Below are 135,591 nucleotides of genomic sequence, written 5' to 3' on the forward strand. Positions count from 1 at the left end.
CTTGTATGCATTCTCCTTTTTAACAAGAAATACTCATAACTATTGTTCATTTCTTTTCACTTTTGCTGTTTAGATGCTCAGAGCCAAATTCTATGCTGGATTATATCAATTTTATTAATCCTTATGGTTATCATATTTGCTTCCTCATTTTTCCTGATCCTAATTTCCCTTTTCTATCAAGAATAAAGATAAATGCAGCAATAAACCTTGCTGCATTTTTGCTCTTGTTGCCATAAACCAACTCTAATCTTTTCAGGAAGGAGGCTCTGCATTCATTATAAACCTGAAAACTGTCCAAAGGCAGGGGAGCAAGATTGGGAAGGTTTAGGAAATCACGGGTCACGATGTACAGCTGAAGGAATCAGGCTTCTTAGGCAGAGAGATGACTCAGGAGACAAATGATGGTTATCTTCAAATGACTGAGCAATTGCCCTTGAGAAAGCAGGAAAGACTGGCTCTGTGTTGCACCAAAAGGCCGAATCCCAACCAAGGGATGTACATCATGAGAGGAAGACCTCAACTCAGCACACAGAATAACTAACAAAGCTTTCCAACGAGGGAGTGGTTAGTACCCCTTTCCATAGAGAAACCTGAGTAGCATTTAGATCATTTTATTTATTTTTTTTTATTTATTTATTTTTTATTTTTTATTTTTTATTATACTCTAAGTTTCAGGGTACATGTGCACATTGTGCAGGTTAGTTACATATGTATACATGTGCCATGCTGGTGCGCTGCACCCACTAACGTGTCATCTAGCATTAGGTATATCTCCCAATGCTATCCCTCCCCCCTCCCCCGACCCCACCACAGTCCTCAGAGTGTGATATTCCCCTTCCTGTGTCCATGTGATCTCATTGTTCAATTCCCACCTATGAGTGAGAATATGCGGTGTTTGGTTTTTTGTTCTTGCGATAGTTTACTGAGAATGATGGTTTCCAATTTCATCCATGTCCCTACAAAGGACATGAACTCATCATTTTTTATGGCTGCATAGTATTCCATGGTGTATATGTGCCACATTTTCTTAATCCAGTCTATCATTGTTGGACATTTGGGTTGGTTCCAAGTCTTTGCTATTGTGAATAGTGCCGCAATAAACATACGTGTGCATTTAGATCATTTTAACAGCATCCCAGGTATACACATTACACTGACGCAACTGGGTGCAGCCCATGCTTTGAGTAGTAAGTCTCTACTCTAGACCATCCATCAGGTATCCCTCATTGAAGAGGTTAAATAGAAGATCTCTACAGCTTCTTCCAGATGCAAGTTCTGAGATTATATAAAAGTAGTTTAGATCAGCCTGGGCAACACAGAAAGACCCCGCCTCTAAATAATTTTTTTTTTTAATTAGCTGGGCATGGTGGCACATGCCTATAGTCCAAGCTACTTGGGAGGCTGAGGTGGGAGGATCCCTGGAGCCCAGGAATTCAAGGCTGCAGTGACCTATAATCGTGCTACTGTGCTCCAGCTTGGGCAACAAAGCAAGACCTCATTTCTAAAAAAAAAAAAAAAAAAAAAAAGAGTAGTTCATATGGGTGATCATCATTAAATGTTTAGTCAGGAGCTAGAGGGTGCCCTCTGCAGCCACTCTCTTTTAATCCTCCCAACAGCTCTTCAAGTTGGCCTAGAAGGAGCATTTCTGCCCCATTGGCCAGGTCTTTTCACACTGCCTTTTTCTATAGTGGCAGTGCTTGCAAGCTGCCTCTGGCGTGATGTCCCAAAGGCAGAGTCTGAGACAGTTACATATATCGTTTTGGGAAAAGGTATGGGTGACTAAGTTAGGTGACCAATTTAGTCAATCATTGTGGCTGTAGCAACCAATTCAATAATATGTTGAGAAGAGGCCAAGTCTATCTGTTTTGGAAAGAAATCTACATGCCCTCATCATCCCTAGCTTCAAGCAGAACTTCCTCTTCTCTCTATATTTGCGTTAACGCTGTATCATATACACAATGTGGCACCCACTAGCTATGTGGCCTTGGGCCAGTTACTTACCTTCTGTCCATTCCTCACACTCTCCAGGGAGTTAGACAAGTATTTCTGAGAACACTTAGATCTAATATTATAGATTATAAGTGGGGGTAAAGTGACATTTTTAAAAACGTCTAACAATCATATAACAAGCCAAGTATCATCTAAATTTTGCATCTCAAGCTTTCAACAAAAGTCCTCATTGTAGAGTCTTAATAATGGAAAAAGAGTAAGGCTGGTGGGAGCAGAGGACAGCAAAAAGAGAAGGCAGATGAGCTACAAGTCTGCCTTTCTTCATGGTCCAGGACACATAGTCCTCCTGCACAAATAACTCACAATCATCCTGTGCCCAGCTATCACCAGACCTTCGGCTGAGAGAAAATTGCAAGTTAGCTCACTGCAACCTTGGCATTATTAGTACTGCACATAGTTTTCTCCAACACAAGCACCATCCTATAAAACCCCCTTGCAGTCAGCTCCTCTCTTGCTGACTTGCCCATTGCTTTCTTGCAACAAATTTTATTACTTTCTCTAATAAATCTGCTTTTCTTTACCTTCAGCTGTTTACCACCTGCACGATACCAGCCCCAGATAGTCATCACCCATGACACTCATTCACCAGCAGTTTGATTTTTTTATCTTTTTTTGTTTTAGACGGAGTCTTGCTCTGTCACCAGGCTGGAGTGCAGTGGAGTGATCTTGTCTCGCTGCAACCTCTGCCTCCTGGGTTCAAGCAATTCTCCTGCTTCAGCCTCCTGAGTAGTTGGGATTACAGGCATGCACCACCACGCCCAGCTAATTTTTGTGTTTTTAGTAGAGATGGGGTCTCACCATATTGGTCAGGCTGGTCTGGAACTCCTGACCTCGTGATCCGCCTGCCTCGGCCTCCCAAAGTACTGGGATTACAGGTGTGAGCCAGCAGGCCCAGCTGATTTTTTTATCTTTAACATCCCCTGAGAAGTAGTCATTGACCTCCATTTCTCACATCTGCAAAATGGGGCCATGGGACTTTTCCCAAGATTCAGCCCTCCTGACCTTAATGGGTTACCACACTGAGTTTTAGGACAGAGAAAATGGAACTTGTGTGATCACAGCTTCTGCCGCAAGAAAAGGACGATGAGATTACCTGTTATTACTATCTTTCAGAGGAAGATTTGGAAGCAGAATAGCATTGGCTCTCCAGAAAATCAAAATCAGGACCTTTGGTCCAAGATCACCAAGAGGAGTAGCACGTAGGAAGCCAAAAATAAATGGTATCTAAGTTTCAGGGGAGAGAGTAGTAAGACAAGGGGTAGAACAACTTGTCTCTGAATGCCAAGGTACAGATCAATCAGACACCTTCCCTGCCCTTCAATTACCAGCAGATCATGGAGAGGATAGAAAAAAACAATGATCAAAACAAGCTGAGTTACATGTAGTCATAGTGCTATGGCAGCTGAGAAGAGGAAAAGACAGATTCTGCTCAGAGAAATCTTGGGAAACTTTATGAACCAAGCTACATTTGGACTGGGCCTTAGAGATGGTAGAGTTCTATAGATGAGGTCACAGGGGAAGGAGGAAAAAAGGAGATTCGAATCCAGAGGACAAGTGATAAAGACGAAAACAGTGGCGAAATTAAAACTGTGACTTTCTATTAGATTGAAGGGAGGGGGGATCCTGGAGACGAGAACGGGAAAGCAAGCTGAGGGTTTAGTGCTTGCTGAGGAGTCTCAGTCTCACCTGGAGGCAATGGGTGACTCGGAGGGTGTGTGAGCAGGACGAGGGGCTCCTAGCTGTGTTTTGATAAGATGACTCTGGAAGCAGTGAAGATGCTGTAATCAGAAGAGGAGATTGAGCCAAGAAGTCTTGGTAAGCTCTTTATAACAGTCCAAGTTTACAACATTAGGGGCCCAACTAGGGACAGGGCAGTGACATTGGAAATGGAGCATTGTGGAGCTGTTTGGGATATTACCAGGGTCAGAGGTCCAGGTTCCTGGAAGGGATTGATGACATTAAGCAAGAAATGTACAGCACTTTGACTTTGACATTTCCACAACACCTTCCCCTCCCTTTCCTCATACCTGGGCTACAGCTGTCTCCCTAGGAGGGCTGCTCCCCTACCATGCAGTCTCTTCCCCACTCTGATCCATTCTCCAAAGCTTCCAAATGCTCCAAATGCATTTCCCCACTAGCTCAAGAACCTGTAGTGATTCCAGTCCAACTCATCGGATTCCTGGCAGAAAACGGAGAGGAAGCACTTCTGATCACTAACGGTCATTCCGCTGCATCTGCCTTCCAACCCCATTTGGGCCCTGGTGGCAGCCAAGCTCTGTCTCCCAGCATATGTGAGTCCTGTGCTGGTGTTTCCTTATGGTGCCCTACTCCCCTCCATTCCTCAAGATCCCTTGCTTTCCTCAAAACCCACCTTGGAAGTCGTCTCTAGAAAACTCTGCCCCTTCAGGGGCTGCCTCAACTGTAGCCCACAAATGACCATTGCCAACTGGACAAGCCCCCCAACTTTGGCTCCCTGTCCCCTCCTCCCCACTGAAGACTAGCAGCACAGAGTTGGCCCTGCTGCCCAAAGGGGCTGCATCTGGGCCCCCCGACCTGGCAGAAATGATGGCTCCCTGAATCTCTCTCCAGCAGATGACAAGAAGACAGAACTCTGCGTCTGCGAGCTGCAGAGACTCCTGCCTCCCCAAGTCCCTGGCTTTCACTCTATGTCCCACCCATTCTGCAAGGAGTCAGGGGGTGGAATGTTCTAAGACGCCAACCTGTCACTGAAGCTCCCACTCCACTCTGCTGACACCTGACTGCCCAGAGGACTCACGGGGCCGGGGCAACCTGCCATCCCTGGTGTCAGCAATCTACCAAAGAAGTGAAGCCTCCGAGATTTCTTTGACCAGGAGAGAAGAAGGTATTCAGCAATGCAGAGAAGATAAATACTGCAGATTAGATAACTGGACAACACGCTTGAAATTATTCAGTGGCACAGCCATCTTTTAATTACCTTGGAACGGGAGATAAGAGTAATGGAAAGCTACAGATAATTCATTAGTTTCTAAAAACCTTGCACATCCAATGTGCCATTTGAAGTCGATGCTTACAAGACACAGAAGAGGCTGGTGAAGGGTTTTCAGGAAGGAAGTAAAATCCAAACAACAGGAAAAACACAATTTGTTCTTCATAAATGCTAAGTGCGGCACAATGCAGTTATTAGCCACAACTCTACACACTCTTTCCCATTAATGGATAAGTTAAATCTTTTCCAAGTGTGACAAGTGGCATCCAATCACTCCCTAGGGATTTTCTGTTCTTTAGCCACTTACCAGTCACAATAGATTTTTCTGCAGTTCCATTTAAAACGTTATTCTCTGGGGGGTCTTCTAGTTTACTTTGAATAGCCTGTAACAAATATTCCCAACCAAGAGCAGATAGGCTTGCTCCAACCCACTCTAACAGAGAGAGAAGTCTGCCCAGCCCAGGTATTAAATGACTTCATGACTACAAAACAGCAGGGTGGAGCCAGGCCAGCTCCAAAGCTAATTCAGCTCTCTCACTTTTACAGATGAGGACAGTGAGTTCCAGGAAGGGAAAAGGACATGTCCAAGGTCACGCGAACTAACAAGTAATAGAATCTACACCAGATCTGGATCCCTTAAGTTCTGAGACCATATCTAATTTTAAATAGACATTTTCTTTCTATTTTCTGGTTCTTTCTACAGCCTGAGGGGGCATGAGATGCTCCACCCAGGTCCCCCTTGAAGGAAAGCCTTAGGGCCTGGCTGTGGGAAGCATGGTCAGCACAAAGCTGCTAGCTCTCAGTTCCTTCGGGATCTGCCTCGACTAGAGATGTCTGTGCCACTGGAGGCTGCATCCTTCCTGGGAAACCCAGCACCCAGTGACAGAGGTGGGTGGGGTACAAAGGCCCAGCCATTTCTGCCCAGCAAGGGCTACACCGAGGCCTAATATTCACTCCACGGCTCCCCAATGCCACTCTCTCCAGAATGTGGTCTTCCTGCCTCCCCAACCAATGATGCAGCAGGAGAGGGAAATGAGACGCCTGGGGTGGCTGGACCATCTCCTTGCAGGCCTCTGCCCAGCAACCCCAAACTCACACCCCAGACCCCTTCAGTTCACTTGGAATGGAGCAGGTTCCAGGAGCTGGCCAAGCAATTGCATGTGAGCACATAGATGCCCTTGTGCCTTCTCCTGGGGAGCTATGGGTCACTCATATCCTTGTGGCATTGATAGCATTTGTTGGTTTTGCTTAAAGAGGTAGGAAGTTTAAAAAAATAAGGCATGATTTGGCAGAAAAGCACAAGACACTTGGGTTCCAGTTATTTGAGCATTTGTGGGTGAAGTGACCCTATGTCCAGTATGCCTGGTTCGTGCCTGTCACCCCAGGGTCATTATCAATAGCGCTGCCTTTCACCCTCAAATGCCTCAAATACCTCAATTGTGGCCACCCCATGCAAAAGCCATAGTACCTCAGAGCAAGTCTATCTGGCTGTCTATCCTCCTCTCCGGTCTTGGATATTTTGAGAGAGAGAGGAAGATGGTGTCCTGGGTGGTAAGTGGAAAGAATGCCCTTCCAGGACAGACTTGGGTTTGAATGACCTCTGGACCAGGCACTAGCTCAGAGACTTTGGATGAGTTCCCAGCCTCTTACTGCCTTATCTGAGAAATGGAAGTAATTAAACACACCTAGCCTTTCATGCATGGTTGTTGAGAACACCGAGTCAAATACTTGTTACAAAGTTTCTCTGGAAACTGTGAAGCCCTATTCAGATGTAAGTATGGACAAAATGCCTAGCAATAAGTATTTGCTAAATGATTGAATGCTTGACTCATTGAATGGGTGGAATGGGGGGAATGTTAGGTATAATTATTATCAATGTGTGACAATGATAAAACAACAACCAGGTTTTTTTTTTTTTCAAGTTGATGGGTCACCCCTCGAGAGGTAAAGTCTATTCCCCTAGTCTTGAATATGGGCTGGACTTAGGGACACATTTCTAAGGAAGACAACAGAAAACAGCACAAGTGACACTGCATGTGTTCCAAGGCTAGACTATGAAAGGTACTTTAGCCTGGCTCTCTCTTGGGACGCTTGCTCTTCAATCCCTGCTGCCATGTTGTGAAGAAACCCAGGCAACAATGGAGAGGCTGAGTATATTCATTCTAGTCCTCAGCCCCAGTGGAGGTCCTGGCAAACAGACAGCATCAACAGACAGCCTTTGAGATGACTGCACCTCCCATCAATGTCTTATTGCATCCTCACAAGAGACCCCCAGTGAGAACCACCTCCTGAGCTCAGTCAGCAATAAATGATTGTTTTGTGTTTAAAAAAAAAAGTCAATGGGAATGTGTTCTGAAAGCAAGATGCATCTCTTGGAGCAAACTGCCTCCCAAGGATATGAGAAGGGCCAAGCTAGGTATGACTCTCTGCCTCTGCAGCTGGAAATGTACAGCCCTGACAGCAGCCTCTGGGGTGCGCCACCCAAAGCATTCCATTTTCTCTAATAGCCAATTATAACTGTCATCTCTGCAAGTATCTTAATCTTTGAAATTACTTTTGCAGGCACTACCACCTCTTGGGATAATGGTTCCATAAGCTTCTTCCCTATGAAACTCCTCCAGAATTTGAAAAATAAATGCATGTCCACTTTATCCACTGCTCTTACCATTTTAGAGATTACGATCATGTTCACTCTTCAACTTCCCCTTCCCAGACTGAGTCGTCTGGTATTTTTCGTCACAATCCCTAATGGCAAGCCAGTGTGGTACCTAAAACATTCAAGACCTGGGGAGTTAGTGTAAACTTCCAATGAAACAGAGTTGAACTAAATAGCTTATTTGTTAATAGGTATATAGTTTTAATAGGCTTTGAAAACAGCATGTGGGTTTTAATTCATGTTAATGAATATAGTCCCTACTGAAGTACTTGAAAATAAATACACAATGATCTGAATTCAATGTTAAGATTCTTGCCCTTTTTGCCCCCTAGCGCTGCTGGGCCTGCAGGTCTCTGTTGAGCCATGGATTTGGGCCTCTGTTCCGCAGGATGGGGTTTGTTAAAGTTGTTAAGAACAAGGGCTACTTTAAGAGATAGCAAGTGAAATTTAGAAGATGCCAAGAGGGTAAAATTGATTACTATTCTCGGAAATGCTTGGTGATACAGGATAAAAATAAATACAGCACACCCAAATACAGGATGATAGTTCATGTAACAAACAGAGATATCATTTATCAGATTGCTTATGCCCGTATAGAGGGGGAAATTATAGTCTGCGCGGCATATGCACACGAACTGCCAAAATATGATGTGAAGGTTGGCCTAACAAATTATGCTGCAGCATATTGTACTGGCCTGCTGCTGGCCTGCAGTCTTCTCAATAGGTTTGGCATGGACAACATCTATGACGGCCAAATGGAGGTGACTGGTGATGAATACAATGTGGAAAACATTGATGGTCAGCCAGGTGCCTTTACCTGCTATTTGGATGCAGGCCTTGCCAGAACTATCACTGGCAATAAAGTTTTTGGCACACTGAAGGGAACTGTGGATAGAAGCTTGTCTATCCCTCACAGTACCAAACGATTCCCTGGTTATGATTCTGAAAGCAATGCAGAAGTACACCAGAAGCGCATCATGGGCCAGAATGTTGCAGATTACATGCGCTACTTAATGGAACAAGATGAAGATGCTTACAAGAAACAGTTCTCTCAATACATAAAAAAAACAGCATAACTCTAGACACGATGGAGGAGACGTATAAGAAAGCTCATGCTGCTATACGAGAGAATCCAGTCTATGAAAAGAGGCCCAAGAAAGAAGTTAAAAAGAAGAGGTGGAACCATCCCAAAATGTCCCTCACTCAGAAGAAAGATCAGGTAGCTCAAAAGAAGGCAAGCTTCCTCAGTTAGGAGCAGGCTGCTGAGAGCTAAACCAAACAATTTTCTATGAGGATTTTTCAAATAAAGACAATAAACTTATGGACAACAACTAAAAAAAAAGATTCTTATGTACGGTTTTTATTACATGTTAAAAGCAATATTTTCTCCTTGGGAATAAAGCTCCACAATCCTAGTAAAAACAAAACAAAACAAACAGCCAAGAAAATGTTTGCATGCCTCATGCCACCCTGCTCAAAACCCTCCAGACTCACTGCTTCTTGCCTGCAGAATAGCGTCCACGTGGCTCAAATTGATGTGCGGCCATCATTGGTCCTCCAACCTGATGCCTCTCTCCCCAACAAAGCATCAGCAGTGGTGAATCTGATTTACTCACTGACTCCCACACCTGTATTGCCTCTCCCTGTTGTGCTTGTTTGCCAATGCTGCCTCCAATAGCGGAAGTGCCTGTCTCTCCTCACCCATGGTTCCCAATTCCCTATTATGTTTCTTTTTGTAAGCTCTAACGCTTTATAAAGATTGATGTTCTATGCCTTTTCTTCTTAGAGGTCTTCCAAAGAACAAAGAGAGAATTTACATATTTTTAATTAAATAAAACGTATTTTATTTTGCAATTACCATATGGGTCTATTGTGATCCTTTTTATCTAAGGGCAATGTGTATAAGAGGCATTACAGGATCTAGCTGATCTTATTTTTCTTATATCTTGAGGTACTTTATTATTTTATTATCCTGGGAATTATTGTTATTCAATTATTATTATCCTGACAATTCCATCATTCTTCCATTTAAAAATTATTTTCATCTTTTTTGGCATGGTTGGGAACAACTGATAAGTAACCCAACTGTTAAGTAACAATTGCTCCCAACCATGCCAAGAATGATGAAAATAATTTTTTTTTTTTTGAGACGGAGTCTTACTCTGTCATCCAGGCTGAAGTGCAGTGGCATGATCTAGGCTCACTGCAACCTCCGCCTCCCAGGTTCAAGGAATTTTTCCTGCCTCAGCCTCCCAGGTAGCTGGGACTATAGGCGTGTGCCACCATGCCTGGCTAATTTTTTGTATTTTTGTATTTTTTTTTTTTTTTTTTTTTAGTAGAGAAGGGATGGTCTCAACCTCCTGACCTTGTGATCTGCCCACCTTGGCCTCCCAAAATGCTGGGATTACTGGCATGAGCCACCACGCTCAGCCTGAAAACAATTTTTAAATTGACGAATGATGGAATTGCCTAGAAGGATGGTGCAATAGTGAAGCAAATCATCATCCTTCCTTTTTTTTAAAAAAAAAATTCAAATTGTTTTTTAAATTTTTTGTGAGTACCTAATATTTATGAGGCACATGAGATGTTTTGATACAGGCATGCAATGTGAAATAAGCACGTCATGAAGAATGGGTTATCCATCCACTCAAGCATTTATCCTTTGAGTTACAAATAATCCAATTACATTCTTTATTTTCAAATATACAATGAAGTCACTATTGACTATAGTCACCCTATTATGCTATCAAATAATAGGTCTTATTCATTCTTTCTAACTTTTTTGTATCCATGAACCATCCCCACCTCCCTCCCAATTACCCTTCCCAGCCTCTGGTAAACATCCTTCTACTCTCCATGTCCATGAGTTCAATTGATTTGATTTTTAGGTCCCACAGATAAGTAAGAACATTTGAAGTTTGTCTTTCTGTGCCTGGCTTATTTCACTTAACATAATGATTTCCAATTCCATCCATGTTGTTGCAAATGACTGGCTCTCATTCTTTTGATGGCTGAATAGCACTCCATTGTGCACGTGTATCACATTTTCGTTATACATTCATCTGTTGATGGACACAGGTTGCTTCCAAATCTTAGCTACCGTAAATGGTACTGCAAAAAACATAGGAGTGAGGACACCTCTTTGATATATTGAGTTCCTATATTTTGGGTTTATACCCAGCAGTGGGATTGCTGGATTATCTGGTAACTCAATTTTTAGTTTTTTTGAGGAATCTCCGAACTGTTCCTTTCATTTTCTTATTACCCAAAGAATGACACCGTCTCTCAAGAAAGTACAAAAGAAGGCAGGAGACACCATCTTTGTAGGCTGCTTTTTGCTTTCATTGAACACACTTGACAAATCTGAATTTTTCATTTTCCACCCATAAAGGCAAAGAAAATAAAATGGACAGAAAAAGACACTCCAAATTATTAGATGAACCAGAAAATGAAATGAAAAGAGACAGAGAGTGGCACTGTAGACACGAATAATGATGGTAAAATATATCCTTAAAGTGAAATCTCAGGCTATTAGGCCTCAGATGACACCATCCTAAGTAAGTGTCCTCAAACTTAAGAATCAATGCATGAACAATGTCTTTTTTTTTCTTTTTTTTTTTTTTGAGATGGAGTCTGGCTCTGTTGCCCAGGCTGGAGTGCAGTGGTGCAATCTCGGCTCACTGCAAGCTGCACCTCCCAGGTTCACGCCATTCTCCTGCCTCAGCCTCCCAAGTAGCTGGGACTACAGGTGCCCGCCACCACGCCCGGCTAATTTTTCATATTTTTAGTAGAGACGGGGTTTCACCGTGTTAGCCAGGATAGTCTCGATCTCCTGACCTCGTGATCCGCCCACCTCAGCCTCCCATAGTGCTAGGATTACAGGTGTGAGCCACCATGCCCAGCCAAAAAATGTCTTCTTAAGAACAAAAATGAAATACAGCATTTTTGCCCTGTTAATCAACAGAAAGGATTTCATCATGCAAAAATTTGTGGCAAGAACCTGGACCATCTCCTTTTGTTAAGAAGACATGTGTGCTGGGTGCAGTGGCTCATATCTGTAATCCCAGCACTTTGGAAGGCCGACGCGGGTGGATCACCTGATGTCAGGAGTTCGAGACCAGCCTGACCAACATGGTGAAACCATCTGTACTAAAAATACAAAAAAAAAAAAAAAATTAGCCAGGCGTTGTAGCACATGTCTGTATTCCCAGCTACTTGGGAAGCTGAGGCAGGAGAATCACTTGAACCCGGGAGGTGGAGGTTGCAGTGAGCTGAGATTGCACCATTGCACTCCAGCCTGGGCAACAAGAGTGAAACTCTGTCTCAAAAAAAAGGGCACATGACTGCAGTGTTTCATTTTTAATTATGTTTGTGCCTCAAAATGTACTTGATACAAAGAGGTCGGCTACGTTTGCATTCTCATGAAAATTTTTAGTAAAGTTGTTTTTCACTATACTTTTATTCTCACTTCTGTAAAGTATTCACAGGATGACTTATGATATGAAAGTAAATAAATAATCCATTGGACATGGATGGTAAATGGTGAAGACCATTTGTCCTGGCGTCCTGAGAACTGACGTCCAGGCAGAGTCCTGTCTACCTTCTAAAATTTTCTCTTGTTGTTCCAGTCCACCCAGAACTTTCTCTTCTCTGAATTATTATTCTAAGAACTTCCACCAAAACAGTTTGGAGGTTAATAGAGGTTAATACTTGCTTGGTTTCTTATCTAACCCAAATCATAAAGCTCTTTGAGGCAAAGACATTCATCCAACAAACACTCAAGTGCTGACAGGGACTGTGGCTGGCCATGGAGACACAATAGTAGGCAAATTAGACCTCATCCCTGCCTTCATGGCATTTACCCAGGACCTTGGCTGTGCCAGTGCCAGAACTAGATCAAAGGAGAGTGCAGTGGAAAGGCTCAGAGCTTTAGTGTAGACAGACCTGGGTTTGAATTCTGTCATCACCACTTCCCATCTGTGGGACCTTGGGAAAATGTCTTCACCTCTCTGAACTATGTCCTATTTTATCTGAGAAGTCGAGATCCTATTTCCTTTCTTGAAAAGATGAGTATGAATTTGCTAGGACTGCCATAGCAGAATGCTACAGACTGGGTGGCTTAAACAACTGATATTTATTTTCTCACCATTCAGGAGGCAGGAAGTCCAAGATCAAGGTGGCAGCAGGTTTGGTTGCTCCTGTGGTCTCTCTCTCGGGCTTGCAGACAGCCACCTTCTTGCTGTGTCCTCATGGCCTGCCCTCTGTGTGTGTGTCTCTTTCTGTTCTTGTTTTATGCCACCAGTCATAATGGACTAGGGTGTACCTATACGACTGTTTTTTACCTTAATTGCCTCTTCAAAGGCCCTAACTCCAAACACAGTCACACTAGGGGTTAGGGCTTCAACATATGAATTTAAGGGAGACATAGTTCAGTCCATAACAGAGTGTTATGAAGATTAATACATATACTTTTTTTTAAGAGACAGTCTCACTCTGTTGCCTGGGCTGGAGTGTAATAGTGCAATCATATCTCACTGCAGCCTCAACCTCCTGGTCTCAAGCAATCCTCCCACCTCAGCCTACCAAGTAGCTTAGAGACTACAGGCACACATCACCACACTTGACTACTTTTCTCATTTTTTGTAGAGACAGGGATCTCGCTTTGTTGCCCAGGCTGGTTTCAAACTCCTGGCCTCAAGTGATTCTCCCACCTCAACTTCCCAAAGTGCTGGGATTATAGGCATGAGCCACAGCATCCTGCCACAGCATATGCCTTATGTACATACCTAGTACACCACAGATGCTCAATGTAAAAGTATCTAATTGTCAGTTAAGGTATCTTGACACCCAAGTCAATATCCTTTTTGGAAAACTCTTTAAACAAGTTGATATGGTTTGGCTGTGTCCCCACCCAAATCTCATCTTGAATTGTAGCTCCCATAATTCCCACGTGTTGTGTGAGAGAGCCAGTGGGAGGTAATTGAATCATAGGGGTGGGTCTTTCTCATGCTGTTCTCATGATAGTGAGTAATTCTCATGATATCTGATGGTGTTATAAAGGGGAGTTCCCCTGCACACGCTCTCTTGCCTGCCACCGTGTAAGACGAGCCTTTGCTCCTCTTTCACCTTCAGCCATGATTGTGAGGCCTCCCCGACCATGTGGAACTGTGAGTCCATTAAACCTCTTTCCTTTATAAATTAGTCAGTCAGTGGGTAATTTATAAATTACACAGTCAGTGCTTAATAAATGATGTATCCTTGGACATGCCTAGTACAGTGGTGAGCATGTAGTAAGTAATCAGGGCACATCCGGTGACTGACTCTATCAGGGAACTGGGTTGTTTTCACACACAGGCTTGTAAGGAATAGGAGAGAAAATACCACATTTGAGGTCTGAAGAACTGAATACAAGTGTAGATTCTGCTCCTTAGCAGCACATAAGCTTGAGATGCTACTTCATCTAAAACCCATTTCCTCACTTGTCAGAAGAGAATAATCACACCTCTTTTGCACAGTTGCTTTGAAGCCTAAATGAGATAATGTCTGTGAAATCAGCTCTCCTGGCACATAGTAGGAGATCAGTACATATTAGCTGAGTTTATCAGGGTTTATCTGACTGTGCATCTCTAGGGCGGTAAATAACACAGTCATGCCCCCACCAGCATTCTCATACAGGTAAAACTGGGTTCAAATGAACACAGAGATAAGTGTGACGTGGAAACATGCAATGGATATGTCCCAGGAGGGCAACATAGGAAAGGATTAGAATAGGCACACTGGTCCCAATCTTGAAGTCCTGGGGTGTTAAGGCTTCCAGATTTTTCCACCACTCAAAGGACTCCCCTTCCACCTGCCCTCTGCCCCCACTCCCCGCTCCACACACACAAACATAGACAGGAATATCTGTTTTATGGGGCCCTTTCCTTACCCCACCCTCCTCTTTTGCCATTGGGATAAAGGGTGAATGGTCAGAGATTCTCCTCTGGCCATTCAGATTCTCTCTTTTGGTTGATTTTAGATTTGGGGTAAAGAAAGTGCAAGGTAATTCCAGAACACACTGTGCCAGAAAACAGTGTTCAAAGACTAATGGAGTCATGCCAGAGCACAGAAGCCACAGGCCAAATCTGGGGCAATTTGAACATCAGAAAAGAATTACAGTAAGTGTTTGTAGTATCTTGTGTTTTTTTTTTTAAGATATGTACATCCATAGTGCTCCTAAAGAGAAAGAATGAGAGAAGGAAAATGGGGCAAAGCTCTTCTTTACAAGAAAACCATTAATAAATGAGGATGGAGCCATAGAAAATTATCATTGTGCAATCCCCAACATAATCACTGATTCCAGCAAGAATCATCAAAAAATATATTGGATAAAGAGTTATAGAGAAACAGAATATTCAGTCTCAAGGTTATCACCTCACAGATTTCTCGTTGACTAGAAAGGCAAAATTATCATTACAATGGAAAGACTGTTCAGTTACTGTATTGACTAATTAATCAAATTTAGTATCACCAGCAGTTGCCTCCTAATGAATCTAATCATGAAGAAACACCAGACAAATCCAGAATGGGGACAATCCAAAAGACAACTGGCCAGAACACTCCAAAAAGTCAATGTCAAGAAACAAAAGAAGTGCTACTGCACTCCAGCCTGAGCACTGCAGCAAGCAAGACTCTGCCTCAAAATTTAAAAAAGTAAAAGACCAAAAAATGTAATATATAAGCTTAATTGGATTCCTTTTTTTTTTTTTTTTTTTTTTTTTGAGATGGAGTCTTACTTTGTCACCCAGGCTGGAGTGCAGTGGCACGATCTCAGCTCACTGCAACCTCCGCCTCCCGGGTTCAAGCCATTCTCCTGCCTCAACCTCCCGAGTAGCTGGGAATACAGAATCGCTTGAACCCAGAAGGCGCAGGTGGCAGTGAGCTGAGATTGCTTTCATTTTTATAGTTTTTTGTATAGTCTAAAATTGTTTTTACACAGAGCATGTATTGCTCGTATAATCAGAGAAAAAAAAAAAACCCTCTCTTTTGTGGGGGAGATACCATTTCTTATTCCGTAAGTAAACTTTCCAGCTGAGGAAATTATTGGGACAATTGTTTTGTGGTAGAATGTTTATTCATTCAGCAAATAGTTCAGTATAAAATATTGTATTGCTTGCAAAGACTCTAGATATGTAAGGTCCTCTCATCTAACCTTAAAATTTTTCTCCCTACTTTACCATATATATAAGAACATAAAATAAAATCTTGGCCAGGCATGGTGGCTCATACCTGTAATCCCAGCACTTCAGGAGGCCAAGGAGGGTGGATCACCTGAGGTCAGGAGTTTGAGACCAGCCTGACTAGCATGGTGAAATCCCATCTCTACTAAATACAAAAAATTAGCCAGGCATATTGGAGCATGCCTGTAATCCCAGCTACTTGGGAGGCTGAGGCAGGAGAATCACTTGAACCCAGGAGGTGGAGGTTGCAGTGAGCTAAGATTGTGCCATTGTACTCCAGCCTGGGCAATAAGAGTGAAACTCTGAGAAGAAAGAAAGAGAGAAAGAGAGAAAGGAAGGAAGGAAGGAAGGAAGGAAGGAAGGAAGGAAGGAAGGAAGGAAGGAAGGAAGGAAGGAAAAGGAGAAAAAATCACCACATCAATGCTTGCTTTCTTGTCTCCCACCAATCCACGTCTGTATTTATTTTACCCAGTATGATCATCTTACCGTCCTTTGACTACCCTCTTCTGAGTCTATTGTTCGTTAATTTAAGACCTTCCAGAGCCTATTCACATTTGGGACATGCACTGCTTTGTGTTCGTACCAAATGCAGTTTTTAAGCTTCGAGGGCTCTGGTGCATTTCGGCTGGGATCTAGACTCATTCTTGTTTGTGCCCAGCCCCTAGCATGGTGCCTGGCACTAACAGGCCCTTCACACATGTGTGTCAAATGAATGAACACCAATATGTACAGTTAGCTTAGGGGGAGGGGTGACTTGGTCTCGTTTAGAGTATACACATGCACAGAGCTATGGAATGCAAATAAGAACATTTGCACCCAAACTCTGAGCCCTGACTCAGGGCCCTCGGGTGCCTTTTGTCTCCAAGCAGCAGGGAATTCAAGCAGAAAATTCACTATTAATGGTTCAATAAAACATTCAGGTCCTGGATGTGGCCCCAAGGGAAGCCTGCGGCAGTGTGGAATACAGATATGTTTCCCCAGGAGGGAGCCCCATGCTCATTTAGCCTTATCTGTCAGGAGGATAGGAGCCTGGACTCCTGGAGCCAGGCCTGGGTACCTCGTCAACACTGGGGCACAAAGCCACAGGGAAAGGCGCAGCAAAGTTTCAGCAGGTCCGGTCAGTCACTCTGAAAAAGTTCCTCTCCTGGGGATTTGCACTCAGTTTGTTATACAAGACAACAGAGGTTAATCACATACCTTACCCTCAGAGAAACAATTGCATTATCTTAACCGACCATGTGGCTTCAGATTTTTTTAGGTGTTGTGTTCATGTGTTTCAGCGAGATACATTTGGCAAATAATTCTAACAGCGCCAGCTCATGTGGATGCTTAGTAAACGCTCTTTGATTGTAATGATGACAGAGCTGGAACTACCAGCTGTGTGTGCGTGTGCACGTGTGTGTGTGTGTGTGTGTGTGTGTGTCTGCGTCTGCGTCTCTATGTAGCCAGCAGAAGCCTTGGCAGGGTAGGGGGAAGCCATGGGGGAGGGAGAAGGTTACAACAAGCTGTTCTGGCCATGTCTTTTAATTAATACCAAAAACCTGAACTTAGAAATCTTAGAGATCTGTTATTTGATTTTGCAAAGGACTAAAACTATTTTCTTTCTCAAAAAAAAAAAAATCCTGTCTCATATCTTCCTTTTCCAGAACCACAAAATAGCTTTGGGAAGATAGTCATCTTGCATGAACAAAAACACAATTTTGTGAAATGGCATTTCACCAGCTTTACACCAACACTCTGATGAGGAACAGGGGAGAAGCAGAAAGAAGGGACTCTCTTCCATTTAAGCATGGATTCAGACCGTGGCAAGCTGTCACGCCTCTGATGGTGGTAGTGAAGGCAAGATTTGAGATTTGAGATTTTCTGATCTAGAAACAGGAAACATCTAGGGATTAGGAGATTTTCACGTGACACTATTTGCCGAAAAAATAGAAAGCTTTCAGTGCAGTTGTTGGACCATTTGTATGTCTATTTCTAGCTGGCTTTTGAGGCTGCAGTCATCCATACAGAACCAGCCACATAAAGACAGATGAACACCTATAGAGGCCCTCCCACTCTCCCCAATAAATAAGTATTTAGTGTCGGCCCTAGATGACCACTCCTAAAATACTGCCATAGCATCACTCCCCATGCACAGAAACATTCAATGTCTTCCCAATGCCCTACTAATCCCCACTGGGTAAAGTGTAAGCTATTGAGGCCACTGTTCAAGGCCTTTTACAGTCTCACCCTACATGCATTTACAGCCTCTGCTGCTGCTGCCTTCTGCAAAGCCTCCTCCAGGCCAGCTCACCTGGCCTTCTGATTCTCACCCTTTCTTCATCTCTGCCTATCCAATCTCGCCCATCCTTCAAGACCCTGCTCAAATCTCCCGTCGGCCAAACCTTTTCCACCATCCCAGCTGGAGGAGATGCATTCGCCTTGAGTACCCAGGTGTCTTTTGCTAACACTAGAAATGCTATCTGTACCTTTTTTAGTTCTTGCAGCTCATCCTCCAAGCCAGACTGTGAGCTCTTTGAATGCAGAAATTTTTATTATATGGTATTGAATCCCCTGCCCATTAATACATGCCTTCTGCATATCAACAAGCATTGGGTGCCCAATGCATGCATGTGAAATTGACTGACTTCAGTGTGGCTGGCACTGTGCTCAGTTGCATAGAAATAAGAAAGAATATAAGTTGCTTCCCTCCAGCAGTTTCCAGTTTTTCTAGAGAGGCAAGATACAGTACAAGCAGAGAACGGTATGAGGTGCATTCTGCAATGCAAACTGCAAATCTGAAAGTAACAGTTGTCCAGACATATCATCCAGAAAAATGCTGTAAGCTTATAAAAGGAAAAGGCCACCTTTTAATTAGGCCTAAGAGTTAGTTGTACTTGAGATGGCCTTGAGGAATAATCATTATATTTTGTATTTGTCTGCTACTTTATAGTTTTCAAAGCTCCTTTATTTATATTAACTGAATAAATTATTACACCACCATTGTTAGGTATTATTATGCCTATCATTTTTCTGTTTTCATAGAGAAAGGGTCTCACTATGTTGCCCAGGCTGGTTTCAAACTCCTGGCCTCAAGCGATCCTCCCGCCTTGACCTCCCAAAGTGCTGGGATTACAGGCGTGAGCCACTGCACCTGGCCCCTATGCCCATTTTAAAGAATAAGAATTCAAGGCTGGTTGCTGTGGCTCGTGCCTGTAATCTTAACATTTTGGGAGGCCTAGGCAGGAGGATTGCTGAGGCCAGGAGTCTGAGACCAGCCTGGTCAACATAGTGAGACCCCATCTCTACAAAAAGGCCCCGGTAGCAGGAGTGGTTTGGCTCAAATCATACGGCAATGTGGGGGCTAAGCCAGGACTCAACTCAACCACTGGCATTTGGAGTTCAGTTTCACTACCTTCTACTACTATCATTCTTTGCCTTTAAACTAGAATTCTGGAGCAAGGGATTGAAGCAAAATGAAAATACCATTTTAAAAATATTAGGCAGGCTGCAGTATATAGGATAGATTGAAGAAATAGAGTGGGGAGAGAGCATGCACACACTAGGAACTGTGACAAATGGCTGTAGAGATGAATTGATTACATTTGGTAACACCTGAATACAAAGGATGAGGGAAGGAGTGAGAAGAAAGATGGCTCAGGTTATAAAATAGAGTGGCTGAGAGAATGTCATCACTGACACTGAATATGCAGATGGGGGTTTTAGCTAACAGGGATATCACAACATCCTTGTGAGCATCAAAATGACATCCGAGTGAGAACATCTCAAAGGCGCTGGAATTATGGTACCAAAATCCAAGCGGAGATCTGGGCTGGAGGGAGCCCCAAGAGACCCCCACAAAGAGTGGAGTTGTGAAAGCAAATGAGCTAACCTATGAAACCTGTGACTAATTTAACAGAGGGCCAAGCTGAAGGGGGGTTGGCTCTCCAACGTGGAACATACATCTATTTCTGAAAAATTATGAAACAGAAGGGTATCAGACCCCCTCCATGGCATTCAAATCAATTGCACCATCCTACAAAGCTTTTCAGGGATTGTGATCAGGCTTCTGAAGTGCCTGGATGCTGGGACGCCTGGACATCTGGACACCTGGGTGCCTTCTTATTCTGAGCATGGCATTTTTTAGGTTTCTATGATCTTAACATTCAAGTTTCAGGACACAGCTTCTAGTCATATTGATGGGGCTCTTAAGGTGTAGCCATGGGACATGCATGGGGTGTTCCCAGGACATTGTGACATGGCAACACTGGGGCACATTGTCAGCTTAGTGTCCAGGGATTCCAGCTCCTGGGTTCAGGGCTGAGGGTGGAAGGGATGCCCTGTGCATATTATTCACGCATGTCCTGCGGTGACCTTTACTTCCCCTTCTGGGATTTTATCCCCATTATGTGGTGAGCACAGTTTCATTACTCCCCTGTTATGGGCTGAACTGTACACCCATCCCCCAGATTCCTATGCTGAAGTCTTAACCCCAGCCCCTCAGAGCATGACTGCATTTGGGGGCAGGGCCTTTAAAGAGGTGATGTAGGGTAAAGGAAGTCATTAGGGTGGGCCCTAATCCAATAGGCCTGGTGTTCCTAAAAGAAGAGGAGAATGAAGACACAGATACACACAGAGGGGCAGCCACGTGAGGACACAAGGAGAAGATGTCCATCTCCAAGCCAAGGAGCGAGGCCGCAGAAGGAATCAACCTTGCTGACACCTTGATTTCAGACTCCCGGCCTCCAGAACCGTGAGAAAATTCACTTCTGTTGTTGAAGCCCTGTCTGTGGCACTGGGTTCTAACAGTCCGAGCAGACTAATACACCCACTAATCCTTCTACATGCCTGTACTAAAGCCCAGTGGCCACTTTCCTGCCCACTCAGAACCTGCAATTTGTCCTCAGCATCTTAACACGTCATTCAAAAAATAAGATAAACATCACTTGAACATCACTCTCCTCTCTTGAACTTCTCTTTCACTTCCAGTCTGATCCACAATTAGCACCTTATCATGTGCTCCCTAATTCTCAAATAGTCTGAGTCACTATAGCAAATGCTGTGCTGGTCACCATTCATTGATCTAACTTGTCCCCTGGGCCGGCTTCTTGAGTGTAAGGACATCTTTCATTCTCACATCACCTAGCCCAGCGAGGCTGGATACTCTGGTAGTCAAACCTATACTTGCAAAGGCAATCATTGGCCATTTGCATTGAAACTGTATTCACCCAACTCTTCCTTTAAACCTAGCTCTTGCTGATTACTAAAGTGTAACTTGCCCTCAATAGTTCAAAAGTCCATCCATATTTTGATGCAAAGTTGTGAAGAAATGTGTGTGTCCCTCTATTTTTAAAATCCATTGTGTTCTGACTTAAAAGTGTTTTAAAATGTGAAGAGTTTGCCCTCATTGAGTAAGAAGCAGCTTTTCCAGTGGGACCCTGCTAACGTGGTTACTAAGGAGACCAATTGGAGGTAGGCGCCGTAATTAATCAGTAAATTCCAAGCAGCCAAATACCTGGCCAGGAGAGGCTCTTTACTCTGAGAGGGGAAAATTGGCAGGTGGGTGGAGGTGCGTTGAGCTGCACATGGGGCCCAGCTGCAGCTGCCTCCTTCCCTTGTACTTCCTCTACTGAGATATTCTGATGACAATTTTAAGAGCTTTCTCAATCTGCCTCAAAACTTACCTATCAGTACAGATTGGATTCTAATGTTTGCAGCCTCCCTGGTTGGGCCTCTATTGCAAAGAAGATGCCAAGCTGGTGTGGGCAGGAGTGAACTTCCGCCACCTCATAAGCAGAAGAAATCATTATTTTATTTTATTTTATTTTATTTTTATGAGACAAGGTCTTACTCTGTTACCCAGGCTGGAGTGCAGTGGCTCAATCATGCCTCACTGCAGCCTCAACTTCCCAGGCTCAAGTAATCCTCCCTCCTCAGCCTCCCAAGTAGCTGAGACTACAGGTGCTTACCACCACACCTGGCTAGTTTTTTATATTTTATAGAGACAGGGTCTTGCCGTGTTGCCCAGACTGGTCTTGAACTCCTGGGCTCAAGCAAACCTCCCACCTTGGCCTCCTAAAGTGCTGGGATTACAGGCATGAACCACCACGCCCAGCCAAGAATTTTATTAATTCCAAGTTCTTGTGCACACACACACACACGCATACACACACACGCGCGTGCACACACACACAAAGCAGTAGAAATAAGAACATGTGACCTTTCTTTTCCAACTATTTTAATAAATGTATCCTGCCAATCAGAAAAGCAGGGGGCAGCTTGCTGCTCTGTGACCAGTTACCATACCCAAGGGAAGCCCATGGCTCTCAAAGTGCCAAGTCTCAGTGGCTGTGTGGCAAGGGGGAAGCCCTGAAGCCATCACAAACGCCACACAGTCTGCACCATTTCTAGTCTACTTGTGCTTTTCTGAGGGGCAAGATTCTTCTACTCCCCCACCCAACAGTGGTTTTAAACTCCCTCCTGGGTTCATCCTGCCCTTCCCCATCCATCACTGGAGACAGCCTGCCACCACATGCAGCTTCATTCAACCCACCAAGAATATCCAGGTGTTGGGTTCAACTCTTCTGTCTGGTAAATGAGGAAAGAAAAGTCCAGAGAAGCTAAGTGACTTTTCACTCTTGCTCTTTCTCTTCCTCAACTGCAAGGGAAGAAAAGCATTTAGCTGCCTGAACATCCTGGGAATGACGAGGTGCTCAAAGGCAGGTGTGTTGGTTTAAGGTAATTTTCCACTGGATGTAATAGAAAATCCAACTAAATGGCTTAAATCATAGGAAGTAAAAGTTTCAAATGCCTCCAATGAATGGCTTCTGCATAGCCACCCTCTATTATCCTGGGACTTTGTAGTCTCCACCCAGCCTGGCTCTGGACAGTCTTGCAACTGGCCTTAGCCAACAAATGTAGCAAAAGCAATGGACTGCCAGCTCCATGCTTAGGTCTCAAGAGGTTCTGTGTGCTTGCGGTTGTTCCCTTGCTTGATTGTATTTGCTTGTGCTTTCACTTCAGGCTTGCCATGAGACTATGCCAGGTTAATATGCTGGAGGGATGTGAGAGACCCATGAAGGATAAGACATGTGCAAGAGAACCAAGGTCCCCAGCTGACACCCAGCCAACTTTCTGAGTCCAACTGCAGGTGCAGAAGAGAGTCAGGCTGAGACCAGAAGAACTGCCCTGCTGAGACTAGCCAAAATTCCCAATCTGTAGAATCATGAGTCAAATACGTGGTCTGTTGTTTCAAGCCTCTGGCCTTGGTGTGGCTTGTTATGCAGCAATGGGTAACTGAACCCTGACTGACATTTGAAATAAATGTTTGGGGTTTTTTTTGTTTTTTTTTTGTTTTTAAAAAAAGGTTGAAGTTTGGAGTCCAAGACTGATATGGCCATTCCATTAGTCATGGGGGACCCAAAATCCTTCCATCTTTATGTTCCATCATATTTACTCATGGCTTCCATCCTCAAAGTTGTCTTATCTCATAATCCAAGATAGCTGCTAGAGCTCCAGCCATCACATTTGTGTCCCAGGCAGGATGGAGGGAGGACAAAGAAGAGAGAGAGGCCTTCAGTGAGTTGACCCCCTTTAAAAGAGCTTTCCCAGCCAGGCTCAGTAGCTCACACCTGTAATCCCAGCACTTTGGGAGGCCGAAGTGGGCAGATCACAAGGTCAGGAGATCAAGACCATCCTGGCTAACATGGTGAAACCCCGTCTCTACTAAAAAAAAATACAAAAAAAAAATTAGCCAGGCATGGTGGCAGGTGCCTGTAGTCCCAGCTACTCAGGAGGCTGAGGCAGGAGAATGGCATGAACCTGGGAGGCAGAGCTTGCAGTGAGCTGAGTTGGCGCCACTGCACTCCAGCCTGGGCGACAGAGCAAGACTCCGTCTAAAAAAAAAAAAAAAAAAGCTTTCCTGGAAACCCCACCCAAGGACCTGCAGCTTAATGCTCATTGGCAACCCTTGGTCAATGGGAAATGTAGTCTTTTAGCTAAGTGCATTGATGCCTGGAATAAAATCAAGGGTACCGTTTAGTAAGGAAGAACAGGGAAATGGGGATTGGGTAGGCAGCCTGCAATATCTGCCACATCATGTATGAAATCAGGTTCCAGGCCTGAGACACTGAAGTACATCAGGATGCAAAAGTGACCCCGTGTCAGTCAGTGAACATGCTGGTTTCCCAAAGAGTCCAAAATGGTAGCTGCGACCTGCAGTGTAAGGTTTGGGCAACAGAGATCTAAGTGAAGAATCATGAGTATGCTGGTCTCCTGAGCCCTTTTGCTGTGAACACAGACGGAAGGGAAATTTTATTCTCAGAACCTGTTGCTCTTAACCTGAGCAGATGTTTGCTGTCTTTTTCCTATTTTCTTTTTATGGAGATGTAATTCCCATAACATAAAATGCACCATTTTAAAGCATACAATTTGGTGGGTTTTAGTATTCTTGCTATGTTGTGCAACCATCACCTCAGTCTAAATCCAGAACATTTCCATTACCCCAAAAAGAAACCCTATACCATTTGCAGTCAGGGCAGATGCTTCCCTCAATCCTTCTCCACCCAGTCCTGGGTAGACCAGAGAGCTGGACTTAACCACATGAATGAGTGCTTGAGCTCCTTGGATGACATAGGTTCAAACCCTGGGATTCTGGAATATTTTAGACCCTCTTAGGAAAACCAAGGACAGGGTCATGGTGAAATTCACCTAAGGTAAGGAAACGTGGGGTCCACAAGGATGCTAAACCCTCAAGCCTGTGCCTTCAGCCTGTGAGCTCCTTTCCTGCAGCCCACAACCCCCGGCGGCTGTAGAAGACAAAGAGGCTCTGCAGTAAGGGACAGGGAAGCTTCCAGAGCTTCTGAGCCTCCAGGGCCCTCGGTAGTGATGCCCTAAGTTGCAGAAGCTTTAAAAGCTCTCTGTTGTGACACCAGACACTGATATGGGATTTCTACATCCAGGTGGTACTAATCAGTGTGAAAAGCGGGCTGAGAGGAGAGGGAGGATGCAGCACATTCATTAAGGGCCTCGTGTGTTGTAGATTCAAACAGAATCTCCTTTTTCTACTCACAACCATCCTGGGCAGTATTAGACTCATTTTCCGGAAGGAGGACTTGAGGTTCACAAAGAGATGTGCCTTGCTCTGACTGTACAGCCGAATTTCAGACACTTCCATCTGAGCCTCGAGTCTCAGCATTCTCCATTGCACCATGCTGTGGGCACCTGTGGAAATGCCTCCTGACCTGGCCCAGGGCAGGTGCAGCCACCTCTTGAGTGGCCTAGTTAGGGGCAATGACATTAGGTCAGGGCTTGGCTTAGCTCAGCCCTGGGCTCCTCCGAGTCGGTAGGAGCTTGGCATGAGCTCCCCTCCCTTCTGCCTGCCTCCTATTCTTCACTCCTCAGGCAAAAAGGTTGCTCAAGGAGACTCCAGGATTTGGGGTCTGCCTCGTCACTGTCACCAGGAGGCTTTTTTTCTGACTTGCCAGAGCTCCCCATCAGTCCTCACAGAGCCTCTGGAAGCACAGGGAAGGCAGCTGTGGGATCCTGGCTGAACAGAGTCCAGGTGAAGCAGGCTTGAGAATGGATTGATGGGGAGGTGGGGATGTCACAGGTCTGATGGCAGAGCCGGGGGAAGGGAACAGCCAGGAAGGCTTGCAGGTTCTGCTGTTTGGTTGCTGAAGGGGGTCAGTGTGTGTATGTGTCATGGAGGTGGGCAGGGAAGGGGAGGGCTGTGCGTGGGGGAGAGGATATATATGCTGGTGTGGCTGAGAAAGCGGAACCGAGCCTCGCATCCATCGGAGGGAGCCGGGGACTGACAGCTCTCAGGTAGGCAACTGCACGGGGCCCCCAGCCCGACCGCGACTAACTGGACTAACTGCGTGGAGCTCCGGGAGGGCAGGGCCACCAGGGGCTGGCTCCTCGGCCTCTCTCCTTTGTCCAGTGTGGATGCTGCTGGCCTCTTGCGAGATGGTTTCTTCATTCATCTCCTTTGTAGCGCTTGGATGGTGGGGAACGGGGGAGGGCTGAGTCTCTTTTTTAACCTCAGACAGACGCAGAAGCAGAAAGAGGGGAACTTGGAAATGAGGAAAAGTTTTGCTTCCCCAGCTGTGGCCCCTACGTGGTTGTTGCTCTGTGTCGAGAGGAGGCTGCTGGAGGAGTGAGGCCAGAGGAGGGGCAGGCACTTGGGAGGGGGTTTGCCTTCCACGGGGCGGCCCCCAGGAAGACCCTGGCCCCCTCATGAGGGTTTCCTCTCAGTGGCTTCCTTTCCTCTCAGATGCGGTGCGCAGGCTGCTTCTCCGCCTATCACTGAACTTGATGCCATCCAGATGGGAGTTTTTAATCCGGAGGGAGCCCTTCTCCCTTCTGCCCCCAGCAGAAATTGCTACAAATAATGGGGAAGCGCCAGATCTGGGGAGTGTGCTTCACCTGTATACACACACTGCTGAGCGCCACGGCGTGTGAATTCCAGAGAGCATTTCTACGGGCGTGACCTTGGTCTCCCAGAACCCGATTCATTTAGAGGGCTCTTCTCTTGCTTGGCATCCCTCTCCCCCTGCCCATCTCCCCCACCTAAAGGTCTTTGCCCAGGTCATGCAGAATACTCCGTTCATAGTCACCGCATCCCAACTCTCGAGGCTCTCTCAGCCACCTTCTTTCTTCCTCCTCTCTTTGTGCATCTCTCTCCCTCGAGTCTTGCTTCCCCGGCTTCACTACCCAGCCCCTCCTCCCCGAATCTCGCTCTGAACATGGGCAAGTTCTGGGGGAATTTCAAGTAAGGCAGGATGATTCGGGAAATGGACTATTTAAAGCAAGCTGCTTTGGACTTGAATACCCCCATCCTGCGCTTAAACATCTGTGTTTAGCTTCCTCAAGCAGCCCATAATTGCCCCAATTATAACCAATAACATTGTTCGGCAGACTAACAAAAGATGAGCTTTGCACGGCATTCGCCAGCAAGCCCAAACCAGAGTTTTCAACATAGATGGGAAAAGTAACTGCCTGGCTTCTTATCAAAACCTCCCAAAGCAAATACTGCTCTTTTTCGCTGCTTGTGGGTGGCTACTGCATGCAGCCTCTTTTTTTCTCATTTGTAAAGTGTGGCAGGGAAATATTCTACAAGCTTACACTGAGGCTATGTTACCTTTAACAAAAAGGATTCGTGCTCCTTTGGGCTTGCTGAGTCTTCTGCAGAGGAGGGTCCCTGGAAAACCCATCCCCAACCATCACCACCTCTGTAAAAGCATGTGCCGCCTGGTGCTGCCTGGCGAGGGCGCTGTGGTACAGCCTCGGGTCATTTTGAGGGCGCAGTTTTGTTGCGCACAGGGCAGCAGCCCCTGCTTTATCAGCTGAAGGCTGAGAGTACTTACGGATTTGTAAAATGCAGGCGAGTTTGCATTGTCAGTGAAGGGAGTGATTGCAGGATTAGGCTCAAACCTGTGCTCCCTGGAGCCTATGACAAGAGCTGTCACTAAGCTATCCTGTATTCAATCAATCAGGTAGTTACCGTCTACACTCCACCAGGCAGGGAGGCTTGCAGGGGCTCTAGTAGATTCAGCAGAGGTGATAATAACAGCACTTTACATTTGTACAACGATTTAGGCGCTTTCACACCTATTATCCCAGCAACAGCCCTGTGAGGTGGTGCCATTATCTCGGTGTTGCAGTTGGAGAAACTGAAACTGAGAGATTAAATGATTTATTCAGTACATGGCAGGGTCAGGACTGAGCCAAGGCATTGTGGCTCCAGTTCATCTCCCCGTTACGGTCAGGGGTGCTTATGAACTCATAGTGGGGTCGGGGGTAGAGGAGAGACGTAACACAAACATGAGAAACAATTAGAGGACCATGCAAGGCAGGGTGTAATTCAGTCCTAAATCACATAATCCAGAGAGCAAGTGCTAGAAGAATTCGGGAGAAGGAGCATTTCCTCCAGGCATTCCTGGGATCCTACCAAGTGAGAAGGCAGGTGGAATTTGGATGGGTGAAGGGCTTTGAAGAGGGAGGCAGCAGCCAGGTCAAACACATAAAATGAGGGCAAAGGAATTAACATTTCTTGAAACCCACTCTGTGCCAGGCAGTGAGCTAAGCTTGTCTACGTGCTTATTTCATGCTAATACACACATGCACATATGCACACTGGTAGGAATGGGAAGTTTCAGGTGAGCGTTCTCTACTTGCACTGACACGGTTCAGTGATCCCTCATTTCTCCATCCAGCTCCACAGCTCCCAAAGCCCACGAAGGAAGCTTTGAAATATCTTGCATTCCGAGTCTGGGTGGAGCTACTCCTCAGATATCTTAGGAAAGGGACGGGCCCTTCTCAGAAAACGGGAGCCGTCCTGACAATGAGTGGCTGGCAGTGGCTTGAATTGCTGGGCAGTCATGAAGCAAACTGGATTTTCTAAACGCCTTTATTTAAATCCCACAGTCGAACATAAAGTTTTCCATCTAATCACAAACTAGTCATGAGATTTGGAGCACATCGATTTCAGGGGCAAGCCAGTTTTCTGGGCATCTCCCTGGATAGGCTACAATTAGTTTCAGTCTCAATTTTCCACGATCCTGTGGGGTTTTTTTTGTTTGTTTCTTTCTTTCTTTCTTTCTTTTTTTTTTTTTTTTTTTTTTTTTTTTTCAAAATACTGGCAGCTGCTTCAACATTGCAGAAGCACAAAATCATCAGCCCGGGGGCCCAGCCTGGCAGGTGGAGTAGATAGCATGCCTCACCATGCACCCCAGCTCTGCCATCCCACAGTGGCTCAGATCCAACCTCCCCTCTTTCCACACTGGCCTGCAATCTTCCCCCCACCCTCCTTCCCCATTCATCCTTTCATTCATTCGGCCAAGGAACGTGTGTGGGGTTCCTGATAGGAGCCACACAGAGCAAGTGCCAGGAGCACAGGGTGGCCAGAGCGCTGGCTTCCTCCAAACTCACAATGGGCTTCAGGAGACTGAGACTTTTGTTTTTATCTTACCTTTCTTAATTTGCATTTTAGTGGATTTTATAATGTATGTAACTTATAAATAAATTAGGAATGTGTACTCAAAATCGACTGCTAGGGGTACAAAGTTAAAGAAGTTTGGCCGGGCGCAGTGGCTCATGCCTGTAATCCCAGCACTTTGGGAGGCCGAGGTGGGCAGATCACAAGGTCAGGAGATCAAGACCATCCCGGCTAACACGGTGAAACCCCGTCTCTACTAAAAATACAAAAAAATTCTCTGGGCGTGGCGGTGGGCGCCTGTAGTCCCAGCTACTCGGGAGGCTGAGGCAGGAGAATGGCGTGAACTCGGGAGGTGGAGGTTGCGGTGAGCCGAGATCACACCACTGCACTCCTGCCTGGGTGACAGAGCGAGACTCCATCTCAAAAAAAAAAAAAAAAAAGAAGAAGAAGTTTGAAGATTGTTGTCCTAGATTCATTGCTGTTTCTCTGTGTTTTCCAATATTTTAGAAAAGAACACCGAATGATTTTATTACATAAAAGTAAATAAAAGCTTTTCTTTCTTTCTTTTTGAGTTGGAGGTCTTGCTATATTGCCCAGGCAGGTCTTTTGTTGTTGTTGTTGTTGTTTACAGACAGGGTCTCACTCTGTCACCCACACTGGAGTGCAGTGGCACAATCATAGCTCACTGCAGACTCAACCTCCTGGGCCCAAGCTATCCTCCTGCCTCAACCTTCTGAATAGCTAAGACTGCAGATGTGCACCACCACACCTAGCTAAATTTTTTTTTTTTTTTTTTTTTGTAGAGATAGGTGTCTTACTATGTTCCCCAAGCTGGTCTCAAACTCCTGGGCTCAAGCGTCCTAAGTTGCTGGGATTGCAGTTGCATGCCAATACACCCAGCTAAAAGTAAATAAAAGCTTTCCAAAATCTATTTAAATTATGTTGCCAGTATATGTGGGAGTGTGGCCCAGAACCAGGAAGATGGGAGTTGAGAGCTACCTTCCCACCTGCAGTAGCCCTGAACGTGTGTCTTTTGCCCCCTCCACACTCTTTCTATGGCTTTCCTCATGCTGCCCGGAAGCTACTTCCCCATAAAGCCTTCATCTCCTTTTCCTCTTCCCTTCTTCCTTCCATCCTTACTTCCAGGAAAGGACAAATATCTGGCCATTCATAAAATCAGAGAATATCAACCATCTCATCTAACTGCCTCTTCTTATAGAGGGAAAAGCTGAGGCCCAGAGAGAAAAGGTCTTGCTTAAAATCCCACAGGTAACGACAGAGCCAGACTAGAAGCCAGGACTCTTGTTTCTGAGCACAGCTCTCACGCGTTCATTTCTCTCCAGCCTGGGGAATGCTTGACCTGTGCTGGGCTGGGCAATTGTTCTTTCCTCCACCTCCTCTATGCCGTCCCCCTCTTTCCAGGTGGAAATTTAGATGAGAGGAGAGACACTTGAAGTGTAATTGTATCAGCCAGAAGAGGAAAAGAAACTAAAGCAGCCTCTCTCCATAATAGCTGGTAAACAAGCATAAGCTCCATTGTAGGAGTCTTATCTGCAATGGGTCTAAGAAATGGGGCATCGGGAAGACCCACCTATCTTCTGATGGACATGCAGCTGGTGCATAATGAAGGATCCCTGTGTGGACTGGAGAGAAGCCACCATAAAGAGGTTGTCATCAGCCCCGGCACAGTGGCTCATGCCTGTAATCCCAGCACCTTAGGGAGGCTGAGGCGGGAGGATCATTCGAGGTCAGGAGTTTGAGACCAGACTGACCAACGTGGTGAAACCCCGTCTCTACTAAAAATACAAAAAAAATTAGCCAGGCATGGTGGCGGGCACCTGTAATCCCAGCTACTCAGGAGGCTGAGGCGGGAGAATCATTTGAACCCAGGAGGCAGAGTTTGCAGTAAGCCAAGATAGCGCCACTGAACTCCAGCCTGGGCAACAGAGCGAGACTCCATCTCCAAAAAATAAAAAATAAGAAGTAAATAAAAAAGGTTGTCATCAGACAGGGAGTACAGACTTCAGGACAAGAGGAAGCCCTACATGAAGACAGCTGCTGGGATCACTGACAGGCAGGGTCAGACATAAGTCCCAGCTCTGCCACTTCAAGTTACATCAGCTCCTCAAGCCTCAATCTGCTCAACTATAAAATGGGGATGATAGCACTTACCCCATAGGGTGATGCTTATAAAGCAATTAGCGCAAAGCCTGGCTCATAGTGCTCTAAAGTCATAGCAATATGATTGCTATGAAATGCAAATAGATTCCACCGCAATGAGATGCCATCAGAATCTGGCAATCTTCCAAAAGCAGAAACAGTGTGTAAAGTTGATGGTTTCCCAGAACACATGGTTTGAAGTCAACACACCTGAGTTTAAGTCCTGGCTCTGCTACTTATAAACCGGATGATCCTAGTCAACTTGCTTAACCTCTAAGAGTTTATGTTCATTTTAAAAGGTGGGTTGATATTAACCCTAGATTACAGGGTTGTATAATATATGAATATAAAATTTTTTGGTAACCTGTCAAGAATATTCTCTACATGTGGTTGATGAAAAGGATGGAGGTGTATCTGCCTCTAGCAAGAGCAGTCCCCTCTTCTCTGCTGGCAGCATCAAAATTACAGGACTTCGAATAGGTCATAAGACAAAACTCAATTAGGGTCCAGCTTCGGCTAAAGCTGCATATGTGATTCTCCAAACAGATAAGCAACTAATTATATTGCCCTTGGAAGCAAGATTACATGCAAATCGATTAAGGCCAAGCCATAGTGGTATTTTATCTTTATAAACAGCAAGGCACAATTAAATTTATGAGGTGTCATTACCAAAAGAAAAGGCAATTCAACATTTCTTTATTCAATATGAGACGCTCAGAATATAGTATTGCCACATAGAAGTATTAGCTGAGCTTGGCTCACGAAGTGAAATACAAGCCATGGAAAATTCAGCCTACTCAGGTAACTTTTGATTTACTGATGTTTGCTATGGTTGTATAAAAATAGCAACAACCTGTCACTATTCCCATTTCACAGTTGAGAAGACTGAGGCTCACAGAAGTGAAATAATTTGCACACAGTCCCACCGTTACAAAGTATAAAGTTTCAGCATCAATGTAACAACAAACCTGTTATTATCCCCACTTTGTAGTTGAAAGGACTGACCATCTCAGGACTTGTCTGCAGTCACACAGGTCCACAGTGTAAGGTTTAAACACAAATACAACTCGTGAATTAACTAAGTACTCATCTCCATTTAAATACAGAACATCATCCAGCATGGAGATATAGTCAAGACTTCTTACAAATGAAAAACATCTACTGAGTTTTCAAAGTTCAAAATCTGATTTAACCTAGAACACAGTTGTAGTAGGTGTTGGGAAGTGTATGAGAAAATACAGAATGCTGTCTCTATAACGATATTTACATAATTTTGAGTTTTCACTGACATTAATCTCATTTTAAAGCTTGCAAGCCACCTGTAGGGTGGATGGAACTATGTGGTCATCTCCATTTTGCAGATTCTGTGAATTGCAGGGGGGAATGGATAGCATTGAATATGGATGGCTCCTCAAATAATCAGTGGAGTCAATTGTTAAAAGTGAGGGGAGACAGAGAAGGGTCGGGAGGTTGGAGTCCGAAAGGTAGACGTGCCTCTGACCCACAGGGAGGTCCTGGCTAGAGCCAAGGACACTCAACAAGGTCTCCCTAAGTGCCAAGCTGCAGGGCCTCACATTTCACCTGCAGGAAGACTATCAAATGGAACATGTACTACGTGTCCCAGAAGCTCATCTTCCTTTTATACCTCGCCCTTAAATCCCATTTACCCAGATTTTGGCAAGCATCAGTCAAACCAGCCAACATTTCCTGAACATGCAAGTTGCCCCAGTTAATGAAGTTCACAAAAAACCTCAGCCAGAGAGCATTTTGCTAACATCTGTCACAGTTTGTCAGCTCAGCCTATGCACACATTCTGTATTACAACCTCATATTAGGAAGGAAAGGAAACGGCTCCTTTTCTCCTCCCTTCCCTTTCTTCTGCGACGTATAGCCACTGCCACCATGTGGCTGTAGAGGGCACAGCCACGCTGTTTGGAACAAATTCTACAAAAATGTCTAGAAAGACGGAAACTTAGTAGAATGAGAAATGTAAGGCCAGGCATGGTGGCTCATGTCTGTAATCCCAGCACTTGGGGAGGCCGAAGCGGGAGGATCACCTGAGGTCAGGAGTTCGAGACCAGCTTGGCCAACATGGTGAAACCCATCTCTACTAATAATACAAAAATTAGCTGGGGGTGGTGGTGCACTCCTGGAGTCCCAGCTACTGAGGAGGCTGAGGCAAGAGAATTGCTTGAACCTGGGAGGTGTGGGTTGCAGTGAGCCAAGGTTGTGCCACTGTACTCCAGCCTGGGCAACAGAGTGAAACATCGTCTCAAAAAACAAAAAAGAGTGTTAGAGTGAATGCTGCATGCCAGGTTCTTTCCTTCTTTTCCTTTCGTATATATTCTTATTGCCTGTCAGTTCTATTTTAATTGCTTACAAACGTTAACCCACTAATCATCCTCTGAGATAGGTACTAATTTCATCCCATTTTTGCAGATGAGGAAATGAGAGGTCAAGTACAGCTAGCAAGCTTCAGAGCTGTGATCGGAAGCAGGCAGTCTGTAGTCATTAGCAGATGAGAAAGCGCATATCACCGCCACTCTGCAGCGTGGGTCTGTTGTGCCTGTGTTGATAGATGGGGCCCCCGAGGCTCGCTGGCCTCCCACTATGATGTGCTCTTCCAGATGCCAGGGCAGCAGAGGAGACTGATCTAACTCAGACCAGGGGGTGGACATGGCTTCCCAGAAGGGATGATGCTAGAGGTGTGTGTGAAGGATGAGTTGGAGAAGGATATTCTGGGCAGAGGGAACAGCAAGTGCCAAGATAAAAAGACATTAAGAAGCCAGGCACAGTGGCTCATGTCTGTAATCCCAGCACTTTGGGAGGCCGAGGCAGGCAGATCACTTGAGGTGAGGAGTTCAAGACCAGCCTGGCCAACATGTGAAGCCCCGTCTCTACTAAAAACACAAAAATTAGCTGGATGTGGTGGTGTGCACCTGTAATCTTGCTACTCAGGAGGCTGAGGCATGAGAATCACTTAAACTTAAGAGGCGGAGTTTGCAGTGAGTCGAGATCGCGCCACTGCACTCCAGCCTGGGCGACAGAGTGAGACTCTGTCTCAAAAAAAAAAAAAAGAAAAAGAAAAAAAAAAAAAAGAAAGACATTAAGAGGCTGATACAGTTGGGAGCTACACGTGATCGGCTGAGACTAGAGGCTATGCAAGGTTAGGTGCCAGGAGATGAAGCAGGAGTTGGTCAGTGCTAAGTCCTTGGAGCTCCCCCTGACAGCAACAAGGTTATAAAATTAGTTTAAATATAAGGTGACATCATCAGATTGGAGATGGCTTGGGGGGAAGCCAGATCATTAGGTGGACTAATTAGGAGGCTATTACAATAACCAAGGCAATAAATCTCAACTAAAGCCCTGGTCCTTGGGATAGAGAAGAAAAATTAATCTCAAATGCATTTGCGATACAGTCATTTATGTAGGCACTGTGTTCATTATTTGTTTCAAAACCCGTCTCAAATGTGAGTTCATTGGCCAGGTGCAGTGACTTATGCCTGTAATCCCAACACTTTGGGAGGCTAAGGTGGGAGGAACATTTGAGGCCAGGAGTTCGAGACCAGCCTAGGCAACATGGCGAGACCTCATTTCTGCTAAAAATTTAAAAACTAACCAAGCATCCTGGGCTCAAACAATCCTCCCAGCTACTTGGGAGGCTGAGGTGGGAGGATTGCTTGCGCCCAGGAGTTCAACGCTTCAGTGAGCCGTGATTGCACCACTGCACACCAGCCTGGGCAACAGAGCGAGACCATCTCAAACAAACAAAAAGTCAATTCATTGATTTAACAAACACTTATTGAGCACCCCAGTAGTCATCATCCTCTGGGTATGAAATGCTTTGATGACGCACAAGAAGAACTGGGGTGGGCTCAGCTGCAGGTCCCTCCTTTGTTCACGTCCTTCTCATACCAGCACTTCCCAAACTTTGGCATGGATACAAGTCACCTGGGAATCTTGCTAAAAATGTGGATCCTTACAAAAAATTAGCGGGACCTGGTAGCATATGCCTGTAATCTCAGCACTTTGGGAGGCCGAGGCGGGCAGATCACAAGGTCAGGAGTTCGAGACCAGCTTGGCCAACATGGTGAAACCCTGTCTCCACTAAAAATACAAAAATTAGCCAGGTGTTGTGGCATGTGCCTGTAATCCCAGCCACTCGGGAGGCTGTGGCATGAGAATCTCTTGAACCAGGGAGGTGATGGTTGCAGTGAGCTGAGATTGTGCCACTGAACTGCAGCCTGGGTGACAGAGCAAGACTCTGTCTCAAAACAAAAACAAAAACAAAAAGACATGCAGATCCTGATTCAGTGGTTCTGGGGTGAGGCCCAAGAGTCTGCATTTCTAACAAGATTCCAGCTGGTCTGCAGGGTGCATTGGAGTACCAAGACCTTCTACAGTTCCTCAATATCATCTGAAGAAAAAGCAATAAAGGCAGTCATTTTTGGTTTTCTACACTGAACTCTTTATTAAGGGAACTGCATACAGTGAAATGCACAGAATGTAAATGTACAACTCAATGGGTTTTGGCAAATGGATACACCCCTGCGACTTCAGTCAAGAACATTTACATTTCTAGAAAGTTCTTTGTTCCTTTTCCATTTAATCCTCTACCTAAAGATGGTTCTACAGGGACCCAAAATGATACAGTACAGGGAAGCATCTTTCAGATTTAGAAGCCTTGATCAAAAGATAAGTTTCAAGGAGAAACAGTGAAAACTGCACACCTTTCAGGCAATCCTACATAAGATTGCAAACCACTGATCTAATCAACCAATCCTTGGAGCTACTATCTTGGAATAGTTTCTTTGTTCGGTTTTAAATAGCAAGTTCCACATGCCAGGGCCTGTGCTTGGCCTGGAATGCCAAGGTGAATAACATGGCCCTTTGCTCGGGAAGCCAACTGTCTTAGTCTGTCCAGGCTACTGTAACAAAAGAGCGTATACTGGGTGGCTTATAAACAACATAAAATTCTTTTCTTTTTTTTTTTTTTGAGATGGAGTCTTGCTCTGTCACCCAAGCTGGAGTGCAGTGGCGTGATCTTGGACCACTGCAACCTCCGCCTCCTGGGTTCAAGCAATTTCTGGCTAATTTTTGTATTTTTAGTAGAGATGGGGTTTCACCATGTTGGCCAGGCTAGTCTTGAACTCCTGACCTCTAGTGATCCACCTGCCTCAGCCTCCCAAAGTGCTGGGATTACAGGCATGAGCCACTCTGCCCTGCCAACAACAGAAACAACTTTTTCACAGTCCTGGAGGCTGGGAAGTTTGAGATCAAGGTGCCTGCAGATTCAGTGTCTGGTGAAGGTCTATTCCTGGCTCTTAGATTTTGCCTTCTTGCTGTGTCCTCAAGTGGTGGAAGGGACTAGCTAGCTCTCTGGGGCCTCTTTTATAAGGGCACTAATCCCATTCATAAGGGCTCTAGTCTTGTGATCTCATCATCTCCCAAAGGTTCCATCTCTCTCTCTCTTTTTTTTTTTTTTTTTTTTTTTTTTGAGACAGAGTCTCACTCTGTCAACCAGGCTGGTGTGCAATGGCACAATCTCGGCTCACTGCAACCTCCACCTCCCAGGTTCAAGCAATACTCTCGCCTCAGCCTCCCAAGTAGCTAGGATTACAAGTGTGTACCACCACACCCGGATATATATATATATTTGTATTTTTAGTAAAGACAGGGTTTTGCCATGATGTTGGCCAGGCTGGTCTTGAACTCCTGACCTCTAGTGATCCACCTGCCCTGGCCTCCCAAAGTTCTGGGATTACAGGCATGAGCCACTGTGCCTGGCCCAAAGATCCCATCTCTTAATATCATCACGTTGGAGGTTAGGATTTCAACATAGGAATTTTAGGGAGACAGAGATAGACCATAGCACTAGCTCACATCTAACAGGGATAAGAGGCAAGTACCTGGAAGAGAGAATTCGGGGTATGGGGGGTTGGGGGCATTCCTGGCTGCAGCAGGGAAGGCCAGGAGGATGAAAGGAAGCATTTGAGTCATTAATAAATGTCATATTTTACTCATCTTACTTTTGCACAGCACTTTGCAAAACTCCCCTTACAGATCTCATTTCATCTTCACAATAGGCCTGTGATAAGGCAGGTGCCACTGTTCCCCTTTTATGGGCTATGAAAACTGAGGCTCAAAGTGGTTGATTTAATGTCACATGCTGGTAAACTGCAAAGCGATGCCTTTAGCTCCCAAGAAAGCTATCTCTGCCACCACACAGCTGCTCCCAAAAGTGCCTATGAGGTGTCGAGGCCAGCCAGGTGGCAGGAATCACAGGGGTGTCCTGCCACCCAGGACTAACCCAGGAACCCAGACACACTAACAAGCCTCTACATGAACACTGAGCCTAGGTGATAGGCAGGGTCGCCTATGGCCTTGACAATTTACACCCCTGCAAAGTGAATCACAGGCCCCTAGTGCCATCCTGCCAGAGACAGCAGAGAAGTGTCTTTCCTGCATTCTCTGGGTTAGGTCTCTGGCCCTGAGCAGCCCTCCGAGAATGGCTGTACTCATTGCCATGCTTCCTGTATGTTCCAGCACCTGCTTCCTGCTCCTGCACCATGAAAGTCCTGCTTTGTGACCTGCTGCTGCTCAGTCTCTTCTCCAGTGTGTTCAGCAGTTGTCAGAGGGACTGTCTCACATGCCAGGAGAAGCTCCACCCAGCCCTGGACAGCTTCGACCTGGAGGTAGGTCTCCAAGGCAAGGCAGAGAGGCTGTCCTCCTCCCTGACTACCTCCTCCCTCCCTACTCCAGAGCAGACTCTGAGTGAGAAGCCAAGGCCTCTCCCACAGCTCACAGGACTTGCTCAGCATTACATGGCCCATAGGAAACAGATCAGACAGGAGCTGCTCTTCTGACCCAGAACCTTACGATCTTTCCACCTTACCACCTGCAGGAAGAGCCCTGCCTGTGATGCCAGGTCATTCCCAGGATTAAAATAATGTTACTCATTTCAGAGAGTTTGGCAAATTCAGAAAAGTATAAAACAAGAGAAATTTAAATCCTCCTTAATTACACCAGTCAGAGAAAGAATCCTACTTTTTTTCACTTACTATATTATACCAGGATAAATTTCTCATGTTATTATTTCTTTCCATGAGTATAGTCTACAGTTGGCCCTTGGTATCTACTGGTTTCACATTCAAGGATTCAACTAACCATGGATAGAAAATATTCAGAAAAAAATAAAAAATACTAATACATCAATGAAAAATAATACAAATAAAGCAATACAGCATAACAACTACTTAAATAGCATTTACATTATATTAAGTATTATAAGTAATCCAGAGATGATTTAAAGTGTACAGGAGGATGTGCATAGCCATTTTATTGATCATTTTTATTTTTATTTATTCATTTTTTTTGAGACAGAGTCTCACTCTGTCACTCAGGCTGGAATGCAGTGGTGCGATCTCAGTTCACTGCAACATCCACCTCGCAGGTTCAAGCAATTCTTCTGCCTCAGCCTCCCAAGTAGCTGGGATTACAGACGCCCACCACCACGCCCCGCTATTTTTTATATTTTTAGTAGAGACGGGTTTCACCACATTGGCCAGGCTGGTCTTGAACCCCTGACCTCAAGTGATCCACCCACCTCATCCTCCCAAAGTGCTGGGATTACAGGCATGAGCCACCGTGCCCCTCCGCATAGCCATTTTATATAAGGGACTTGAGCATCTGCAGATTTAGTATCCTGAAACCAATCCCCTGTGGATACAGAAGGACCGTGTAATTTGTTTAACCACTGAACAGGTATGTGCCCTTTATTTTATTTTATTTTATTTTATTTTATTTTATTTTTTTTTTTTTTTTGAGACGGAGTCTTGCTCTGTCGCCCAGGCTGGAGTGCAGTGGCGCAACCTCGGCTCACTGCAAGCTCTGCCTCCTGGGTTCATGCCATTCTCCTGCCTCAGCCTCCCGAGTAGCTGGGACTAAGGTGCCCACCACCACACCCGGCTACTTTTTTTTTTTTTTTTTTGTATTTTTAGTAGAGATGGGGTTTCACCGTGTTAGGATGGTCTCAATCTCATGACCTCATGATCCACCCGCCTCAGCCTCCCAAAGTGCTGGGATTTACAGGCGTGAGCCACCACGCCTGGCCTGTGCTCTTTATTTTTGATATTGCAGATAACTCAACAGTGAACCCCTTAGTACCAAAATGCTCTCTTATATTTTAAATTTCCAACTTAAGGTGCAAATCCAGTATTAACTTTTTCTTCATTAAATAAACTGCTTTGTCAACTATCTACATTTCAGTCCAGATAGTTACTCCTCTCCTATTAAATCCAGTATAGCTCAATTGTTTTTTACTTTATAGTCAAATAACTTCCTTCAAAAGATGCCATCTTTTAAACCCCTTAACCTTTCAAAAACACCAGAAGCACCACAGTTCCTTAAGGCAAATGTACAAATGTAGAACCGAGTATTTGCAGGGGGACTAACACACCCTGGTGTCTCCCACCTCCAGATAACAGAGGAGGAGATAAAATCCAGCAGACCCAAAGCACCAAGCTCTTGGGCTCAGTGGTTTTCAAGCCCATTTTCCAACCAGTCATAACTACCCAGGGCATCTCCAGTTAACCAATTCACTTACTATATTATACCAGGATCAATTTCCCATGTTATTAACATTATTACTTTCCATGAATATAGTCTACAGTTGGCCCTCGGTTAAGTGGTTACAGTAAATGTCTCCTCTTACTCATCCACCGTGTTTCTCTCTGAGCTCCTACCTTGCTGATGATTTCCTCCTTCAGGAACACCAGCCCTCTCTCGGTCCATGTGCCTCATTCTCTTCCTCACTCTGGCTACTGTGTTGGTTCCTTGTCCTCTCCCCACTCCCTACACATAAAGGATCGCCAAGATTCTCTGCTTTTCACCTCCCTCTGAGAACCCACCCATACATCCCAGGCCTTCTGCTCCTCCCAGGCTGCAGAAAACTCCTAGAGGAATCCTCCTGAACTCCTCTCACCTGGGCTCCAGACCCGTGTTCCCAATCACTTTCCATAGTTCCCAGAAATCCTGCCTTCTCTTCCTGCCCTGCCATTGTGCCTGCCACAGCCTCCTCCCCCATCCATAAATCCCAGTCGCACTTCAAATCCCAGATTAAGTGTCCTCTGGTAAGAGAACATTGCACTGATTCTCCACCCACCCCAGTGGAGTGGGCCCTCCTTCCTCATGTTCTGATTGTTAGTTGTATCTGCAGGACTCTCTCTCCCCATATGGAGTGAGCTTTCTTTACTGATGGATCTGGGTATCCCAGCACTCAGCACAGTGTGTGGCACAGAGCATAGCTCAATAAACACATCCCATCCCGTGGAAATTGGAAGATTCTAAGACCATTAGTCTCCTAATAGGCACATCTGCTGCAGTCTCTGTAAAGGTTTTACATTTCCATCTTTCAGAGACTCAAAAATTTGGAGCATGTCTGCATCTCTCCATAGCATCTTAAATATCTGGGGTCTAGACAACATTATCAGCTCTACTTCTTTGAAACAAGTCAGAAAATGGACCTGTAAAAGCCTCACAATGGGGGACTAACACCTTCACAGTGCTCGCTAACCCCCCGGAGGATGTGGCTGCCTGCTTGTTTTTGTTTCTAGTTTGTATTCACTTTTAACCTATGTTTAAGTTTAATGAAATGCCTAGAATGTAGGCACTCAAATCCATTTCCAAATCTGGCAGCCTTTGACTATGTCCATTCTGTGAATGATCAGGGGACTCATATTTCAGCAAGGGTCACTTCCCCAGTCCTTCCACCAAATTACATAATCCTGAGCTATTCCCAGGATCCTCTGGATCCTTGGCTTCATCAAGAAACTTTTTATTTCTGCTCCTAGTAGACTATTTGAGTATGGCTGCTTGTTGTTAGACTATAATTTTTATTGGTAAATGACTCACACCCAAATCCATTGCAACGTCCTGGCCTTTAACCTAATTGTGAATGGTACTTACTTCATCAGCTCAAGGAGAAAAAACTGGATTCACTGAGTTGTTTTAGAGACAAAAATAAGGCAACCAATCCCAAGAAAGAGTGTGGGGAAATTTATTTCAAACTCCCTAAAATTTGGCCTGGTGCAGTGGCTCACACCTGTAATCCCAGCATTTTGGGAGGCTGAGGCAGGTGGATCACTTGAGGCCAGCAGTTCTAGACCAGCCTGGCCAACAAGGCGAAACCCTGTCTCTACTAAAAATACAAAAATTAGCTGGGCATGGTGATGCATGCCTGTAATCCCAGCTACTCAGGAGGCTGAGGCAGAAGAATCACTTAAACCCAAAAGGCAGAGATTTCAGTGAGCTGAGATCATGCTACTGCACTCCAGCCTGGGGGACAAAGTAAGACTCTGTCTCAATCAATCAATAAAATTCCCTAAAATTCTACTGCAAAACGAGCTACCTTCTGGTAGTTCTTTCTATCTTCATGAGATGAAAATTCTAATGAGGTGACTTGCAGTAGGAGTTCCTTATATGTTTGTCTTCTATGCTCATCTGCTGTATTTGTCCTCAGATATTCTAGCAGGACCTCACAAAGCAAATAGCTCCCAAATGTCTCTTGGTCAGAAGTGGTGTGACTCTTTAGTGGCAGAAACTTGACCACCTTTGTGAGCTGCTCCTTTCATCCCCAATGGGTTCATATGCCTGTTTCCCACTTTGTACCCTAATCTTTGAGCCCAGACACCCAAAAGGCCATTTGTTCACTTTCCCCATAAGCCCAGCTTTACAGATGAATTTGGCAGCCATCTGAGACTCCAGATGCCCATACGCATTCTGGCTTAATATAGCAATGCCATCAGCGTGGGCTGCCAAAACGTGTCCAGCTCACTTAATAAGCCATTAACCCATCTCTGGAAAAAGGCTGGTGAGTTCCCCGCACCAGAGGGTCAGGCATTAAGCTCCTATGCCCATCTGGTGCTACAAATGCGTTGTGAATTTAGCTTCCTCCTATTTGCCCAAAACCCTCTCCTAAGTCAAGAGTTGAGATGATTTTGTTAGCATCTAATTTATCTAACAGTGCATCAAGTCTGGGTATGGACTGTGGCATCTGGTTTGATCACACAATTTCATTTTCTCTGACTGACACAAAATCTAATTACTATCTGGGCTTGGAAACCCAGGGGCTCACAGAAGATCTAAGCACCTCCAAGTTTAACAACTCTTCCACTTGTTTCCATAAACTGACGGAGCAGAAAAATTCAACAAGCAGTTTGGGGCTCCTGTTCTGCAAGGATTGGGCCAAGCATGCTCAAAAGTCAGATCCAGCTCCCCCACTCTACCCTTCTATGACTTTCCCAGTGCTAGCCACACTTCTCTGCATCCCTGTTGACTTTGTAGAGCAGAGTTTCTCAAACTTGCCACTATGGGCACTTTTGACTGGGGAATTATTTGTTGTGGGGGTTGTCCTGGGCACTTTAGGATGTTTACTGGCATCCCTGGCCTCTAGGTGCCAGTAACACACACACACACACACACACACACACACACACACACACCAGTTCTGACAACCAACAATGTCTCCAGAGATTGCCAAATGGCCCCTTAGTGGGCAAAATCACTCCCAGTTGAGATCCACGCCTGTAGAGTACTAACTCGACAGGATTCTGATCTGAAAGAATATACTACACATTGATTCTAGCTGGTTTTCTTCCAAGTATTTCAGGAGCAGGCTAAGTACAGACCCAGGTGACTCTTTCTCTGTAGGAGTCTTTAACCACCGTGTTCTGTGATGGCTTCTTCCTCCTCAGAGCAAGTTCCAAAACAGGATTTCTCCAGGTATCATCCAGTCTCAGAATCACCTGAGCTATTGCTAAAAATACAAATTTCTGGGCCCCACCCTTGACTTAGTGGATCAGAATCTCCAATGCTTTAGGCTAAAAATTTGCATTCTAACAAACTCCAGTAGCATTTTTTTTTCTTTGAGACAGTCCCGTTCTGTCACCAAGGCTGGAGTGCAGTACAGCAATCTCAGCTCACTGCAGCCTTGACTTCCCAGGCCCAAGCAATCCTCTCACCTCAGCCTCCCAAGTAGCTAGAACTGTAGGCATGCACCACCACACCCCACTAACATTTTTATTTTTGTAGAGCTGAGGTCTCCCTATGTTGCCCAGGCTGCTCTCAAACTCCTGGGCTCAAAGGCGCCTCCCTCCTTGGCCTCCTAAAGTACTGGGATTATAGGCGGGAGCCACCATGCCCAGCACAGTAGCAATTTTTATAGAATACTCCAGAAGTTTGCAACTTCATTGTTCTTAAGGCAGCCCTCCCTATCTATGGAAGTTACCTATCATTTTTTATAATCAGTAACATTGCAGGTGTGAAAAAGTAGTTCCCTTCCTCTCCCTGCTGAGGTCATTCTGTCAGCAACTAGGTTCCATGTGTTAAGCATCTCTGAGCAAAAGCTAAATGAAAAAGCCATGCTCAGAAAAACCACGGCGTGAGCATCACTAGGGGCCAGTGTCACCTCCTGTGACTAATAGGTGGACTTGGACAGGTTGCTTCTTGGAAACCCTGCCAGGGAAGGAAAGGGACACTCCTGTCAGACCTAGTCCCTGCCTGTCCCTTCCAGTCCAGTGGAACATAGGCAATACTCCCATCCAAACCTCAGCTCTTGGTCTCATAGAATCCTTCTTCTTGCATTAATTGCCACCAATTCATATTGCAAGCACACAGAGGTAGCTGAGTAGATGTCTTGGACTGGGCCACAAGGCATCTTTGAGTTCTTGTTCAGGTTATACTGTTATCTAACCGTGTTGTTTTGGACACATTACTCAACCACATCATAAAATGCAAAGGTTGAATTATATTCATGATTTGCAAACCCAGGCAAATATCGGAATTACCTGAACTTTGTAAAATTAAGTTTTTAATTCCTTTGTAAAAATAAGTTTTAATCCCTGCTTCTATTCTTCAGAGATTTAGTTGAGTCTTGAAATTCTGTTTTGTTTTTTTCTGAGTAGGAGTTTCACTCTTGTTGCCCAGGCTGGAGTGCAGTGGTACAGTCTCGGTTCACCACAACCTCCGCCTCCCAGGTTGAAGCGATTCTCCTGCCTCAGCCTCCTGAGTAGCTGGGATTACAGGCATGCACCACCACGCCCAGCTTATTTTTTGTATTTTAAGTAGAGACAGGGTTTCTCCATGTTGGTCTGGCTGGTCTCAAACTCCCAACCTCAGATGATCCGCCCGCCTCAGCCTCCCAAAGTGCTGGGATTATAGGCATGAGCCACTGCGCCTAGCCGAAATTCTGTTTTTAAAAGCTCTGCAGGTGATTGGGACTCACATCCAGGTGTGGGACCCTTTAGACCAGGTGTGGGCTCTGTCTCCAAAGGAAAAAAAAAAAAGAATAAAAGAATCCTGGAATCCTGGACTAATGGGACAGATGAGTAATCAGATAAGCAAAGGGTGGCAGCAGGGTGACAGGAGCTGCCTGCAACAGTGCGCATGCTAAGCACTAGGGGCGTCCCAGTCCTGGTTGCAACTAGCTGCGACCCCTGTTCTTCCAGGGACTCTTTCTCACCTCTTTTCATTCCCTTCTTTTATACTCTTAGCTAAATATAGAGTGACTTCTTGATTAATTCATCTCAGTTCAACTAACCTCTACTGGAACCCTACTCTTTACTGGAAGGAGAAGATTCCTGCAAGGGATTCACACATGAGTAAGATGTGGTCCCTAACTTGTCATATTCCGCCTTAGAAGGTATTGCAATTTAATGACATAAAGCATTAAAATTTCCACAAGAGGAATACAAAGTTCTGTGGGAAGACAGAGGCAGGAGAGAGTGATTCTTGCCAGGGAACTAGAAGTTATCAGAGAGGGGCAGCACTGGAGCTTGTCTGGGTCCCAAAGGATGGATGGAAGGATGCAAGGAGGTCATTGCATCCAAGGGACAGAGAGAAAGGCATGCAGGTGCGAGGAGCTTTGCGGTGTTTAAGGCACTAGGAACAGCCTCATAGGCCTCAAGGGGTGTGTGATGAAGAATCGGAAATAAGACCTAGATGGTGGGCTGGACCAGGTGGTAGAGGGATTTGAATGCTTTGCTCAAGAGTTTGGAGCTGTTTTATGGATATGATAAACAATTAGACAGCTGTGAGCAAGGTAATGACATGATTAGTTACTCTTCAGGAAGAGTATCCTGCCAGGGGTACCACACTGATGACAGTGGCAAAGACCAGAGATGCGGAGATCAGTTAGGGACCCACTTCACCTAAGAGGCACTTAGGCGGTGGTAGAGGGAGTGGGAGGAGGGGCAGAACTGTAGACTGGCAGGATGGGGGCAGTGAGAGAGGAGGAAAAGATATGCCCAGGGTTTGAAATCTGAGTCAACTGGGGAGTGAGGTGCCACTCAGAGACAGGGACCGAGAGGCCAAGCAGAAGGACAAATATATCAGATAAGAATGAAATTCACCTGCTAGTAACAAACATCTAAAGTGACAGCGGCTGAAATCAATAGATTCAGTTCCTCACAAGGAGTGAGAAGGGAACAGCCCAGGGCTGCAGTGGCAGCTCCAGTCTCCTCTCTCTTCTCTGCCAGTCGGCAGCTTCTAGCCCATGACTCCCATCCTTTGAGTCGCTGCATGGTTTCTAGATGGCAAACACAATGTCAGCCCAAATGTCCACATTCCAAACAGAAAGTTGGAGGAAGAGGAAAACGGAATGTTCTTCCCACTTAAGTCAGTCTCCTACTTTCTTGGAAACCCCATCTGATGCCCGATCACCTTTTTTTTCTTTTTAGGCAAAGTCTCACTCTGTCACCCAGGCTGGAGTGCAGTGACATGATAGCTCACCGCAACCTCCGCCTCCCAGGTTCAAGCAACTCTTTTGCTTCAGCCTCCCCAGTAGCTGGGATTACAGGCAGCCATCACCACACCCGTCTAATTTTTGTATTTTTAGCAGAGATGGGTTTTTGCCATGTTGGCCAGGCTGGTCTCAAACTCCTGGCCTCAAGTGATCCGCCTGCTTTGGCCTCCCAAAGTTCTGGGATTACGTTTCCTTTTTTTTTTTTTTTTTTTGAGACGGAGTCTCGTTCTGTCGCCCAGCGTCAAGTGCAGTGGCACGATCTCGGTTCACTGCAAGCTCCGCCTCCCGGGTTCACGCCATTCTCCTGCTTCAGCCTCCTGAGTAGCTGGGACTACAGGCGCCCGCCACCACGCCCAGCTAATTTTTTTTTTTTTTTGTATTTTTAGTAGAGATGGGGTTTCACCATGTTAGCCAGGATGGTCTCGATCTCCTGACCTCGTGATCCACCCGCCTCGGCCTCCCAAAGTGCTGGGATTACAGGCGTGCGCCACCGCACCCGGCCTACACTTCCATTTTTATGTCGTCAGCTACTTATGGCTCCAAGGAAGCTTGGGAAACATATACGTTGCCTTTAGGAATAAAACAGTGTTCTGTGCATAAGGAGAAGGGGAGATGAATACGGGCCAGTTGCAGCCTCTGCCCCAGAAGGTGACCTGGAAGCCAGGCAGGAGCTCCACGCTATGATGAGGAGCTCTGCCTACTGACTCACAGCAGTAAGGTCAGGTTGAAGTGGGGTTTCCAGCCGGCTAAGGCCAGAAACCTGGACTGAAATTAGGGGTGAAGCCAAAACAGCAAATAGGAAGAAAAGCTGGGGGCAGAGGCTTCCAGGAGACCCAATCAGAACCAAGAACGTGGGAGGTGGGGGGCCAAGGTCAGAACCAGCCAAGAGGGGCTGGAGAAACATCGTGGTCCAGCTGGTGGCTAGAAGTCAGGGTTGGCAGGAGAGGCAGAGCAGAGTGTTCCTAGGAGCCGAGCGGGTCTGCTGGGCTCTGGTCTGATGATGGCATCTCTCCCCACACCTGGAACTGGATCACAGGTTCAGCCCCGCACGTCCAGCCGGCCTACCACCCCACAGGGTCTTGACCCCATTTGCTATAAATGATACACAGATAGTGACGACTGCTGTACGCGGGATGAAAAATTAACAACACCTAGGTAGATCTTTACATGGTGACCTTAAAATAAACCTGCAGATTTGACTACATACTTTCACATCCCCAATTTCTTTAACCCATGTGACCTCCCACAAGCCTGAAGAGAGAACAAAATAAAATTCTTTATGGGTGACAGTCATGAGCTGTGCTTGGCTCCAAAAACCCGACTAAAGATGTAACAAGGTGCGGTGTTGGGCGCATTTATCCTGTGTTAACTTCCTATGTTAACGTGCTGTGACACCAGAGGTAAGTTACGCTCACCTCTCTGAGCCCTGGTTTCTTTGTAAAATGATGGAGCTGGGTCAGATGATTCTCTGTTTGTTTCCAATTCTGAAATTCTACGAACCTAAAACCTGTGTAAAACTGCTCCACGTTACTTGATAACTTAGATGCTTCAGAAGCACTTGCACTGGTGCAGTGGGCCAGATCTCCTCCCTCGCCCTGGATTAACAGAGGTCCTTGTTCCTTCTCCCCTCCTCTCACCCGTATCTTTGCAGGTGTGCATCCTCGAGTGTGAAGAGAAGGTCTTCCCCAGCCCCCTCTGGACTCCATGCACCAAGGTCATGGCCAGGAGCTCTTGGCAGCTCAGCCCTGCCGCCCCAGAGCATGTGGCGGCTGCTCTCTACCAGCCGAGAGCTTCGGAGATGCAGCATCTGCGGCGAATGCCCCGAGTCCGGAGCTTGTTCCAGGAGCAGGAAGAGCCCGAGCCTGGCATGGAGGAGGCTGGTGAGATGGAGCAGAAGCAGCTGCAGAAGAGATTTGGGGGCTTCACCGGGGCCCGGAAGTCGGCCAGGAAGTTGGCCAATCAGAAGCGGTTCAGTGAGTTTATGAGGCAATACTTGGTCCTGAGCATGCAGTCCAGCCAGCGCCGGCGCACCCTGCACCAGAATGGTAATGTGTAGCCGGAAGGGGCGCTCCTCCCAGCTGTACCGGCCACTGCAACCCATGAGTGAGTTGGGCACCAATAAGCTGGGGGCAAGGAGAGACCTCACACACCAACTGTCTTAGCCTTGCTCCCAGGCCTAGAAGCACATTCATCTCCCCGCCCCCTCCCCACTCCACACACACACACCCCGCAAGGAGTCCAGCCCACCCTTTCTCTAGGCAGCAGATTTTCCTATGATTGCACCTTGAAGCTGACCACTTCCGGCTAGAGACTGGTTACCATGGGGATAATAGTAGTATGTTAAGATAACTAATTCCTCTATCACTCCCCAGGAGCTTAGTTACTATGGGGACAGTTAAGTGGACCAATACGCCCATCCAGTTGCCACAGCAACCAGTCAGCTCACCTTTCCTCGAGATTGTCTCTCTAAACACCAAGAGTGGGACCTACTCTTAGCCATTAGCAGAGTCCAATTACCACAGCTATGATGGTGCTATTTCATCTTCAAAGACGGCTTACCTATCCCCTCTCCTTTCCCCAGCTCTCAGGGTGCCTGGCTCCATGGAAACATTAAAGTTTCCCATTTTACCTGGACAAAGAGTTCCTGTTAAGATTAGGAGTTGTGGTTTCTGCTCTTCCTCCTTCCACAAGCCATTTGTCCATCCTGCCACCTTGCCAGAGAGGGACTGATTCCTTGTGGTCAACGGTATCATTACTGAGCAAGACGTGGAGAATTTGGTCCAATGGACCTAGTAGCTACTAGAATATGGACTAAAGGGGTTCATCTTCTTTCCTCCATTTGGCTTCTTTCCAGCGTGCCATTTTTGTTTTGGTTTTGTTTGCTTGCTTTTATTCCTCTCTTTCTTCCTTGTTCTCTCTTTCTTCTGCTCTGTTCCTATACCCACAGGCACCTTATACAAGTCCACATGTCTCATAATATACATCAAATACCCTAACTGATTGCCTGTTCATTCAAAACCCAACTTTCCTTAGGATATCAACCAATACATCACTTTGAGTGGCATTGGCAACCTAGCACAGTAGAATTTTCTGAAAATTTAGGAAACTCCCAACCATCAAGGCTATGTGCCTTAATTTGTATATGGGAATATGATCATCTGCAGAGTCCCATACGTCTCCTTAAATAGCTAAGAAACTTGCCATATTCATCCATTTTGCATTGCTACGAAGGAATACCTGAGGCTGGGTACTTCATAAACAAAGTTTATTTGGCTCACGTTCTGCAGTCTATACAAGAAGCATGGCACCCGCATCTGCTTCTGGTGAGGCCCTCGGGGAGCTTTTACTCATGGCAGAAGGCAAGGGGAGCTGGCGTGCCACATGGCAAGAGGGGGCAAGAGGGGGAAAAGGGGAGGTCCCAGCCTCTTTAACAACCAGATCTCCCACGAACTCATTACCATAGGGTGGGCACAAAGGCATTCCTGAAGGATCCACCCCCATGACCCAAACACCACCCACTAGGCCCACCTCCAACATTAGGGATCACATCTCAACATGAAATTGGAAGAGGACAAACTTCTAAACTGTATCATTGTCCTAACACAAAGAACCAGTCAGATCATCAAAATCACCCCAAAACATTACCCAAGTGGGGCTTTTCCCTGAGTCCGAGCATAAGAGAAAAATGTCTGCATGTGCTATTTTAAGTTGCGTCCCATGTGTCAGAGGTAGCCGTGTCACTAATAACCTTCCTTGATGATCTATTAGTACATATGCTAATGTTTGGTGCCCACACTTTAGCATGGAGACGGCCCCTTTGCAGGTAGGCCAACATGTTCACCACGGGCCTGTTACCAAATATGGACACGTGTATTAAGTTGTGAAGAGAAAGCTGATGTGTTTATTTTAGCAGGATGACTCATCTCCAAAGGCCCCAAATTAACCTGCACTGCTTTTGAAGTCATACTCACTCTTGGATCCTTCACAAGCCTCCTATTTCTTTCTAACACATATCTGCACAGCACCTAACAGTAAATCGTTCAGAAGTAGCATGGGTTGAATTCTTTCAAATCTTAAAGACATTCTTCTTTAAAGTGGCTCTTCAGGGACACTGAAGCTCATGTCTAATTCTGAACGATGGCAATGTTCTTTACCTAAACACAGTTGAAAATCAGGCCCATTAACAGGAATCCATTTATTTTTTAAAAAATGATTTGAGCCTCTATCCAGGCAATTGGTTTTTCTAATCTTCTATTATGCTTCCAACTGAGAGGCACTGAAACAAAGCCAGTAAGGAGCTTCTGTCTGTGGCTCTGCTCAAATGTCAAGTTCTGGATGGAAACTGGAAACATTAACCAGCTCATTTGGGTATTATTGATGACTCTCCTTTCTCCTTCTGCAACCATCTCTCTGCTTCTTTTCCCCCAACATGCACAGTTGGTGAGTTCCAATATGGATATTTATAAGTCTATAACAGCCGGCTTCAACCTTGTTTTCATCCACATACACACACCCCAACCTGCCCTACACATGATGGAGATGTCTCCATCTTGGGGGACTCTTGTTACCAATGCTGTCCTTGACTTCTAAGATACCTAATACTAATAGACATGGAGAAGGCTGGGAAGAAGTGGGGCCACCTTACACTGGAATGGGATAAAGAACCCTATTCAGGGCCGGGCGCGGTAGCTCATGCCTATAATCCCAGTGCTTTGGGATGCCGAGGCTGGTGGATCACCTGAGGTCAGAAGTTTGAGACCAGCCTGGCCAACATGGTGAAAACCCGTCTCTACTAAAAATACAAAAATTAGCCACTTAGCCGGGCGTTGTGGTGGGTGCCTGTAGTCCCAGCTACTTGGGAGGCTGAGGCAGGAGAATCGCTTGAACCCAGGAGGCGGAGGTTGCAGTGAGCCGAGATTGTGCACATTGCACTCCAGCCTGGGCAACAAGAAAGAAACCCCATCTCAAAAAAAAAAAAAAAAAAAAAAGAACACTATTCAGAAAGTGTAATGATGTCCTAGGAAGGAAAGGTGTTGGGGTGCAGGCCCACCTCTAGACAGAACTTGTCACAGCTGGTCTTAGGGTTCTGCCTTCCTTTCCCCTGACCCTATACTACCTTCCTCTTTTCTGCTACCCTTAGACTTTGACCCTTCTAGGCAATGGAAACTGAGCACATTCATTCGTGGTCAGGTTATCAGTGCCATCAGGCTCAAAGAGCACTTGCAAAGAAAAGAACTGTAAAACAAGGGCACTATTTCGCATGGGCTCCGAATACCAGCAAGAACTGTTCCCCGGGAAGGGGCTTGCCACTGTGCCTATCGAGTCACAGCCTACAGACCTCCCGTTTAGTCTATTAGTCCAGCCAGTAGACCCGGGGCTGGGGGAGCAGATGTGCGGAGATGCTGAGGACCCCTCTGGCTACGTTAGGAACGATTTACTTGGGTTGATAGCTTTTCTTTGCCTCCCTTTCACTGCTTCCGTCTCTAGGGGGAATAGAAAAGGGTCAGAAAAACCATCAGGTTTGCCATTTTTTAACCATTTCTGTCTCCCCAGGCGTCCAGGTGATCCCCCAAACAGCATGTGCTCAGCCCCAGACCTGCCGCCTGGGAATCAGGATTCCTTCTTCCCCAAGGCACTGAGCGCCTGCAGATCCCGCAGGCTTCGTTTGCCTCCAGAACCTTCCCGTCTGATTGTTCCTCCCCAGCCCCCTGGCATGTTTCACCACAACCCTGTTGCTACATCAGAGTGTATTTTTGTAATTCCTCTAGCTACCATTTCAATAGCCCCATCTCTCCTGCTCACCCGCCTCTTGCCCCTTCTAGGGGCAGGTGAAAGGAATAGGAAATTGAACCTGGGGTTTTGACTTGCCACTGCCATAACTTGTTTGTAAAAGAGCTGTTCTTTTTGACTGATTGTTTTAAACAACGATTTCTCCATTAAACTTCTACTGAGCAAATGGTTAATAAATTGGTTTGCTGTTTTTAAGTGAAGTGACAGAAGCAGACTCTGCACACACACAACCAGCGCTGCCGCTCCCGGGAGGCAGAGGTAAAAAGCGCATGGCACTGCTGTGTAGAAAGGAGGATAGGCAGGCTGGGCTCAGTGGCTCACGCCTATAATCCCAGCACTTTGGGAGGCTGAGGCGGGTGGATCATGAGGTCAGGGGTTCAAGACCAGCCTGGCCAACATGGTGAAACCCTGTCTCTTCTAAAGATATAAAAAATTAGCCAGGCGTGGTGGCACGTGCCTGTAATCCCAGCTACACAGGAGGCTGAGACAGGAGAATCACTTGAACTCGGGAGGCAGAGGTTGCAGTGAGCCAAGATTGTGCCATTGCACTCCAGCCTGGGAGACAGAGCAAGACTCAGTCTCAAAAAAAAAAGAGAGAATGGGCAAGGTGCACCCCGACGGCACAGTGCCCAGATCCGAGTGCAACAGGTGGGGGAATGAATGCACATGGCTGTGTGAACGGACAGGGTGGAGAGAGGGCAGGGGCTCTCCAAACCCCTGCGTGCATCAGCACCGCAGAGAGGCAGGCTGCTGGCCCCACCCCCAGTTTCAGATGGTAGAAATCTGCCTTTTTACCAAGCTCCAGGTGGTGCAGATCCTGCTGGTTTGGGTCCAATGGACTGGGACACACAGCAAGGAGCAGGGCGGAGAGAAACCTGCTGATGCCACTTTTATCTCCAGCTTCCCACGTTAGGGTGTGTCACTGCCAGAGTCCAGCCGAGAAACACGAGGCAAACCAAACCGAGTCTGTCGGGGAGAGTTAACCGTCTACACGAATGGGCAGGGTTACAGAAGATCAGCAAGGGATGGAAAGGTGCTCTGTTGGGAGCCGGAGAGCCCTGGTAGGGGTAAGGGAGTTCCTGGACCCACAAGGACTCTAGCTCTCCATAGCTTTCAGTAGAGAAATACAGCCATTTACTCACACACTGTGGGAGCCAGGATTCAATACCCCCACTTTCAAACTCCAGCCTGATGTCTGTCAGCCAAATCCAACCAGAAGCTGGAAAGTTGGGGGGTCGATCCACTGATGCAGCTGCGAAGGTAGGGGTAGGGGGTGAGCTACAGATGGAGAAGGCAGGTAGCTAACTTGGAGGGGGACTTGGTAAACGCAGTAGAACAGGTAATTCTATTCGAGGTGTTCTTAGAGGGATGAGCTGGAACAAGGACACAGAGAAGGGGAGAAGGAAGTCCCTGACTGCACCCCCAAGATATTAAAAAAAAGGCCAAAAGGAGGGAAAAAGAAACTGCTTTGTGGGCTGCTGGGCGTGGCTGACTCAGGCCATAATGAAGTGCCTGGGCATGACACCCCCACTGGCCAGCAATGTGAAGGGTCCCTGCAACCCGCCCCAAGAGACACTTCACAATCCCCAAAGCTCCTGCCTCTTTGCCTTCCCTATTCCCCAGAGCCTCTTCCTATAGCTCCTGCTTCTCCCCACCAGATGACTCAGTGCGGAAAAGATCCTGTGGGGCCTTCCACCTGCCCCACCACCACCTCGAACTCTTATTTTAAATATACCTTAAACGTTTAAACACATTTCCACAACTTCCTCAAGCAAGCCTGGTTTATTTGACTTGGTCTTCTTGGAATCTATCATTGCTTCACTAAGTGGTTCTTAAAATTCAGCAACTGAAATTGCACAAACCAGCCCCTGGGTGGAATGACGCCTTCTGCTTCCAACAGCCTTCCCACCTAGGCCAGCTCTGCCAGCCACTTGGGCCATCGCAGCACCTGGAACTGATGTCTGTATGGAGCAGACCATGTTCAGAAGCCATTTGATAGGTAGCGTGTGACTTTATTTTCTCCCATGTCACTTGCTTGCTCCTCAAAAGACTCAGGAATGCAGTCAAGAATATGCTCCCCTTTGTCAAGAAAAGCAGCAGAAAATGCTGCCTGGAGTGCTGTTATTTCCCAGTTTATAACCTTGAGCAAGTTATTGAACCTCTGTGCCTCACTCTTCTCATCTGCAAAATGGGAACAATAACAGCACTCTCTCATAGGGTTATTTATAATAGGGAACCCATGTATACACTTGGCCTAGTCATTGGGAAGCGTTACCTACTGTTAGTATAAGTGAATCAACGTCATACTTTGCTACAGTGTGATATGCTACCATTTGTGTAACACCAAGGACAAGGACAGTGATAATCTTATTTGTTGCAAGGGAAGGGGCAAAGGACAGGCACACATTAAATCAGACAAGGTACCATTTTATTCCTTATAAAATATATTTCATATTGTTGCTGTAAAAACATTACATTTCACATTTTTAAAAAATTTTTTAACAGTAAAAATAATACTTGGAAGACAGCTGAGGAAAAAGGCGCCAATAAGACAAACTCACAGATGGGATTTATCTCCCTCTTGCTTTTTTTTTTTTTGCCCCTGGTAAAAGTCAGAACCTGGGATGACCAGAAAGTAACAGGACAGATTTCTCCCAGCAAATCAGTCTCCACAACCAAATGAATATTGTTCTCCAAGGAGTCAAGCTATAGACTCACAATGACAACGTGGCCATGGCTCAAAACACTCTCTGAAATTACAAAATTGCTTTCTGAGCCAATTTAAAAGTCACATGATTGAATCCAAGCTATTTTACTTTAAATGGTCCTTTTGCTTTGCACCTGAGACCTCGCTTGGCCACAGACGTCATTCGCTGGACTCCCTGGGCACTAAATGAGTGTCTAGCATCCTTAAGGCTGCTCAACACACAGCCCCAGACTCTGAATATGATTCCAAGAAATATTCTGAAAAAAGTCACATCGCTGGAATAAACAGTTTCCCAAGATAACTGCTTTGAAAACCAGTCCCGTTAGTTTCTAAAAGCCCACCTACGGCACCTTCCTTCCATCAGAGTCTGCTGCCCGGGTGGGCTGGGAAGGAGGGAGATACAAAGAAGAAAGTAGGCATGATCACTGGGTCGGTTCCCAAGCCACCCTCACCCTCCAAGAAGGCATGAATGGAACAACCCCGAGAACAGAGCACGTGTGAAGAACCAACACGACAGGCACGGGATGGCAGCACGGGTGGAAGGGAGGCAAGGAGGCCGCCAGTGCCAAGGAGGAGAGGGGGCACAAGCGCAGGCAGGGAAGGTGGCACCAAAACCTAGTAAGAACAAAGCAAAACCACCGTGGTTTCCACACTGCTCTCTCCCTTTATTCCTCTCTTTCCTGCCCTGTATACCAACGGCATAAGAAGCCTGCACAAAGAGAAAAATCCGTATATCCAGTTATATCTACACGGTCCAAACTGGGGGCGGGGGGAATTCAAACAGCTTTCTAAAGACGAGACGGCAGTGAAAACTCTGAGGGAGAGGGGAAGGGGAGGCCCTCCTGAGCGAAGTTCCCATGTGTCAAGAACGTGCCCTCCCCTCCCCATGAGGACCTGAAGCTGGGGGTTGTCTTGGGAAGTGAGGGGGGTTGGGAAACACCATCAGCAGCTGCCAGCTCTTAATTCTCAAGGAGATCGAAGGGACAGGAAGGAGAGCCCTGCGCCACCTCAGGCTAGCCTGGCTTTGAGCTTTACCAAGAGACAGAATTCCACATACATTTTTTTTTTTTTACTAAGTTATAAAAAAAAAAACCCCATCACCAAAGACACCTGTGCACAAGTGTCTGTCCCTTCTGTCACCAACCTAGGGCACTACACCCTTCCCAACATCATGACCCTACTGCCAGGTCTACAGATTTTGTAACACTCAAAGTGTCCTGCATTAAAAAGCACGTGTCTATTTCCTACGTGAAGGGGCCAAGGGAGCCCTGGTGGCCCAAATATCTTCACCCAGGACTGGGAGGGCGGCCTCGATGACAACCAAGGGGTGGATGCTGACACTCCATCCCAGGACAGGTGGCTGGGTAGGATTCCCTGAGCCCCTGACAGCTGGGACATAGGGCCAGGACTTGTACCCGAGGCAGCTGGGCAGTGGGCAGTCACATTCCAGTAGGCCCTGAGGAATCCCCAAATAAGTCACGCTGGGAGGAAAGTGAGACACCAAAACAGAAACATGCCCTGCCATCCGGGCGTGGCTCACTCTGTCTTCGCGCAGGGCTGGTTGGCATGGTGCTACACTCCCGAGACCTCCCTCCTTCTCCCCAAGAACAGCTCTGCTTATCGACATGCACGCAGCCCAGGCTCCCCTAGATCCCTGGAGGCTCCAGAAACACCAAGGGCCAAAACGCCAGCAGCCACTAACCCAAACCCACGTCTTCCTCCTGTCATTTCCTCATCCTGACGCTCACGGGTGCAAGGACTCTCCTTGGCCTTCCTCATCCTGCTTTCAGGCAGCAAACAGAAATGGGGAAATCCCTGGTGGGGCCAGGAGACAGAAAGGAACCTCCAGAACCTCCCTGGGTCTCTCCCGGCCACCCAAATAAAAGAAAACTTTAATCAGTAAAGGCTTCTGAATACATCGTAAAAGAAAACAAAGCATTTCTGAGGCGTCCTTTCAATAACCGGAGGAAGGCGGCGTCAGGAGGGTGCTTCCTCGGGTCAGAGCAGAGAGTTTCCAGACGCTCAAACCCTCCAGGAGTTCCTCGAGGAAAGAGGAGAGAATGATCAAGGTAGTGTTTAACTGCCACATTCCAAAAAGTGAATTCTGATCAGCCTTTTGGCTCAGCTATTTGGCGACAGTCTTTTAAAAAACCTCTTTCTCTGGGCTTTAAGAAGAAGCCATTTAATATTTGTTGGGGTGCAACCCAATGTCTGAGGGAACCCAGATTTAAGTCGTCACCAAGAAAGGGATTTCCTTTGACTTCCATGCAGGATGCTCAGACAGGGAACAGGAGGTACCCTCCGAGAAGGGCAAACCCCTCTGCCCCACGGCCAGGCAGTCCTGCACTCTGAGTCACCCATCAGCCAGAAACTCTTTTTTTTTTTTTTTTTTTTTTTTTTTAAGAAAAGTAAATTCATCTTGCTCACAGTCCTTTCTGGAAGAGTTTAGAAAGCAAAGAATTCACCGACTCAGCAGGAAGCAGAACGAGCTGTTCCTTCTTTTGACACGCACAAGCTAATCCCCTAGAGAGTGGGGATGTGGGAAACGGAGGGTAATTAATTCTTTGGTCACTGGTTCACTGCTGAATAGCCTTGGTCAGTTTTGGCTCTCTCCTATTTTAGGGGGAAAAATATTTTTGTTTCTTTTTTTTAAAAAATAAAATGTTCGCACAATGGGAGAAAATTGCTTTAAGTGTTACACCTTAGCCAACAGAGCCCAAACTCCGTGTTTCCGTTCTTTCTCTTTCGGTTTCTGCTGAGGGCTGGTGACACACTGGCCTCTTGTCAGTGGCTGCCGGCAGGGCCAGGAACAGAGTAGAACCTGCAGCACAGCTCAGTCCAGAAAGCGCTGGCAGGCCTTCTTCCACCGGCAGGCCGTGCACCACTGGTCCCGGTGCTCGATGCCATACACCTTGCGGCACTTCTTAGCCTCCCCTCGGGCTTTCCTGCAGAAAGAGAGGAATGCAAATCGAGCCCCACACAGGTGGTGGGCCCAGGAGAGTGGCCAAGTGGGGCTGGGAGAACAAGCAGAGGCCAAAGGGGCAGCTCCCGGCAAAAGTCACCAGGACCAGGGGCCAGAGGCTCTGAGGACCAAACAGTCATCCCATCTGGTGCATCCGCCATCTGGGCTCCTCTCTGGGGACTAACCCTGGTGACTTCATCTGGGTGGGGTCGGAGTCCACGCCACTGGAGACAGGGCACAGAAACCAGAAGGCAGGGGACGACAGCGGACATCTCACCTGGCACCACTCTGGGCCCGGGGTGGAGAAGTGACGATCAGATGAGATTTCATCGCAGGTGCTGGCTGCTGGGGCTCGCTGAAGCTTAGCGACCGGCTCCGGACCTGGGCGTGGGGAGAGGGGCTGTGAGCACAGGGACATTCAGGAAAGGTGAGGGAGCTATCCTAAAAGACAGGCAGCCACCCGTCCCCAGCTCCTGGTGCAGAAGGCCTCGCACCTTCTCAGGGAGAACACTCCAGCCGAGGGGAGCTCTTGGCAGGAGAGTGAGGAAGGAGCAGGCCTTCATGCCACACTCAGGACCCAGCCAAGGACAAGGACAGGGGAGCCACTGGACCTGGCCCCCTCTGAGGCTCTCCTGCAGGGGACTTAGACGGAGCCGCTATGCCTGGAAGCCTCACACTGCCTCAGTGGCATCACTGGCAATCTGATTTACAGTGTGACACCGCCCTGCAGGAGATAACTCAAGACCAGCGCCTGCTAGGTAGAGTTCAAAATGACTTCCCGCTTACTTGAGTTGGGGGTCCACCTATGGCCCTTGTCTCCAGTGGCCTTGAGATTTCTGACCCAGCCCACACAGCCTCCACATTCTCCCCCTTCCTCTCCTCAGCATTAAAATCCTAAAAACACCCACGGGCACTAGGAGCTGATGGGGCAACTGACCCCAGCCTCGCCTGGTGATTTTCTTGGCAAGAAACCTGCTTGCTCTGGACATCCTCTACAAGCGCCTCCTTCCACCTCCGCGAGGGGCTATGGCCAGATGGGGAGTGCCAGGGAGGGGGCAGCACAAGGACATCTTCAACACGTTTGGGGGCTGAAAGCAAGATGGCCACACCGACCTGTGGCCACGTGCCCCGTGCCCAAGGGATGGCCTCCAGCCCTGGGATGTGTGGGAGAGCCCTCGGCCATACGAGGCCCCAGCCGTGCTGCCCGCACACTCACCGGAGAGAGAGAGCAGGCGGCGGAGGGGGCAGCAGCCCAGCTGACACTGGTGTAGATGTGTGGTGAGACTGGGATCTGGAAGGATGGCAGAGCCTGCGGAAGACGAGGGTGTCAGCCCGGATTCTAGCTCAGGAAGTGTTCAGAGTCTGCCCACAATCCCCACAGCCTCATGACAGCAGCAGAAGGTGCATCTCTGCGTAAGTGCAATGACCAGAAAGAGCTGGGACACACTCGGCTTTCTCGAGGACAACACTGGAGTATCATCCAATGCCTTGCAGTAGTCTCCTTATTGCGAGGCTCCAATCTCATCCTGGAACCCTTCCCTCAGCGCTGGTCTACGTGCTAGCCTCATGACTTAATCACCGCAGAAGATTTAACTTCTCAACTGGATCACCTACCAAGAACATGCCATGGCACGTGCCAAAAGAGGCCCCAAGCCTTCTGCGTCTAGGGGGCATGGCTGGGATAAGATATGGGATCTTCCAGCAACTGCTTGAGAGTAGTAGTGTGCTCATGGGTATCCAGGTTCAGGGCTATTTGTGAAAACACCAGCTACATGTCTGGGCCCCATAGGTCAGCCACAGCTCCAAGTGGGCCAAACATGAAATCGCTAAGCGGCCACTCATTCTAACAAGGAGGAGGGCTGGCCCATTTCATAAAGCTTTCTCACTGAAAGCAATACCTTTTAATAACTAATTTGCAAATTGGCCCACAGACTGATAAAATAGGCACAAAAGAATTTTAAGAAATATCAGCACACAGCAAGCTGCATGTTCCTTGAGTACCTACTACATGCAGCGAAGACCATCCTAAATATCACCCTCTGTGATAAGTTTCTCATCCACAAGGGCAAAATAGGTTGGTCCCTCTGGTACCTACAACACCTTCTCATGCCTCTAGTAATTAGTACTTTGACTGGTTATTATAATTAACCATAGTTACATATTCATTTCTCTCTCAATCTGAACCATGCCCTCCACAAGGGCAGGGACTAAGCCTTCTTCAACCTGAAAGTCTTACTTAGTCCAATTCTTGGCCCGCAGGAAGTATTCAAAACATGCGTGCTGGACTGTCTGTCCACAGAACACAATTCTAGGACCTAGACGTCACGTGGGAAGCCCAACTACACGACTCCATCCTCTCTTATAAGCAGAGGTGTGACAATTCCCCCACCCAAATCCATCGCCCAGTTACTTAGGGATTTAGCTAGATTCCTAGTAACCACTCATGACAGCTGCCAATGTAGATAACTCCAGGAATTCCCACATTTATTGAGCAGTGAATTCGGTTTCCTTTTGTTTCCTTGTAGAAGAGATTAGCAATTTGGCCAAAGGGCTCAGCCTTCCATCAGGGTGGTCGGTAGCCTGTAATCAAGCTGGCCCGTGATGAGTCAGCTATGAGCCTGAGCCTCCAGCGAGCCCCGCCCCATACCTGGTATGCATGATCTGCCTGAATGTGCCAGAAGGACCCAGGAGCTGACTTGCTGAGAGCCCCTGAGGGCAGGGAGGACTCCGGGCCAGGATGTTCTGGGCCGGAGGACTGGGCTTTGTGCAGAGGTGGTGGAAGAGCAGACAGAGGCAGGCCAGTCATGCTGGGGGTGGGAGCTGGCTCGGAGGTGGGAGTCCCAGGGACTGGGGTGCCTGCGGCAGCAGCAGCAGCAGCAGCAGCAGATTCCTCCTTCAGCTGCACCTCTGTGTAGTAGAAATCCTCCTCCCGCTTGAACTGATCAGAGTCCACTGTGTCCCTGTGTGGGAGGGAGATGCGGTATAATCAGGGGCACCCTGCCCCCTTCAAACCCAGCGGGGACCGCGGTAGGGAGGGAAGTGATTGCTTGAGGCCACCCAGCAAGCCAGGGACGGAGCCCAAGAGAACACCCAGGTGCCTCGCTCCTGACGGGTGTCACCAGGATTATGTGTTGCACATCAACGGGAATTATTTTTCCTGGCACCTAAGGCTCATTCTCTCCCGGAACATGTGCCAACCTCTCCTCTGGCAGGAGGCATCCCACACTGAGCACGACCACGAGCCCTCTCTGGGCCCCACCTGCCTGCAGTCACGCTTTCTCCCCCAGGGCCATGAGTCAGCTCCTACCACTAGCAGCCTGCAAACTCGCTCTGCACAGAACACGGCGGAGGCACCAGGGTGGGGCTAGCGGAGACCCACTCCCAAGGAAGAGTGGGTGGTGCAGTGCTTGGCCACTAAACATCTTGGAAACGGGGTCTCACCAGCAACTAAACCAAATGACCCCGTTTCTACCCAGAACTAAAACATCTTGCTTCCTGCAATGAGGCAAGAAGACACATCCCCAAGATGGACAGAGCTCCCTTCCCATCAACAGCAACAATGTTCACCAGGATGTCTTTCTCAGGGGGCCAGGAAGAGACACCAGGGGGTGTTCCCAGCAAGCCACGTTCCTGAAAGCACTGTGGGCTGTGGGTCACAGGGACTCGGCAGGGTGGAGGGACACCCACACGCGACCCTAGGCTAGAGGCCCTGGGCTCGCACATACCCCAGATGGAGGGCTTTGACGTGTCGTTTGATGCCCACAATGGAGCGCAGAACTTTGCCACAGTTTGGCCACAGGCACTTGTACATCACCTTCACAGAGTTCTACAGGAAAGGAAGACAGGGTGAGTGGATATGTCTTTCTCCTTATCCCTCGCTCAACCTTACCCAGTGGGGACTCAAACTGGCTGCTGTCCCCGGCCTGACCCAACAAAAACCTCCAGGAAAGGGGTTCTCTGGGACCAGAGAAACTTACAACCAGGGGCTAGAAAGCCCCAATCTAAGAGATGGTCCTAGTGGCCAACAGCAGTGCTCCATGCTGTGGCTAAGACCCTACTGGAGGCCTCTCCCACGCAGACCTCTGCAGAAACACAGGAAAGAAGGCAGGGATTGGGGTGGAGGCTAAAACAGAAGAGGCTTTAAATAGGAGAAGGAGAATCCTGGGAATATCACCAGGTAACAGAAGCAGCAATAAAAAACCGAAATGGGAGTGAACCCAAGACTATCTAGGGCCTGCAGGGTCCCCTGCTCTCCACGGCTGGCTGTCCCCACACAGACATCATCCGCTCCAGCCTGGGCTCCCACTCACACCACAATCACGTACCTTTCTTTTTCGTGGAGCTGGTTCGTCCAGCAGGAAAGGGTCAGGATCGGTCTCAAAGCCATGATCAGTTTGGGGAGAACCAAAAGCATCCCCCAAATACTTGGGGCTGGCCTGGGGGTGGGGGGGCGAGGGGGTGGAGACACCACTGCTCCCACTCCAGTGACCGCTGGTAGTGCTGCTGCCGCTGTCCGAGATGTCACCACTCTCCTTCCATGGGTCGCAGGCCGCACGGGAAGCTGGCCAGATGAAGAAAAGATGAGAGGACGCTCACGGGCGTGTCCCTGGGCAAACTCTCCCTTCTGAGCTTCGGTAAACATGGAGAGGAGTTCATTCATGGCAGCAATTTCTCTTGGTAGAACTGCTCTACCCTCGCAGACATTTCCTACCATAGCCACCTGGTCATCACTGACCAACAGATACACACTGCAAGTTTGCTTTGTATAGGATTCATACAAAGAGAAACCTAACTGAAATTTCTCTTTTTAAACAAAAATTTTTTTTTAGAGATGGGGTCTTGCTATGTTGCCCAGGCCGGTCTCAAACTCCTATCCTCAAGCGATCCTCTGGCCTCAGCCTCCCAAAGTGCTGCCTGTTTCTCACTTTATACATTAAATAAAGGGGGGATGGGGAGGGGGAAGGGCAAAGCCTCTGCAGCCTCCAGGCCTGGTTGAGAACAGGCACACCCAGAGTGTTGGGTACCACCCAGAGCATTTTCCTACAGCTGACGCCAACTTAAAGGTCTTCTTGACCAGCTTTCCTGAAAAATGCTCTTCAATCATCTAAACCCAGGCCAGTCCATAGAAACCTGTGGGTGGAACAAACAACTCAGCCTTTGCAACTCTCAGGAGGGTGCACAACATTTCCCAGTGCTAGCTGCAGCCCAGGTGGAACCTGCTTTAATCAAGAAGTAACATGTTTGGAGGAGGAAAGACAAGCTCTGCGAGCAATTCTGGTCATCGCAAGGTGGCAGGGGGCTTTCGTGCCTGACATGGCCCTGAAGCAGCTGCTGGGCTCCTGAATGCCTCTGAGCAGGAGGACGGGCATCAGCAGACATGGAGAATCTTCCGTTTTTAAACAGCACATCTGCAGGCTGCATGGGCCCAACCCAGACTCTCACTCCTTGGCCAAAAATCCAGGTGAATTTATAATATAGAAGAATCTGAAATTCTGATATGTGGAAATACCAAGAGAGAGGGAAAAAAGCTACCTGTCCTCAAAAGCCCCAACTCCCAACAGGGGCGTTCCACAGAGCCCCCTAACCCTGGATTCCAAGGTCTACTAGCACATCCCTTGTGGCCAGGATAAAATCCTGCTGCCTTTCTCTCCTCTTGCTCATAGTCCAGACTCCTTCAATGCTAATCAGGGATCTACCCGGCACAGGCTCCCATCTTTCCATGTTTCTAGTCCAGGCTCTCCTTACATCTCACATCCTAGAAGCAGCCCACCCAAAAAGAATGAGATGGAGGAAGAACTCTTCCCTGCCCAGATACTGTTGTCATGTCTCACAGCTATCACTGTCCCTTCCTGGGAACCAAGAGATTACTACATGTACATGTGTGCTTAAAAAAGGGTACACCTTCAGGGCAGAAGACAAGAATCATTAAACAGGCCAACAGGTGAAAGACCCACGCACATCCACTGATAGGAAAACGATCAGGGAGAGAAGGGCAGTGAGCAGAATACTACATGGCAACATCTAGGATGCTCAGGACTCCGGGACAAAGAGCAGGTCAAGCAGCAGGCACACCCTACAAATGCGGTAGCCCTTCCCTATAGGAACCACTCACAATGGCTCAAATGCATGAAATCTGCATGGCAGATTTTGACTGGCACACAAAGAAAGCAAAACATAAAGCAAAACGTTATCTATAAGTTATAAGTTAATGTGTAAGTTGTGACTCCATCTTTGATCATAAGTTTTTCTAGGACACAGGCAATAAATACACTTTCTATACCATGAAAATAAAGTACTGCTCTACAAATGCACGGCACTCAGAGCTTACAAGTGAACTTTTAAGAAATATTTATAATCCTGTTTTCTATACATAGACATGCACACACACATGCCATCCTAACCACACAGAAACCAAAGGGACTATGTGGCATTTGTGCAAATAGTATCTACGACTCTCTTAGTCAAGGTTTTGGTTGTTGTATAGACCACACTTTGCAGAATACTTCAAGATAATTAGGCCAAGGAAGCCTTATATTTCCACTGACTTCAGCTATAAGATAAAAAATATACTGTCATCAAAAAAAATTTAATAGACAATTTTTTTTTTTTTTTTACAAAGGGACTTAAAATTGTCAGGATGATGGCATATCATCAGTGAGATGCTTCTACGTTGATGTGCACTTGTGTATGCATGTATTATACATACCCTCATGATGGGAACTGGAGTCAATAATTTTCTTTTCTTTCTTTAGGACACTTTCCTAGATCTTTCCACTGTTAACCCAACCATCCAGATCTCCTAAACTCTCCTGAGAACTTAGAAATTAACTCCTTTCCTCTTCCCTATTTGGCTGCGCTAATAGAGCAGGCATGCAATACTAAGCTTCACAGCTAGGTGTCCTCATAATGCAATGACTTCCTTTGGCAGCCTAGTCATTGACAGCTGACTTTGAGTCAAGAAAGTAAGTTTTCTCTCTCCTTTATGTTTAATTTCTATTTAGGGAGATTCCTTATGAGGGATACTTATGAAGGCCACTTTCCTCCTGCTATGTGCTCAGAGCTAACTCCATATTTTCCTGTAAGTTTATAAGTAGCTTGCAATTCAGTTAGGTGTCCACCAATGAAGAAGTTCTTCCCTGGGAGTAGGGTAGGCCAGCCCTGCCATGAATTTCCCAAAAAACTTCAGGTTCACTACCAGTCTTGCCAAACTACTGACAAATACTCAGCAACCCTTTTTTCCCTCATATTATTGATAAAGTATTTTGGGGTTGCAACTATAGCAATTTTGTTTTAATAAATTTGCCTTGAAGTTGAATCACTGGTTTTTATTAAGCAATTAGATTTACTTTAGAATTTAGCTCATTTATTCCGGGTCCTTGTCCCATAGGCCCACACTAATTTATGAGGCTGAATTAGGCACGTGGAATGAGGGCATGAATTTTCTGAGGCCACTAGGAGACCATTTAGCATATTGCTACTTTGTGAACTAAATATTCCTCTATTGGCCTCATTCAGACCCCACCAAAGTGCTGGGCTCAGCCACTCCCATTGAAGAACTTACTCCACTGGCCACTGCAGCTCAGTCCCATGCTCAACCATCTTCACAATGTACCAGGAAACTCCTCCCCAGGTGAGGAAACTGAGGAAAAAGAACGGAAGCATCTAACTCCATGGCATGCAGCCGGTCAGAGGTGCCAGTGGGAGGTGTCCCTGGACATTCTATTGCCAGGCTGGTGACATAGGCAACTAGCTGCTCTGCACAGAGGATGTTTGTCGTGGGCCTCTACCATGCCCAGAACCCAGCTGGGCCCCGCTTGCTCACCAGAGAAGTTGGCCTCGGTCCCGGGAGGACTCTGTACAACAGGGCTGCAGGACAGGGACGTCAGCACCATGGCCGCCATCATCTCATCCATTTCCACTGCGTCCGACTTCCTGGATTCACACGGATGAGTGGGAAATGTTACTTCCTGGCATGGCGGGCCCATGGTCCTTGCAAAACGAGACACCACTTCTGGCTGGTTTCACACAATCATCTTACACTTCTGGACTGTCCCCTCCAAGTGCCCCCAACTCCAATCAGCCAGTGTGTGCTCAGATCATATAAACTCAGTGAAACATGAAGGTCTCCCCTTCTTCCTGAGCAGTACCCATTCTGAGTGATGCTTCTAATATTAGGCAGCCCCGGTATAAGCCGCTGGGTCTCATCCCACTGTGACGCCCTGAGACAGCCCCATTCTCCCATGACTTTGCTGCTGAACTCTGCAGCTTAAAAAAAGGAGAATTTTATTTAGGGGAAAGAGGATAGACTCGAAATGAACACGAGGACAAAAGATGCCCACTGGAATTCAAAAGCACAACAATTACCTCCTTTCCTTGTCCCATATTTAAATTTAAGAGGGAACAATTATACACTAACCACCTTCTCCCACCCCTCCCCCAAGAAAAATGGTAAGGCATTCTGACAGCTTCTGAATGTCAACAGAACCTACTACCCAAGCCAATGTGCAAATAAACCAGAAGCACTAAAATAAATCTCCCAATGCAAGTGTCCATGCTTTATACAGCAGAGTTCTATAAAATGTTACACATAATTTTTTAAAAATCCGTATATCACTACATTATTTGGAAGTAAAACTAGAGCTGTCTACAAGTTAATGCTAAAGTATTAGTAAAAGTTAGTCTGAAATAAACTTCTAAGTGGTCTGTTTCAAAAAGCTGTCTTAATTTATTCCTTACAATTCAGGTCCGCCAAAATATGACTTGGGTTTGAAGCAGCTAAACCAAGACTATTAAAACGTGAAACACATTAGCACCTCTGTTTTTGTATGATCTTTGAATTTTCATTTCCATAGAACAGAAAAATAAATTCTTTACCTGCATTCCACTGAATACACTATCACAAATATTGCTGCTCTAATTTGGTTTCAAAATACTGGGTCTGCTGTGTTTTTTCGCACTCATAGACAAACACAGAGAGGTGGGATAGGGTGTGACTGCTTGCACATCTTGTATATAAGACAATTTCAGTCGACAGATTTTCCTTTTAAATCTTAAAAGATCAATGTACATACAGCATATAACATAGAAATTAGGATATATATTCTTAGAAAAAAGTTGTATCACAAAATTCTAAAGCAAAATACATTCTTCATTCACCAGTGGTTCTGAATATCTAAGCCAGGGGTAAGCATGCTGCAGGCTGTGGACCCAATGTAGCCTGCTGCTTGTTTCTGTAGGGTTTCAAGCTAAGAATGGTTTTACATTTTTAAATGGTTTTGTTTTGTGGGTTTTTTTCTTTTTTTTCTTTTTTTTTTTTTTTTTTTTTGAGATGCAGTCTCACTCTGTCACCCAGGTTGGCTTCAAGCAGTTCTCATACCACAGCCTCCCAAGTAGCTGGGATTACAGGCATGCGCCACCATGCCCAGCTAATTTTTCTATTTTCAGTAGAGACGGGGTTTCATCATGTTGGCCAGGCTGGTCTCAAACTCCTGACCTCACGTGATCCACCCACCTTCGTCTCCCAAAGGGCTGGGATTACAGGCGTGAGCCACCACACTCAGCCTGTTTGTTTGTTTTTTGGTTTGGTTTGGTTTGGTTTTTGTTTTTAGAGCAGAGTCTTGCTCTGTCTCCCAGGCTGGAGTGCAGTGGTGCCATCATTGCTCACTGAAGCCTCAACCACCTGGACTCCAGCAATCCTCCTGCCTCAGCTTCCTAAGTAGCTGGGACTACAGGCAAAAGCCACCATACCTGACTAATTTTTTTATTTTTTTGTAGAGTCAAAGTTTCCCTATGTTGCCCAGGCTGGTCTCAAACTCCCAGCCTCAAGCAATCTTCCCAAAGTGGTGGAGTTACAGGTGTGAGCCACTGCGCCTGGCCTAAATAGTTTTAAAAATTAAAAGAAGGATATAATTTCTTGACATGTGACACATGGAAAGTATATAAAACTAAAATTTGAGGGTCCATGAATGAGGTTTTATTGGAGGACGGCCATGCCCATTTGTTTCTGCATCACCCCTGGCTGTTTGGACACCACAGCAGAGCTGAGCAGTGGGGACAGAGACTGTGTAGTCCATCAAGCCTAAATTATTTACTCTTTGGCCCATTCAAAACAAGTTTGTTGACTCTCGATTTAAGCCAGTTCTTCCCTGTCTCTTATCATAAACTATGACCTGATTCAGTTTAAGCATGAGAGGGGAAAAAATAGCCCTATGCCCAACCAAAGGTACATTGCCCATAATAGAGCTATGGAAAAGAAAAGACGCCACTCGGCCAGGCATGGTGGCTCAAACCTGTAATCCCAGCACGTTGGGAGGCCAAGGCAGGTGGATCACCAGAGGTCGGGAGTTTGAGACCAGCCTGACCAATAAATATGGTGAAACCCCATCTCTACCAAAAAATACAAAAATTAGCCAGGCGTGGTGGTGCACGCCTGTAATCCCAGTTACTCGGGAGGCTGAAGTGGAAGAATCGCGTGAACACAGGAGGCAGAGGTTGCAGTGAGCCGAGATCATGCCACTGAACTCCAGCCTAGGTGAGAGAGTGAGACTCCGTCTCAAAAAAAGAAAGAAAAGATGCCACTCTGGTTTTCTTAAAAGATTCCCCTTTTCTGTGTCCCATTTGTCCCAATATCTTGGCACCCAGATGCCAATGACACCACATTTCTTCCCCACCACAACACAGCCCACACCCTTACACCACACTACCCACGTGACTTTTAAAACCCAGTTTCTTCTCCCACACAAACCTCTTTGGGACATCGATGTTCCTGGAGACGGGCCTGTAGGCCAGGGCCTGGGCTCCGGGCTCCAGGGGTGGTGCCTGGGGACAGGGGCCCTGCAGCTCTGCCAGCCACACCTCCTCCACCCTGCAGCAGACCTGCAGCTTCTGCTCCAGCAGCCAGACGGTCACCTGACCCTCCATCCAGCTGTGCTGCTCCACCAGTCCTGTGCACTCTTGACCCCCGTACCACACATAAACCTGTGGGAAGAGGGACAGCAGTTAGTGGTCAGCCCTGGATGGGTCTCGCCCTGAAGTTCTCATGCACCCCACGTCCCAGGAGCCAGGATCTGCCTGCCACAAACCATGTTCTCTGCCTCACTCATCTTTTATTCAAGCAGATGTTCCCAGGTACTCGCTTCCCACCTGAGCACCCACACAGGCCCAATTCCTCCCAAGACAGATCCTTATCAGCTCTCTAGACTGGCAGACAGCAAACATGTCAGTTTCTGGGACTTTCTCTGAATCTAGAATCTGTGCTCATCATCCTGCCTTCCTTGACCCGGATGCACTGCCTGTCTGCTGGTGCCCAACTGCCACTCTGAATTGCTCATTATCCTGCACTCAAAGGATGCTGAGTCTACCTGGGGACAAGGTGGCAGGGGTGCAGAGACAGGCCAACCTCTCAACAGGGGGACCTGGAAGTTGGCAGGCCACCTTCTCTCACAGGCAGGGAGGCCTGGAGGCACAAGCCTTGGCAGGGAGCCAGAGGTAGAGTCCTCATTTAGGAGGCCTTGAGAGGGCAACAGAAGAGAACCCCAGGCACCTGGACCTCATAACATCAGACCCAGGGCCCTGGCACAGGGGCAGGGATGCTGGAAAAGGAAATCCACACCGAATCCAACTACACAAACATCTCTGAGTCTTAAAAGTGTCTAAAGGGAATTCAAAGATGCAATGTTCTCTGATTCTCATAAGCCTGAGATGCCTTCCTTTGCTAAAGTTGCAAACTGAGACAGATTAAGAGAAACGTGGTTATGGTCATCCTTCAAACTGAGGTTTTGAGCAAGCCAAAGCCCACAGCGTCTGATGCTAGGTCTTGCCACCTTCTACAGACAACACTGTGGTAGAGAAGCCCTGGGTCTACTAACAATGTCATATTCTCTTGGGCGATCTGCTGCCCAGGTGCCCTGTGGCTGGAGGGCAAAGGTCTGCACTCAAAACGGTGCCCAGAGAGTTTCCGGCCTGTCACTAGGGCACCCCAGCCCCCTACCCCAAGACTGGCAAGACGGGACACCTGTCCATGTTGGGATCAACCTACCTTCTGCCCAGGCTGAAAGGCCACCTGCTGAAGGCCCGAGGTGCTGGGAGCCTTAAGGACTTCCTTGGGCTGCTCCTGGCAGGGGGTGTCATCAGAGGTGGTGAAAGGCTGGGGAGCGGCCCCTTCTAGCAGTGGCTCCGAGGGTGGGGCAGCCGAGGGCCCCTCCGAGGCACTGGGTCCCAACACCCGGGCTCCCAGGAGGGACCGCTTTCCAAGGCGTCGGGACAGGACACTCGCCATGCTGCTGCCTCTCCTCTCCTGCGGAGGCGAAGGGGACACTGAAGCCTCTGCCCATCACCTGGGGGAATCAGGAAGCTTTCAGGAGGGAGCCCCACACAGCAGGAGCCAGGAAGGGTCTACTAAAATAAGTGAACCCTTTAAAGTCAACTTCTAGCATCCTTCCCTTTTACAAAAGTGATATCCATTCCTAGTAGGACAATCGGAAAAGCAAACCACTGAGGAATCTGCCTCCCAGGGAGGCCCACTCTTCCTATGCAGCAGGCCAGGCTTCCTTCTGTGCATGTATTTACACTTTTATTTCTGTAAAAATGGGATTGTTGTTTGGTAAACTGTATTTTTACTTAACTGTGTAAGTTTTACTATATCATTCAATATTATTTTATAAAAACATGTTTAGAAGCCACTCAGCATTTTCCTAGGTGGATGCACCATTCCTATTCTAATCTCTTATTATTTATTGTACCCAAAGGCTGCACCCAATGGTCTGCTGTCTAAACTTCTCTGCCTGCAGTGAGCATCCTCTGAGCTAAACCTCAGCACACACACATCAACCACGGCTTCCGTAGGGCAACTTCCAGGATACAATATTGCTCGGTCAAAGCCTGAGGACGTCTGTCTGATGCACATAGATTCTCAAGCTCAGCAGGCTCAAAGCTGCAAAGAGCCACAGAAACTTGCCGAGCTTGGCCGGGCGTGGTGGCTCATGCCTGTAATCCCAACACTTTGGGAGGCTGAGATAGATGGATCACTTGAGGTCGGGAGTTCAAGACCAGCCTGGCCAACGTCATGAAACCCTGTCTCTACTAAAAATACAAAATTAGCCAGGCATGGTGGCACATGCCTGTAATCCCAGCTACTCGGGATGCTGAGACAGGAGAATTGCTTGAACCCAGGAGGCGGGAGGCTGCAGTGAGCCAAAATCACACCACTGCACTCCAGCCTGGACAACACAACAAGACTCAGACTCAAAAAAAAAAAAAAGAAAGAAAAAAGAAATGAACCAGGTTCCTCTCATCTTACACTTGAAGACACTGATGTTGAGCACAAGTGACTTGTTCAGATGGCAAAGGTAGTTGGTGCAAGAATCTGAACAGGCCTCTCGAAGTGGGTCCCTACCAGGGGACCAGCTGACCTGCAGTGCTCCCAGGCCTGACCCGGCTGGCAGAAGGGGACGAGTCAGACCCAGTGCTTTGCAAATTCAGGTTGCCCTCCTCCTACAGAGCACACGTGGCTCCTCAGTTCCTAATCTCTGCTGTTCCAGTCCTCTGTTCCCTACTATTCGCTCATTTGCTTATTATGTGCAAAGCACATCCCAGGTGCCGTGGGGTCACAGCAGGTATAAAACACCAGGGTTTCCAGGGACCTCAGCATCAATGCTGACTACCCCACCCCCAGTGCCTATGGGGCTAATTCCACTCAGGTGTGCCCCTCCCATCCCACCCACCTGAAGAAGACACCTGTGGCACAGCCCTTAGCTCAAGCTATCTTTGAACAGCTGCATAAGCCTTCTTTCCTTTTCACCCTTGTCCAGAAGCCCCCCAGGCTCTCTTTCTGTGGGTACCACACTATCTCCACACCTCCCAAATCCTAGCCTCTTTCCAAATCATTCCAGCAAGGTATGTTCGCAAACATCTCCATAGTAACAAAACCAAAATGGCAAAAGAATTGTAAAGAATAATAATAGATTGGCAAATATTGAGTAAAGGGGCAAAATGCTGGTTTTCATGAGCATTTTATGCAGAAACTCAAGGTTAGAATCTACTGGCATAGTATCTCCACCATGAATTTTCCAGAAAGCAAATAAAATAATATAAGGAAAAGGTTGGAGTCACAGCACGCAGACAGAAATTCCTAGTTAGGTATCTGGTAACTACATCCAATAACACTCTCGCTGAAAGCTTCACTGTAACAATAAAAAGGGAGACAAATGTAAAGAGTAGATTCTTTGCCACTATAAAGAAAAAAATGTATACCTAAGCTAAATTGGTTGTTTTTTTTTTGTTTGGGTTTTTTTTTTTGTTTTTTAAGATGGAGTCTCACTTTGTTGCCCAGGCTGGAGTGCAGTGGCGTGATCTCAGCTCACTGCAACCTCTGCCTCCTGGGTTCAAGCAATTCTCCTACCTCAGCCTCCCAAGTAGCTGGAACCACAGGTGTGCGCTACCACGCCTGGCTAATATTTTGTATTTTAGTAGAGACAGGTTTTCATCATGTTGCCCAGGGTGGTCTCAAACTCCTGAGCTCAGGCCATCTGCCTGCCTCAGCAGGCAGGCAGATGCTGGGATTACAGGCATGAGGCACCGTGCCTGGCCTTAAACTGTTTTTTAAAACACTGTCACCTACATACCTTCGTCTTTGGAGCCTCAGGCTAAAATGGAGCACCTCTAACTCTCAGTTCAATTTCACTGGGCTGATAGGATCCAGAGGTGAAGTCGCAATGCCATGTAGAGACATGAGATGGCAGCATCAACCCAGAGAAAGAAACTGCACCACTTTTCTTGGCCAAAAAACAAAACAAAACAAAACAAAACTAATGGCCTCCCCACGTTCTAGAGCAGGAAGTTTGGGGTTTCTACCACTGAAAATGAAGAAAGGGTAGTATTTCCCAAATTCCTGGGCTCCCAGTCTTCAGACGGCGCCTGAAATGTTTGGCCAACAAACTCGGTCGATGTTTTTTGTAAGCCTTATTCTTTTTTTTAATTTAAAGACTGCTTTCTACTGCCTATTTTGTTTGTGCCTGCAACCTTCCAGGCCTGCCGGATTCGCATGGAGCTGGTGAACCTGCCACTTCTGACTGGAGCCCTCCTGTCCCCTTTCTCCTTTAACTGGCCAGAATTCCACACCAAAATACATTTTCTCATTGGCTTTATTTATAGTACTCCCAAATCTTAATTTTTAAAAGCAGAAGAGAAAGAAGGAAGGGAAACTGTCTTTATTAAGTGCCTAAGAGGTACTAGCTTTCATAAATTGTATCTAATTTAATCCTCAAAAGGATCTGAGATGAACCAATGGTCTTCTATTTCTGATGAGGTGACAACCTCAGAGAGGTCAGGATGCCAAAGCTGCACAACTAGGAACTGCAGCCTTGAGTATGAACTCACGTCTGTCTGGTGTCAGAGGTCACAATCCTGCCATGATTCTAGTAGGTGTGGGATCTCTCAAAATAAAACACTCAATTAAGTTGATTTTCATCAACTTGGTGTTTTTTTCCCTATGTTAGTGAACCTTGATGGGAAAAATAGCTCCTGGACAGGTGCAGTGGCTCACGCCTGTAATCCCAAACACTTTGGGAGGCCAAGGCAGGCAGATCACTTGAGGTCGGGAGGTTCAAGACCAGCCTGGCTAACATGGTGAAACCCTATCTCTACTAAAAATATCAAAAATTAGCCAGGTGTGGTGGCGTGCACTTGTAAGCGCAGCTACTTGGGAGGCTGAAGCACAAGAATCGCTTGAACCCGGGAGGCAGAGGTTGCAGTGAGCTGAGATCGCACCACTGCAGTCCAGCCTGGGGGATAGAGTGAGACTCCGTCTCAAAAAAAAAAAAAAAAAAAAAGAATCACTTGAACCCAGGAGGCAGAGGTTGCAGTGAGCCAAGATCACACCACTGCACTCCAGCCTGGGAGACAGGCGGAGATTCCATCTCAAAAAGATAAAAAGAAAAAATAGCTCCTGATCTAAAAGTCTACACATCCATTTTCTCACGTACTTTCATTCCTTGAAAAAATCTCTTCTCCACTTGGATCTTGGCCTCTTACCTACAGGATAAAGGTCAACGCTTTAATCTGACCCTGTTAAGCAGCCCAAGCCACTGTTAATCATTTAGCAGTTCAGGTTTGGGGAAGACCTTTATACACATATTGCCCTCTGGCAGGGCACGCAAAGGGATAATGGAATCAACCCAAAAAGTCAGGGAAAACTTTAGCCAAGTTTATACTGGGGATTAATAGGATGGAAGTGGGAGAAATACAAATCTAGACTAATCCAGGCTGGGCAGCATCACCAGGCATCACTCGATGCCTCGCCTGTGTTAATCAGCACACTCATGACATTTACAGATGCAACTCGATAGACAGCACAAGTAACCAAGGGTCTTTGGGGACTCAGAGCGAATGACAGCATCAGCAAAGGTCTGCCAACAGGTGGGTCAAGGAGCAAGGTTAACTCTGGGCCGCCCGTGACTTTTCAGGACCTCCTGCTGCCTCATAATCACTCCGGGGGTCCTGCCCACCTGGTGCACTTCCACCATTCCAGCGGTGGCCTCCTTCCAACCTCTCTCCTCCAGAATCTCCACTTCATTCACTCCTCTGGTAAGTTCTTTCTTGGGAGCTATCAATGGTCCCTATAAACCAGCCATCCCCTAGTTTGCCATATGGTTCTGGAGCAGCCAAGAGAAATCAAGAAACACCTATTTCCGGGTAACAATAACAGTAGTTCAACACACAGCCAAATCCCACTTTATGATTTTACATTCTCCTCTTATGGAATTCCCTGACTGAAACAAACTCGTGCTGAAGGCTTCTCAGGAAAGTTTTAAGGGGATACCAAGCCCTCTTGTGTTCCTCACTCCCTACTGCCGTCACCAACAGGAGGGGTTGGCTACCCTAGATAACATCTTTCAGTCCATGTCCAAAAGGAGTTAGTTCTTTTCTGGGCTCAGCAAACACATTCTGATGTGCTAATAGCCCTTAATGAGGACATCTGCCATCAGTTAAGGAACTGGAACAGGCAGAACAGTAAAACAAACTCTCTCTGTGGTTCGGGGTTGCAAACTGCTATTTGTCATGTAACTGTTGCTGGACAACCACATGTCTCAGCACACGTAGGCACGCCCCCACACTTGTGTGCGTGCACACACACACGCACGGTGGCTGTGCTCTCCTACCACCCAGGGACACTGCAGCGAGCTATGATATCACCTAGCAGCACTTCCAGAACACAAGTCATAAGTCAAAGTGATTCACTGCACAACTCGTGGGGTTTATTTTAACTTAAGAAGGGTGAAGTTTGGAGTAAGACTCCTATTTGCAAAAGCGTGGGTGCTTGCTACTTCTCTAATGAATAATTTATAGGTCAACTGAGGGATATAAACCCTCCTGCCAAGAGCTTCAGTTCTCTGCTAAACTCAGCTCTCTGTATATTTTATTATCTCCACCGGGTATCACTGCAGGAACAACAGTTTAAGTTTTTAGGTGTTTGGTTAATATTTAACCATATCATTCTTTATCTTTTATCAGAAAAGTGCCAATTTTTCCTTTAAATCTATAACATTTTTACTTAAGTTTTTCAGTGTGATGTTCTAAACTTGCAGGGCATAGTGGTACACGCCTATAGTTCCACTACTCAGGAGGCTGAGGCAGGAGGATCGTCTGAGCTCTAAATAAATAAATAATCAAAGGCCAAAATGTTTGCAGTGAATGTTTGCATCTCTTATTTCACAATGGAACTCCATGGAGAACAAGATTCCCAAAGAATTCATTTTCAGCAATTCTTAGCCAACATCTCTGCTGACAAATGCCATGAGTACTTGCAAGCATATTTGTAAGTATATGCAAATATGTTTATGGTCCTCCTGGTTTGCAGGTCACCATTTGAACCTTGGCAGAAGCAAACTGTCCCATCCCATACCCAACTGCTACCTGGTGGCTGGTTCTCAAGCCTTTTTTTTCCTGGTATGTCTTCCCCAAAGAAAGTTTAAAAAAAAAAAAAAAAAAGACACTTCGCTAAGCATACATGGACCTTTTCTTTGAAGAAATAGGAGAAAACTCCTCCTGGCTTTCAATAGAAAGCCAGGGCCTTAGCAAGAGCATCAAAAGCCGTGACTTAAAACTTCTAGCTCTCTGGAATTACCAGGTCCTGTTACCCTATTTTTAAGAGGGGTGTGGTGTGTACTTAGGATTTTCACAGTACAAGCTTCAGACACATGGCACTGAGCATATTGGTGATTGATTCAAGTTCTCAATCAGCTGGTCAGAGTGTGACAATGTGGATTCTCAGGGCATTCTAATTATTGTCTTTTTCTGAAGGTTTTAAAAAACTGGACTACACTGCATCAGTGTAGAATAGTTTAGACTACCAGTAAAATTAAAATGATAGAATATCAAGACTGATAGGGACCAGAATAATTGTCCAACTCCCATTCAGGGCTGGTATTTTCTTGATGGCATACCCTATAACTGAGCATCCAGCCTTCCTATTACTCTAAGTAATAGATGTAATACAGTAATGGAAAGGAGGAAGAAGGGACTCCCAACTAACACTACTATTTTCATATTCCAGCAGATGGGCCATAAAAATAGGTCATCTGATCTGCTTACAGCAAATTCTCTCCAGCAAATAATAAACGATCCTGATCAACAAATATTCCTGCTGGTCTGACTGCACAACAGTCATTCAATCAAGTAAAAGAGACTGTTTCTGTTTGCGCTGCTGGCAGGAAAGCGTTTCCACAGCTCTACCCAGGAAAAAATACACTTCCCCTTCCTTCACACCTACCTCCCCATTTGCTCTCAGAAACGCAGTGCCTTTGTTCACGACTCTCTGGAGTTCACACTACCCTATTACACAAGACAGCTCTTAGGACACTCCTTGGCACATAGTGAGGGCTCAGGAATCCACAACCCTCTCTACTGGCACCGATGGGACTGCAGCCTCCTTAGACTGATCTTAAACAGCTGATCTTCCAGCGGTAAGAAGAGGCCCAGATTCAAGAAAAACGTGTTATAAGAAAGAATACCTGCTGCTGGCCCTAAAATGAAGGCAAAAGTATCAAGAGCATTCGAACTTGCTTCCAAGACAGGGTTTCCTTAAAAACAGGTAGACAGAAGGAAGCAGGTATAAGCAGGACTATGCTGACAGATGTCTGGGTGAGGGGACGCAGTTGTCCTGCAGTGTTTTTGTAAATGCATGGGGCGCTGGGGCGTGCATGTATGTGGTGGGGCAGGGGCAGCGTGCAGTGTGGTTAAACCTGATTTAAACTGTTCTCAAACCACATGACAGTTCCAGAAGGAGGTGGGGAGATGGATGATTGCTGACTTGGCATTTTACCCAGAGCCAGGACTGGAGGGAGGGAACCAGGAGCCGAGTATCCCTGGGGAGAACAAGCCTCACAGAACTAGCAATTCTAGCAGTCTTCAGGGTAAACTTCTAAGAGACCTGCACAGGACCTCAAAGCACCCACAAATGCTTGAATGGCACTCAGGTTTATACTCTCTTGAATGCACACGCTGGGGGCTTCTCTTCTTTCCCAACTTCCCAGCAACTCAATAAAATATGAAGGAACAACATTATCCCCATTTTAGAGCTGAGAACACAGGTTCAAAAAGGTCACCTATTTGTCCAAAATCCCAAAGCTAGCAAGCAGTGGCATTGTCAGTTTCCCGCGCTGTCCTGGTCCAGTTCTCTCTTCCCCACAAGTGGAGACCCAGCAGCAAGGCGCGGCTCAGGCCTGGGGAGGGTGAGTTGGGGGGATCCAGAGGAAGAGAGTGAGTTTCATGGAGAAGGGATTTACTGGAAGCACTTGCAGTAACAACAAGCAAAAGCTGCCAATTAAAAAAAAAAAAAAAAGCTGCCATTCCAAAAATATAAAACACAGACGTGAGAGTTTTAAAAGCCTAACAACGCCCCAGGTGCCAATCCCAAGAGGACAAAAAGGGTTCCTACATTCTCGCTCCTTGAAGAAAGCAGAGGAACACAGGAACATGGACTCTACTTTCTTTTCTTTCTCTTTTTTTTTGAGATAGAGTCTCGCTCTGTCGACCAGGTTGGGGTGCAGTGGCGCCATCTCGGCTCACTGCAGCCTCCTCTTCCCAGGTCCAAGCAATTCTCCTGCCTCAGCCTCCCAAGTAGCTGGGATTACAGGTGCCTGCCACCATGCCGGGCTAATTTTTGCCTTTTTGGTAGAGATGGGGTTTCACCAAGTTGGCCAGGCTGGTCTCGAACTCCTGGCTTCAAGTGATCTGCCCACCTCGGCCTCCCAAAGTGCTGGGATTACAGGCATGAGCCACTGTGCCTGGCCAATTTTTTTTTTTTTTTTTTTCATTTAGGAAGTTAAAGTAGAAACACTATTTGGAACTCAAAAGTCATTTGAATGGATCATCACATTCCCTGACAATGCCAAACAAAGGAGAATCACTCCTGAGGGTGAAATGGTTAAAGGAGAAAACTGGTTTGGAACTCAAATGTCACTTCAATGAATGATCACATTATCTGACAATGCCAAACCGACAGGCAGGGGAGCCTGGCAGGAGGATGAGAGCTACCTGGTGACTCACCTGGCTGGAATTAACATGTCATAAAAAGGCAACTGCCCTCTCCTTGCGGTGGGTAATCAAGGCACCCATTTAGAGGCTTGCTGGTCAAAATGAACCAACTCCAGTGTTCCATGCTTGGAGCTCAACACTAAGTCAGACTGCTCTGGCCCTGGAGCCAAAGCCAGTGACCGACCCCTGCCCATTACCCATGTGACTAGGTGCCTGCCCCGCTCACTTTCGGTACCGGGTCTCTTTCCTGCTCTGTTCCCCCAAGCCTGAATCTCAGCCTTGGGGCCCTGCCCTCAAGCCTCCCCCAGGTGGGGCCTGGCCAGCCTCTGGGAGCTAATCCCGCCCACACGGGTGGGGGCAGACCCACCTGGGGAGGGACTCACCGGAACCCCCGGGAAAGGGCCCCAGAGCAGAAAAAGCCCAGCGTCTTTAAACATATCAGCCCTGCTGCTATGCAACATGTGGGTCCAGCTCTTGACCATGCACCAAACCAAATATTAAGAAGCCTAAGAGTCAGACCCTGCCCTTAATGAATTTGGGGCCTAAATGAGCTACCACCTGGTCCACACAGCCAGCACTTGTGTATAAAAGCACTTAATACGCTCTGAAGCTACATTTATGTACTGTGTTGTATAATGAGATGAATGAATGAACATTTGCATCTCTCAGGAAAATGAAAAAAACATTCAGCAATCTGACACTGAAGCCTGATTTTTAAAAAGGGGGTTTTTAGAATGGAGCCCATGAGTTAGATGAATATCCATGTGAACATTTTCCATTTTTGACATCAGTTAGATAAGTCAAAATAAAATATGTTATGAATCTAAAAAAAAAAAATCCACTGAGTGACTGGAGGTTGAAGGAGACACAGGTTTCACCCCAAAAACAGAAAGTCAGCCTTAGTGACGAGAAGACAGGCACCATCGGGGAAGATTTAAATACATAGTGGAAAATAAACGGAGTGGAGGAGGGGCTCGCCCAGGGCTCAAACCACTAAGGAAGTGCCTTAAACGTATTTTTCTCTGGAGGAAGCCATTTAAGGAATCTTTATGCCCCAATAACTGTGGGCATGAGAATGAGTTTCGAGACGAAAGAGAGATGGAGAAACAGGCTGAATGAGAGTTCACCCCAGTCCCAGCTTAGGATGTTGGGGTGCCACTCTCTGAAGCTTTTCTTGAAATGGATGGGGTGGCGGCATTAATCAGAAGCTGCTCACTGGTGAGGACGTTCTGAGCCCAAGTGACAAAATAAATGTGCATCAATCGCAGACAGCAGCTGGCACATACTCTCCGAGTTTTCAGAGAAGGAAGGGATAAAATCAGCACCGGGTGCTGGTGAGTTCTGCCTGCCCCAGGAACACAACTGAGGGGGCTGACACACACACCCCCGCCACCTCAGGCCAGCAGGTAGACTGGACTTAGTTCAAGGCCAGCAGAAGAGGAGAATCTTTTGAAGAAAAGGCAGTAGGATGTTCCCAAGAAATAAAATCACATCTAAGTGACAAGAGAATAACAGGAACCCTTATATGTAATCCGTGGCCTTTCAAAGACTGATGTGCATTCAGGAATGTTCTAACAGCTATCATTTATCAAAGACTTAAGTGCCAGTCAACTTGCTGAGCATTTCGCAGACTGTGTCTCATTTAATCCCCCACAAATAACCCATGAGATTATAAATACCATCATCATTCCCATTTTACAGATGAGCAAACTGAATCTCAGGGTGAGTAATTTTCCCAAGGCCACGAAGCTAGAAAATGACAGAACTCAGAATGTGAGCCCAAATGTGTCTGATTTCAAAAGCTATGTTTGTTTGTTTTGAGACAGGGTCTCCCTCTGCCACCCAGGCTGGAGTGCAGTCGCACGATCACAGCTCACTGCGGCCTTGACCTCCCAGGTTCAAGCTATCCTGCCACCTCAACCTCCCAAATAGCTGCGACTACAGGTGCGTGCCACCACATCTGACTCATTTTTGTATTTTTTGTAGAGACAGGATTTCACCATGTTGCCAAGGCTTTTCTCGAATTCCTGGGCTCAATCGATCCTCCTGCCTCGGCCTTCTAAAGTGCTAGGATTACAGGTGTGAGCCACCAGACCCAGACAAGCTATGCTCTTTCTACTATGTTGTACAGCCAGGAAATGTATGCATCAAGTGACAGACCAAACTAGATGACCACATAAGCTTCCTTGTTTTTAAAAACTTGAGTCACCAAGAGGCTAATGTGGTATTAGTGGTTGTGGCATGGAACGGGAAATGTGCATTATGACAGCAAAGAATCAAGCATGGGATCCCCCAGGAGCAGGGCGACAATTCTTCTTATTTCACCCTTTACAAATATCCCAAAGAGAATGCACAAACAGTCAGGGCTGCCTTAAGCTCAGACTTCCGGCTGGGCGCAGTGACTCACGCCTGTAATCCCAGCACTTTGGGAGGCCAAGGCAGGTGGATCACTTAAGGTGAGGAGTTCAAGACCAGCCTGACCAACATAGCAAAACCTCATCTCTACTAAAAATACAAAAGTTACCTGGACATGATGGTGGGCACCTGCAATCCCAGCTACTGGGGAGGCTGAGGTATGAGAATTGCTTGTACCTAGGAGGTTGCAGTGAGTCAAAATCATGCCACTGCACTCTAGCCTGGGTGACAGAGTGAGACCCTATCTCAAAAAAAAAAATAGTTTTAAAAAAAAGCTCAAACTTCCCCATTGTGACTTTGGCCAAATGACCTCACCACTCTGTGCCTCAGTTTCCTCACGTGCAAAATGAGAAAAAGTATTGATCCTATCCCAGAGGATAATTTGGGGCTTTAATGAGGCAATGAATTTTTTTTTCCAGAAGTGCCTTGATTTTGTTAAGAGTTCCCAAGCTCCCCTTCCTAGAGATTCTGATCCCCCAGGTCTGAGAGAGGAAACAGTGAGAAAATGCATGTTGGATACTGAGCACTGTGCCTAGCAAAAGTGCGCGATAAATGCTGACCTGAAAAAAAGTAGACACCAAATCCCGGGCAGTGAAGAGCCAAACCTATCGGAAAATTATCAGAAAGAGTTTGTGCAAATGCGGGGGAAATACAGTAAATTTTAACATCAACAAGGGCAGTGTAATAGATGGTAAGAAAAAAATGAAAACCATGCAAGAGCTCTATGGAAACAGTCACATCCCAGCACTTCGGGAGGCCGAGGCAGAGGATGGCTTGAGCTCAGGAGTTCAAGACCAGCCTGGGCAACACAGGCAGACCCCATCTCTACAAAAAATACAAACATCAGCCAGGCGTGGTAGCATGTGCCTGCAGTCCCAGCTACTCAGGAGGCTGAGGTGGGAGGATCACTTGAGCCTGGGAGGTTGAGGCTGCAGTGAGTTGTAATTGTCCCATGCATTCCAGCCTGAACAACAGAGTGAGACCCTGTCTCAGGGCCGGCGGGGATAAAAAAAGATGACTTATGAGGCCAGAGGACCATTAACCTAAATGTGCTGTGTGACAGGGAGGGCAAGCTAAGAAGGCAGCGCTCTTCAGGACAAAGGATCAAGGCCAGGAGGGCCCCAAGAGAATCCGCCAAGTTGGAGAGAGGAGTAGAATGCCAACTTGGTCACCAAATATTGAAATGACAGAAAAGGGAGGCCCCACTAACATCAGCTGGAGACCAAAGAGGGGATGCTGGAATACCCCAGTGAAGGCAAATGAAGTGCACACTGCATTTGGACAGTGAATGAATGCACGAGTGGGGTTGCCCTAGGCTCCAACTAGCACTGCTTCATTACAGACTGCATGGAGATTTGAGGTTGAATGCACGTAAAATCGTGAAGGCTGCAAAGGGGCCTCTGCCTCTCCCCACCCAGGTGGCCAGGGACACCGGCCCACAACCGGCCACAAAGCTGTCTTCGGGAAGGGCACAGCCACTCCCTCCCTTGCCACACTGGCTCCTAAATGCATGGGTTTGATCTGATAGGATTAATTCTCATGTTTTCCACAAGTTCTATAGAGAGATAGAGATGAAGGCCAGAATCGTAAACAGTGGCACATGCCATTCTTCTGTAATTAACATAAACTGCTAATAACAGCCACGTGGCCGCATTCTAGATGCCTTTAAAGAACATCATGCTTCCAAACGCCTCACGCTTTGCTTGAGTGTTTAAGCCACACTGGATTACAAAGGCAGCCTGGAGAAGAACCGCAGGTGCGGTGACGGTCTCCAGGCCAAGTGAACTGAGTTTAGAATTTCCCATCCAGAGTCCACAACGGGCTGCCCGTTCGGCCTGTGATTCTTTTCCACACAACCACTATCAACATACGGGTCAAAGTCCTCAGGGGTTGGGGGGCGGGAACCAGGTAGAATTAACTAGGAGGCCCAGAAGAGCCCTTCCCAATACCAACCCTTCCCACAAACCAGCAATGGTATGTGCGACCTGTGAGGCCGGTGAGCATCCACCTAGCACACTCTAAATCCTGCCCCCTTGTCTTCAAATAACTGCTTAATGTCTGAGCACAGGGCAGGCATCCCCCGTCCCACAGTAACTCTAAGTGAGGAACTGACCCCATAATGCATCTTTGTTACAATGTACAACTCAAGAACCCTACGGCCCAGCAGTTCCACTTTCTCAGTACCTACCCCAGAGAAAACTCACAGGTGCTATAGAGGTCTGTGCAGCAATGTTTTTTGGTATCAGCGTTTTTAACAGTAAAGGATCTGGAAATGACTGAAGTGCCCATGAATTAGGGAAAGGTGAAGTACTTGTGTAGCCTTCTAATTCAAAGGGAGACCGGGCAGAGGTTAAACAAAATCAAGGAGACCTTTGCATAGGAGCCGGGAACTATCACCAAGCACCCTGTTGAGGGAGGGAGAGGCAATTCAGTAAAGAGACCTTACGTAATCCACAGCCAATGCACTTAACTTTTTGTAAGTCCTATAGGTATAGATGTGAGTATGTGAGGCATCTGAAGAACAGCAAGTCCATGAAAGTGCTGGACCTCTGGGGAAGGGACTGGGATTAGGAACAGTCATCAAGGAAAACTTTCTGATTGCTGCAGAAGTTTTGCATTTTTCCCCTCCAGAGAATGTGTTCGTGTACTAACTTGCGCAATGAAATTTTCATTTAAATTTTTTTTTTAAAAAGAAAAGAAACAGTCCCTGTTCAATGCATTTCAATAATATGTTTGGGGGCAATTTCACCCTGAATCTGGGCCATGCTTCCCAGGGGCTGTGAGCTCAGCAGTGCACATCTGCGTTTCCAGTCAGCAGTGGGCTTTGCAGCACAGATCTTGTTTCAATATTACAAGCCCAACTCCGCAACTCTGTGGATTGTTAAATTTATATGCTAGTTCAAGGAAAAGGCAGGGAAAAAAGAGAAAGTATGTCAATGGGACTTCTGATCATCCAAAGGGATGTCCTAGGAGTAATTCCAGTTCTTCCAACCCAGCACTGCAGCACTCCAACACAACACACACGTTCCCTAATAAGCCAGCCCTTGCCCAATCACACTTCCTCCATACCAGGCCTAGCTGTCTGTGGTTTTGACTCTTTCAGATGGGAATCAGGATTCCTAATATAAATCCAAATCCCCTGAGCTAATGAGAAAAAAGAATCTGAACATCCCATTGCACAAACTCTAAAACATTATTATTCACTCACTGGGGACTCCTAACCACATAGGTTACTGCTTTTTAAACAGACACGCACCCCCTGCCTCCTCCTCAAAGCACTACCTATAGAGTCCTTAGAAATACAAAATTGGCTGTGCACAGGTAGCTCATGCCTGTAATCCCAGCACTTTGGGAGGCCAAGGTGGGAGAATCACTTAAGGCCAGGAGTTTGAGATCAGACTGAGCAACACAGTGAGACCCTGTCTCTAAAAAAAATTTAAAAATTAGCCGGGTGTGGTGGCACCTACCTGTGGTCCCAACTGCTTGGGAGGCTGAGGTAGGAGAATGGCTTGAGCCTGGGGAAGTCAAGGCTGCAGTGAGCTGTGATTGTGCCACTGCACTCCAGCCTAGGAAACAGTGCAAGACTGTCTAAAAAAAAAAAAAAAAGAGAGAGAGAGACAAAATTATAATATTTAGAACCTACTGAGCAAAACTAACTTATGGCAATAGAAATCAGATTTGTGGTACTTCTGGTTGGGGGTGGGGCTTATCTGGAAGTGGTCACGAGGAACTCATCTGGGGTGATGGAAATGTTCTGTCTCCATACGTATGTGTCGAAACTGATTAAACAGCACACTTAAGATCTGTGCTGTATGTAAATTACACCTCAATTTAAAAAAGAACTCCTCACACACAGTTTCTCTCCCGGCTGCAGCAGAACTCTGAGCTGTCCTATCAGACGTTGGAAATCTCTGTTGTGCTATGCAAGGAGCATGAGTACCATGGCGACAGTCACCATAAAAATAGATAACAAGATTAAAATGGACACAGGACACATGAATTTAAGAACAGCACACCAAGAGCAATTCATTTTCAGCAGAAGAAAAATAGAAAGAGGAGAGGGAGTTTTCAATTCCTCCGGCACTTTGACAAGCAGCCACTGACTGAATGCGGGTGTTTTTACTAAGAGAGTTGTATATGGCTTCCTGATACTCAAAGGACAAAAAGGCTGACAACTGGTTTTTTGTGTTTTGTTTTTCTTTTTATTTTCTTTTTGTTGCCCAGGCTGGAGTGAAGTGGCACCAGCACAGCTCACTGCAGCCTTAACCTCCCCGGGTTCAGGTGATCCTCCTTCCTCAGCCTCCCAAGTAGCTGCAACTGCAGGTGCATGCCACCACGCCCAGCTCATTTTTGTATTTTTTATAGAGATGGGGTTTCACCATGTTGCCCGGGCTGGTCTCGAACTGCTGGGCTCAATCAATCCTCCCACCTCAGCCTCTCAAAGCAGCTGGGACCACAGGTAGTCTCAAAGTGCTTGGATTACAGGCGTGAGCCACCATGCCCAGCTGGGAACTATTACTTCTTATCATATTTTGCTTTTTTTAAAAAAAGGCCGGGCTCACGCCTGTTAATCCCAGCACTTTGGGAGGCTGAGGTGGGAGGATCACCTGAGGTCAGTTCAAGACCAGCCTGGCCATCATGGTGAAACCCCATCTCCACTAAAAAAAATTCAAAAATTAGCTGGGCATGGTGGCGGGAGCCTATAATCCCAGCTACTCCGGAGGCTGAGGCAGGGAGAAATGCTTGAACCCATGAGGCAGAGGTTGCAGTAAGCTGAGATCGCACCACTGTACTCCAGCCTGGGCAACAGAGCAAGACTCTGTCTCAAAACAAAAAAAAAAGGCATGTTAGCCCAACTTTCCCCCAAACCCACTATATGTAGCCCAGGGAACCAAATCACAGCAATTCAACAAGCACAGTTGATGTGACAGACACCATGTGAGGCATAAATGATACAGAGACAAAGGAGACTAAGGCCTGTCATCAAATGTACAAAAATTTTCAACTCTAGTTCTAAATAACTAGGTCCTGCCTATGCTTTTCACATACATCTAAAACTGCCATTTGTTAAGTCAGCGCACCCCAAAATTGCTTCATCCCATATAAAAAGAGCACTTTCTTGCCAAATACTGATTTCTCAAATGCCAAAATGCAAGCATATATCATGTGGAGACAAAAATCATCTTACAATATTCTCCAAAGATGAGATAAACCTCTATTCTCTTTGCAGAGCTAAGAAACTTTTGCTAAGTGATTTAGTCCAAGCAGTGACCTGCACAACAACAAAAACAACAACAAAAGTAATCCAAAAATATCAGGAAGAGGAATCTAAAAGTTTTAAATAATCAGGGCGGATTCTAAATAAAGCATATATTTCAGTGAAAGTTAAGCAGAATTAAACTAAAAAAAATTTCATATGTAAGCTATAAGTAATACATATGCAAAAATTTAAAAAAAATTTAAGCCAGAAGCAGTGGCTCATGCCTATAATCCCAGCACTTTAGGAAGCTAAGGTGGGAGGATGCCTCGAGCCCAGTGGGTCGAGGCTGCAGTAAACCATGATTGCGCCACTGCATTCCAGCCTGGCAACAGAGTAAGATCCTGTCTCAAAAAAATTTTTTTTAATTCAAATTACAAATTTATTGTCTGATATAAACTAAACATATGTTTTCCTGGAAAATCCCACTTTAAAATGTCTTTAAATTGATCTGCCCTGTATTCTCTTTATCGCTAAACTGAAGAGCAATCAGATGGCTCCATCTCATCACTGGTGTCAGGATGCTGTTGAGCAAGGTGCTCCTGGGGATATAAATCCACAGTGCGGGACAGGAAGTGGGAGGAGACATTCAAGGTCACTCCACATTCTCCACGGCCAAGCAGAGGACCCAGCACCCACTAACAGCCCCCTCTTGATTTAGTCATCATCCCGAATAGAAGTGGCATGATGATCCCACTTTTTTTTTTTTTTTTTTTTTTTTTGAGAGATGGAGTCTCACTCTGTCGCCCAGGCTGGAGTGCAGTAGCATGATCTCGGCTCACTGCAACCTTTGTCTCCTGGGTTCAAGTGATTCTCCTGCCTCAGCCTCCCGAGTAGCTGGTGTTACAGGCAAGCAACACTACGCCCAGCTAATTTTTGTATTTTTAGTAGAGACGGGGTTTCACCATGTTGGCCAGGCTGGTCTCAAACTCCTGGCCTCCAGCAATCCACCCGCCTCGGCCTCCCAAAGTGCTGGGATTACAGATGTGTGACACCACACCCAGCATGATCCTACTACTTGTCTACATGTCAATCTGTGTTGTTCATTATTACTGGCCATTTCCCGGCCCCCCACCACCACCAACCTTCTTGCTTTTCCTAAGGACCAAATTTAATTTTCAGCAGCCCTGGGTTCACAAACTGAGTTCTGACCCAACTTAAAATAGTTCTCATCCTTGGTTTCCTTTTTTTGAGTCGAGGTCTCACTCTGTCACCCAGGCTGGAGTGCAGTGTGCCACAATCACGGCTCACTGCTCCTGGCTCACTGCAGCCTCAAACTCTAGGCCCAAGTGAGCCTCCGACATCAGCCTCCTAAGAGCTGGGACCATGGGCAGGTGTACCATCATGCTTGGTTAATTTTTCTATTTTTTGCATAGACAAGTTCTCTCTCTGTTGCCCAAGCCAGTCTTGAATTCCTGGGCTCAAGCAATCCACCCACCTCAGTCTCTCAAAGTGCTGAGATTACAGGCGTGAGTCAATGCACCTCACCTGTTTTTTGTTTTGTTTTGTTCATCCTTTCTAAAATGATCCCAGAAGGGTCTCTCAAAAATGCTGGGACCTATTTATAAACATTTTTAAAGAACACACTTGATGATATTGACTCAAATACTTGCCACTGAAGGTAAAGCCCCTATTCTATGTGTCTTTCGGCTTTGACAAGTCATATATTAAATAACTGACCCTCTAAATTGGAAGAGACTTTGGAGGTCGGCCTAATTCCTGTCCTTCTCTTCTACCGCATCCCTAATCAACAGCATTCAGCCCTACTTGAATACCGCCAACAGCCGTAAGCTCACTACTTCCTGGGCAGACATTTCTTCTGTTGGACAGATCTGCCAGCTAGAAAATCCTTTTTCATATTGAACTGAAATCTGCTGTCCCAGTCTTTCGGGTCAAAGGGGACCTCAAAGTCTATCAACTTCAGCATGATCGCTGATCATTCTACAGACAAGGAATCATGTAATCATGCCATAAATTAGGAATCTGCAGCTACAGAGAATAAAGTGACTGTTTCATCTATTGGTTGTATTCGAACACCAGGAGTAAAAATGAACGTCTCCTCCTTCCTATGTCTGATAACCAGGAAAATATTTGAAGGTGCTACTGTGTACCCAATGCATGAATACAGTTTAGTTATTCCCTATCCTACAGCATCCTACTCTCCTTTCCAGGATCAAGTCTTCTTGCTCATATCCCTATTAACTCTTGGCTCTCCAGGGTCCAAATGTCACCTGACCAGCCAAGGTCATTAAGACTAGATCTTATGATTAGATCACTGAATTTCTGATCCTGTTATAAACTGCATTCAATTTTTTAAAAGCCATATCTTAGAGCTAAGCTCAGTGGCCCATGTGCGTAGACCCAGCCACTTGGGAGGCTGAGGCAGAAGGATCGCTTCAGCCCAGGAGTTCGAATCCAGCCAGGACAACATGGCAAGACTCATGACTCTCTGAAAAAAATAAAAATAGAAACAAATAAAAATAAAAGCCTCATCCACTGAAGGCTCACACTGAACTGATGAACAACAGAAAAATCCCAACGCTTTTTTTCTCCATGCCCTGCCCCTCCTCAGTGGACCTGTGCCAACCTGGGGTCAAAGACTCTGTCTTCCACTGTGACTCTAGTTTCTGACCTTGAGGTTGACACAGCGAGCAGGCACTCAAGATTAATCACTGAATGAATCATCTACTTTACCCTTTCTTGTCCTTGAACCATAAAAAGTTTTAAAAATTGCAGATGTCCCCACTGTGGAATACATACACAACTAGAAAAGACAAATAATACAAACGTTAAAAAAAAAAAAAAAAGCTGCATGCCTCAACCCAACCAGAAGCAACTGGTATTTGTATTTTGATATACTATTTTGGTGTATTTCCTTCCAATTATTTTCTAAACACATTGCTTTTTTAACATTTGAAGTCACACTGTAGATGTCCCTTAACTTTTGGCAAAAACATTTTTCCCTGTTATTTTAAAGCTATTCCTAAACATTATTTTTCATGACTTCATAACATTCTATTTTAAAGATATCAGAATTCACTTATTTATTACCTCTAGCCCACACCATTGGATATTTAGGTTATTCCCAAGTTTTTACTAGAGTTTAAAAAAAAAAATCTCTGAATAATCTCTGTGCATAAATCATCATCTACATTGTGGATATGGTCTCAGCTACATCCCCAGAAGTGGTATTATCTTATCAGGATACTGAAAATCTCAAAACGCTACAATTCAAATTTTTAAACCTAAATCAGACTTTAAATTCATCCCTTACTGAATTTTTTTCTGTTTTCTTTTTAATTTGCACTCCTAATTCTAGACGACTGAACCTTGATTTGTCTGCAAAACCAGCAATTCCTCTCACTTCTGCGCCACTAACAAATCTGATGAGCGCGCCTTCTCTGTCTTCACCGCCAACACTGGGAAAATGTTGAACAGATCAAGGCCAAGAATAGAACCCTACTGTACTCATTTTCAGATCTCCTTCCAGGCTGCCTCAGTGCCAATAATTAACAGTTTCACATAGGATTGTTAAATTAATAACACCATCCAGCCCACGTCTTACCACTTATGATTTAATAAGGACCATCATACCTCAAAAAACTGTTAAATACTTTACTGAAGCCAAAATGTACCATAGTTGCTGCACTATTCTCTGGCCTAGTAAACAAACCACCATATAAGACAGGAAATAGATTTAATTTGATACGATTCAGCTGGCTTCTGGTTATCCTTGCATCCGATAGCCACACATTGTTAAAATGCACTTCAGTTTCATTTTGTTAATGTTTCAAAAGCAGTATACTTTTTCTTTGAGACAGGGTCTCACTGTTGCCCAGGCTGGAGTGCAATGACGTGATCTCAGCTCACTGCAGCCTCCACCTTCTGCAGGGCTCAAGCAAGCCTCCCGCCTCAGCCTCCTGAGTAGCTGGGAGTACAGGCATGCACCACCACACCCTGCTAGTGTGTGTGTGTGTGTGTGTGTGTGTGTGTGTGTGTGTGTGTGTTTTGACGGAGTCTCGCTCTGTCGCCCAGGCTGGAGTGCAGTGGCACAATCTCGGCTCACTGCAAGCTCTGCCTCCGGGGTTCATGCCATTCTCTTGCCTCAGCCTCCCGAGCAGCTTGGACTACAGGCGCCCACCACCACGCCCGGCTAATTTTTTGTATTTTTAGTAGAGACGGGGTTTCACTGCGTTAGCCAGGATGGTCTCGATCTCCTGACCTCGTGATCCGCCCGCCTCAGCCTCCCAAAGTGCTGGGATAACAGGCGTGAGCCACCGCGCCCAGCCCCAGCTAGATTTTTTATCTTTTGTAGAGACAGGGTCTCAACCATGTTGCCCAGGCTGGTCTCAAACTCCAGGGTCCAAGCAATCCTCTTGCCTCAGGCTCCCAAAGTGCTGGGATTACAGGTGTGAGCCACTACAGCCGGATCAGTATTTTTAAATAACTGATTTTAGTCCCACCTGTAAACATCAGGGTACTATTTGTCAGTCTCTCTCACCAGTGGCTCATCTGGGACGAGCTCTTAGTCTTGGGTGGTAAATCAGACTATTCTAGGTCACAGAGTCCTGAACTTAGTCACTTCAGCTGGACCCCAAATCAGCCTCGTCTGCTGGGAGCCATTTGGATCAATACCAGGCTCCTGAGAATTGTACGTCATATGGCACCTGATGGCTGTGACTCACACCTCACCAAGGTATGACCTCGACATCACTCTCAGAGATCCCTGCCAGCCAGAAGCGGAAAATGGAAAGGCTGGAGAAATCTTGGGGTCACTTGAAACTTGCCTTACTACGGAGAACACAGGTCAAAGCCCTCTATAATTCCATTCCCATCATCATAAAAATATTTCAAAGTCCCAGCCAGCAGCTCCTCAAAAAGTGCTATTGACTTGCCTAAAACAAATCCGGTGCACAGAAATATCTCAGATTCCATAATGCCACACTCCTACCCGGAATCCTCAGTGGCCACCCAGAGCCCATGACAGCAATCCCGAATTTCCTGGCCCAGCATTCGAGTCTCTTGAAAACTCAGGTCGCAAAGCAAAACGCCTACAGGACTAAGTGAAGAATGGAAAGTGACTGGACTGAGGCAAAAGGAAGCCCGGGGACCACAAGCCTGTCTCCTGTCCATAGGGGACAGCCTTCTCAGCTTGAGATGAACACCAGATCTGACTCTTTAAAAGAGCTGCAAATCCAGAGATTTTTCTGTATTTTTTCCCCCAATTTTTAAACACCTTTATGTAGTCCAAACTAGAACACATCCATATGCTTAAAACACTCCCTGGCCACCGGTTTACAACCTTTGCCCTATATGTGACCCCAGCCCACTTTAACAACTTGATTTCTCCCTAATCTCTAACAAGAACCCTCTGTTCTTCTCTCTCACACAATCATAGACTTTACACTTTCCTAACTCCAAGGCTTTGCCCACTCTATACCTCCCCACATCTGCAGCACCCTGAGACACCAAAAACAGTTCATCCCAGACTTCCTTCCTTGTCCCTAAACGTTTTTCCAAGCCCCACCAGCACAGAACACGCCCCACTCCTCTGAACCCCACAGGTAGTTATTCTTTATGTTGGCATTTAATCATCTTGGCTTGCTCCTTAATCAAGGTGTCTCTCATCTTTCCAAAGAGACTGTAAGTCTTCCACCCTTCCTCATGCTTTCTTCCACCTTCAGTACTACAGTAGCTCTTCAAACAGCTTAATAAATACTCACTGAATGCGAAAACTCTCTATTTTTCAAACTGTGGGTTATGATCCATTAGAGAACGATTAGATCAACTTAGTGGGAGACAAGAGGTTTTTAAATGAAAAATAATAGACTAGAAAATAGAAATGTCAGAGATGACACCAAGCAAAGGGAGGTAGGTACTTTATGAACTTAGATTAGATTTTTATATACATGATTGTATGTACTAGGTCACGATGTAAATTTCATTTCTTAATGTAAGTCACAGTCAAAACAGTACAGACACTGCTTTACAATGAGTAAATTAGCTTGACCACTGCTTCATGCAATTATTCTTTGGACAATCAGACACACTCTATAAAGAAAAATATCTGATTCCCAAGTCCTCTTCTACTAGTTCACTGATCTTGCATTTCAGAGAAACAAGGAGGCTAAGTAACAGTAATTACATTCTCAGCTCATTCCACAACTTTTTGCAATCATCATTCAAATTCAGATGTTGCAAGTTGAGGCTTGGGGAATTTGTTCAGCAAATCACCCTGTGTCACCCTTGCAACATGAACAGAGCTCAAGAAAAAAAGCACCAGCTCCCCTCTACTTGCAGGGTGCCAGGCTCTGGTTGGAACAGCCCTGGGAATCACAATATCCCTAGGGCTAATGTCTTCCTGCCTCACTCTCTCTCTCCTACCCTCCAACCCTCCACCCCAGAAAAGTTCAAAATGTTTCAAAGCCCAGCAATTTACTGTCTTTAGCAAATCCCATTCTACACCGTTCTAACCTCCAATCCACCCTCGAGATTAGAAGAATCAACAGCCCATACTCCTCAGGGCCCAATTGCCCACAGTTGCTTTTCCAACTTCAGGTTCAGAACCGAGCAATGTCATGTGAATGGCAGTGCAGCAGAGGGAAACAGAAGCCCCTCGGTTCAGGCCTTGAGTACCACTCAAAGGCATCCTCCGCTGCCCCCCTATTACCAGCAGCCTCCCCACTTCTCTGAGCCCCTTCCCTCTCCCGGCATCTGTAGCCTCTGCAACACTGTCCCCCCTGGGCTCCCCCATCTCAGAGCCATAGCTGCTTGCAGGACACTAACATCTGGATATCTTAGCAGCCACAAGAAACTTCTCTATAGCCTGAGTAGCCAATTCCTTCTCTCCAAAATACACATTTCCGATTTCTCAAGTTACCAACTACAGCAGCTCCAAGGCCCTGGCGTTGAATCAATTTCCACCAAGAATTAATTTCCATTCATCTCATCCCTTCACCCTGCCCTGTAAACAGATTATTTCAACAGTAATGTTTCTCAAACCCACCTTTTTCACTTCCAGTGATCCCAGTGCAAACTCTGGCCACCCTGCAACTCCAACAGCCTGCTCACTGATGTGTCCCCCTAACACAACTTTCCAAAACCCTTCCATTACAGTTGTTCATTACACCATTCCCTCACTCAAAAACCCTGAATGTCTCCTTAGGACACACAGGGTGGCATGCAATCACCAAAAGGGCTAAGACTTTCACAATCTCAACCATTGTTCCTCTCCACCTCTATCTCCTACTGTTCAGGATACATTCCCTGGTATGGCTAAGGACATCTCCTTGTCTCTCTGGAAAGCCATGTTCATTCCCACCTCACAGCCTATCTCAACAGCGTCAGCCTCCAGTCCTGGTGACTGATCCCTGCCCACAACTCCCTTCTCTGACTCCAACAGAACTATTTCTGCACCTCGCACTTTGACAGTTACCATTCCCTCTCTTGGCGTCTGATTTCACATGCTGACATCCTTCTGTCCCCTCTATGAGGGCAGAAGCCCTGGAGGGAGGGAATCATCTCTTACACCTTCTGTCTCCTCTCTCCCCGAGACAGGTATGAGCCTCTGCTCCTCTGCTCCACTTTGTAAATTATCCCACCTGTTACTTTCTTCTCCTCTTGTCTTTGGGCCCTACGGGTGAGTTACTCTCCACAGGCATAATTTACTTCAAAACTTAGTACTCCAAGTCCCTTCCCCAATCTCGTTTTTCCTTTATCTGATATACTCCCTCTCCAGCATCTCCACTAACTCAGGCAGCCACTGCACATTAACTTGAACGTAAACTCCTAAATCACTTCCACCTAGTCCTAGGCTTCCTGAAGCCTGGGGTCTCTTCGGTGCCTCTCCCACCTCCCAGAGGGCCTGGCACCGTGCTGAGAGCACAGCAGCTCCCTGACAGGACCTGTGGAGTTGAACTTAATGGCCATGTTTCCCTGTGTTTCGAGGTGTTTGCGACCAGGTGCTTCTGTTTACACAACGCCTAGGGAGGGTGTCAAGAAGGCCTTAGATACCTGTGGATCACTCACTTTGAAGCAAAACCCCCAGGTGTACTTTTCTAGAAAGGGGGTTCTAAGAAAAGCAGCGCCGGCCTGCAGGAATCCCCCGCGCCTGGTAGCCTGGCATCATGGGAACGCCTGCCCGGTGGAAGTCCTCCAAGGCCACAGGGAGCTGGCCAGGGCTGCCCAAAACCGGGAGGCGGCGGCGGCCCCCCTTCCCGCTGGCCAGGTGGGCTTCTTTAGGTCTCTGAGTCAGTTCCAAAGTGAAGGCGCTGAGCCCTGCACTCCCAGGCAGGGAAGAAAACGCTGCCTTGGAAATTGTTTGCACAAGACAAACTCCCTGTGCAGCCCCGCCCCCCCCCCGGGCACCCGCGTGAGCCCACGGTGCCACCGCCGGGGAGGGCCAGGGGCGCGGGCGGAGGCGGGACCGGGCGAGAGCGTGCGGGCAGAGGGGGCGGTGGCCGCCAGGGCGGGAGGGACGCGGGTCGCCCGCGGGCGGAGGGTGTGTCCCTCTGTCCCGCCCGTCCCGCAGCCTGGCCTCGCGCGCCGGCCGGAGTGGGCAGGAACCGGCAGAAACGCGCGGGGCGCGGGAGGGCCGGGCGCGGGAGGGCCGGGCGGGCGGCCCCGCCGGAAAGGGCCGGGGAGGGGCAGGCGGGCCGGTCCCTGTCCCTGCGAGGGGCGAGTCCCGACTGCCCGAAGTCGGGAGGGGGCTCCGAGAGTGGGGGCGCCGGCGGAGGGCGAGGTAAACAAGGCGACGCGCGGGAGCGGCAGCCACCCCGCCCGCCACCCCGGCCCTGCCGCAGCGTCCCGCGCCCCGCCCGCCGCGGCCCCGGCCTCCCAGACCCCCGGACCCCCCAGGCCGCCGGCCCGACAGCCGCGGGCGCGCGGGGCGTGGGAAGTTCGCGGCCGCCCCCGTCCCCGGCTGCCGCGCCGCTAGGTCCCCGCGCAGCTCACCTCGGCCCGCCACGAGCGGCAGCACGCGCCCGGCTTCCCCGGCTCGGACGGCTCGGCTCGGACGGCTAGCTCAGCTCCGGGCTGCAGCGGCCGCGGCCCTGCCCGCCCTCCCGGCGCGGCCCGCGGCCCGGCTCCGCTCCGGCCGCCCGCCGAGGCTCGGTTGGCGCCCACCTGGCCGGCCTGCCCTCCTCCCCGGGACACTGCGCTCACGTACGCGGCCGCGGCCACAACCCGGCCCGGATTCCCGCCCGGGAAGGGAGCGGAGCAGCACGCCAGCCCCTGCCAGCCGGCGCCCAGCGGCGACACTCGGGACACACCCCCGCCCGCCCCCCGCGCCTCCGCGCCCCCGCACCCGCCCAGCACGCCCCCAGCGCGCCTGGGCTACACACCCCCGGCCGCCCGTAGACAGTCGGCGCTCAATAAGTGCCCGAGCGACTCCTCGCGCACATGCGCACTTGAACCTGACCGAGTGGTGACCCCCCCCTCCACACACACACACACACACCCCGCCCCGCCCCTCGATCGGAACCGGCAGCTGCAGCCCGGAGCCAAACTTGAGGCTTGGCTTTTCGCACCGAGCCAAAGTTTCTCTCGCTGTTGTTTTTCCAGGCCTGCCTCTGGGACAGGCTCCTCCGAGAGGGGCCGGGCTCGACCCAGGGCGGGAAGGGAGCCAGACAGCTGGGGCGCCGCGGACGGGAGCTCGGCTGGGGCCTGGGGGACCCAGGCGGCGCAGCCCCAGCCGCCCCAAGCGCCCATGCCCGCGCTAGTGGGAGGAGGCTGGAAAGCGCCTTCCCATTTTCCTTTGGACTCAATGTTTTCTTCCCCATTTCATGACATCTCACTCCTCTGTCGGTGTAAAGTGAGGCGTTATTTACTGTTGCTGGAATTAAATGGGAGAAAGTTAACTGTTAGCCTTCAATCCTTACGTAAACAAGACCGGTTGCTTTTGGCACCGTTAGGCTCTGGCTTTTGGATAATTTGTAACAAGGAGAATTGAAGTTGTTCCATTGTGTTGTTCTGTGTTTTTCAGAGATAAGACCAGCGCCACAACGGTAGTGAGGGGGCCCCGTGTCTATATATGTGTGGGCATCAATATTTCTATTCAAGCGAATTTAATGACTCCAAAGGTAGTAATTCCTTTCCCCCAAAAAAGGTTTTAAAATCTGTGTTGGACATAATGTTTGAATTTGCAGTTCACCTTGGATTTAAGGTGTGCTGTTTTTCTGGCAAAGAGTCAGTGGGAGTGTCCGGGAAAAGGGCTAAAGTCTTTGTAGTCAGACAAACCGGCTTGCAGTCCTGACTGAGCTACATTCACTTTATGATCTCCAGCAGGTTCTTCCACTCTCTGTACCCCAGCTTCTTCATCTGCCCCAAGATGGAATAACATAGATAAGTGTGTCTAGCTCATAGCAAATAAGTATTATTTCCCTTCCTCCATCTCCCACCATTTGTGAAATAAGAACATTATCTAACTAGAACCAAAATTTCTATAGGACACTGGTTCTCAGCTGGGGGTGATGAGACAGCAATGTCTGGAGACGTTTTTGATTGTCACAATTGGGAGAGGGGTGCTACTGACATCTGATGAGTAAAGGCCAAGGAGGCTGCTAAACATCCTACTGTGCACAGGACAGCCCCCCACAACAAAGAATTGTATAGTCCAAAAAAATGCTGGTATTGCCATTGAGAAGTCCCGCTATAGAATAATCCTGCTACCCAGTAATTCAGCAAAGACTGGTTCTACCCTTTAACTCTCACCCTTAAGGAAACATTTCTGGTTTGCACTAAGAAGAGGAACAAAACGTTGTGGGGATCACCTCAATTACATTAATATGAAAATGCAGACTGAAATTTTATATTTAATTATTCAAGGAATATTTAGGCCATGCAAGGTGGCTCATGCCTGTAATCCTATCACTTTGGGAGGCCGATGTGGGAGGTTCACTGGAGGCCAGGAGTTCGAGACCAGCCTGGGCAACAGCAAGACCTCTTCTCTCCAAAAAAAATGAATAGTTTTGTTAGTTAACAATGTATCCTCTCTTATTTTTAAGGTATTTTTGTATGTTACATGTTACTACAGTTCATGAATAGTTTTATGTTCTTGTTTCCATTTTTCTTCAAACAGTGGGTGTTTACTTACTTCTATATATTTACCTCTCTGCTAAATTCCTCACCTATCCTGAGGTTTGTAATATAGTCCCTGCCCCCAAGGACTATACAGCCTCTGAGGAAGTGGATTAATGCACATGCAACAATTAGGGAACAATACAAGATAACATATAATTATGCTCTAATTGCAACACCCAGAGTAAAGTGGTTCAGAGAAAAGGGAAATGAGTCCGGCAGCAAAAGCCAAGGGCTTGCCTTTGAGACTAAGGTGTTCAGGAAATGTTTATTGAGTGAAATGAAATAGTGAATGTTTCTTACATGAGGTAGGACTAGTATGTAAACTCCATAACAGGATTTAAACTGCTAGGATTCATCAATGGATGTTGGTGTCTGGTTGTGAATTTATTCTTTCGTTTTTGTTTGTTTGTTTTTGAGACAGGGCCTCACTCTGTCACTGAGGCTGGAGTGCAGTGGCGGATTACAGGTCACTACAGCCTTAATGTCCTGGGCTTAAACGATCCTCCCACCTCAGCCTCCTAAGTAGGTGGGACTATGAGCGTGCACCACCATGCCCAGCTAACTTTTTTATTTTTTGAGAGACAGGGTCTCACTATGTTGCCCAGGCTGGTTTCTAACTCCTGGGTTCAAGCAATCCTCTGGCCTCAGCCTCCCAAAGTGCTGGGATTATAGACCTGAGCCACTGTGCCCAGCCAATTTATTCTTCCTAAAACATCTAGTTTAAGCTTTTAACCACACCTATATATTTCTTTAAATGATTGCACTTTAATAAAACCAAAACACTCATTCGTTTGACAAATACATGAGTGCGTCTTACGTGCAAAGTGAGCCAAAATAGTCTCTACATTTCAACAGAATTGTTCTGTTTGAGAACTTGTTATGTTTGAGACTGTGTCTTGCAAACACAGGCCTTCAAAGGACATATGCTCTCTCTCTGCATAAATTGGATGCATATCTCTTTACTGCAGGTAGGTACTTGCACAGTATGCATTCCAGAGTTTTGCACATTAACACAGATGTAGAGAAATCATCCCAATACAAACATCCATTCCCAACACACACAGCGCTCAGCACCTTCACACAGAATCCAGGCCCTGACCTGAATACACAGTGCACAACACTCACATTACACAAAGCAAGACGTACTTACAAAGACAATCACTTTTTGGTTTCCAGTCTCATTCCCTCTTCTTCCCCCTTCCCCTATAAATGACTAAGGCTTGCCCTTCCTGGGGGACTGTCCCATCTCAGAACTGCCCTTCACCCTGCTTTCTCCCACACCCTGTTAAAATGTAGGCAGGCTGGGTATATTGGCTCATGCCCATAATCCCAGCACTGTGGGAAGTTGAGGCAGTAGGATCACTTGAGGCCAGGAGTTCCAAGACCAGCCTGGGAAACACAGGGAAACCCTGTCTTTACAAAAAAAATTTACAAATTAGCTAGGCATGGTGGCACATGCCTCTAGTCCCAGCTACCTGGAGGCTGAGGTGGAAGGATCACTTGAGCCCAGAAGTTGGAGGCTGCAGTGGGCTATGACTGAAACCACTGCACTCCAGCCTGGGTAACACCATCCCTGGTTTATTTTTGTATTTTTAGTGGAGACAGGGTTTCATGTTGGCCAGGCTGGTCTTGAACTCCTGACTTCAGGTGATCCACCCACCTCAGCCTCCCAAAGTGCTGGGATTACAGGCATGAGCCACTGCGTCCAGCTGACCCTGTCCCTTAAAAAAAAAAATGTAGTTATCTTCTGCCTCATTTCCATTAAGTAATTAGCTCTTTGGAGAGTGTCTCCCACTAGCTGAGATTAAGCACAGCAGACGCAGGTCCCACCTCCCTTCCCTGCTTCATATGCTATGGACTCATTTATAGGTGCTATTTTAGAGCAGTAAGAGTCTGAGATTGCCACCCTCCCAACTCCCGGATGCAACTGCTTCCAGGCTTGCCTCCCCACAATCCACTCTATTTCCTCAACCTCTTGCCTCTGCTTAAAACTCCTCAAAAGCTTTTAATGGCTTTGATAATAAAGTCCCAACATTGCACATTAAGGTCCTTCATGGTGTGCCTTCCAGTGACATCTCCAGCCTCTACCTGCCCCTCTGCCTCTACCCCTCACATGGCACTCCAGATGCCCAACTGATCTTCTGTTCTTTGCCTGAACAGACTTTCTCTGCTTGTTACATGCCGTTTTCTCTGCCTAGAACACTCTCTACCCTACCCTTTGACCTCTTTACTTGGCTATCTCTGCTCATCCTTCAGGGGTCAACCTAGATAGCATTTTCTCTGAAATGCTTTCATGGGCCTCCAAGACTGGAACTAGGTGCCCCTCCCATGTGTCCAAAGCACTGTGACTCATTGCACTGAAATCTCCATTTTCTTGTCCCAATGCCTCAAAAGACTAAATATTTTGTGAGTACAGGGAGTATGTCCTGTTTTCCATTGTATACCCAATACCTAGTACAGTGGCTGGCATGTAGTAGGCACTTTTCTTTGAGTGTGAAATAGGGCTTCACTCTGTCACCATCATAGCTCACTGCAGCCTCCAAATTATGGGCTCAACCAATCCTCCTGCCTCAGCCTCTGGGTAGCTGGGACTACAGGCACATGCCAGCACACCCAGCTAATGTTTTACAAAAATTTTTGTAGAGACAGTATCACTATGTTGCCCAGGTCTTGAACTCCTGGGCTCAAGTGTTCCTCCCACCTCGGCCTCCCAAAGTGTTGGGATTACAGTCATGAGCCACCACACCTGGCCTGTAGTAGGTACTTAATAAACATTTGTTAATAAATGAATAGCCGGTTGCATATGGGGGACAGATTAGAGTTATTCCATGGTGCAGGTGATCCCTGCTTCAAAGCATGCCTCAGATGCTCAGTAGATTCCTGGGATACTGAAGACCTCTTGCCCATATATTTAGAGCAGATGAGGCCAACAGAATGAACTGAGGCTTCAGGCTCCACCAGAGGCTTGATTTATACCTTACTTGGTTTCCTGAGCTGCAGACTCTTAAAACCAGTTACCTACTTAGCATCTCCACTTGGATGTCTAATCAGATCTCAAATGTACCGTGTCCAAAACCAGACTTCTGATTTCCCTTTAAAATCTGCTCCTTCCCATTTCAGTAAATTGCAGTTCCCTTCTTCTAGTTGCTCAGGAAACAAACAAACAAAAACTTGGAATCATCCTTAACTCCTTTTTTATTATTATTTTTTTATTTTCTTATACTCCATATCTAATCCATCAGAAAATCCCATTGGTTCTAGTGAAATACATCCAGAATTAATTAATGTTCCAGCATTTCCAGCACAACTTCCCTGGTCCAGCCACCATCTCTCTAGCCTGGCCTTCCACAATGGGCTCCCCCTGGTCTCCGTGCTTTCTCTATTGCCTTTCTAAAAGTCTATTCAACATCCCAGAAGCCACAAAGATTCTTTTGAAACATAAGTCAGGCTGGGCGCAGTGGCTCACACCTGTAATCCCAACATTTTGGGAGGCCGAGGCGGGTGAATCACTTGAGGCCAGGAGTTCGAGACCAGCCTGGCCAACAAGGTGAAACCCCATCTCTACTAAAAATACAAAAATTAGCCGGGCATGGTGGTGCACGCCTGTAATCCCAGCTACTCAGGAGGCTGAGGCAGGAGAATTGCTTGAAACCGGGAGGCAGAAGTTTCAGTGAGCCAAGATCGTGCACTGCACTCCAGCCTGGGTGACAGAGTGAGACTCTGTCTCAAAAAAAAAAAAACCTAAGTCAGATCATATCACTCTTCTGCTCAAAACTCCAACAGCTTCCCATGTCACTCACTGCAAGACCCTACATGATCTTTGTCCCAATCAGCTCTCGAGTCCTACCACCCCACCGCTCTTCCCTGGCTCCTGAAGTTCCAGCCACACTGGCCCCCTTACTCTTCCTCAACCCCACTCCTAACTCAGCCTTTCCAAGGCTGTTCCTTGAGCTGGAATGATCTTCTTCCAGATACCCATGGAACTTGTTCCATCATTTGATTCAGGTCCTGCTCCAATGCACTCATTGTAAGATACATAACTATAATACCACCACTGAACTGCCCCTTTGCCTGGCCTTTTTTCTCTTATTTGCACTCATGACTGCCTGATAGTCCGTCTCATCCACTCAACTACAAATTCAATGACAGTAGAGACTTTGCTTTTACTTACTGCTATATCCGCAGCTTCTAGAATAGTGTCTGGCATATAGCAGACACTCAATAAATAATCATGAATCAAGGGTCTGGTTAGACTTCCAAAAAGTTGCCCATCAGGATGCCAGATACTAAATTCTTCGCCGCTATGCTTCTCATTCACTTAGACTAGGGACCACATTACCTCTGTGATCCACAGTTCTTTTTTGAGACAGCCTTGCTCTGTCTAAACTGCAGAGTCTCACTGCAGGCTGGAGTGCAGTGACATGATCTTAGCTCACTGCAGCCTCTACCTCCCCAATTCAAGTGATTCTCCTTCCTCAGCCTCCCAAGTAGCTGGGATTACAGGCATGCAACCCAAGTGCCTGGCTGATTTTCTTTTTTTTTTTTTTTGAGACGGAGTCTCGCTCTGTCGCCCAGGCTGGAGTGCAGTGGTGCGGTCTCGGCTCACTGCAAGCTCCGCCTCCCGGGTTCACGCCATTCTCCTGCCTCAGCCTCCCGAGTAGCTGGGACTACAGGCGCCTGCTACGTCGCCCGGCTAATTTTTTTGTATTTTTTAGTAGAGACGGGGTTTCACCGTGGTCTCGATCTCCTGACCTAATGATCCTCCCGCCTTGGCCTCCCAAAGTGCTGGGATTACAGGCGTGAGCCACTGCGCCTAGCCGTGCCTGGCTAATTTTTGTATTTTTAGTAGAGACGGGTTTTCGCCATGTTGGCCAGGCTGGTCTCGAACTCCTGGCCTCAAGTGATCCACCCGCCTCGGCCCCCACAAAGTGCTGAGATTACCGTCTGAGCCACAACACCTGGCTCGTGAGCCACAGTTCTAAACAAAGCTTTCATACCACAATCTCAAACCATGCTGTGAGTTTCAAATGAAAAGAATAATACTATTAATGTTGCATCTGTGGCATACTTTGTGCTTTTCTTTTGATTGAAGAAATTACAATGTATCTTAGTGGACAAAAACAGGCCCAGCACCCACTGGAAGTATTTTCACTCTAAGAAGCACAAGAGTCAGGAATTTTAAGAGAAAGTGGTGGGGCAAGTGTGCCCTGGGGCCAATAGCATCTTCTCTCTAATCTACTCAATCTGTAAGGCTTTTCTGGACGAAGTGGGCTTTGCATTCCATTGAAGAGAAAGGATGGATAGGTTGCAAATAGGTGTTCAAAGGCTAAGGGTATCCCTCAAATTTCTTGCTTTGATCTGCACAGTGACATTTTCACACCAAGACCCCATATGTGTAAAGATGGCCACGTGTACACCCAAACACATAAACACCCAGATCTGTGTCTCCTTCCTCCTATCTCTGAAACTCAGTGAATTTGAGCAAATGTCCATATTCAAAAAGGGGGAAAATGAACTGGCTTTGGGAACAGGGAACATAAGGCCCTATGACTCTTGGTATGAAGGAATGTGTAAGCCTGGGCAGGCTCAGTGTACACATCTGGTTTTTCCCTTTTATGCTTCTGTGGTTTCTATGACACAGGAAATCCATTCTGGAACAACCCTGTCTGCTTTCTAGTGAGTGCATTAAAAGTGGGGATTAAAATTATGTTTATCTCACTGCTCAGGCCATGATGATAAAATCCAGAACAGAACCATTTTGGGGGTGAATCAGCTGAGGCTTCATCCTACCTTGTGGCCCCAGGGAGGAGCTCGTAACTAAGACGGGAGGAGTGGGAAGCCAAGGAAAAGATTTATGCACAGGTTAAAGAATATCTAGACATGGCCAGCCACAGTGGCTCATGCCCGAAATCCCATCACTTCGGGAGGTTGAGGCGGGCAGATCACTTGAGGTCAGGAGTTTGAGACCATCCTGGCCAACCTGGCAAAACCCTGTCTCTACTAAAAATATAAAAATTAGCCAGACGTGATGGCACATGCCTGTAGTCCCATCTACTCAGCAGGCTGAGGCAGGAGAATGGCTTGAACCCAGGAGGCAGAGGCTGCAGTAAGCTGAGATTGTGACACTGCACTCTAGCCTGGGCAATAGAGTGAGATTCCATCTCAAAAAAAAAAAGAAAAGAAAAAAGAAAAACAAAATCTAGACCTGGCTCTCCCTCTGAAGCAGACCAGGTCCAGGAACATACCACATGGTGAAAACACCAATTCAGCTCAACTCAACAGACAGAATTTGAGTAGTCCCCAATCTCACTGGGAGACCCTCTCCCTTAGGGTACCACACTACAGCCTCTGCAGGAATACTCTTCTCATAGAAGGTTCTTAACAGAGGCTAAATTCAGTGGCCAGTTTTTCCCACTCACAAGGGAGATAACAGAGCTGTGAAAGAAATAAATAACATTAAATGGCCGGGCACGGTGGCTCACACCTGTAATCCTAGCACTTTGGGAGGCTGAGGTGGGTGAATCACCTGAGATCAGGAATTTGAGACCTGCCTGGCCAACATGGTGAAACCCCATCTCTACTAAAAATACAAAAACTTAGCTGGGCATGGTGGCACACACCTGTAATCCCAGCTACGAGGGAGGCTGAAGCAGGAGAATCACTTGAACCCGGAAGGTGGAGGTTGCAGTGAGCTGAGATCGCACCATTGCACTCCAGCCTGGGCAATAAGAGTGAAACTCCATCTCGAAAAAAAATAATAGTAATAATAACAACAATAATAATAATATTAAACTATATGGCAGAGCACCGAGAACCTTAGACTTACAAGATGACCCCGAGGAGAAGCCTGAAGTTATCTGACCCCTTGGATAACAAATGGTACCAGAGAAACTGATTGGGGGCTCCCAAAAGAGAAGGAGGAGAGATACAGCAGAAGTAAAATAGCCAATAAGAAGCTAAGAATTGGACCGGGTGTGGTGGCTCACACCTGTAATCCCAGCACTTTGGGAGGCGGTGGGCAGATCACTTGAGATGAGTAGTTCGAGACCAGCCTGGCCAACATGGTGAAACCCTGTCTCTACTAAAAATGCAAAAATTATCTGAGCATGGCATGGTGGCACACATCTGTAATCCCAGCTACTTGGGAGGCTGAGGCAGGAGAATCACCTGAACCCATGAGGCAGAGGTTGCAGTGAGCCAAGATTACACCACTGCACTCTAGCCTGGGCAACAGAGAGAGACTGTGTCTCAAAAAACAAAAAAAAGAAGTGAAGAATTGGCAGGAAAGTGCACATTGGGAATACTCACCCCTGACATTCCTCTTTTAGTTTCTTGGGTCCAAATCAACATGTAATAGTTATTTTACTGGGTCAGGTGCAGTGGCTCATGTCTGTAATCCTAGTACTTTGGGAGGCCAAGGTGGGAGGATCACTTGAGCCCAGGAGTTTGGGACCAGCCTGAGTAACATAAGGGGACCCTGTCTCTATAAAATAAAAAATAAAACCTAGCTGGGTGTGGTGGCACAGGCCTGTGGTCCCAGCTACTCGGGAGGCTGAGGTAGGAGGATTGCTTGGGCCTGGGAGGTTGATGCTGCAGTGAGCCAAGATTGCACCACCACACTCCAGCCTGGGCAACAGAGCGAGACCTGCCTCAAAAAAAAAAAAAATTAGCTGGACATGGTCATATATGCCTGTGGTCCCAGCTACTTGGGAGGCTGAGGTGGGAAGCTGAGGTGGGAGGATCACTTGAGGCCAGGAGGTTGAAGCTTCAGCGAACCATGATCATGCCACTGCACTCCAGCCTGGGTGATAGAGTGAGACCCTGTCATACACACACACACAGGTTATTTTTCTGCAGTGTGTTTATTGTCACATAACTTTGCTCTTAAGGACCACTTTCGTCCCTTGGCAGTATCACCCCTAGCCCTCCACAGAAGGGGGCTGGTGGCCTTTTCTTCAGTGAACTTACCAGAGTTTCATTTTGGTTCAGCTGTTAAACATCATCATCTCTCAAATATATTCCATTCTGGTCGCCAGCCCCACATGAGCATTCCATCCTTCTTCCTTATCCTTCTATAGCAGCAAACTGCCGCCCAAGGCAGATGTGCCTTCTGCAACCCAGCCTGCCCAGATGGTCAAGAATGGCCCAGATCTTGAGACAATCATCACGCAGAAATATCACAGATCTTGACAAAGCGCACAGGGTGATCCTGCATACTGTGGAATGGCAAAGCCATGAAGCATTGGGAAACACTAATAATAATTATTATATGTAATTATTATTATTATTATTTGCACAGGGCCACAACAGCAATGTGCTAACGAACCATTGCCCAGGATGTGGGGTTGGTCAACTGAACAACCTCTTGACAAGCAAAATGAAAAGATTAAAAAACAAAAGTCCGTAACCCCATATGCCAATCAGATAAAACCCCAAATATAAAAGGCTGTTTCTAAAAGCATTTTAAATGGTGCCAATCATTTTATGACAACTTCTGGCCCTTCAGAATTGAATAGCGGATGCTGTTTGTACCAGATATCTTATTGTATTCACAGTCAGCACAGTTTCTTACATCCATCAGAGATCGGCCTCCATCACTCCCCAGTGGTATACCCAACTTCACAAGACTGGTCTGTAAGACACTGGGAGCACAAGTGGGTTGACACACAGCATGAAATTCCCTCTTGAGCCAGACGCAGTGGCTCACGCCTATAATCCCAGCACTTTGGGAGGCCAAGGTGGGCAGATCACTTGAGGTCAGGCGTTCGAGACCAGCCTGGCCAACATGATGAAACCTCGTCTCTATCAAAAAATACAAAAATTAGCCAGGTGTGGTGACAGGGACCTATAACCCCAGCTACTTGGGAGGCTGAGGCAGGAGAATCGCTTGAACCTGGGAGGTTGAGGTTGCAGTGAGCTGAGATCATGACACCCTACTCCAACCTGAGCAACACAGCAAGACTCCATCTCAAAAAAAGAAAAAAAAAAAGAAAAGAAAAGAAATTCCCTCTTGAGTTTCAGTATAGATAGCAAGGTCTAACACCTAGATTCTCCTTCCAGTTTAATTTTTCTAAGTGCTATGTTTTGAATGTGTCCCCCAAAGTTCACTTGATCACCAGTGCAGCAGTGTAGGGAGGTGGGGGCTAATGGAAGATGTTTGGGTCATAGCGCACCATCCTCCTGAATGGATTAATGCCCTTATTATGACAGTGGGTTCCTTATAAAAGGATGAGTTCAGCCTCTCTCACTCTCTCTCTTGCCCTCTCTTTGCCCTTCCACCATGTTGTGACATAGCAAGAAGGTCCCTGCAAGATGCCCACACCTTGATTTTGGACTTCCCAACCTCCAGAACTGTGAGGAAATAAATTTCTGTTCATTATAAATCACCCAGTCTGTGGTATTCCTTTACAACAACACAAAACAGACTAAGACACCAAGTTTGAATCATTTACTGGCAAAAAGTTTCTCCTTGTTTCATAAGCCTACCTAAATTCATTTAGGTGAGGAAGAATGAGACTTTTTTTTTTTTCTTTGAGATGAAATCTCTCTTTGTCTCCCAGGCTGAGTGCAATGGCACAGTCTCGCCTCACTGCAACCACTGCCTCCCGGGTTCAAGCAATTCTCCTGTCTCAGCCTCCTGAGTAGCTGGGATTACAGGCACATGCCTCCCTGCCCAGCTAAATTTTTTTGTATTTTTAGTAGAGACAGGGTTTCACCATGTTGGCCAGGCTGGTCTCAAACTCCTGACCTCAAGTGATCCACCTGCCTCAGCCTCCCAAAGTGCTGGGATTACAAGCATAAGCCAGTGCACCCGGCCAAGAATGAGACTTATCTTTAGTTTTTTTTGGAGAGAATCAATACAATATTTGCCCATAAAACCCAGAGTCTTACCTTGATATGATATATATTAACTATTCTTCTAACCTGCAATTCATCTGACGTTAGGCCACATGTTGCCCTAGTAATCCTTATAATACATTGGAGCAGAAGTCTTGTGAATTATTAAAATCCTGTTCAATTACCCTTTTATATTATCCACCTGGGAGAACTCTGATTTTCCAATGCTTGTCTTAGAGATGGCCCATCTCACAATCTTCTCACTTATAAGCTGTTGATTTACAAATCCCAGCCTTCTCCCTCTTATACTGCAATTGATTGCTTCTCAAATCACCCCTGACAAACTGTCAGTGATTCTTGAAGGCACAAGAAATGACTAGCATCTAGGTGTTTGGTAATTCAGATCCCAAGGTAGGAGTGAAGATCTGCCCTATATAGAAACTAGATCTCAATCCACTTCTAGACCATTCTAGATTGTTGTTCCTCTGATATTTCCCTTCTTTCTTTGTGGCTTATCTCTTGATCCAAGCTAATCACCCCAAAGAGCCACTTCACTAGCCAATGAGTTGCCAGGCTCCTTCAAATGAATACTAACAGTCAAATGACCAGAAAATCATTCCTATAATGTATTTTAGCATCCACCCACTCCATTCCCAATGTGCTAACCCACCATTTGATAAATGGAAGTATTCATTGTCACTCTGACCTCCTGTATGTATTGGGGAAAGGCACAGGAGGTAAGATGCTACAGCACCTTTGGTTAGCTGGAAAGGCTGTGAAATACTGAAGACAGACTTGTGGTGTCTGGATGACACAGCCAGGAGAAAAAACAAATCCAATTGAAAAAAAGCCTTTAAAGTAATATGTCTTTGTTGACATTCTTATAGGAGGAAGTCAAAGAGGAATTTCATTGCACAACACACAAGAAGCTTTCAAAAATCCTCTTTCCAAATTTCTCCCACCAAAATCCTACTGCCTATAGCTGCTGTTTCTTTCTCTTCCTCCTTCTTTCTTCTGCTGTCCTCGACCTTGTTCTCCTCACTTCCTAACTACTCCTTTCCTTTCTTTTCTTTCTCAAGTAGAGAAATACAGCCTGCTCCTGACTTCCCAACTCTCAACTTTGTCAAAGGCCTAGCAGCTGACAGAGCCAGCAAATAACCTGTCCCCTTTGTCTGTCAGGGTAAAATATCTAATTTTTTTTTCTTTTCATGGTGACAATATCAGACTAGTCTCAGTTTACCTGATGTGTTCCCAAGGAGTACGTATAGGGCCTTTATAATTTTATCCCCAGACCCCTCGAATGGCCATGACTGGCAAAGGATATGAAAAGACCATCCCTCCCTCCTCTCCATGGACGACTGACCACCTTTTGCCTGGTGACCTACCCAGCTGTCCATCACTGGAATTGTTCAGCAGAAAGGAGAATGATCTGTCAGGGACTCTGTCTCTAAGATTCTGTGATTCCAAATGCCCCTGCTCCTTGCAATTCATATTCTGTCCTCTAATTGCTTCTTTAAAACTGACCCTCTCACCTTTTCCATCCTTCAGCTTTAACCAACTGATAGAAGTTATTACTATTATTATTATTATTATTATTATTTGAGAGGGAGTCTTCCTATATTGCCCAGGCTGGAGTGCTGTGGCACGATCTCGGCTCACTGCAACCTTGGCCTTCCGGGTCCAAGCGATTCTCCTGCCTCAGCCTCCCAAGTAGCTGGGACTACAGGCACCCACCACCACGCGTGGCTAATTTTTGTATTTCTAGTACAGATGGGGTTTCACCATGTTGGCCAGGCTGGTCTCAAACTCCTGACCTCAAGTGATCTGCCCACCTCGGCCTCCCAAAGTGCCGGATTACAGGTGTGAGCCACCATGCCTGGCAAGAATAGTTATTATTCTATCAGTCTTTCTTTCTTCCTTTCCTTTCCTTTCTTTCCTTCCTTCCCCCTTTATTCCTTTCTTTTCTTTCTCTCTCTCCTTCTTTGTCTTTCCCCATGTTGCTAAAAACCTTCTAGTAATCTCACCTCGACAATCTCAGTCTTACCCTCTGCACGATCCAGACCATCATCATATCCCAAGGTCAAGTGTTATCTGTCCAATCTCTAACTTGGGCCTGTTGAATTGTTTTCTGTGTATAAAAGCAATAATATTGAGGAAGAATTAGATTTTCACGGGACTCACACTTGCTATGACTCATTCTGGGAAGTGGAACACTTAAGAAGTGATAGCTGTGGCCAGCACCCAATTTCCATTATTCTTTGAGGGATAAATAAATACCACCGTGCCAAACTTATTAGTCAGGCCTGTTTTTGGAGACAAGTGACAGGAACTGAATTCATGCTAGCTTAAGCAAAAAAAATGAACTTGTTAGCTTCCTTAACTGGGAAACTCAGGAGTATAACTGGCCCCAGGCACAGCACGACCCTGGGTTTAAACAAAGTTGGTAGGGTCTGTTCTCTAAATCTCTCATTTCTGGTTTGCTCCTTCATATCAGTCCCATTTTTTCCTACTTCAAAAGAGCCCCCAGCCCTCAAAAATGAGCTTCCCTCGTGCACTTGGGAACATGGCTGCTGGCAGCTCCCAGCTATGACATCCTAATTTAGCAGCACCAGCAGAAAACAAATTTTTCTCTCGCACATTCATATATTAGTTCCAGGGAAAGACTGTAATTGATTCTGCTCAGTGAAAACGCTCACCCTTTGGACCGCTGTTGCCAGAGATGGAATCCTACGGTGGCCAGCCCAAAAAAAACCACAGGGAATAGAGAAGTGAGGTCCCATAGGAAGGGATGCGGGACAGAGAAAATCACATATGTCCATTACACGAGGGAGAAGGGACACCTTTGAGAGTCAAAGGACACGTGCACTTTCACTAGCTGTGCGACCTCTGACAAACCGCTTTGCCTTTCTCAGCCTCCGTTCCTCAGGTGCAAAACGGTTACCTGGGTGGTTATTAAGACATTACCAAGTTACGTGTCACAGCGTCTCTCTACTCTGGATTTCTCAGATAATGGAAAACTGACTTCGTGGAGGAAGGCACCGCAACTGAGCCTGCTGTCCTCAGTGTTCATGCAGATACCCTCGTGGAGCGCTCCACGGTTTACGGAAAACTCTTGCATCGACTGCATAAATTAGAAAATGAAGCGTAGGAGGCCAGACTGCCTAGAGTACAGACTCAGATCAGCTTAGTGCGTGACTGGAGTCTCATGCAGGCACACAAACCATAGGGCGATGCTGCCACCGAGTCATTTCCTGGATTAGGAGAAGTGGCAGAGACGCCCTCAGGGACCACACGTGTCAGATCTCCACCTCCCAAGCAGCGTTGCCCGGACGCGCCGCTCGGGGCCCAGAGCGCTGCGTGCACGCAGCCTCTAGCAACCACTTACCGCGTGTGTGCGCATGTGTGTACGTGTGTGTGCACGTGTGTATATGTGTAGGTGCACGCAGGCGTGTGCGCGAGTGTGTGTACGTGTGTGTACACGCGTGTATATGTGTGGGTGCGCGAGTGTGTATGTGTGTGACGCGTGTGTACGTGTGTATGCGCACGTGTGAGTGCACTCGGGTGTATGTGCTTGTGTGCACGCGCGCGTGTGTATCCGTGTGTGTGCGCGTGTATTTGTGCATGTGTGAGCGCGCCCGTGTGTGCACGCATGTGTGTACGTATGTGTGTCGTGTGTGCGCGCGTGTATGTGCGTGTGTGCGCACTCGGGGGTGTACGTGTGAGTGCGCGCGCGCACGCGTGTCTGTGTGTGTGGCATGGGAGGTGGGCGGCAAGGAAAGCAGGCGAGACATTTTTTAAATAAAATAAGAAAAATAAAAGCCCAGCCTTCCAGGGCGTCTTCAGCCAGCCCCTCCCTCCCTCCCTCCCGCCCCACCTCCGGCTCCGGGGCCGCGGCTCCGGCGCCGCGTTTTCCCGGCCGCCCCGCGCCCGAGGGTTAAAGCTCCCCCGCCAGGAGTAAACAGCACCCCAGTCGGCAGCCGGCAGCCCCGCCCCTCGGCCCGTTTCCTGCGCCAGCCCTGGCAACAGGCCCCGCCCTTCGCGACAAGCCCCGCCCCGCGCCATCCGTCTGGCCCTTCCTGGCGTCCGCCTACTAGCGGCGGGGTCCCGGCCCGTGCCGAGTGCCCAGCCAGCCCCAACCCTCTTCCCCCGGGATTCTGCGGCCAGAGCCCCAGCCGAGGGAGGGTGCGTGCCGCGCACGTGACTCTTGTTGTAGGCGGGGCCTGCGCAGCGTCGGTGGAGAGAAGAGGGGAGGAGGAGGGAGGGAGGAGGTGGGGAGGAGGGAGGGAGGGGGGAGGGGTAGATGGGGAGGAGGGAGGGAGGAGGAGGGACAGGGAAGGAAGGAAAGAGAGTGGAGGGGCGGAGGGAGGGGAGGAGGGAGAGAAGGAGGGGAGGAGGGAGAGAAGGAGGGGAGGGACGGAGGGGAAAGCAGGGGAGGGGGAAGGGGAAAGCAGGGGAAGGGGCGGGGCGAGGGTCTGGCCTAGTCTCCTCCAGCTTCGTGGAGCCCGCCTGGGGCGCCGCTCTCCCGCCCCCGCCCCTCCACGGGTCCAGCTGGGAACTGGCTATGGCCTCGCCGCCCGGCGAGGGCTGCAGTGGGTTCCCCGACGACTTTGCCGCGGTTGCTGCTTCTGCCAGCGCAGCCTCGGAGCGCTGCCCGGCTGCAGGGCTCTCACCTCTTCCCCAGGTCCCTGCTCAGCAGAGCCTCTTAAGCTTCCTGCCTGTGTCCACAGAACCCGACATCTCAAGCCCCCTGAACGCACAGGCTCCTGCTGCATAAACACCCCGCCCTCCTGCCTCCTGCACACACAGGCCTACATTGTAGGGCCTCCCACGCCTCTCCGTTCCTGGAATGGAGCTCACCTAACCCTGTGCTCGTCCTGCTGTCTTCTCTAAGGGTGGGGAAACTTGAGGTTCAGAAAGCTGGAAGGATTTCAGTGTGCACCATACATCGACCACACAACAGTCCCACTCCTAGGTATTACCCAAGAGAAATTAAAACAGATGCCCACACTAAGACTTCTACGTGCATCACAGCCAACCAGAAAATAATCACAATATCTGTGAACAGGAAAGTGAATAACCAAATTGCAATATACCCATGCAATGGAACGCTACTCAATAAAAAGAAATAAACTTCTGATGCAGTCACTACCTGGGAGGAACCTCAGAAGTATTCGCTCTGGTGGACCCGGCACAGTGGCCCACCATTGTAATCCCAACACTTTGGGAGGCCAAGGTAGGAGATCACTTGAGGCCAGGAGTTTGAGACCAGCCTGGGCAACATAGTGAGACACCCCCCTCAACAACCCGCATCTCTTCAAAAATTAGAAAAATTAGCCAGGCATGGTGGTGCAGTCCTGTATTCTCAGCTGCTGGAGAGGCTGAGGTGGGTGGATCACTTGAACACAGAAGTTCAAAGCTGCAGTGAGCTGTGATCTCACCACTGCATTCAACCTGGGCGACAGAATGAGACCCTGTCTCTCAAATAAATTTAAAATAAAAATACATAAAGTATTAGCTATGTGAAAAAAGCCAGACATACTGTAATGATTCCATTTCTGTGAAATTCCAGAAATGACAAAACTGTAACGGCAGTGAGCAGATCAGAGGTTACCAGGGGACAGGGTCAGAAGGAGGGGATTGACGAGAAAGGGGCAAGAGGAAATTTGGGGGGATGATGGAACTGTTTTATATTTTGATTGTTGTGGTGGTCACAAGGCTATATACAATTGTCAACATTCATTGAAATGTGCACTTAAAGTTGGTAAATTGTGTTTTATCTAAATTATTCCTGAATAAAACTGGTATTTTAAGGAAGGAAAGGTGGAAAAATTTCCTAGATCCGAACCAAGACTGGAACTCAGAACTCCTGTTGCCAAGGGCTTCTTTCTACCCTGATCTCTTTGTGTAATTCAGGGGCAAATGGAGGTAGATAGCAGGACTCGACTCCAGAGGTGGGGCTTGGACACTGGACCAAACTGAGCACTAACTAAAAGAGGGACAGAGAGGAAGCAGCTTTCCCATCAGTGAAGTGGGAAAGACACTTCACTGGTGGGAAAGACACGCCCACCATGTCAGTGTATCATTGCCATGGCAACACCCCAGAATGACTGCCCCTTTCCATGGCAATGACTCAATGACCCAAAAGTTACCACCCTTCTCCTAGACATTTCTGCATAAACCACCCCTTAATCTGTTACATGTAATTGAAAGTAGGTGTAAATCTGACTGCAGCCTGAGCTGCTACTCTCAGCACACTGCCTTATGGGGTAGCCCTGCTCTGCAGGAGCAGTTGAGGGGCTGTAACGCTGCTGGAGTTGTAACATTGCCACTTCAGTAAAGCTGTTATCTTCTACCCTACTACTAGCTCACCCTTGAATTCTTTCCTGAGCAAAGCCAAGAACCCTCACGGGCTAAACCCCTCTTTGGGGTTCACCTGCCTTGCATCAAGATGACTACCCGGAAACTGGCAGTATCCAGCTATTGTCATCCAGTTAACACCCTCCAGATCTTCCCTCCCAGGGAAAATGCCCTTTACCTTCTATCTGTCTCAAGGTAGCTCCAGGAAATAGATCAGAGCTGGCGGAAAAGGAAGCTGGAGAACCTTCACTAAACCTTCACTGCAAGATAAGCAGTCATGGCCGGGCGCGGTGGCTCACGCCTGTAATCCCAGCACTTTGGGAGGCCGAGGCGGGCGGATCACGAGGTCAGGAGATCGAGACCATCCTGGCTAACACAGTGAAACCCTGTCTCTACTAAAAATACAAAAAAATTAGCCGGGTGCGGTGGCAGGCGCCTGTAGTCCCAGCTATTCGGGAGGCTGAGGCAGGAAAATGGCGTGAACCCGGGAGGCGGAGCTTGCAGTGAGCCGACATCGCGCCACTGCACTCCAGCCTGGGCAACAGAGCCAGACTCCGTCTCAAAAAAAAAAAAAAAGAAAAAAAAAGAAAAGCAGTCATTTCAGGTAGGCGTTGAGAGAGAATGAACTATGGAGCCAGACTACCTGGATTCCAAACCAGCTCCTCCGCCTACTTGCTCTCTCGGACAAGTCATTTGACTTCTCTCTGCCTCCGGTTCCTCATTTGTAAACCTGGGATGGTGATAGTAACTACGGCTTAGAGATATTGTTGGGACTGAATGAGCGAAAGTAGGTAAAGTGTGCAGGCAGCATTTGGCATCTAATAAAGCCATCAAAACAATCACTCTGTGCTGTGTTCTTAGTGTCCCTACCACTCTTCCTGATCCCTCCTTCACCTCAGCTTTAGGACTGACTTCAAGATTACCAGCAGAGTGAATGGAGGGTTGGAGGGCAAGGTAGCTCTATTGACACAGGTGTGCATGATGCAGTGCTGGAATGGGGAAATATGGGGTTCAGAGAAGGAAGTCATGGGTCCAGGCAGTGGAGTGGGGAGACAAAGTAACTCCCAGATACAATGTGGACGGGTAGTCTGACATCTCCTGGTCTCTGAGCTCTTGATTCACAAGTGAGTATGTATGTCTGGCTTTCCCTTGCACTGTATGTTTCCTGAGAGCAGACACCGTGTTTTGTTTACTGTTATTCATCCTTTAGCACCTAGCTCAGTGCTTGGGGTGTAAGTGATCAACAAATGTTTGAATATTTGTTCAATGAGATTTTATTTTATTGATTTTATTGATTTTTGAGACAGGGTCTTGCTCTGCCAATCAGGCTGGAGTGCAGTGGTGCAATTATAGCTCACTGCAGCCTCAACCTCCTGGGCTCAAGCGATCCTCCCACCTCAGCCTCCTGAGTAGCTAGGACTACAGGCATGAGCCACTACATCCGGCTAATTTTAAATTTTTTTTGTAGAGACAGGGTCTCTCTGTGTTGCGCAGGCTAAGCTTTTGTATGTATCACCACACTGAGCCCTGTAGAGAGGTTCCTAATTTTAACAAATTTTAGAGTTCCCTTATCCAACTCTTTCACTTCAGAGTTAAAGGAATCAAGGAAAGATATTTGCCTGGGGTTATATGACAAGTTGGAAACAGAGGCCAAGTCTCTGCTTTCAACCTGATGTTATTTCCTTCACACTGCTCTGTACTTACAATGCAATTGGAACGAAAAACAAACTCCCTAAAACTTACAGAATTAAATGAGGCAGTATGTGGTTAAGACTCGAATGCATGGTACATATGGTAGGTGTGGCTCAAGTTGAGAAGACTGGATTCCCCAAGGCCTGGGATTGGGCAGAAAATGCTCACTGCAAAAGAGGGTTTGAACTTACCCTGAAGGATGGGTAGGATTTGGGATTCAGGAAATAGAAGTCCTGGGAGTGGAGGTAGCTTTCTGCTGAGGCCATGGGAAAACAAGAGGGGTTTGCACGGACCATAGTAAGACAAAATGTTGGAGGATTAGGTTGAGGCCAGATTGTGGGAAATTTCAAATGCCAGGATAAGGAGTTTCTACCTTAGTCTATGGGCAATGAGGAACCCCTGTATATAGACACAGCTAGGCACTGAACCAAGACAAGACACCGGGCAAAGGTCTGCCAATGTGATCTGATTTGCATCTTTTGCAGACAGTTGCTTGCCATATATATGCATTTACTGAATTCACCCCCACACAAAGGAAACTCCACCAGCTAGCTTGTCTATATTTATTTTGCCTCCATATACACATGATACTTGTTGGGAGCAGAGGAAGGGGAGGGAGATTAACATGGTTGGTGTGTCTGCTGTAGACTAGACAATTTCACCAGCAGTAGTATCTCATTTAATCCTGACAATCTTGTGGGGAGTGGGTGTTATTGCCTCAGTAACCCCCAGAGAGGGTCAGTAACTTTCCCAGCGCACAGGGCTAGGAAGTGGTGGAGCCAGAATTCAAACAAATTCAGCTTTGACACCAAAGCCCTCCCCAATTGCTTCTCGAAACCTTCCCATGAGAAGATACAGGAATTGGGGTCTCAATGCCAGGTTCCTTGAAGTCAAAGCTGGGTTTGAATTTCCATTTCCACTACTTACTAGCTGGTGGCAGAGGCTCATGACTCTGATGGACCTTAAGCTTCAGGCCCCCTCACTTTACACAGGCCCCTTGCAAGCCTGCTGCCCAATTTTCAAATCCCTAATTTTGCATTATTGTCCTGAAACAGGGCTTCAACGATTGTGTAAACCTCAGGCCTCATGAAACATGAATCTGCTGAAGGTAGATGACCTCTATCAAGTTACTTGCTGAGACTTAGTTTCTGTATCTGGATAAAATCATCCTGGACTCTGGTCTACCAGCTTAACATCCAGTTGAGACATAATACTAGAGATGCTGCAGTAACTTGAACCTGATCTCACCTAGCCTTATCCCAAAGGCAAAGGTTCACAGAGCCCCTAGGTCAAAAGAAATACCTAACGGATTGTTAAGTACAAAGGTCCAAACAACTTAATAGGTATTCATGTCTTAACAATTTAGTAATTATTTGCAAAAACAATACATAGAAATTGAAGGAAATTGATGTTTTTATTTTATTCTTTTTTTTTTTTTTTTTTGAGATGGAGTGTCGCTCTTTTTGCCCAGGCTGGAGTGCAATGGCAGGATCTTGGCTCACTGCAACCTCCGCCTCCCGGGTTCAAGTGATTCTCCTGCCTCAGTCTCCTGAGTAGCTGGGATTACAGGCATGCGCCTCCACTCCCTGCTAATTTTGTATATTTAGTAGAGATGGGATTTCACCATGTTGGCCAGGCTAGTCTTGAATTCCTGACCTCAGGTGATCCGCCCGCCTCGGCCTCCTAAAGTCTTGGGATGACAGGTGTGAACCACTGCGCCTGGCCTTTATTTTATTCTTTTTTTTTTTAATTTTTTTTTTTGAGACGAAGTTTTGCTCTCGTCCTCCAGGCTGGAGTGCAATGGCATGATCTTGGCTCACCGCAACCTCTGCCTCCTGGGTTCAAGTGATTCTCCTGCCTCAGTCTCCCGAGTAGCTGGTATTACAGGTGTGTGCCACCACGCCCGGCTAATTTTTGTATTTTTAGTAGAGACGGGGTTTCACCATGTTGCCCAGGCTGGTCTTGAACGCCTGACTTCAGGTGATCCACTCACCTTGGCCTCCCAAAGTGCTGGGATTACAGGCATGAGCCACCGCCCCCTGCCTATTTTATTCTTAAATGACTGCAATTTCTTTCTAACAGGATGAGTGCACCTGTTGAGCACTGCACAATTTCCCAAACCTTAGAATCAGATGCACACAATCGTCCTGATTTCCTATTTCCCATCCATTTTCATATGCAGTGCTTGCTTTTTAACACAGTATCCGGCAAAACCCAATTCTGTCAAGATACGATGCCACTGAAAGGAATGTAATGCAATGTAATGTTGAAACTGTGCATTGCCTTTGACTAACAGTTCATGCAGTGTGTGACAGATGGCAGGTGTCACTGTGTCCCTCTGCAACATTTAAAATATCTTGATGAGGCCGGGCGCAGTGGCTCCCACTTGTAATCCCAGCACTTTGGGAGGCTGAGGTGGGCGGATCACTTGAGGCCAGGAGTTCAAGACCAACCTGGCCAACATGGCGAAACCCCATCTCTACTAAAAATACAAACATTAGCCTGGCATGGTGGTACACTCCTGTAGTCCCAGCTACTTGGGGAGGCTGAAGCAGGAGAATCCCTTGAACCCAGGAGGTGGAGGTTGCAGTGAGCCGAGATCATGCCACTGAATGCCAGCCTGGGCGACAGAGCGAGACTCTGTCTCAAAAAAATAAAATATCTTGACGTGCCCCTGTGAATTTGTGGCAGCACCCTAGGGCACCTCAACACACAATTTGGGATACATGGACTTAAGGAAACTGTTAGAGGCTATATCAGGAAGCAACCAAAAGGCAGCATGGGCCAGGCACGGTGGCTCACACCTATAATCCCAGCACTTTGGGAGGCCAAGGCCAGCGGATTGCCCGAGCTCAGGAGTTTGCGACCAGCCTGGGCAACATGGTTAAACCCTGTCTATACTAAAATACAAAAAATTAGCCGGGCGTGGCGGCATGCGCCTGTATCCCAGCTACTTGGGAGGCTGAGGCAGAATTGCTTGAAGCCGGGATGCGGAGGTTGCAGTGAGCTGAGATTGCGCCACTATACTCCAGCCTGGGCAACAGACTCCATCCCCACCCCCCCAAAAAAGCAGTATGGTTCTTTCCAGGAGAATAGAAGCAGGGAACCACCTGTATGTATCCTTGTTCACAGTTGGCCACCCTGTCATTGTTCCATGGTCTGCAGGAAATCTTCCTGAAGTCTCTCTTCCTAGTACCTCCTTCCACCCTGGGTTATGGCTATTTACATAACATTAGCAGAGGAGAGAATAATGGTTGGTTGTTAGAAGGCCTGGGCTCAAGTCCCAGATCTGCCACTCAGGAGGTACAACACCTTGGTCATAACCTCCTCTTTTTAGAGTCTCTTCCAGCTTTAAATATCTATGAATCTATGCATCTTCCCTCAAGCTTTCTCCTGAGAGGTCAACATTTTGCACTTAATTTTAACTTAGCCTCATCAGAGCAGGAAGGAAAGAAGGAAATGTTTCTTCCATTGTACACATTCTGCATGCTAGAAAGCTGGGGACTTTAAATCAAACAAAAATCAATTTTCACATCAGGTAAATTTCTGAAAAGAGAGAAGAAAGAGCAAGAACATAAAGCTCTCTACGAGGTGCCCTTGTGTATGGGGCGCTGGAAATGTTTCTTGAGCTGAATGCAAATAACTAGGTGTCTTCAGTTTGAAAGAATTCATCAAACTGTACATTGTGATTTGTGTATATTCTACTTTAATTTCTTTTAAGGGCAGGAAAGCAAATTGCAGAATTGAAACAATATAGAAATTACATGAAAATACAACACAAACAATACTATTTTCTTTAAAAACTTGATGATGACTTGTAAAGGTGTGAATATGCTATACACTTGTGGTAATTTTTAAAATAAATTTTAAGTCATTGAAAAACACAGTAGGCCAGGCATGGTGGCCCACATCTGTAATTCCTGCACTTTGGGAGGCCGAGGCAGGAGGATTGTTTGAGCTCAGGAGCTCGAGACCAGCCTGGGCAACATGGCAAAACCTTGTCTCTACAAAAAATACAAAAAATTAGCCCAGCATGATGACACATGCCTGTAGTCCCAGCTACTCGGGAGGGTGAGGTGGGAGGGTCACCTGAGCCCAGGTGGTCAAGGCTGCAATGAGCCGTGCTCGTGCCACTGCACTTCAGCCTGGGTAACAGAATGAGACCCTGTCTCAAAAAACAAAAAAAGAAAAAGAAAAAAATAATAATAAAATAAGGCTTTTGCCAGCTTAATAAGGAAGGTTTGAGACACAGACCAGCAAAGGAAGGCTCATGTCCTCTGCATGGTAGAGTCTGGCTTCTTCGAAGGCAGCCTTTTACTGCTCTGTCCCTGTCACACTACAAAGGAGCAGATGTTCAGCCTATGTAAATCCATAAGAAGGACAATTTATCAGGCTGGGTGCAGTGGCTCATGCCTGTAATCCCAACACTTTGGGAGGCTGAGGCAGGAGAATGGCTTGAGTCCTGGAGTTTGAGACCAGCCTGGGCCACATAGTGAGACCCGGTCTCTACCAATTTTTTTTTTTTTTTAATTAGTGTGGTGTGGTGGTGCCTGCGGTCCCAGCTAGCTACTTGGGAGACTGAGGCTGAAGGATCTCTTGAGCCCAGGAGGTCAAGGCTGCAGTGAGCTGTGATTGCGCCATTGCAATCCAACCTGAGTGACAGAGCAAGACTCTGTCTCAAAACAAAACAAAACAAAACAAAAAGGAGCAACCATTCTGAGAAGCCAAGGGTCAGAAGCCTGGGCTTGGCCTGCAGGCGATGATATGTTATCTGCTCCCATAAGCGACAGGAGCTGGCTCTGAAGCTAGAACCGAAGAAACAGCCAGTGACCAGAGGCTGCTTGTTCTACAAGAAAGAGCACTGTCCTAGCCTTGGGGACGCAACTAGCAGAGTGACCAGAGCAAACCATCCATAAAATTATGACCAGGCCAGGCGCAGTGGCTCAGGCCTGTAATCCCAGGCTGAGGCAGGCGGATCACTTGAGGTCAGGAGTTCAGGATCAGCCTGGCCAACATGGTGAAACCCCGTCTCTACTAGGCATAGTGGCACACGCCTGTAGTCCCAGCTACTTGGGAGGCTGAGGCAGGAGAATCACTTGAACCCCAGGGAGGGGGCAGAGATTGGGCCACTGCCCAATTTTATATATATATAAAACTAGACAGTGGATAGAAAACCCTATCTTAAAAAAAAAAAAAAGAACTTTAAAAGTATTTGTATCCTTTGATCCTTTAAAAAAATGAAAATGATTACATTTTGGTACAGCTGTACAATGTTAACATCGAACCATTAAACATATTTATGATGTGTTTAAGGAAATGGGAAATGTTTCTAAGATATTAAGTACAAAAAGCAAGACACTAATGACTTGCACAGAATGATCAAGTCTGTAAAGAGAAATAGAGCAAAACGTGAAGAAATATCCCACTACGTAAAGTGTTTGCTTCGGGTGGTGGAATTATGGGTGCGTTTCTGCGGGGTTTTTTTTGTGGGGGGGGCTAATTATTTACACTTTTCTGATTTGCCATAGTGTATACACTAAGCACATATTACTTTTATTATAAAGCGGCGGGAGGAGGTTGAAAACGATCTCCAATCTCCTCGGTTTCCTTCCCAATCCTTTGCATCAGGTTGATTTCCTCCAGGCCCCTTCCTGAAAGTTCTGCAGGTGACGCAGCCCCGCGCCGGCCGCCGCCGGGAAGATTCGAGAGGCCATCGGCCAGGGAGCGGCGGCGTCGGGTTTCCGCGCTGCTCCCCCCACTGCGAGTGCGGACGAGGATGCCGGGCCGCGTCTGTCCTGCGGCTCGCTGGGGCCCGGCAGCCCCTCTGCAGCGCGGTGCGAGTTCCTGGAAAGGCTGCGTTTGCGCTCCCCGGCCCTGCCCTCGAGGCGGGGACAACCCGCGGCTTCAGCCCGGCGTCCCCCTCCTGCTCGGTCCTCAACCCCGGCTGCGGCCGGCGGAAGCGCCCGGGCCTGGGAGGGAGAGGGAGGCACCTCCCTGCCGGCTCAACCCCCTGGGCAAGGGGCCGGGAGGGCGCGGCTGGGACGTGCCCGGGCCCACGAAGGCCTCCGCCCCACCCCTGCGCGCCGCCTGCAGGGGAGACCGGGCAGGGCGCCCCCCGCCTCCCAGGCCGCTCGCTGCAGGCTGCCGGCCGTGCGCAGGGGACCAGGCAAGGGGGCAGGCCATGCCTGCGGCCGCAACGCTCGGGTCTCGCTGCCGGCGGCTGGACCGGCCCCTTTGTCCCGTAGTCCTGCTCCGCCGGGGATCCTGGGGAGCCAAACCGAGCGCGCGCGCTGGCATCTGTGTGGACAGCGGGGGAGGCTGCCCGGTCTGATCCGTTGGCGCGCGCCCTGGCACGGCGTCCCCACGGCCTCTCCGGGGCCCGATCCCCGGCAGGCCTGAGCACTGAGCACTGCACCCGCTTTTCTTTGGGCGCGTGGCTCGTCCTCGGCCTGCTGCGGCCCCCTCCTTGCCCTGGCTTTGTTTTTCTTTTTCTTTCTTTCGTTTTCTTTTTCTTTTCTTTTCTTTTTTTTTTTTTTTTTTTTTTTTTTTGAGACAGGGTGCTGTGTGGCCCAGGCTGGGGGGCGGTGGCGTGACTACGGCTCACTGCAGCCCTAAGCTCCCAGGTTCAAGCGATCCAGCTGCCCCAGCCTCCTGAGTAGCTGGGACTCACATGCGCGCCACCACACCCAACTAATTTTTGAAAAATCTTTTTTTAGAGACAGGTTCCTGCTATGGGGCTTGCCCAAGCTGGTCTTGAACTCCTGGGCTCAAGCGATCCTCCTGCCTCAGCCTCCTAAAGGGCTGGGATTACAGGCATGAGTCACCGCGCCCGGCCAACCCCACTGTTTTTCTACCTCAGCTTCTTTGTCTAAGTCTGATCCACCAAAGGCCTTGGGCCCATCTTTCACCTCCATCTGTAAACCCATCCCTGCCAGCCCCGCACTCTGCCCTGCAGACACACATGCCCGAGGCGAAATCCAAGTTTACTTCCACTTTGACGGTAGGACAAGATCCTGCCCTCTCATTGTCACCCCAAAATATTCCCAAAGGCAAGAAGAGTTGACTCTTGCTCTATTACCCTGGGCCCGCTGCTGCGTAATTTGCAGGGCCCAGTGAAAAATGAAATTGAGCAGAGACGGAGCCACTGCATTCCAGCCTGGGTAAGAGAGCTAGACGCTGTCTCAAATAGAGACAGGGTCTCACTCTGTCGCCCAGGCTGGAGTGTGGTAGCATGATTGTGGCTCACTGCAGCCTCTACCTCCCATGCTCAAGAGATTCTCCTACCTCAGCCTCCCGAGTAGCTGGGATGACAGGTGTGAACCACCACCCCTGGCTAATTTTTTTTTTTTTTTTTTTTTTGGAGAAATTGGGCCTTCCTATGTTGCCCAGGCTGGTCTAGAACTCCTGGACTCAAGTGATCCACCTCGGCCTCCCAAAGTGCTGAATGACAAGCGTGAGCTACCGTGCCTGACTTTTCCTTCCTTCCCTCCCTTCCTCCCTCCCTCCATCCCTCCCTTCCTTTCCTTCCTTCCTTCCTTTCTTTCCTTCCTTCCTTCCTTCTTCCTTCCTTTCTTCCTTCCTCACTCCTTCCCTCTCTTCTTTCTTTCCCTCCTTTCTCCTTCTCTCTCTTCTTTCCTTCCCTCCTTTCTCCTTCCCTCCCTTCCTTCTTCCCTTTTTATCAATCTTCTTTCTTTCCTCCCTTCCCCGCCCCCTTCCTTCCTGAGCAAAAAGTAAACCGAACCTCGTACCCTTCAAAGTCAGGATGCTTTGCAGCTATGCAGGTGGAACCCTCCCGAAGCCAGGCTTGCCAGCAGCCTTTCAAAGCATCTCCTCACAAAATATTTCAGTAATTAGAAAGCCCTTAGAAGTAATTTTACCATGGTGAGACCAGGCGCACATCATCCTAATCAAATCATGAACGTGAACCCACAGATAAAGAGATAAGTTGACATTGCGTGCCACCTGGTGAAACCCAATGAGGAGTCGCAGCGTGACTTCTGCCACGTTCCCGTCAAAGATGCAGGACCCACGTCTTATGAGGAAACGCTAGACAAACCCAAATTGAGGCACAGCCTACAAAATGGCCTGTAATATTCAAAAAAGTCGAGACCTTGAGAGCCAAGGAAACTTGAGGAGCCGCCCCAGGTGGAAGTAGATTCAGCAGAGCAACTGTGTCCAACGTGTGATTATTGCGCTGTAAAGAATGTCATTGAAGTCTGGGCGCCGTGGCTCATGTCTGTAATCCCTGCACTTTGGGAGGCTGAGGCGGGCAGATCACTTGAGGTCAGGAGTTCGAGACCAGTCTGGCCAACATGGCGAAACCCCGTCTCTACTAAAAATCCAAAAATTAGCTGGATGTGGTGGTGGGTGCCTGTTGCCCCAGCTACTTGGGAGGCTGAGGCAAGAGAATCACTTGAATGTGGGAGGTGGAGATTGCAGTGAGCTGAGATCGCACCACTGCACTCCAGCCTGGGTGACAGTGCGAGACTCCATCTCAGGAAAAAAAAAAAAAAAGAATGTCATAGAGGCCACAGATGAAAGGCGATGAGTCTCTGGGCAGAGAATAGGTGAGTTATTTTGTTCGATTCTTTCAGATAATTTCCTGTCAATTTGAAATTATTTCAGAATAAAAAGAAAGAATAAAATTTACCATCACAACCCCCCCTCCACACCAGCTTTCCCTCAATAGCAGCGACATTCCCCGAGTCACCCGAGCTTAAACACTTCAGTATCATCTTTGATTCCTCTCCCATCCCTCCCCTGCCCACTTCCCCACCACCCTAAGTCCTGCTAATTCTTTTTAAAATACCTCTCACATAGCTACCTTTTTAATTAAATCTCCAAATTAAAAAAAAATGACTCTACCTACCTCACATAATCATTTTAAGTAGTGTCTGTGAAGAGAATTTGTATACCTAAAGTACTGTATAAACACAAGATCTTCTTGCACCAACTCAAGCCTGGATTACTGCTGTTTACTGCTGCAATCTCCTAACGGGTCTTCCTGTCTCTCCTTGCTCCCTTTACCAACCCATCCTGTGTAGGGTTACCGGAGTAATCTGCCTAAAAGCACATTTTATCCTTTCAAGACCTTGCTTCCCACGGTCCACTGCAGGACTTAATCCATGTTCCCTGGGAAGACTGTGGTCTATGAGCTGAACCAAAACGGTCTGCCCTTGTATCAGATAACCCTGACCTTTCCCCAATTCATAGAGAAAAGAAGTTAGTGGATAGAACTTTCTCAGTTTGTAAATATTTTTTCCCTATATGTACTTGTTTTTCTGTAGTAGTAAATCCAAGCTTTCGTCTGCTACTCTTGTAGATGACAAAATGAATGATTAAGCAGCAAATAAATCATAAAGATTTGACCACAGCAGATCATATTTACTTCGATAGATTGGTTTTCTCATGGGCACATACGGGTGGTTGTGATTTTTATAATGCACGTCAATTAATTATATAGCCATTTTCCTTCTTCAAAAGCGTTTCTGTTTGTTTTGTGATGGAATGCAATATATCAAAATTTTATCATGAATAAGTTAGAGAAAACACCGCCCTCCCGAACAAATACTTGGCCTCTTATTCACAGTTTTTCCAGCCAGATCGCAGCTACTCCCCTTGATAGCAAAGTTGTCTAATCTCTGTTCATTTTTGCTTTCTTATTTGTTTGCTTTGCATAAACCACTCCATGTCCCTGGTACTCTCCCCCTATTCCTGACTGCAGAAACCTCCCCAACCTTAAAAGACCAAATTAACTCTCTACTTGGTGAAAACTTCAAAAATCATGATGACTCCTTCTAACTCAGAGCATGTCTTGCCTCTGCTAGTCATCTGGCACTTAATCAAGTACTGCCTAGTGGATTCTTACTTTTTTGTGTGCTCAGCTGTAGTTAACTCATTCTTCTGGCCGGGCACTGTGGCTCACACCTGTAATCCCAGCACTTTCGGAGACAAAGGTGGGTGGATCACCTGAAGCCAGGAGTTCCAGACCAGCCTGACCAACACGATGAAACCCGTCTCTACTAAAAACACAAAACATTAGCTGGGCTGGTGGTGCATGCCTGTCATCCCAGCTACTCTGGAGGCTGAGGCAGGGGAATCGCTTGAACCCAAGGGGCAGAGGTTGCAGTGAGCCGAGATCATGCCACTGCACTCCAGCCTGGGTGACAGAGCTAGACTTTGACTCAAAATAAAAAAATAAAATAAAATAAAAAACTCAATTCTTCTACTTGTCAATGCAAGGATACTTTCCTTTCTGAATTGCATTGGAAGCAGAGAGTTCAAGTGTTGGAGTAAGATAAAATAAGATTGAAAAGCTGTTGGAGAACTTTGTTAGGAGTTCAGATTTTGTTTTGCAGCACAGGGTTTCCTACTTTACAAGCTTTAATAGGCATACGAATGGAGGGAGAGCTTATTAAACATGCAGATTCTGTGCTTGCCTCAGCAGTGCATATACTACAATTGAAATGATACAGAGATTAGCATGGCCCCTGTGGGAGGATGACACGCCAATACATGAAGCATTCCATGTCTTTAAAGAAATCAGCTGGGCGCAGTGGCTCATGCCTGTAATCCCAGCACTTTGGGAGGCCGAGACGGGCAGATCACGAGGTCAGGAGTTCAAGACCAGCCTGACCAACATGGTGAAACCCCATCTCTACTAAAAATACAAAAATTAGCTGGGCGTGATGGTGCGCATCTGTAATCTCAGCTACTCAGGAGGCTGAGGCAGGAGAATCGCTTGGACCCGGGAGGCAGACATTGCAGTGAGCCGAGATCACGCCACTGTACTCCAGCCTGGGCAACAGAGCGAGACTCTTGTCTCAAAAAAAAAAAAAGAAAGAAAAGAAAAGAAAAAAAGAAAAGAAATCATGGGGATTCTGATTCATTAGGCTTGGGGTAGGGACCAAGCTTCTGCATTTCTAACATGTGCCCCATTAATGCCAATGCATTTTCTCTCCTAGCCTTGTAGATGACAAAATGAATGAACAAGCGGCAAATAAATCATAAAGATTCGGCCACAGCAGATCATATTTACAACAGCTTGGTTTTCTCATGGGCACGGAAGAATCACCCCATAGCAAGGCTGTAGGGAAAGCGGAGATAAATGTATCCTTCTTTAAAGAAGGGAGTGACTTAGAAAAGAAACAAAACAAGCAGACTAAAACTTTAATATTTTATGAAAGTCTGCAAGTCACTCATAGCATATTTGGAAAAACTTGTCGGATTATATTTACTTTGTTTAACAACATGCAGCAATTGGAATGTAGATGCTGTATGGAGAGTTTTGGCACCAACCTTCCAGAAGTCTGGGCTAGAGGCTTTATCGACCCTTGGTAATCAATTTGGACTCTACTTCCTTGACTCACCCTCGAACCCCTACCCTGTTTTTTTTGTTTTGTTTTGTTTTCTCAAGGTCCATCATTTTAATCCATCCATTTCTTTTTTGAGATGGAGTCTCACTCTGTCACCCAGGCTGGAGTGCAGTGTCATGATCTTGGCCCACTGCAGCCTCCGCCTCCCAGGCTCAAGCAATTCTCATACCTTAGCCTCCGGAGTAGCTGGGATTACAGGCGTGTGCCACTATCCTCCGCTAATTTTTTTTTTTTTTTTTTGGTATTTTTTGTAGGGATGGGTTTCGCCATGTTGGCCAGACTGGTGTCGAACTCTTGACCTCAAGCAATCCGCCTGCTTCGGCCTCCCAAAATGCTGGGATTACAGGCATGAGCCACCTTGCCCAGCCTAATCCATCCATTTATTTTCATCAATACCACTGTCCTTAATCTAGTCCCAAATTATTGCTGCAGCATCTAAAGTCATTTATCTACCTACAGTTTTTCTCCCTCAGATCTATCCTATGTCCCATGAATCTTCTAAAAATATTTCTTTTATCATATCACTTCTGTACGCAGGAACCCACAAAGGCTCTGGTAGCAAACTTTTTCCTCCCTTTGTCCTCTTGCTACTACTGTTACCTCCTACTCTGTGTCTATCCAAGCATCACCCTTCTTGCTTCCAGGCCTAGGTCAAGATTCACCTTCCTGTAGCCGGGTGCGGTGGCTCACGCCTGTCATCCCAGTGCTTTGGGAGGCCGAGGCAGGCGGATCACTTGAGGTCAGGAGTTCAAGACCAGCCTGGTCAACATGGTGAAACCCCATCTCTACTAAACATACAAAAATTAGCCGGGTATGGTGGCACACACCTATAGTCTCAGCTACTCAGGAGGCTGAGGCAGGAGAATCACCTGAACCTGGGAGGGAGGTGTTGCAGTGAGCCAAGATGGTGCCACTGCACTCCAGCCTGGGCAACAGAGACAGACTCTGTCTCAAAAAAAAAAAAAAAAAAAAGATTCAGCTTCCTTTTTGTATCTGGCTTATTTCACTCAGTGTAATGTCCTCAAGGTTCATCCATGTTGTAGCATGGGTCAGAATGTCCTTCCTTTTTAAGGCTGAATAATATTCCACGGTATGAATGGACCACATTTTGCTTCTCCATTCATCTCTCAATGGTCCCTTGGGCTGCTTCCACCTCTGGGCTATTGTGAAGAATGCTGTTGTGAACATGGGTGTACAAACATCTGTTTGAGCCCGTTTTCAGTCCTTTTGTGTATTTCCCCAGATGTATGATGATGGATCACATGGAAATTCTGTTTAGTTTCTTGAAGAACGTCATATTGTGTTTTGTTTGTTTTTTGAGACAGAGTCTCACTCTGTCACCCAAGCTGGAGCGCAGTGGCATGATCTCAGCTCACTGCAACCTCTGCCTCCCAGGTTCAGGCAATTCTCCTGCCTCAGCCTCCTGAGTAGCTGGTATTATAGGCACACACCACCACGCTCTGCTGATTTTCTGTATTTTTAGTAGAGACAGTGTTTCACTATGTTGGCCAGGCTGGTCTTGAACTCCTGACCTCAAATGATCTGCCTGCCTTGGCTTCCCAAAGTGCTGGGATTACAGGCGTGAGCCACCGCTCTCGGCCCATACTGTTTGTTTTTTTTTAAATTGCAGGTGCACAATTTTACATTCCCATCAGCAATGCACAAAAATTCTAATTTTTCCACCTCCTCGAAAACTTATTTTCTGTTTTGTTTGTTGTTGATAACAGCCATCCTAATGGGTGACATGGTTGGTTACTTTTTTTTTTTTTTTTTGAGACAGAGTCTTGCTCTGTTGCTAGGCTGGAGTGCAGTGGTGTGCCTCCCGGGTTCAACCGATTCTCCTGCCTCAGCCTCCCGTGTAGCTGGGACTACTGGCGCGCCGCCACCTTGCCCAGCTAATTTTTGTATTTTAGTAGAGACGAGGTTTCAACATGTTGACCAGGCTGGTCTCGAGCTCCTGACCTCGTGATCCACCCGGCTCGGACTTCCAAAGTACTGGGATTACAGGTGTGAGCGAGCGCGCCCCGCCAGTTGGTTACCTTTTAAAGTGGTTATGTTTCTTTAGACTATAAGTTGTTCAAAAACTGACAATGTGATTATTTGCTTGAATGATGCTAATGGAATCAAAGACTTGAGTGGAATAAGTGAGTGATTCTCTAAGGGTGTCAGCATATATATTCAAAATTTCCCAGAGCCCCTCCGTAGTAGTAGGGAAAGCTGTGTTTTCAGGAACGCCAGTCCTGTTTGAGTTTTTGAGACACAAATGGGCAGTAGTGATGTGCCCTGAACTCAAATAAGAGGGGAAGAAGCGCCCTCTTGTGTCCATTCTCAGCTGGTGTCAGTGACTACAGAAGCCTGCTGAGAAATGTACATTTCGGATCTTCCAAAGACATTCCAATGACAGTGCTACTGTCAAACGCCAATCATGTGTCTACTACGTGAAAGAAAATGTGGAAATATGGAATGAATGAAACTGGAATGCTTTGAAGAATTTCCAACCTAGTGGGGAGATAAGATACATGCAGAAATCACTTGAGTAGAAGACAGATTGAGCAAAATGGACAGTATATATAATGTGAATATGGGAAGATCAAGACTTCGAAGGGGAGAGAAGTCCAGATTCACATCAAAATGTAAACCTGGCCGGTTAAGGAGGAGTTTGAGATGGCACTGGGGTTTTGTGTGTTTTTTGTTTTTGTTTTTTTTTGCTGTGTGTGTGTGTGTGTGTGTGTGTGTGTGTGTGTGTGTGTGTGTGTGGAGACGGAGTCTCACTCTGTCGCCCAGGCTGCAGTGCATTGACGCAATCTCAGCTCAATGCAACCTCTGCCTCCTGGGTTCCAGTGATTCTCCTGCCTCAGCTTCCCAAGTAGCTGGGATTACAGGCACCCACCACCACGGCCAGCTAATTTTTGTATTTTTAGTAGTAACGGGGTTTCACCCTGTTGGCCAGGCTGGTCTTGAGCTCCCGACTTCAAGTGATCTGCCCACCTCGGCCTCCCAAAGTGCTAAGATTACAGGTGTGAGCCACTTCGCCCAGCCAGCACTGGGGTTTTTTAATGGTACCAGCTTCCGCTTGTCTGGACCTGGGAGGGCCAACCACATAGGTCTAGTTGTCGGGTTCCCTAGTCCTTTGGAGCGAGCACCCCAGAACTCACAATTTCCCCGTCTTCTCAGTAGTGCCCTTCCCACAGCTGTCTCTCTCTTGAGTTTCATCCCCCGAACTCTCCCTTTCCTAAATTGGCTGATGGCAGGGGCACTGCCTCCATAGCTTCCGCTGTCCGTCATGCACACAAAGAAACTTACATAGGTCCCCTGGTTTTAGGATTTTGCAAATATAATCAGGGTAGGGATGAGTTACAAAGGATTAAGTACCTCTTGAAATCTCTGTTTCTGAGAGCAGCCTTCTGCCATCCTCTTAGAGCCCTGAGGAGGTGACGCTGCCAACCCTTGGTCTGCATCCTTCTGTCTATCTCTCCCTCTCTCTCTCTCTTTTTTTTTTTTTGTAGCATAAGAATGCAAGTGTTCGACATTACAGGCTTGGCAAACATTTTTGTGTGTGTGTGTGTGTGTGTGTGTGTGTGTGTGTGTGTTTTGTTTTGTTTTGTTTTGTTTTTTGTTTTTAGTCTCACTCTGTCGCCCAGGCTGAAGTGCAGTGGCGCAATCTTGGCTCACTGCAACCTCCACTGCCCGGGCTCAAGTGATTCTCCTGCCTCCCTGTCCTGAGTAGCTAGGATTACAGGTACCCACCATCACAGCCGGTTAATTTTTGTATTTTTAGTGCAGACAGGGTTTCGCCATGTTGACCAGGGTGGTCTCAAACTCCTGACCTCAAGTGATCCACCCGCCTCGGCCTCCCAAAGTGCTGGCTTACAGCCATGAGCCACTGCGCCCGGCCATGCATCCTTCTTTACTGTACTGGAGCTAACCTCTCTTTTTTTATTTGGCTTTTGCTTGTTTATTTTATTTAGAGACAGAGTCTTGCTCTGTTACTCAGACTAGAGTCTTGAACTCCTGCAGCTTTGAACACCTGGGTGCAAGTAACCCCTACTGCTTCAGCCTTCCAAGCAGCTGGGACTGCAGTCATGCACCACTGTGCTCAGCTAAGTTTTAAAAAAATTTTTTGTGGACACGTGGTCTCACTATGTTGCCCAGACTGGTCTAAAACTCCTGGCCTCCAGCAATTCTCCCGTCTCAGCCTTCCAAAGGGCTGGGATGACAGGCGTTAGCCACCAACCCAGGCCTGGTGCTGACCTCTCTTCCTCGGAAGTACTGCTTCTCAGCACAAATGCTGAATGAAGGTGGAATCAAAGCATGGCAGGAGATAGGGAGAAATACCCAGATAGAAAGAAACCAGAGTTTCTGGGGAAGCTGCAAGGTGGAAAGAGCAGATCTTCGGAGTCAAACACATCTGGGTTGAAATCCCAGCTCTGCTTCTTCATAGCTGTGGCCACTTTCAGCACATGAGGATAAAAATACCTACCTATTACCTCGTAAGATTCTTGTGAAGATTGGATAAGATAGAGCACAAAAATAGTTGAGGAAGTATCTGGTTTAGTAAATACCTGTCGCTTTCCCCCTTGCCCTCCGCACCTCCTTTGTATCCTGAAGTTTCTGTAAGTGTCACGGCTCTGTCTGAGGCTTCTAGGTCAGTTGCACAATAACTGAGATGACTTTTATGGCAACAAGAGCTGCATGGGAAGCAGAAGCATCATTGCTTTGTTGGCATTCTGGGGTAGGGTGGTGTGGGGAAGATATTTCCAAACCATCCTAATTACCTCCCAAAACTCCAGTTTCCCAAGCCAGAAAACTAAGAGTCCTTAATTTCTCCTCCTCTCTCCTCCTAACTCTAAGAAAGTTTTTTTTTCTTTTTTCTTTTTTTTTCTTTACGGAGTCTCTCTCTGTTGCCAGGCTGAAGTACAGTGGCGCAGTCTCGGCTCACTGCAACCTCTGCCTCCCTGGTTCAAGCGATTCTTCTGCCTCAGCCTCCCAAGTAGTTGGGATTGTAAGTGCGTGCCACCACACCCAGCTAATTTTTGTATTTTTAGTAGAGATGGGGTTTCACCAGCTTGGCCAGGATGGTCTCAATCTCCTGACTTTGTGATCTGCCCACCTCAGCCTCCCAAAGTGCTGGGATTACAGGCCTGAGCCACCTCACCCGGCTAAGAAAATTCTAAGTTCTGCTATTTCTCCTGAAGACATTCTACAACCTCCTTGTTTTCTCTTTACCCTCCTCCACTACTTTCAGTTCAAGTCACCAGCATCTTTTCCCTGGAAAACTGTGATGGCCCCAAACTGGTCTTCAGTGTTGCCCCTCTCCTGCATTATCCAGAAGCCAGAGCTCTTTCAAATGCCAGTCTTAGCAAGTCACTCTCGTCTTTAAAATCCTGTCCTGATTGCTCAGCTATCTTGGAGATAAAGTCTTAACTGCTCGGCTTGGCTTCCTGTTTGGGCTCCTGGCTACCTTTTCCGCTATCTCTCTTTTCCAACCCTGCTGCAACCCAGCCCCAGTTCTCTAGGGTCCAGCTGCACTGGACATTTTCCAAGGACCACTCACAGTGACAAGGGGTTTCCTGGATGTGGACCTTGTGGTGCTAACGCCAGGACAGCCCTGGCAAACCAGGATGCTTGGTCACCCAGGTTTGGCCTGGGGTCTCTGCTTATTTTATTCCTCTCCTTCCTCTCTCTGGAATGCTCCTCCTTGTACACTCACCTCCTAGTTACTATGAAATACCATTCATCCCATCCCAGGTTTCTTTATGTTTCTTTCTTTCTTTTTTTTTTTTGTTTCAAGACAGGTTCTCGCTCTGATACCCAGGCTGGAGTGCAGTGGTGCAATCTCGGCTCACTGCAACCTCTGCCTCTTGGGTTCAAGCAATTCTAGTGCCTCAGCCTCCTGAGTAGTTGGGACTGCAGGCGCGTGCCACCATGCCTGGCTAAATTTTGTACTTTTTTAATAGAGTCAGGGTTTCACCATGTTGGCCAGACTGATCTCGAACTGCTGACCTCAAGTGATCCACCTGCCTCGGCCTCCCAGAGTGCTGAGATGACAGGCGTTGAGTCACCGTGCGTGACCCATCTGGAGTTTCTGCTTGGACATCACTTCTGCAATGCCCCGTGGAGTGGCTTACTTCTTCCTTCTGTGAGCTCTCACAGCCTGGCTGCTCTGTCTCCTTCGCAGCTATGATCAGCTCATCGAAGGCAGGAACAGTTTCTTTCTCATACCTGTATTCCCAGAGATTCGCACGAGTCTGGTGCAAAGTGGGCATTCATAAAGTTTTGCTGAATGTGGCCGGGCGCAGTGGCTCACGCCTGTAATTCCACCACTTTTGGAGGCCGAGGGGGGTGGATCACCTGAGGTCAGGAGTTCTAGACCAGCCTGGCCAACATGGTGAAACCCCATCTCTACTAAAAATACAAAATTTAGCCAGGCATGATGGCAGGCACCTGTAATCCCAGCTACTCGGGGAGGGGGGGTGCCAAGGCAGGAGAATCACTTGAACCCGGGAGGTGGAGGTTGCAGTGAGCCGAGATCGCGCCATTGCACTCCAGCCTGGGGACAAGAGCGATACTTTAAAAAAAAAAAAGTTTTGCTGAATGAATGAGTATCAGCACAGTTTACCAACCATTACCTGGTTCCTACCACAATGGGAGATGTGCCACTTCACATGCCTGTGTCCTATGTATGGCAAGGGTTGCCCAGGGAATCATCCTGAGGCAGAGAGTCTACCCCAAAATGATCACAAGACTATTTCCCATCCCACATGTTCTTCTAGAACCTTGCAGCTCTCCCAAGTCTGTGTCCTCTCTGCTTGAAATTGGACAAACCCCTCCGGCCAGCTGGGGATGGTGGAAGAGACTAGGAGACTTCCAAGGCTGGGACCTCAAAGCTGATTCCGGTTCAGTTTGGCTCTCTCTTGGGACCCTCATCCTTAGAACCCAACCCCGCTGCCAATGAGAACCCCAGGCCATATGGAGAGGTAAAGAGGCCCCGCCCTCAGTCCTGGCTGAGCTCTCAGTGGGTGGCACACACCCACTTTCCAGCCATGTCCCTGTATCCCCTCGGACATGGATCCCGCAGCCCTCGGTTGAGAGGACCCGGAGGATGCTGTGTGGGTCGGAGACAAGCCCTCCCCAAAGAGCCCAAACCACAGATTCATGAGGAAAATGACAGACTTGTTGCAAGCAAGTGCATTCAGGGTGATTTGTTACCTGTAGATAACCCAAATACAGCTTAAGACAACATGCAGGCCGGGCGTGGGGGCTCACGCCTGGAATCCCGGTACTTTGGGGGGCCAAGGCGGGAAGACTGCTTGAGCCCAGGAGTTCAAGACCAGCCTGGGCAACATAGGGAGACCCCATCTCTACAAAAAATTAAAAAATTAGCTGGGTGTGGTGGCACATGCCTGTAATCCCAGCTACTCAGGAGGCTGAGGTGGGAGGACCACTTGGAACCTGGGAGGTCGAGGCTGCAGTGAGCTGTGAAGGGGCCACTGCACTCAGCCTGGGCCACAGAGAGAGGTCCTATCTCAAAAAAAAGACAACACACAGTCTCTGGCACTGGAGGAGCCCTTCTTTCTCCTGATATGTCCTTGCCCCAGGGGATCTTGGCTTATTCTGAAAGGGGCTGGGAATGGACTCTGGTCTGGCCCATTCAAACATCTGCCTGCAATGTGACAGGCTCATGATATAATCAAAGAATGCACTGGGACAAAGGGGGTTGTACATGCGGAGCTGCAGGCCATCCCAGCTTATCCGTTTGTCCCTGGCTCCTGGGGGCCGCCCAGGAGGAAACCCTTCCTGACAGCCATCTTCTTTTGGAACACATGGGAGGAACACAAGGTCTCAACTCAGGGAGACACATTCGCTTCACCCTGGATGGGACAAACAAATCAGCTGAACTCACCTATCATTTGGGCATCAATACCACTGTGTCTGGGACCATCCTCCCAGGCCACTATCTTAAACCATGCAAAAGTATATATTTACAGTATGTAGCAAAAGGACACAAGTGTTCAAGATTACAAGCCTGGCAAACATGTGTGGTTTTTTTTTTTGTTTTGTTTTGTTTTGTTTTGAGACAGAGTCTTACTCTGTCACCCAGGCTGGAGTGCAGTGGTACGATCTCGGCTCACTGCAACCTCCACCTCCCGGGTTCAAATGATTCACCTGCCTCAGCCTCATGAGTAGCTGGGACTACAGGTGTCTGCCACCACACCCGGCTAATTTTTGTATTTTTAGTAGAGATGGAGTTTCCACATGTTGGCCAGGCTGGTCTCGAACTCCTGGCCTCAAGTGATCCATCCACCTTGGCCTCCCAAAGTGCTGGGACTACAAGCGTGAGCCATGATGCCCAGCCTGTTCTTCTTCTTCTTCTTCTTCTTCTTTTTTTTTTTTTTTTGACAGGGTCTTGCTCTGTTGCCCAGGCTGGATGGCAGTGGCGCAATCACAGCTCACTGTAGCCTTGACTTCCTGGGCCCAAGCCATCCTCCCGCCTCACCCCCTGAGTAGCTGGGACCGCAGGCACATGCTGCCTGGCTGATTGTTCTTTGATTTTTTGTAGAATCAAGGTCTCCCTACGTTACTCAGGCTGATCTTGAACTCTCAGGCTCAAACTTGGCCTCATAAAGTGTTGGGATTACAGGCATGAACCCCTGCACCCAGCTAACATTTGTTTTTCTATCATTCTGCTTTACCTAGATAAATAAGAATCCTAGAGGCTGGGTGCGGTGGCTCACACCCGTAATCCCAGCACTTTGGGAGGCCAAGGCAGGTGGATCACCTGAGGTCAGGAGTTCGAGACCAGCCTGACCAACATGGTGAAACCCTGTCTCTACTAAAAATACAAAAATTAGCCGGGCGTGGTGGCGGAGACCTGTAATCCCAGCTACTCGGGAGGCTGAGGCAGGAGAACTGCTTGAACCTGTGAAGCGGAGGTTGCAGTGAGCCGAGATCGCGCCACTGCACTCCAGCCTGGGCGACAGAATGAGACTCTGTCTCAAAAAAAAAAGAATCCTAGAATGGCAACTTCTAGGACACTGAATTGGTTACATGAGTAGGTGTTTTAGTTCAGAATGTATGACTAATATATTTGCAGCTAAGTGATATTTTCTGTTTTCTAATAACTCCTCCACGCCCTTTCCCATTGCTCAAACACAGTGACAGTTCCTCCCCTGGAAGTGTGTGCTTTTCTTCCGCTGTGCTGGTCATTCCCCAGCATCCCACTCATATCCCACCCTCCCCACCCAGACCCACGGGCCACCCTTGCCAGCCTTGTCTCTGCCTTGGGAAGCTGGCATCTGCCAGCACTCTGGGGTTCTCTGCTCTGACTTCCAGATGGGTTTAATCAAAGGGAGGTGCTGTTGAAAGTGAGGAAGGCTGGGAAGGGAGAGAGGTGGGGTCTTCTCCCTCTTCCCTCCCTGCTATGCCTTGGGGTTTTTTTTGTTGTTGTTGTTTGGTTTTGTTTTCTAGAGATGGAGTCTCACTATGTTGCCCAGGCTGGTCTCAAACTCCTAGGCTCTAGTGCTCCCACCTCGGCCTCCCAAAGTGCTGGGATTACAGGTGTGAGCCACTGTACCCAGCTCCCAGGCTTCAGTTTTGACGTGGCTGTGTTGCTTGGCCACACTGCACATGTTCTGGTGGACGGCGCCTCTTCCGTGGCTACAGCTCTCACTGGCCCCAGGAACTCCACCTTCTCTCTCCCCTTTGCTCTCCAGCCTAAGGGATGATAAGGTTTTCTGCTATTGCCAGTTCCTGGGCACTTCACCAGCCCTTCTTCATGCTCTTTTTATTTATTTATTTTGAGACAGAGTCTCACTTTGTTGCCCAGGCTGGAGTACAGTGGCGCCATCTCGGCTCACCG

At 47.2% G+C, this 135,591-nt stretch overlaps 2 protein-coding genes and 2 pseudogenes across 5 annotated transcripts, besides 34 other annotated features; 3 read left to right on the plus strand and 1 right to left on the minus strand.

The window, feature by feature from the left end:
- RPL5P22 (ribosomal protein L5 pseudogene 22) lies at positions 7,951-8,968 on the plus strand (annotated as a pseudogene).
- On the plus strand, positions 25,329-51,692 carry PNOC (prepronociceptin). Of its 4 annotated transcripts, none has more exons than XM_011544559.3 (4): positions 25,329-25,394; positions 37,476-37,624; positions 47,381-47,774; positions 51,283-51,692. In XM_011544559.3, exons 2-4 carry the CDS (start codon positions 37,499-37,501, stop codon positions 51,366-51,368), a joined length of 606 nt encoding a protein of 201 aa, XP_011542861.1. In that variant the 5' UTR covers positions 25,329-25,394; positions 37,476-37,498; the 3' UTR covers positions 51,369-51,692. The 4 variants fall into 4 exon arrangements, with proteins under 4 accessions (XP_011542861.1, NP_006219.1, XP_005273589.1 ...); NM_006228.5 differs by lacking the exon at positions 25,329-25,394 and adding an exon at positions 25,609-25,657 and having other exon boundaries at positions 47,381-47,832; XM_005273532.3 differs by lacking the exon at positions 25,329-25,394 and adding an exon at positions 25,609-25,657.
- Positions 26,602-27,114: an enhancer, noted in NCBI's record as "H3K4me1 hESC enhancer chr8:28175778-28176290 (GRCh37/hg19 assembly coordinates)". NCBI's record gives its function as "activates a minimal SCP1, AML or CMV promoter by ChIP-STARR-seq in naive H9 embryonic stem cells {active_cell/tissue: H9 hESC(naive)}" and the evidence as "EXISTENCE:reporter gene assay evidence [ECO:0000049][PMID:30033119]".
- Positions 27,115-27,626: an enhancer, noted in NCBI's record as "H3K4me1 hESC enhancer chr8:28176291-28176802 (GRCh37/hg19 assembly coordinates)". NCBI's record gives its function as "activates a minimal SCP1, AML or CMV promoter by ChIP-STARR-seq in naive H9 embryonic stem cells {active_cell/tissue: H9 hESC(naive)}" and the evidence as "EXISTENCE:reporter gene assay evidence [ECO:0000049][PMID:30033119]".
- Positions 45,234-45,343: a silencer, noted in NCBI's record as "silent region_19052". NCBI's record gives its function as "represses an Ori minimal core promoter by ATAC-STARR-seq in GM12878 lymphoblastoid cells {active_cell/tissue: GM12878}" and the evidence as "EXISTENCE:reporter gene assay evidence [ECO:0000049][PMID:35858748]".
- Positions 46,422-46,471: an enhancer, noted in NCBI's record as "active region_27162". NCBI's record gives its function as "activates an Ori minimal core promoter by ATAC-STARR-seq in GM12878 lymphoblastoid cells {active_cell/tissue: GM12878}" and the evidence as "EXISTENCE:reporter gene assay evidence [ECO:0000049][PMID:35858748]".
- Positions 46,492-46,651: an enhancer, noted in NCBI's record as "active region_27163". NCBI's record gives its function as "activates an Ori minimal core promoter by ATAC-STARR-seq in GM12878 lymphoblastoid cells {active_cell/tissue: GM12878}" and the evidence as "EXISTENCE:reporter gene assay evidence [ECO:0000049][PMID:35858748]".
- Positions 46,742-46,891: an enhancer, noted in NCBI's record as "active region_27164". NCBI's record gives its function as "activates an Ori minimal core promoter by ATAC-STARR-seq in GM12878 lymphoblastoid cells {active_cell/tissue: GM12878}" and the evidence as "EXISTENCE:reporter gene assay evidence [ECO:0000049][PMID:35858748]".
- Positions 47,572-47,641: an enhancer, noted in NCBI's record as "active region_27165". NCBI's record gives its function as "activates an Ori minimal core promoter by ATAC-STARR-seq in GM12878 lymphoblastoid cells {active_cell/tissue: GM12878}" and the evidence as "EXISTENCE:reporter gene assay evidence [ECO:0000049][PMID:35858748]".
- Positions 47,852-47,901: a silencer, noted in NCBI's record as "silent region_19053". NCBI's record gives its function as "represses an Ori minimal core promoter by ATAC-STARR-seq in GM12878 lymphoblastoid cells {active_cell/tissue: GM12878}" and the evidence as "EXISTENCE:reporter gene assay evidence [ECO:0000049][PMID:35858748]".
- Positions 49,589-49,668: an enhancer, noted in NCBI's record as "active region_27166". NCBI's record gives its function as "activates an Ori minimal core promoter by ATAC-STARR-seq in GM12878 lymphoblastoid cells {active_cell/tissue: GM12878}" and the evidence as "EXISTENCE:reporter gene assay evidence [ECO:0000049][PMID:35858748]".
- Positions 51,711-52,278: an enhancer, noted in NCBI's record as "H3K4me1 hESC enhancer chr8:28200887-28201454 (GRCh37/hg19 assembly coordinates)". NCBI's record gives its function as "activates a minimal SCP1, AML or CMV promoter by ChIP-STARR-seq in primed H9 embryonic stem cells {active_cell/tissue: H9 hESC(primed)}" and the evidence as "EXISTENCE:reporter gene assay evidence [ECO:0000049][PMID:30033119]".
- ZNF395 (zinc finger protein 395) lies at positions 53,931-94,801 on the minus strand. The gene is made up of 10 exons (NM_018660.3): positions 94,734-94,801; positions 69,226-69,523; positions 67,933-68,165; positions 65,011-65,120; positions 61,514-61,749; positions 60,914-61,014; positions 59,836-60,148; positions 58,405-58,497; positions 57,466-57,569; positions 53,931-57,171 (listed from the first exon to the last, which is right to left on the minus strand). The coding sequence occupies exons 2-10, from the start codon at positions 69,463-69,465 to the stop codon at positions 57,060-57,062; spliced, it is 1,542 nt and encodes a 513-aa protein (NP_061130.1). The 5' UTR covers positions 69,466-69,523; positions 94,734-94,801; the 3' UTR covers positions 53,931-57,059.
- Positions 54,254-54,754: an enhancer, noted in NCBI's record as "H3K4me1 hESC enhancer chr8:28203430-28203930 (GRCh37/hg19 assembly coordinates)". NCBI's record gives its function as "activates a minimal SCP1, AML or CMV promoter by ChIP-STARR-seq in naive H9 embryonic stem cells {active_cell/tissue: H9 hESC(naive)}" and the evidence as "EXISTENCE:reporter gene assay evidence [ECO:0000049][PMID:30033119]".
- Positions 56,643-57,202: an enhancer, noted in NCBI's record as "H3K27ac-H3K4me1 hESC enhancer chr8:28205819-28206378 (GRCh37/hg19 assembly coordinates)". NCBI's record gives its function as "activates a minimal SCP1, AML or CMV promoter by ChIP-STARR-seq in naive H9 embryonic stem cells {active_cell/tissue: H9 hESC(naive)}" and the evidence as "EXISTENCE:reporter gene assay evidence [ECO:0000049][PMID:30033119]".
- Positions 57,203-57,762: an enhancer, noted in NCBI's record as "H3K27ac-H3K4me1 hESC enhancer chr8:28206379-28206938 (GRCh37/hg19 assembly coordinates)". NCBI's record gives its function as "activates a minimal SCP1, AML or CMV promoter by ChIP-STARR-seq in naive H9 embryonic stem cells {active_cell/tissue: H9 hESC(naive)}" and the evidence as "EXISTENCE:reporter gene assay evidence [ECO:0000049][PMID:30033119]".
- Positions 67,582-68,082: an enhancer, noted in NCBI's record as "H3K4me1 hESC enhancer chr8:28216758-28217258 (GRCh37/hg19 assembly coordinates)". NCBI's record gives its function as "activates a minimal SCP1, AML or CMV promoter by ChIP-STARR-seq in naive H9 embryonic stem cells {active_cell/tissue: H9 hESC(naive)}" and the evidence as "EXISTENCE:reporter gene assay evidence [ECO:0000049][PMID:30033119]".
- Positions 68,083-68,583: an enhancer, noted in NCBI's record as "H3K4me1 hESC enhancer chr8:28217259-28217759 (GRCh37/hg19 assembly coordinates)". NCBI's record gives its function as "activates a minimal SCP1, AML or CMV promoter by ChIP-STARR-seq in naive H9 embryonic stem cells {active_cell/tissue: H9 hESC(naive)}" and the evidence as "EXISTENCE:reporter gene assay evidence [ECO:0000049][PMID:30033119]".
- Positions 71,954-72,143: an enhancer, noted in NCBI's record as "active region_27167". NCBI's record gives its function as "activates an Ori minimal core promoter by ATAC-STARR-seq in GM12878 lymphoblastoid cells {active_cell/tissue: GM12878}" and the evidence as "EXISTENCE:reporter gene assay evidence [ECO:0000049][PMID:35858748]".
- Positions 73,770-74,270: an enhancer, noted in NCBI's record as "H3K4me1 hESC enhancer chr8:28222946-28223446 (GRCh37/hg19 assembly coordinates)". NCBI's record gives its function as "activates a minimal SCP1, AML or CMV promoter by ChIP-STARR-seq in naive H9 embryonic stem cells {active_cell/tissue: H9 hESC(naive)}" and the evidence as "EXISTENCE:reporter gene assay evidence [ECO:0000049][PMID:30033119]".
- Positions 74,290-74,619: an enhancer, noted in NCBI's record as "active region_27168". NCBI's record gives its function as "activates an Ori minimal core promoter by ATAC-STARR-seq in GM12878 lymphoblastoid cells {active_cell/tissue: GM12878}" and the evidence as "EXISTENCE:reporter gene assay evidence [ECO:0000049][PMID:35858748]".
- Positions 92,401-92,575: a silencer, noted in NCBI's record as "fragment chr8:28241577-28241751 (GRCh37/hg19 assembly coordinates)". NCBI's record gives its function as "represses an EF-1alpha promoter that drives an FKBP-Casp9 reporter gene in an ReSE screen in phorbol 12-myristate 13-acetate-treated (for megakaryocytic differentiation) K562 erythroleukemia cells {active_cell/tissue: K562(+PMA)}" and the evidence as "EXISTENCE:reporter gene assay evidence [ECO:0000049][PMID:32094911]".
- Positions 93,792-93,861: a silencer, noted in NCBI's record as "silent region_19054". NCBI's record gives its function as "represses an Ori minimal core promoter by ATAC-STARR-seq in GM12878 lymphoblastoid cells {active_cell/tissue: GM12878}" and the evidence as "EXISTENCE:reporter gene assay evidence [ECO:0000049][PMID:35858748]".
- Positions 94,402-94,711: a silencer, noted in NCBI's record as "silent region_19055". NCBI's record gives its function as "represses an Ori minimal core promoter by ATAC-STARR-seq in GM12878 lymphoblastoid cells {active_cell/tissue: GM12878}" and the evidence as "EXISTENCE:reporter gene assay evidence [ECO:0000049][PMID:35858748]".
- Positions 95,032-95,131: a silencer, noted in NCBI's record as "silent region_19056". NCBI's record gives its function as "represses an Ori minimal core promoter by ATAC-STARR-seq in GM12878 lymphoblastoid cells {active_cell/tissue: GM12878}" and the evidence as "EXISTENCE:reporter gene assay evidence [ECO:0000049][PMID:35858748]".
- Positions 110,216-110,465: a silencer, noted in NCBI's record as "silent region_19057". NCBI's record gives its function as "represses an Ori minimal core promoter by ATAC-STARR-seq in GM12878 lymphoblastoid cells {active_cell/tissue: GM12878}" and the evidence as "EXISTENCE:reporter gene assay evidence [ECO:0000049][PMID:35858748]".
- Positions 110,716-110,825: a silencer, noted in NCBI's record as "silent region_19058". NCBI's record gives its function as "represses an Ori minimal core promoter by ATAC-STARR-seq in GM12878 lymphoblastoid cells {active_cell/tissue: GM12878}" and the evidence as "EXISTENCE:reporter gene assay evidence [ECO:0000049][PMID:35858748]".
- Positions 111,016-111,085: an enhancer, noted in NCBI's record as "active region_27169". NCBI's record gives its function as "activates an Ori minimal core promoter by ATAC-STARR-seq in GM12878 lymphoblastoid cells {active_cell/tissue: GM12878}" and the evidence as "EXISTENCE:reporter gene assay evidence [ECO:0000049][PMID:35858748]".
- Positions 114,749-114,798: an enhancer, noted in NCBI's record as "active region_27170". NCBI's record gives its function as "activates an Ori minimal core promoter by ATAC-STARR-seq in GM12878 lymphoblastoid cells {active_cell/tissue: GM12878}" and the evidence as "EXISTENCE:reporter gene assay evidence [ECO:0000049][PMID:35858748]".
- Positions 114,849-114,898: an enhancer, noted in NCBI's record as "active region_27171". NCBI's record gives its function as "activates an Ori minimal core promoter by ATAC-STARR-seq in GM12878 lymphoblastoid cells {active_cell/tissue: GM12878}" and the evidence as "EXISTENCE:reporter gene assay evidence [ECO:0000049][PMID:35858748]".
- Positions 119,379-119,997: an enhancer, noted in NCBI's record as "H3K27ac-H3K4me1 hESC enhancer chr8:28268555-28269173 (GRCh37/hg19 assembly coordinates)". NCBI's record gives its function as "activates a minimal SCP1, AML or CMV promoter by ChIP-STARR-seq in naive H9 embryonic stem cells {active_cell/tissue: H9 hESC(naive)}" and the evidence as "EXISTENCE:reporter gene assay evidence [ECO:0000049][PMID:30033119]".
- Positions 119,379-120,026: a biological region, named in NCBI's record as "H3K27ac-H3K4me1 hESC enhancer GRCh37_chr8:28268555-28269173".
- Positions 119,837-120,026: an enhancer, noted in NCBI's record as "active region_27172". NCBI's record gives its function as "activates an Ori minimal core promoter by ATAC-STARR-seq in GM12878 lymphoblastoid cells {active_cell/tissue: GM12878}" and the evidence as "EXISTENCE:reporter gene assay evidence [ECO:0000049][PMID:35858748]".
- Positions 119,998-120,617: an enhancer, noted in NCBI's record as "H3K27ac-H3K4me1 hESC enhancer chr8:28269174-28269793 (GRCh37/hg19 assembly coordinates)". NCBI's record gives its function as "activates a minimal SCP1, AML or CMV promoter by ChIP-STARR-seq in naive H9 embryonic stem cells {active_cell/tissue: H9 hESC(naive)}" and the evidence as "EXISTENCE:reporter gene assay evidence [ECO:0000049][PMID:30033119]".
- Positions 119,998-120,786: a biological region, named in NCBI's record as "H3K27ac-H3K4me1 hESC enhancer GRCh37_chr8:28269174-28269793".
- Positions 120,107-120,786: a silencer, noted in NCBI's record as "silent region_19059". NCBI's record gives its function as "represses an Ori minimal core promoter by ATAC-STARR-seq in GM12878 lymphoblastoid cells {active_cell/tissue: GM12878}" and the evidence as "EXISTENCE:reporter gene assay evidence [ECO:0000049][PMID:35858748]".
- Positions 124,789-124,892, plus strand: RNU6-178P (RNA, U6 small nuclear 178, pseudogene; annotated as a pseudogene).
- Positions 127,913-128,129: a silencer, noted in NCBI's record as "fragment chr8:28277089-28277305 (GRCh37/hg19 assembly coordinates)". NCBI's record gives its function as "represses an EF-1alpha promoter that drives an FKBP-Casp9 reporter gene in an ReSE screen in K562 erythroleukemia cells {active_cell/tissue: K562}" and the evidence as "EXISTENCE:reporter gene assay evidence [ECO:0000049][PMID:32094911]".

The sequence above is a fragment of the Homo sapiens genome, chromosome 8, assembly GCF_000001405.40.
Source record: "Homo sapiens chromosome 8, GRCh38.p14 Primary Assembly".
In the NCBI taxonomy this organism is placed as follows: domain Eukaryota; kingdom Metazoa; phylum Chordata; class Mammalia; order Primates; family Hominidae; genus Homo; species Homo sapiens.

What these genes read in the sequence shown, in the direction of transcription:
- PNOC (XM_011544559.3), top strand. Translation starts at nt 37,499, where the DNA reads ATGAAAGTCCTGCTTTGTGACCTGCTGCTGCTCAGTCTCTTCTCCAGT. An exon ending in TGGACAGCTTCGACCTGGAG is followed by an intron (nt 37,625 to 47,380) that starts GTAGGTCTCCAA and finishes GTATCTTTGCAG; the next exon opens with GTGTGCATCCTCGAGTGTGA. An exon ending in GCGCACCCTGCACCAGAATG is followed by an intron (nt 47,775 to 51,282) that starts GTAATGTGTAGC and finishes CTGTCTCCCCAG; the next exon opens with GCGTCCAGGTGATCCCCCAA.
- ZNF395 (NM_018660.3), bottom strand. Translation starts at nt 69,465, where the DNA reads ATGGCGAGTGTCCTGTCCCGACGCCTTGGAAAGCGGTCCCTCCTGGGA. An exon ending in CCTTTCAGCCTGGGCAGAAG is followed by an intron (nt 68,166 to 69,225) that starts GTAGGTTGATCC and finishes CTCTTCCCACAG; the next exon opens with GTTTATGTGTGGTACGGGGG. An exon ending in CAGCTCCACGAAAAAGAAAG is followed by an intron (nt 61,015 to 61,513) that starts GTACGTGATTGT and finishes CCTTTCCTGTAG; the next exon opens with AACTCTGTGAAGGTGATGTA.